Below are 142,503 nucleotides of genomic sequence, written 5' to 3' on the forward strand. Positions count from 1 at the left end.
CATAATGTAAATCTTGTTGTATATTCCACAACATACAGCATGTGTCTGTCAGACCATTGGAGTCTTTAAAAGTATTCATTTAAATCAATTCTTTGTACAGAAAGTTTGTCATTGGCCGCATTATTATAAAGTACAAGCAGGTTCAAAACTGTCGCATAATACCAGAGCTCCATCTAGAGACGTAAACTTGTACTTGCCAGTCCTTCTGTGTGCATCTATTCTGTTACTGTATACGATAAAGTTATAATATAAATTATCAAATGTTTTGTTATGCATTTATGTTTAAAAAATGTACCAGCCATTATTCTCTGCAATAATATGAAGCACTACTTGTTTGTACTGTACCTACGTATAATTTGGAGGCTCTTGTATTTGCTTTGATTATTTCAATTTGTGCTACTTTATAATTCCACTCTGCTACATTTCAGGAGGAAATATTATCCTTTTTCCTCCACTACGTGTGCTTTTGCAGAATAAACAAAACATATTGTCACCCCAATAAGACACAAAGCATTACTATAGTATGGGGTTAACTACGCAACAGTATTCAATAGTAACTCGTTAGAATGATCTCTACTTTCTAATTGCAACGGTAAAAGATAAGATAAGATATAAGATATTTATTTATTGATCCCTCAGTGGGGAAACTTTGCTGTTACAGCAGCTCAAAGGGACAGACAAAAAAAAATAAAAGCACACAGTTAAGAATTAGAAAAATTAAATAGCAGAATATAATAGAATTAGAAAAATTAAATAGCAGAATATAATATAATATATACAGTGGTAAAAACCTATGTACACAAAAAAATTTAATTACAGAGACTCCTAACTCCTAACACATCTGTGCATCAGTAAAAATAGCACAATAACACTATATATAATAGTATAACTGCTCAATAATGTGCCGCAAAGTATTTTTTCTGCTAACCCTTGTGTACTTGTTTGTAAGAATTTGAATGCAGGACGTTTACTTACCCCACCACTGATCACATAGTCATGCTAGCATCACCCTCCACAATTCATTATTGGTGGGGCTCTATGTTTTACTGCACATAATGGTGGGACATGTGAAAATGTCTGCTGTGTAAATGGCCCATGCTGGTATAACTAACTTCATTATATGTATTCAAAATTAGCGTATATTGCATAACCCCTTAGGTAGTGGTTTGGGTTGCTATCACAAGCTGTGAGGTTGCAGCGCTGTGAATATCTGACAGTGAGGTGAGAGGTTTGTAAACACGAAACATCCTGGACTGTACCAAAGCCCGAGGGCAGTGAGTTCACGGTGTCTCAACATCTCCATTTTGAAGCCGTACGAGAACAAACTGGTTTATTTTTGCTCTGGGCGAGAATTTAGCTAAACTTATTCAGGTATTGACTTTTTCCGACGACGGTTTGAAGACAAACATGTACTTCACCGTGTAAAACATCCCCGCCCCACCCCTTCTCCGTTCAGGAAGTGAGCCGTCCGTCCGCGCTCGGCTCTCTATCAGCTGAGTTTGAGGATCCCGCCCCGCTGTGACTGTCACCCCTGGTCCTCCGGGGATGTTTGGCTCATCCTCAGGACAAATAACAGGTTAGCTACGTCTTATTTGTAGCGAGAAAGATGCCTCATAGTAACCGGGCCTTTTTTGAGTCAGGCTGCTTTGAAACGAGGCTGCTCCGGCGCATCTTTGGCTTGTTTCGCAGTTGGTGAGTCATTGATGCACCTGATAGCTAGCTAATTTTGTTTACGGCGGGGCTGTTTGCTCTAACGATGTATGCTGTCTCCTTATAACCTCATGATTATTCACTTATTTATTCTGAACCATTTAAATATTAGATTAACGTTATGGTATTTTAAAGCTAGCTACAACTTCGTATTTCCCTCAGTTCAATTGTATTTATTGACGAATTGTGCACAAGCTAGCAGCACACAAACATTTTACCACTGTACAAATATCTTACTCGTTTCCTAGTGCTTGGGGCAGCGATATCATCATCCAAACTGTGGTCTGGGGTTGTATAATTACATAATACACTCAGCAGTAGGCTCTCCTGATGCCACTGCGTGCACAGGCCAAAAGCTGCAGCAGCCAGCTGTCAATTGGCACCAGTTTGTTTCTTCTCATCTGCCATCTCACAGCTTAAAAAGTCACAGTAAAGTCTGTGCTGCTGGTGGTTCTGGTGGTTCTGGTGCTGTTAGTGTGGTGCTGTGGTGGCAGTCAGGTGACACAGTCATGGTGCGTGTCCACCCTCAAACCACACACTTTACTAGCTGTAACAACAGCCTGTGGAAGTGCATGGTTTTTACCGCACTTTGCACTTTCTGATGCATACAATGGGGAATGAGGAAGTGAGAATGCACATGTGAGTCCTGCCTGGCCCATTCAATTTGATTATCGAGCTGTCACCTGTGGTCAAGCTGGGTTTTTAGGATCCTCATTTGCCTGAAGGTTGCATGCGAATAAGTGCAACCGACTCTGTGCAGAAAGAGTCATAGTCCTTCTATGGAAAAACATCTAGACAGGATCTGTGCAGAATTTCACATAATCTGCCTCTAACCACTTCTAATTTTAATATCAGAGCTTTTAATGGGTAAGAAAACATTGGAAAGTGTAATCCTCTGGGGACAGGCAGGATTTTACAAACGCTGGAGTCATGAGTCTCACATGTGGTTTTTATGGATTAGAAGTCTTGTGATCATTTGTCTGGTTTGGTTGGAGATGACCAAGCAGTTGCCCTACATTTTTTTCTATTTGATCATTTCCATACACGTGTTAAAAAAGTGACTAAAAGGCCACCTGGGTATATATATTGTGTATTATACAATCAATAACAGAACATTATAATATCCTTCATTTACCTTTACTCCTTTTAGGATTCATGTAATGTGATATATGTTGATGACAGTCTATTTTAATGATCAAAAATCTATTTAATGGTTGGCTACAGGCTCATCAAGTCCACACACTTTTTCATGCAATGTTTATAGTGGTTCAGTGTAATTGAGTTTTATAGAGCGATTTCTTTAAAATATATGTTCAAGTCTTTTTTTTCTTATCTCATCCTCATGATGTTGTTTATTAACTCATTGACACTAATTCAATTCTAGTTAATGTCAGTGTATAAATGTGTCATCAGCTGCAAAATGTCCTGTTCAGTAACAGATTAAATTTGACCAATATAAGTAATATCATTGGTCACTCAACTGTATATTTTTGATTTATCGTTATCAGAGTTATCATTAGTATTTGCATAAATACTTGGGGTTGTAGTTTGTAATTAGTTTAAATGGCTTTAAGAATCACTGAAGAATCAAGAATGCCCACCAAAAGTTAATAGAAACTAAAATGATGTCTTCATCAGTTTGCAGATTTCAGTTTTTAAAGATAATACATCAGTAAATGTTGGGTATTTTGCATTTAATAAATAGCTCAAAAGATTAATTGCTAGTCGAATTTTTGTTATTTTTCTATCAATAGGCTGATCGTTTCTCCACTAATACAGAGCCGCCCTGAGCACGTGTTGTCGGGTTTGTCCACAAAGCCCCTCTCAGCTCAGGAACAGATAGTCCAGATGTCTGTGCTGCTCTAATCCTGCCTTCCCACTCCCCCATCCATCTCTCCCTTTAGATTTATTCAAATGCACTACATGCACACGCGCACGCACACACACACACACACACACACACACACACACACACACACACACACACACACACACACAGACACCACCGCCTATGCCATGTGCTTGAAAGCTACTCTTTCTAGAGATCATAGGGTATATTTAGCCGTTGCGTACTTGGATTCTTTTTCAATTCCTCCTCGGGACCTCCTTAAAACTGCACTAATCAATATTGTCATAGACAAAAAATCAAGTTACTACATTTAATGTAAAAATGGCCACTTGGCCACAAGCCCACCGAGAATGGTCAACTATCGATTCCCCTCAGCTTTACAGAGCATCCTGCAGCCCACATGTTTTTGTTTTATAGCCTGCAACTTAACTGTTTGGCTCAGTCTCACCACTGTAATCGACCGTGTTTCTAGCCATAACAAGGACATGTTTTTCGTGAAACAAAGTGTACGTTACCTGCCCAGCACGTCACAAATCTTACTTGGCCTAAGGAGATCATTACAATCTGTTTAATGCACGACACCCACTCTCGATTCGGATTAGCAAAAAACTCTCCCCAAAACAAACATCTTAACAGGAAAAAAAATGAAGAAACCTCAGACAGACCAGCAGAATGGTAACCGGTGCAAGGCCTGAGCTAATCGAAGAAGTGAACATGGTGGCGCATTTTTAGCTGCTAAAGAGCCAGACATTTTCCTCAGGAGTTGGTGGAGACCAAATGCGGAGCTAAAAGGAAAATGAGTTTGGACTTTTAATCATCAGGACTCCAAATGAATGTTAATGTTGTTCTGTGTCTGCTGTATGTGTAAAAAAAAAAAAAAGCCAATGTTTGCTAACAAGTTCTCCATGACAACACACTAAGGTGATCATATGTCAATGTTGTCCCGGGTATGCCCCCAGGAGGCCAAGTAAACCTATTAATGCTGCTTTAAATGTCACTGTGTAGACAAGAGAGAAGTAAACTGGATCCATCTCAGTGTTTGTGCCCAATCTGTTTTTCTCTAGAAGTATATGCTGGGCCACAAACACTGAGAGACTGGGCAATCAGACACTGAGCAGTCTTGAATGAGGACATTTGTCTCCATAGCCAGGGAGCTTGTGTGTACCAGTGAGCCGAGCTAATTGGCTAATTTTATTTGCCATAAATAAGCCTAACAGAAGTCAAGCACATAGACAGATACTATCGTCTAACTTGTCTGTCTCGCCTCTTTTCCAGAAATATTGTGCTGAGCATGTTGGGATCATACTGATGTGTCATGGATCCTGAGGAGTTAGAGCTGCAGAATGACTACCGCTACCGTAGCTATGCGTCGGTCATTGAGAAGGCGCTGCGAAACTTTGAGTCTTCGAGTGAGTGGGCAGATCTCATCTCCTGCCTGGGCAAGCTCAACAAGGTACGGAATGATGCAGCATAGAGGGGCCTTGATGCTGTAGAAATACTGTAACTGTCTGTATCTTTATCTGGACATCTTAATATGTGCTGCTTGTGCTCATAGTATAAACCAAGCTTGCCAATATAATGTTGAATCAACAGCGTGGGGTCTAGTGTTTAATCCAGCCTTCTCTGTTTGGCTTTCGATATTTTGTGGGTGTCAACTTCACAGCTGCTTGATGTGTTTTACTTCTCTGTACACATGAGGAATTTCTTATTAAGACTGTCTCTCTCTCTCTCTCTCTCTCTCTCTCTCTGTCTCCCTCTCTCTCTCTCTCTTATACAACATTATTGCTCAAGTCTCCTGGCCATTTATTTTGGTCAATCAATGAGCAACTTTTCTTCTAACATCTACAGAGCAGGTGTTTACTTTGGAGTGTCTCTGTGTGCTGATTGATTCATGGTCCTTAAAGTACACAGAGACTGTGAAGAAAAGAAAACTGCAATCTGTTAAGCATGAAACTGTACTATGACAATAAGCACAAAATCATGCTCTTCCAGTGTCTCTGTCTTTGTCTTATTGGATGATTCTAATGTGATAATACTATATGTTTTAACTTTGTGGTTCAGAGCCAACTCATTTTTTCTCTCTCTTTCTTTCAGGCCCTGCAGAGTAACCTTCGCTACTCCCTCCTGCCCAAGAGGCTGATCATTGGGAAGCGTCTCGCCCAATGCCTGCACCCTGCTCTGCCGAGTGGGGTACACCTCAAGGCCCTGGAAACCTACGAGGTCATTTTCAAAATCATCGGAACAAAATGGCTAGCCAAGGATCTGTTCATTTACAGGTAAAGAAACTGGTCTAAATGTGTTCCTGCTTAAAGGAGGGAGCCAGTCTGATTATGTGCACAGGTTTTTATGATGCGTCTCACTTACTTCCAGCTCAGGATTGTTCCCGCTGTTGGGCCACGCAGCCATGGCAGTGAAGCCTGTGCTGCTGACACTGTATGAGCGATACTATCTCCCACTGCAGAGAGCTTTGTTGCCCAGTCTTCAGGCCTTCATAACAGGACTGCTGCCAGGCCTGGAGGAGGGACTGGACGTTTACGACAGGTACATAACATTCTTTTGTTTTGTCATGTTTTTAATTTTTAAAGCACGGGTCTGACAGCACTATATATTTTTCTTGTTGTCAGAAAATACCTTGAACTAAATTCTCATTATTTTTCCCTTTTACCGTCCTATGGCAGTAGAGCAAGTTTTATCTCACTTTGCATGTTCTATTTGTTTACTAAGGTATGCAAACATTTCAGTTTGAGTTGATCCATGATCTGTCAACTTTCACTGTTTGTTACACTAATTTACACAGTAGTTCATGTAGACCGGAGGCAGAGCATGTGAGCAGATTGGACCGGTGAGAACTTCTGGTCCTCGCTCAAAGAGCTGTTCGTTCCCTCTGCTCCCCCACTCAGAGTAGCCCCACTCAAATCACTCACCGCTCACTCCAAATAAAGAAAAAAGCAGCATTGTATTGTTGTTGATTTTAGCTTAAACACTAGCCTGTAGTGATATGTGCGTTAACACCTACAACCACCAGGCCTCTTATGAGAGTCAGTCTGGACCACGCAACCCACAAAAATATGTGTTTATCTACCATTCGTAGTCAATTTGCAAATATAATAATTATAGTTGCACAATTGCCAGGGCTGAGACACAAACTAAGGCCCGAAGCCCTCTCCAAGGTGTGTGTGTGTGTGTGTGCACGTGCCACAGCAGTGGAAGGTGGACTATTGCATGTAATGTTTCTGTAAGTTATTAAAAAAAACAAAAATGTTTCCCTCCATTATGAGTTCTAGCTCTATCTTGTCTTATGTGTCTCAGACTCTCCCACACAAGACGAATGAACAATAAATGAATCAATAAAAGATTACCCTACTCAGGCATAGTTCAAATTCATGGTGTGAGCTTTTCCCAGAGCAAAATTGGAGTGGGATGAAGGGGGAGATAAGGCAACGCTCCAACTTTTTTTAAAATCCGCTCTGCATTCCTTCTTAAATCCTTCCGCTCACACTGTCCGCTTGCTCACACTCCGCTCTGCTCATGTGCTCTGGCCAGAGGCCACAGCTTCATATGAAAGTGTGCATCAGGGAGTGCTAAATCAGTGGCCAAGGCATCATCCAAACTGTGTGACCACAGACTGTGTCTCTGTTACAGAACAAGCAGCTGATATACTGACCAACACTCTAGGTGCATTTTGGTGTCATTTTACCTCTTAGGATTGTATACTGCCTAAAAAGTACTTGTTTATTGAAGCAACAGATTATTTTGGTCAGAATTGATCGGTATGACATCACTAACCACAAAGCTGACCTGTCACTCAGAAATAGAGATTTATGATAGGATGTATTGTGCGATCACATGTCATTGAGTTCTCTCCATTTTCCCCCTCTCTCTGTCCAGGACTGATGCATTGTTGATGAAGTTGTCACTGCTAGTGGGTCAGCAGGTCTTCTATGGCGCCCTGTGGGGCAGTATGCTGGTTAGCCCCACGGTGCGACTGCCCGCTTCGGTCTTTATAATCGCGCACTTTGACCGCATGGCGCCCCTGTACCAGCAAGCACACATGCTAGGCTACGACCACAGACTGGTGGTGAGTGTCTGTGTTTGTCTTACTGCACACATGTGGTATGAGGCACATTTTCTAATGAAGATCTGCACTTTTAGGGATATTTCTGTTTTGTGGACATGTTTCAGTCATGTTTATTTTAGTTCTACAGTCTGCTCCACCACTAGCTTTTGTCATCTGTCTGAGATTCTGAGTATCTCGTCTCCTGTCTGTCTTCAGGTGAAGTCGGTGTGTCTTTCTTTGCAAGATTCAAATGTCCTGGTGCAGAGGAACATGCTTGAAATCCTGCTCTACTTTTTCCCCTTTGCTACATGCCAGGTACGTCACACACATAAACATACTTACTTCCTGTTTTTCAGGACAACATAACTGGTTCTACGTGAACTAAGGAAAGTGTTTCTCCATATCTACTCCTGAAATTACTTACCTATTTTTTTTAGGGAAGAAAGTCAGAATTACCTTGTAATTATGTTACTGTACGTTGCGCTCTGTGATGGCTGTTACTGCCATTTCACAGCAGATATTTTAACTTGTTAAAGCAAGAGAAGTACAGGTGAAATTAACAACATTAATGATGACTGAATGCCACATAGATGAGTCAGTTCTGGGGCTCTGGCACTGTGCATTTAGTGGGACACTTAAAGAATGGAACCATTTTTTATTCTATTATTGACACCTGTGCTTTTCCTGCTTTGACTAGTCAAAATGTCGTCTGTGAAAAGGGTCTATTGTCAACTATCCAACTTTTATTTTTATATATGCTGAGCAAACCGCTGGTGCTGCATGAAAATATTATGTCTTACTTTTTCAATTATGCTTTACACTCTTTCCAGTTGCTCTTTTGCCATCTGTTACTCTATGTGTTGTTGGCTTAGGACTCTCCAGAGGCCATTATTACTATGAGTAGAGAAGACATGATCACAGTGGTGTCTGCAGCCTCACTTACACTCCTCCGCAGAGACATGTCCCTCAACCGACGCCTCTACGCCTGGTTCCTAGGTGCTGATCATTAACATGCAGTTCGGTAATGAATTACCTGCATAGTTTCTCTGTTAACACAGTATCATTTGCCTGTATGTCTATGTGTGTTTTCAGGGACGGACATAAAAGGAGGAATGGTGACGCCACACAACGCCCTCTCCAGTATCACAGAGGAACATACATCCCTCTACTTCAACACCTACTCTAGAGATTTCCTCGTGCAGGTAACTCACTACTGTGTTAGCACACAGACACAGCAAAAGCTGAAAACGCATAAATAGATGCTTATTTCTTCTGTAACCTGATGTTGTTAACAAAAAAGTCCCATATTTTGGGAAATGCGCTTATTTGTGTTCTTGCGACTCTCATGTCGGGTAGGGTAGGGTAGGGTAATTATAAACCCTCAGCCAGCGGCAGGTTAGCTTAGCTTAGCATAAAGACTGGAAACAGAGGGAAACCGTTAGCTTGGTTCTTTTCTGGGGTAGCAAAATGCGTCCTCAATCTCTTCTAAAGCTCACAACACATTGGATCTCATTTGTTTAATCCATAAAAAAGCCAAAATGTGAAAACAACAGGTGGTGGTTGTATGGGGGGGATAAGGGCAGCACAATTTCTTGCGCAGCAGTGCGTGGTTCCAGTCAACCAGCGAAGACTTGAAGAGGTGACTGCACCCAACCAATAAAAAGTTCTGCACATAACTATTATCTAACTCTGCAAAAAAGCAAAACCAAACCAAACTAAACTGAACTAACAAAATATCTAAACTGAACTAATCGTGCAACATGTAAATAAACACATTTTCAACAGACTGCCTTTCAGCTCGCTCAGTAAATGAGACAAAACGTAATTCACACCTCTTAGTCAGGTGTGTCTGTTTGAACAGTGTATCAATGTAGGTTTGTCGTCTCTCTGACTTCAGGCTCTGATTAACATCCTCAAACAAAAGGATGTGGAAAGCGACCCGGAGAATGTGATTGGATACCTCAGGCCCTTCCGCATCATAATCAGTCTGCTGGATAAGCCGGAGATAGGTAGGCAGCACTGAGCAGTACAGTGCACAAACAAGTCAGAATGCTGAAATACTCTAAGCATGTTTTACTGTGATAACGACAATGTTTCTGCTCAGGTCCTGTGGTCTTGAGCAGTGTGTTGTTGGAGGTGGTGCGAGCCTTCTACAGCTACTGTCGAGAGATACTGGGGCAGGAAACCATCACTACCTCAGGGCTCTCTGGCAACCAGCTAGCCAGGTGAGAACGACACATGATAGGACAGGTGCAAGGAAGTTCACCGCTGAATACGTATTTACCTGGACGTCTGACAAAATTGCAGCTGACAAATGATACCCAAAAACAGATGTTGCTTTTCTTCTGTTTTCTTTACAGTAAAATAAAAGAGAATAAGAATGCATCAGAGATCATAAAGACCATGAATATTCTCGTGAGCTCCATGAACTGTGAATACCTGTGGGAGTACATGACCCGACGCTTCTGCACTTCTCTAAGGTATGGGGACGATGATGGTAAACTCTAAAAATTTAAATCTAGCATGTGGTGTCTATGCATCTTATGATGTCAACTCAGAAAGAAAAAAAAGATCAGCACGTATCACAGTACACAGTCTTACAGAATCACAAAATCCAGTAGCTGAATTATAAGTTGAGTTGTTTCTGTGCAAAATAAAAATTGCCAAACACAACTTGTGTGAAGATTTTTTCTTGTTTATCCTCAAATATCAACAGGCAAGGATCACTGTTTGTATTTCTCTGTCTTGACCTCATAGTAACAAGGATGACCCGCCAACGCCTCCTGAGCAGGACCGCAGTCACCCTGCTCCGTCTGTCACGGAGATGTCCAGTCTCATCATTTTCCTGCTTGACATTCTTCCTCTGGTAAACAACTCACACACTTGCTCACCGTTATTTCTCTCCCTTGTGAAACATGATTGATGGAATGAAACTTAACCTGGAAGAGACTTTTTTTCGATGCACACCCACAATTATTATTTCCTTTGGTGTACCTTTTTTATATCCATCTGGTACTCAGTGGCAGTTAAGTTTAAACAAATATTGACTATTATTCAGCACTAGATGACCCAAGACTGACTCATGCACACACTTTCTATGCACAAATAGTGTTTTCTACATATTTTTTTCCCACAGGAGCTTCATGCTGACATCCAGTCCCAGTTCCTTCCTGAGATGCTGGGCACCATGCTGCAGACCCTGTGCAGCCACATGGACTTTCTTAACCTGGAAGATGTCACACAGGGCCTGCGTGCCTGCTTCAAGGTCCTGAGTAAGATCCAGATGCCTGTGACTTATATGGACGTCGAGGCAGGGGCACACACAGAGGATTTAGAGTCACAATCGCGGGAAGAGGGAAGCGAAACGACTCAGGTTAGGCATTTTACCGTCCGTGCCTGTGTTGTTTCTTCTCAAGTTACATTTTTCATGTTTGACTATGCCTCATCATATCAATTAAACTCTATCTAGGATGCAGAGAACGAGAGACAGAAAGATGGTGGTGCTGGTCAGGTTAATGGTCAACATGGAGATGAAGAGCTGGACAGAAATGGAGGAGATGAAGCAGAGCCTGCAGATGGCATTCACTCAGGACTCAGGTCTGAAGACAGCGGATTGGGCATCAGTGCTTCACCATCAGAGCAGCATCTCCCACCAGGGATGGGGCAGGCGGCTGAGGAAAATGGAATATGCAAAGACAGGGAGGGGGTGTGGAGGAAGGGAGGCAGTGTAGACACCATGACCCAGTGTCTGCAGGACATCCTGGCCTTCATAACCACAAGGTAAACTACTGAGCTCAAAATTAGCCGTAACCAACATGTACATCTTTCGTTAACTGATTTCTAAATATTTTCACTCCAACCATGTTTCAGATACCTGTTGGTGCAGGTGGAAGATGTGAAGGGACTGGAGGAAGAACCCCAGCCTGACCTAACTAATGCCTCGCAGGACGCGAAGACTATGTTGGCGAACATAGGGGGACGGGAAATCAAAGACAAACTGACCGAACTGTTCACTCCAAACAAACTGAAATCTCGCCCTGCATCTGAGACGCAGCTCTCGGCAGCCCCCACGGAGAAGAAAAAGGAGCGTGGGCATTTAGGGTCTCTGGACTGGGCAGCTGGCTTCATGCCCCGGAGCAAGGCGGAGATCTCTGAGGCCTGTCGACAGGCCTTCACCGCCACCTGCCACCTGCTGCTGGAGTGCACCACCTTCCCTGTCTACCTCAGTGAAGAGGAGGCTCTGGCTCTTCACACAGACATGTTTGGTCACACAGGTCAGCACACAACTGAAATTGTAATCTTTCATCTAAGTTTATGCAAACACATTGTGACCAACTTCTCAGCTACATGGGGTACTACTGTTGATTTGGGAGGAGACTTGCAAGAACCACATAAAAAAGTACGGGAGAAGTAATATATCTTGAGTTTTAGTCAACACCTGGAAACACATAAATCTTATAAATCTCAAGTCCACTCTGAGATAATCCTGAGATAATGAATAGTACTCCTCGTGACAAGTTAACTGATATTTATGTGTCAGGATGTGTCCCTTTTAATCTGAAAATGTGTATTAAAAAATGTTTTCGTTTTCCATAGGCAGTGACAAGGACAGTCTGCCTGTGTGGCTCAGGTCCCTGATGATACTGTGCTGCATGTCCAGGGACTACAACATCCAGCACACTGCAGTGGCCTCCCTGTTAGAACTCATCAACCATTCCCAGTCCTTAGCACTGGTCATCCAGGACAAGCACAGACGCTACCAGACATCTGACTCCAACCCTCTGAGTGGACGGCTGCAGATGGTCACTGTCCCACCCATCTACCCTGCTGTGCTTCGTGTCATAGAGGGGGGAACGGATTTCTATCAGGTTAGGTTTTAAATAGAACATGTTGGTGTGACTCAAAGCTGTAGTATAAATCTGGTATTTTACGATTTCTTTTTTTTTTTTGGTGTGACTTAGAAAGTGTCCCAGGTACTATGGAGCCAGCTGGACACAGAGCGGAGGGAGCAGCACATTTCCTGTGTGGAGCTCTTCTACAGGCTTCACTGTTTGGCTCCATCAGCGTCCATCTGTGAAGACATCATCTGCCAGGCGCTGTTGCACAAAGACAAGGTGACCATACCTGCACACATTCCGAGCCACAATTTGTTCACACCTTTTGATTTTCTCCTGGCATCCTCTAGATGTGACAGTTTAACAGAGACACACAAACAGGCCTGCTAGGAAATGAGATGAGTTGAGCAAAACAGTCAAAGGTTTGCCTTGTCTTTGTGTCCTCCAGGCAGTTCGGCTGGAAGCATTACACCGTTTCACAGTTATATGGCACCTGACCCGGGAGATCCAGACCAACAGGACCATGTCTCTCAGTCGCTCCTTTGATCGGTCAGTACATCTTGTAAAAGTGGTACACAAATCAGGCAAATGGAGGGTAATGTCTTCATTGATATATGTTACTGTGTCTCAGTGTAATTCTTGATTACTGTGGCTTCTGTCTCAACACTCATATAGTTTATGTTCTCAACATATACATCAGTGGATTAACCTGCTACACGAGGAGCCATTAGTGTCTTGAGCTGCAAAAGTTGAGAACAGTCAAACTATGTCGTATGGTGTACAGAGTGAAACCTCAAGACAGAACAGCCTTTTGGTTTTTGGGTATTACAAAATGCTAAATATTGGCCTGAAAATGTGCTAAATCTTAACATGTTACCATGCAAACTGTAGAAACACAAATAGGCTAAACGATTTTTTTGCAATGTTAACGCACTAAATATCAGCATGGTTCATCATTCCTCTCAAAATGACTGTGCTGTTGAAATTCTTGGCCTGTTAACGTGGTAACTTCAACAAAATAGCATTCTCTTGATGAGCTGAGCTAGACGAGCTGATTTAGGCGTATCCTAGCATGATCACTGCACAGTAACAGTGCTGCCCTCAGGCCAAAATTGATTGTATTTCCCCACTACTGTTTAGAATTTAAAAATAGCAACTCATTAGGTCAGGGCTACAAACTCTGGGTACCCGTTACCGGTGCAGATTTTAATCCTGTTGAGCATTTTATTCTGTTTCTCTCCTACTCTGACCAACTGAGATCATTTACAGCAAGTTTTCAAAATAAAGACTAAAATACTACAATCGGCCAACTTTTGAAGTCTGACTGTGCGTCTCTCTCAGGTCACTGTGTGTTGTAGTGGACAGTCTGAGCTGTACAGATGGCTCAATAAGTGCAGCAGCTCAGTGCTGGCTGGTCCGGGCGCTCTCCCTCAATGACGTGATTCGGATCCTTGAGCCCATTCTGTTACTGCTGCTTCATCCTTCCACTCAGCGCTGCTCCATTCAGAGCGTCAAACAGAATCTCACTGCTGGTAAGTGCCTTTGTCAGTACGTGTTGCATATGTTGTGTAAGTGAATGAAGGGATCATGGATTAACCAATTTGGTTTGGCTTCGTGTGTGTTTTAAGATAACCTGAAGGTGCTAAGCAGCAGAAGTCGAAGCTCCACCAAAACTTCTGGGGCGGACGCCATGGCAACAGAGGTCACCACCTTGAATCTCATGAACATTGTGGACCGCGAATCCCTTTGGGCAGAGTTAGAGAGTGGCGCAGAGTTGGCCAAGCCACCAGACACTTTAGTGGTATCTCGGAGTGAGAGTGAAGAGACAGAAGAGGAGGAGGATAGAGAGGAGGAGGAGGAAGAGGAGCCCGAGAGTGAACACACGGAGTCAGCTGACACCAGTGGAGCACAGGTATCCACTGAGAACTCAGGCAGCTCAGGCTCCGTCCCTTACCGCAGCATTGAGGAAGGTGTGGTCAACGGCCTGCGGAGGGCAGAGTCCGAACACACACAGGCATCTGGTTCACTGTCAAGTGAGGATGAGGAGGATTTGGAGCTGGAGGCCATGGCCAGGTCTCGCCTGCTAAAACAGGAGCGTGAGAAGAGAGAGGCCATCGACTCTCTGTTCCGTCATGTGCTGCTGTATCCTGTGGCGGGCGGCTGGCGCCATCTGCTCCAAGGCTTGGCACTGCTAGACAGCCTGCTGAGGAGCAGTGCCGAATGCCATCTGGTAGACGCCCTGTCCTCCACCTCTCTGGACACAAGCTCTGCTGCACATTTAAACCTCGTCTCCAACCTCCTGCAGCGCCACCAACAGGCTCAGGATGGCGTGGGCTTCTATGGCTGCCTGCTTTCCCCTTCCTCGTCCCCCTCTGTGCCCCCATCCCTGCTAATTGAACTGTTGGTGTGCTTGTGTCTGCGGTTCCTGCGCTCTCATTACCCTACCTATCTGAGCCTCGGTCCTCTTGACCTGCAGGGCAACAGGGAGGTTCAGGTGAAGAGTGTGGAAGTGCTGACCAGGATGGTGAACCAGCTTGGCTGCATGGCACGGGACCAAGAGGGCAATGCAGCCAGTCTGGAGCCCATCCGCAGACTCCTCTCAGGATGTAAAGTGCAGCAATATGCTCTACTTACTCTCTCTGCATCCATGTATGTCAGCCAGAGGGGAGCAGACAAGGGACCACCCAGGGGTGCGGAGCTGCTGGATGAGCAGGGAGGCCTGTCAGAGGAGAGTCTGGTGAATTTTGGAACAGGAGGGGGGCAGGAGCAGTACACCTTACAAATGGAATTACTGAAACTCCTCCAGGCTCTCATAGTCCTGGAGTACCACGTGTGGCCTGGTGGTGCCGTCTCGGCAGCTGGGTCAGGTGGAGCGTCTGGCCACTCAGGGGACCCTCGTGAATCCCCAACTGCCAGCACCCCCCTTGCTCGTGAGTGGCAAACGGCAGTTCTCTTTCAGCAGTCCATCAAGGCAGCCCAGTACGTCCAAAGCCACCCCATCACAGCCCAAGGAATGTTTGTTTCTGCCGCAGCCAGGGCTCTGCAGCCACAGTACGGGTATGCCATGCACCCCCACTGGGTGTCACTGCTGTGCTCCTCTCTGCCATACTTGGGCCGCTCATTAGGCATCATCGTGGCTCCACTTATCAGTCAGATCTGCAGGAACTTGGACGAGCTGGTCAAGCTTTATGAGCACGATGGAGGAAAGACGAATCAGAGGTAGACTTAGCGCTTGCACATTTTTGTATACTGTGTGGATTTGTTGTTGTTTGTCCTCACCTGATGTGTGTTCCTGTCTTCCGATCAGCCTGGGTGGCAGGAAGGAAAACATTGCCCCTGACTACCCTCTGACTCTACTTGAAGGCCTCACCACCATTACACACTACTGTCTACTGGACAACAATAGGGTGAGGAATGAAGCAGACAGACACGCACATTCATACGCACACCACACAAAGATATGTGCCACTTATTTCTGTGAGAATGTAAATGCATGTTTTTTCCTCTCTTTCTCTCTCTCTAAGTCCTTGGTTGCCTGCGATCCTGTGGATGTCCGTAACGCACGCAATGCTGTGATTGAAGCACTGCCGCACATGCTCAGTAGTATGGCGTTGTTATGGGGGGTGGTCATGAAGGAAGAGTTTCAGAGGCGAGCCTCTGACTGTGCCCAGAGCAGCAGACACTCTTCTACTTCTGTCTACTTTAAGTGCACCAAGGTGTGTGTTACATACTACATACATGCATATTTTCCACATTTCTTTATGCCAACATAAACGATTGTAATGAAATTTTGATGATAATTTTTTACGTGATTTCAGCTGTAGTTGTATTTGTTGATCCTGTCAAACGAGTTATTTTATTTATCCTTGTGCATCTATTGTCATTGTAAATTTCAACCATTCATGGTGTGGGCATGTTTAGATCTTACGGCAGCGGATACTGGAGTTTTTGGTCCCTCTAACTGGGCCGTATGGGGTTCAGCTGATGGCTTCACTGGGAGCAGTATGGAGCAGAAGAAAGAGTAAAAGGAGAGATAAAAGCAAAGTAAGAACTGCAGTGTGTCGAGAAACAAAGAAAAGAAAAGCCATTCACCTCCACAAGAGCACTTGTTTGCTTCATTACACTCCTGTCTTCATTAGGTCTTACCTGTGGCCAGTGAGTCTCGTCTAACCATCGTGGATCTGGTGAAATCACTACACACCTTGCGCACAGACACCATCCTACAGTTGGTCAAGGATGTGGTGAAAAAACCACATCAGATCAAAGGAGAACAGGTACACAAACATGCACAAATGCTCAAAACTGTTGTTTTGGAAGTTTTCGAAGTCACAGTTGTGTAATATTTTCTGCTTTTTTTTTTCCTCCATCAGAAGTCAAGCCTGGTAGATATTCCCATGTTACAGTTCACCTACGCCTATATACAGACGTAAGTAGAAAAATACTATGTAAGTGCCCACCTCAGGTTTTGATATTCTTCTTACAAATGCTCACTGTTATAATGATCTCTGTTTCTGCATGCAGTATTTCAGCTCAGGCTCTGCAGGAAAATGTTGCTCCTCTTCTCAGTCTGCTACGGGAGTCTGTTCAGCTCAACCTGGCCCAGCCTGGGCACTTCTTACTGTTGGGGTCAGTTTTTGATATTTCATGTTATGGCACCGACCTACTTTGTTCAAATAGTTACACGTTTCCTTGTAAACATTTGTTAATTTCCTTTGGGAAAATTATTGTTTCTTGCAGAATTCTCAATGACTTCGTCAACAGGCTCCCCAACCTGGACAATAAGAAGGATACTAGAGATCTGCAGGTGTGATGCATGTTGTCTTAATATACCGTAGCTATGATTGCAATAGAGATCGAGTTCACGTGAGATGCTTTCGCGATATTGATGGTGACGTTGTTGTGCAGGAGGTGACTCAGCGGATCCTGGAGGCAGTGGGTGGGATCGCAGGGTCATCTCTGGAGCAGACCAGCTGGCTCAGCCGCAGCCTTGAGGTCAAAGTGCAACCGCAGGTGTGCCCTGAAGCAGACGAACCTGACGACGCAGACGCGGATGCGGACGGTGACCTCTATGGTAACTTTAGATGACTCTGACAAATACATGCATGCATGTATGTGTGGCCTCATTCTGCAATTCTAGGCCACTGGTTCAGAAAATTAACCCAGGGGATCAATATAGCCCTGCCTCAGATTGGACCAAGTGAGGCTTACAAATCACTTCTGTTGCCATGGAAACGCTGTCTTTTCAATAGTACTCTTAAGCTTAGTATTCCACTGATGAGCGTGACTTTTTTTATTCACTTTAGAAATGTGATTTAAGAGTAGAAACCTGCCCCCATATCCATGGAAACCCAGTGACCCAGGCACCACCTGGAAGCAGCACTGATAAGTGCTATATAAGGGGCCCGTTATGCTGTCTGGGGCATTTTCTTGCCATATTTTCGGGGTATTTGTCTCCTTAGAGGGAAGAGTAACTTAAAATGATTATTCTGCGTGATCCCTTATATTCTGTTATGAAACATTTCTATCCTAATTGTCACCTATTTGTATATGCACACGCTGCTCTCTCCCAGACTTATTACAAGCTCATAATATAAACTTGCTATTCTTTGTCTCTTCATCTCCCTGTCAGAGTCAATGACTCAAGCCAGCACCATGGTTTCCTCTTCGGCTCCCTCAGTTTACAGCGTGCAAGCTCTTGTACTCCTGGCTGAGGTACGGGTTTGGAGGTTTTTTTATGTTGTGAGAATGAATGGATGAATCCTTGTGCGTTTGTAGGCTATTGTTTAACGCATTTCTTCACTGTACAGATCCTGGCACCGCTTCTGGACATGGTATACCGCAGCGATGAGAAGGAGAGAGCTGTTCCTCTCATCTCTCGGCTCATGTACTATGTTTTCCCCTACCTGAAGAACCACAGGTGACTACTGTTGTAGGGCTATCTTAAAGCTGACAGCTTTGGTCTCTTTGGTTGAATTTAACTGTCTTTCTCTCCCATAGTGCCTACAACATGCCCAGCTTTGAAGCAAGTGCTCAGCTGCTGAGCAATCTGAGTGGGTATGCCTACACCAAAAGAGCCTGGAGGAAAGAGGTGTTCGAGCTCTTCATGGACCCCCTCTTCTTCACCATGGATGCCTCCTGTGCTCTCAGGTTAGTTTGTTGAATATTTACACACATCATTCACCAGTCTTCTACAACAAAGAATTTCAGTATTATTGAGGGATGCACATTAACAAAAGGTGTATGCAGTCCAGACCTTGGAACGCTGCATTAGCGTAATATAATTTGTAGCAGTGAGCGATGAAACGTGACATCATATGAGGCTACAACATACAGGACATGGGGACATGAGGAGAGCCTCTTTGTCACTCTGCTGCAGCAGATGGGAGGGTTCAGTGTTGAACATGATGGTTCATTTGTCGAAAATAGAAACATTTATGTTGTTCATCTTCCTCATTTCATGTCTGTAACCATATGCCTCTTGGTTTGATGCTCAATCCAGTCATAGATTTGGCCCTGAAGGAGTGGTGGTGGCACTTATTTATAAATGTGGACGTATCTGGTATTAATGACCAAAGTGATGATTTAAAGAGTAGTTTCTCCAGAAACTTTAATGTCAGATGCAACCACAATTGACATGCAGGAGATACAACAGTACACAGAATTTCACATTTATGCAAACATTACAAACAGGTTTTTTGAAGACTTCAAGCAGATGTTTATTTGGAAAACTGTTGGGTGTGTGATGAGAAAGATAGATTAGGTTTTCTCACTTAGCATTTAGAGATCGTTCTTACTAATCTTTTTATGTTTATTTTTAATGACAGTCTTCCTCATATTTTAATCGTATCTTTTTTTGCGCTCTATGAGCGGTGTGGCAAGCTCACAGCTCTGGCTGCAGGAGCAGGGAAGACTTTCTCATGACAGTCTGAAACTAAAGCTGGAGATCACATTGTCAGTATCTAATGTCACCTGTGCTCTCTATAGTTGGAAGTCCATCATTGACCACCTGCTGACCCATGAGAAGACCATGTTTAAAGACCTCATGAGTGAGTACAGCCTCTATGAAATGCTTCTGGTGCTGTAAAGATACAATAGTAATCTAAAGGCGAGAGCTAATCTGCGATACAGAAGGTTAATGTGATACTTTTAACATTGATGTCAGGGAACAAGTGCATGGTGGTGGAAAGAGCTCATGGGTAATATGTAAAAGAAGAGAGTTAAAACCTTCACAGGTATTCAAAGATGGACAGGTACAGTTCTGATTTGCTGTCACAAACCTGTATTTATTTGTGCTTCAGGCATGCAGAGTGGCTCCCTGAAACTGTTTACTAATGTCGACCAGAAACCCATGCTGCTGAAGCGCCAGGCATTTGCCATGTTCAGCGGAGAAGTCGACCAGTATCACCTGTATCTGCCCCTGATCCAAGGTATGGTGCTGCTGCTCGATATTTATGTAGATTATATGTAATTATGCTCTATTCGGTGATATAAACAGACATTTAAATTGGCTGCGCTCTCCAACGATTATAAAACTTCACTCCCCCTCCTTTCAGAGCGTCTCACCGAGGCTTTGCGTATGAACCCTAGCCCTGCAGTTACAGCTCAGATGTTCCTGATGTTTCGGGTTCTCCTGTTGCGAATTTCACCGCAGCACCTCACGTCTCTTTGGCCAATCATGGTCACCGAATTGGTAAGATCCCATCCTCTCAGCCGCAGACAGGGCCAATACTACACAAATGTCACTTTTAAGCCGTGTAATGGAAACTTTTTTTCCTACTTGTCAGATTCGCATATGTGCACGTCTTGAGAAAGCTCTGCAGGCAGATAAAGATGTCTCAAAGTGAGTTCATCCTTTTTATTCACAAATTCATATTTTGCTGCCACTCTGTGGGCACTGTCACTGAAAGAACTTTGTGTTTTTGCTTGTGTACCACCTAGACTGGCTAAAGTGGTGCGTGGGGCTCTTGACAGAAATGGACCAGTGAATATCTCCCAGGCAGACCTGGGCATGTATCTGTCAGCCTGCAAGTTTCTGGACACCTCGCTGGCTTTTCCTCCAGAGAAGTTACCACTCTTTCAGATGTAAGAGCCCAGTTCAGGACAAAAAGAAACACTACACATGTGTCTTTGCACAAGTTGTGGTGCATTAGTTATGTTGTCTGGATATCTTAACTTTTCTGTGTAACTATGTGTTCCATGCACAGGTATCGTTGGGCATTTGTCCCTGAGGTGGATGTGAGCCGCTACAGTGGGCCAGACCCTGCGCTGATAGAAGGCGAGCAGGAGTGCACACCCCATGTTGTCAAAATACTGGAAGGGATACAGCAGAGATATGGGGTAAGGTCACACGTGAGTTTAAACAGTAACAGATAGTCACACACATTTAAAAGTCCACATTCCTGAATGGTCCTTTAGCCTGTGGGGGGGCCAACAGATATGTGATATGTGGATTGATTTCTGACTGAGACAGTAGTTGGGAGAGGAAATTAAAGCTTTAACATATGTATTTAAATGATTTAAATGTATTTAAATTATGAATACAAATATTTAAATCACGATTTGACATAACATATTCCAATAAAGATCAGCCAAACAAATATACATGTTGGTTATGCCTATATTGGTAATTTTATGTAAAATAGTCCCCACAGATTGCAAGTAACCATAGCAACAGTGTAGAAAATAACCTCATTTTTTCCTTTGATAGCTAACTGGAATAAGCACAATAGTGCAATTCACATATAGAATATAAAGGACTTAAGTATATTCCAAGTAGCATGACATCCTCTTCCCTTCCCTCGTGACAATTTGTCAGCGTAGGACACAATGGACAAGTTTCTTTGATAATATTTTCTTACAATGAACATACAAAGCCCTGAAGTCATATTCATGTAAGTTTTGTCCAGTGAGATGACCTCATCTCAGTCTGATTATGATGTCCTGTTGTTGCAGACACTGAATGGGCTGAGTGAGGAGTCCTCCACCGAGCGTTTGGAGTTCCCTCTGCTCACTGAGCGCTCCCTGTCCTCCATCACCCAGCTGTCGCCTTTCCTCCGCACCCTTTGCTGCTCCTTCCAGGGCCCTCCTCCCTACAGCCATCACACGCCCCACTGCCCAGTAGCAGACTACCCAGCAGCCAATTCAGACATAGTCCTGAAGAAGCTGGAGCAAATCACTGAAGAGGAGTTCCTGGACTGCATGGAGAGTTAGACCTCAAGCATGAAGCTTTCATGAACTAAGCCTCTTTTCAAGCTTTCTGACCTGCAGCCAAATGAATGGAAAACCTAAAATAGGCATAACTGTTGATAATGTTGTACTGTGAGCTAGAAAAAAGGAAAATTGTGTTTTTATGTTTTAACTTGATCTCCACATAAATACATGTACCTCTGAGGTGCTCTCACACTGAATCTGTATTGGAAAAGCCAGGGGACTTTGTTTTAGTTATTTGTTCAGTGGACTGTGGAAAAAACATGGTAGAAGTATTGATTACAAATCCCCATGTTATATAATCTCAGTTGCAAAATATTCACACATTGGCTTTTTGTCAGAGTGTCTACTCTGTTTGCTTTATGTGGTTTTAGACTAAAAGATTTTAAAACTAAAATAGTTCTTATGTAAACCAATTTCAACTGTGATATTATTAGGCACCCACCTTATAATAGCAGTGGTCCCAGTAAACATTTTTAGTTTGACACCAAATATCAGATTTACCGTTAAGAACCTAATTAGATATTATTAATGTGTTCATTTGACTTTTTCATAACCGCTGGTTAACCAATACTCTCTAGTATGTGCATATATGTGTCTGTCTGACTGAGAATGTAAAGACTACCGTAGACACCAGTCTAGCTACTTTCTCTTTGGGTATTACTGGATACATCATTATGGGACCTCATAAGCCAACGGCGAAGATTTGTGTTAAATTTTATGAGTAAGTTGCTGAATGTGATTTGTGTGCACCGGGAAAACCCTCAGAAACATTAGTGGGTGTACCTCGCTAAAATACATGCTCGCCATTTTTGGTGTTCAAGGGAAATCAGCCTTTCTTTGTAGTTGTTCATGATTTGTGTTTACAACAGCCTGTTGTCTGTTTTTTTGCTTAAGTAATTTATTTTGGATGTTTAAAGGACCATGTCAAGTTTTGATTTAACAGAAAGACGACTCAATAAATTAAATATGAAGCATACATACTGTGTTTTCCACTTCACAGCTTTAGTTGCTTTAGATAAATGTGCTGTATAAATGTAGATCGTTAACATTTTACTGTGTACCAACAGGTAATGCACCATGTTTCATGCACATCATCCACACATTAGTCAATGTCACATCAATGGACACAGACACAGTCATCAGTTTTGGCCATGTCTCAATGAAGACCACAGGCTGAAAAATGTCTGTTCCATAATATGATACAAACGTTGCAACAACTTGATAGAAGCTGGAGAGGGTGCCCGCAGAGAAGGATATTTGGAAAACCATGTCAATCAGATGACATGGCCCAGACAGCCATGAAAGCCATGGTAACATGAACAAATACCTGTACAAATAGTGGGTATAATTTAAAAGTTTTAAAAATATGCCATGCAACTGTAACAAACACACAAAACAGACTTTAACATCCTGTTTTGTTTTGTTTTTTTAGCTGAAACTGCATTATGCAGACTTTCATCATCTTTCAGGAAGCGGCTGTCAGAAACCCCCTTTTTAACCACAGAGTATTGCCTGACTTTTTATTTAGCTATTCAGTGGTTGACTCAAACTGAAATACAAGCTACTCATATTGCAGCCATATATTCAGACAGACTATGGATGTAGTTAAACTTGTCTTCATTTCTGCACTTTACAACAAAAATGAAGGAAATGTTCACATGCCAGTACGTTTCTCTGCTGCTGAAAAACATCAAACTTGCAGCTCATTCGGGAACATCAACACTACATATAAGAGAGTACTAAATTATGAACACTGCAGCCTAGAAAATAGGAGTAGGAGTATAAATATTGCTGGCATATAAAGAAATAAGCATGTGATTGCAAATTAAGCTGTTAGTTGGTTTAAATTGAATCATACTAGTTATACTGTGCTTAATCATACTGTTTTAAACTACTACTACTTACACAGCGCAGTGAGCACAGGAACTGGAGTGAGGGAGAGACGAGAGCGAGAGAGCACTGCTACATAGTCAGAGACTGCAGGCAGGACAGGTGAGAAACATGAGCGACAGAAAATGTAGTAAAATTTGGACAAATTTTAATACAATTGATAGTTTGAGGGCAGAGTGCAGACTTTGCAAAATTAAAATTTCATATCGGGCAGACTCCACAAACAACCTGCACAGACAAGTGTGTACTGTTCACCCATCAATTCAGTTAGAGGAGGAAAGACAAGCAAGGGAACCTGCTGATAATGAAGGTGCCAGTGTGTCTACTGCTCCTACAATGTCTACAGCATCATCCAGGACAACACCACAGCCACCAAGACCTACAGCCCAGAGCTCTATGACCCCAGTAAAACTAAATAATTTAAAATTAATAAAGCAATATAAACAATAAATATTCTATATAATGTGTTTTTTACATTAGTAATTCATTTTACACATGCTTTGGTAATACATTTATTGAAGCAACGAAAAATCTGAGGAGCCACTTGGGAGCCGAAAGAGCTGGCTCTTTTTAGGGAGCTGAGACAAAAGAGCCGGCTCTCTAAAAAGAGCCGCAATTCCCATCATTATTTTGTTAACGTTTCTTATGCTTGATGTCAGATGGACCACTCTAGAGAGAAAAAAGGACTGAAATGAAAGAAAGTAAGTAGTCTGTCTCATGCCCAACTGTCCAACTGGCTATCACTATAGTTAAAGACATTCTAAATTTTAACATTTCTCATATTCTACTGTATATGGATGATTTAAAGTCATCTATGTCAGACAAGATTAATATCATCATTACTGTGAGTATACATCATATTGACTACAGCAAATGGAGAAAAGGTAAGCCCTCCTTTGCTCGGCTCATCAATGATTTTAAATTTACAGGATGGTTTTGTGATGATGTGTCGTTCGTTGTGTTTTAACTGCTGCCCTTTCTATTCTTAATGCAAATTCATTTGTGACAGATATTTTGTTGTTTATCTTTCTTAGAATCTGTTTGTTTGCAATCAGTAGAACGTCCTCAACGATCTAGTCTGTGCTCTCTGTTTGGGAGGATGTTTGACACCCTTCCCCTGCATCTATATCTCGTCTTCTCTTCCCGTACTGCGTCACTTCCTTCTTCCGTGTTTACGTAAAGATGGCGGCGCAAACACAGCGCGGCGTCCCGTTCAGTACGGTGAGTAGATTTTACCCATTTATGTTCAGAATTCTGACAGTTCTGCTCTGACGTCATCTGTTGTCAACAGTTAAATAAATCCGATTAGTGTGAACGGTCGGGATCAATGTGTTGTGCGCGTAACGTTACCTTCAGCTGTTGGTTCGTGTTTATTAAAATTTGGTCAAACAGCCCGTTCCGTCGGGAAGCTGTAGCAGTGGGAGCGTCCTATGCTGTCCTCACAGCAGACTCCAGACTCCATAGACAAACACAGTGATTTTACCTCGCATAGAATGGGAGTTGCCAGATTACCTCTGCCACGGTCAGCGAAATAACACGTTAGTTAGAAACCGACATAATAATTTAAAACACCCAAACCACACAGTAGCACAAACAAACTAGCCGATCAAGTCAGCAGTAGACTAGCATCCCCCCGTGTTCAGCGAGGTAAAATTACTGGTTTTGTCAATGAAGTTTGGCGGATTATTTGGTTGAACATTATGAATTATGAAACATTATGTCTCACGAGGGTAGGATTTATTCCAGTGACTCTTCAATAAATCCTCCTCCCTTTACGGACTTTGTCGCAGTCGGTGAGCCTGAGATAAATAGCTGGAAAAAAAAGCCGCTATCCGGCACAAAACTGGGATATTTTTAGATTAGCCATCATCCAGTGTAATGTTTTTAATTTGTGTCTACATATCACACAAAACATGAATATGCACATACAACATGCAGGTATGGTAATACTTCACATACAGTATAATACGGCATAGTAAAGCCATGTGATTGGGGTCACAGTCACACACATTGATTGATGTATGGAAATAAGGGCACTTTGGAAAAGAAATGTAACTATAATGTAATTTGTTCCACTCCAGCTTTGTCCCAAGTATCTTCATACAAATTCAACCAGCCACACCTCGCCCTTCAGCGCTATAGCAGAGCTCATAGGTGAGTCATTGTCCTAAAGTGAAATGAAAGTGAAAGTGTGGCTTTTTTGTGTTCTGCATAGAACCAGAAGTTTATGTTGTGTCTTTTCACAGCCAAAAAGATAGGAAAAGTAAATGGAAAAAAAACAAAACAAAATAAACAAGTTTCCCTTATAATAAATGCCCTTTCAATAATGTCAAGGTTGAATGTTTGTTATTATAAACAACATATTCAGTTAAACTTCCAAGGGACACACCTTTGCTTTCCTTAGGTATCGCATATCCCAGAATCTCTTTAATTAAAACATGCACATTTTTCAAAAAGGAGTATTATTTATGACATTTGTGAAAAATGTGTGCATGATGTGCCTCTCTCTTCCCTCATGTCCGCCAATTTTGAGAAATTGAGAAAGTGGCATGTTAGAGTTTTCCATCCAAGCTCCAAGTTTTCCTTAACTTTCTATTTTACCACATACCACTAGTGATGTCCCCACTTGATCTGCATGGCATGATGATGATCATATGCTTACTGTATGTACCATTATTTTATGTGAATTAATCTAAATATGTTTAGATGCATAAAAATTCAAATTATTTTTTTTTTTCACTTTTCCCAGAACAGATTTCCATCAGATTGAAATAAATAGTTAAAACATAGCCTGAGATATGAGCTTCTAAGAAATCTACGCCAATATTCCTCTCAGCAAACAACATTTGAATGTAACAATACTCTTTTGCAGATTTGATTCCTTTGAGTTTGAGGTGTGAGCAAGAGTGACAGTGCACTTTGTTATGCCTGTGCCTCCAATGTATTTAACTAAACCTCAGTTTTACAATTTAATTACAGACTCAGACTGAGAGCATCAGAACAGTCTGATTCAAATACCAATAAATAGTATATATGGATTTAGAAGATATGGTGTTGTAGCAATAAACAAGTAACCAACCTCAGAAAAATCTGGTGCAATTCTCTGAAAGGAACTTTAAACGCTGGAAGCTGAGAATTTAAGATGCCCATAGAAATTTCTTCTTTTGACAGACAATGCCTACGATCCAGATGTCAGTGCCAAACAGTTCTGGATTGATAAGACGATCATCCAAACACAAGAATGCCTCACCTTTATGGATAACGGAGAGGGGCTGGACCATGAAAAAATGCATAAGATGCTCAGGTACTGCCTCTTGGTATTTTCTTTTTTTTTTGTAAATTAAGAAATCTGTTTGATAGTTTCTGCACCATCAACATGTTTGGAATGGGAGAAATATCAGTTTGTATTTTTGGAAAACCACCATCTTTTTGATATTTGTTGTTCAAAACCTGTTGTTGAGTGCAATGGCCCAAATCCATCATAATGATCACTGCCTGAAACCTTTAAAAACAAATGTTATGCACGATGCTGCATCTAAAAAAGTCTGATTTTCATTGATGAATATGAATGAACCGTGATGTGATTCATGTATTCACTAATGAATATGTATGTGTATCCCCCCTCAAGCTTTGGGTACAGTGATAAGACTGCTGTAAATGGTCAACACCCAATAGGTATGTATGGCAACGGTTTCAAGTCTGGATCTATGCGTCTTGGCCGAGACGCCATCGTCTTTTCCAAGTCAAAGACTGTTTCGTGCATTGGGATGCTCTCTCAGACGTACCTGGAAAAGATAGAGGCTAAGCAAATAATTGTACCAATTGTCTGCTTTGAACAGGAAGAAACAAACAACTATATCCTTTATCTACTGTGTCAGGGCACATTGAAAATATGTTCTTAATTTATTGGCATCATTTCAGTATCACGTGTTGTCAGCTGAACTGGATACAGGAGCGCTCCAGTGAGGCTGGAGAGAAATTCAATTTTATTTCCAGTTGTATTTCCATTTGTCCTTAACTTTGACTTCACTCATTGTGAGAGAGGAGGACAAAGCCAGTCTGCAGGACATCCTGCACTATTCCCCATTCACAACACAGAAAGAACTGGTCGATGAAATCAATGCCATCAGTTCCCTCTTGTCCACAGGGAAAACTGGCACACGGATCATCATCTGGAATCTCCGCAGGTCTGGACTCATTTTGTGTCTCATTTTGTGTCTCTTTGGACATCATTTGCAATGATGTGGAGAGTACAATTAAGACAGGATAAATACACACAAAAAGATAATTAACCAGAAAACAAACAAACACTTAAAAACAGTTGCGTTCAACAGCAAAGTAGATTGTAGTCATGGTGTTAAACTAACCTATCGGTACACTTGTGTTAAGTTTTAATGGGTGTTGTAAAAAACAACAGTTTTCTAAAATTCAGTGATTGTATGTGTCACCTCGCCAGTGACTTGACCGAGTCATGCGGTGACTATCGGACCAATTTGATAAGGAAGTGATAGATATTGACCTATCCTATTGGACAGAATCAAATCCATCAATCTGTGTCTATTAATCTGACATGAACACAGCTACTGTCAAGATAATAAAGAGCACACAGCGACACGTTTATATCAGAAATGTAACGTCTGTTTCCAACAAACAGTAGGAAGGTTGTTAAACCTAGTTATCAATAATGAATAACAATATAATGTTGTGTGGGAGTGTCGTCTTTTATGGTCTCATCTGTGATTCTTTAATCACAGGTAAAGAATCCACGTAACAGCAGTGATTGAGATGGAGGCCCATTCACCTTCACTCTTTGTTTTGTTTTCAACAGGAGATCTGATGGAGAAACAGAGTTTGATTTTGAGAAGAACCGTTACGATATCCAAATTCCTTCGGCTGTCTACGAGGCAATGAATGACTCCTCTCAATATTCAGGGGTCACATCATGCACCCCTGAGTGTGTGTACTCACTGCGGGTAAGAGCAGTAATGACTTCAAAGAATTGTAAATTACTTTATTAAGCCCGTGGCATCATTTTTCATTTCACATTATCTGCTGAATCTGACCACACCTTAAATGCACACGTTGTTACTCCAAGTCTAGACAGTGTCTGTTATAAAAGTGACCTCAAAATAAACTTTTGCATCATCAGTAAAGCTAAACCACTTGTTTTTAGTAAAATGCGTTAACTTGTATGTAGCCTGTGTTTGCGCATGTCCAAGAGAAAAACACCATATCATTTTTTAACCTCTGACTCTAACTCTCGATATTGCTCTCCATTTGCATGAGTAAGTAAACTCATATTTGTATTTTTAATGGGTGTAGGCATATTGCAGTATCCTCTACCTGAAGCCTCGGATGCAGGTCATCATACGTGGCCACAAAGTGAAAACGCAGCTCATTGCTAAGAGTCTGGCCTACATCAGAAGGGACTACTACAAGCCCACGTTCCTGGTATCCTTTCATCGTGGGTTCTCTTGAATTGTGCCTTTTTGTTGACTTCTTGGGTTTAATTTGGGACATTTTGTATGTGAGCAGAAAGTGTTTAAAATCTCTGCTTTTGAGTTTTCCTTAAATGTCATTTTAGCTCAAACGTATTCCCATCACTTTTGGCTATAACACCAAAAGTAAAGACCAGTATGGCATCATGATGTACCACAAAAATCGTCTCATCAAAGCATACGAGCGCGTGGGCTGCCAGCTTAAGGTGAGTTTCTGATGTTCTGGTGAGCGAGTTTGGTTTTTTTGGTTTTTTTTTTTTTTTTTTTTTTTTTAACATATTTTCCAATGCTCATCTCTTATGGGTCTTTGGCGTCTACAGGCCGACAGAAGAGGTGTTGGGGTCATTGGGGTTGTAGAGTGCTTCTTTCTGGAACCTACTCACAACAAGCAGAGCTTTAATGAGACAGATAAGTACAGGTATTAACACCGATGCTGCATGCAGTTTTGATCGCATTATTCTGATTGAGGTCCAAAAGATAAAAAAAATTATCTGTATAATCTTTATCATCCTTCTGAATTATTTGTCAGCATGGGGCCAGAAATGCTGAGGTCTGAAGTTCTTAATTTCTTGGTACTGTACAGGAAAACAATGACCAATTTGGGGATCAAACTGGAGGAGTACTGGCATGAAATCCGTCACAGGAGAAATAACGAGAATCCAAACAGCATACCAGTGGAAGATACTGTGTTAGTAGTTTTCTACTCATGTATTCGTCTCAAAACGTTGACTTCCTACATACGCTGACACTTAGGTCTCTATCTGTGACCTCAGGAAGCAACCAGATCAGAACTGGGCGCAGTGCGATGACTGTCTAAAGTGGCGCAAACTCCCCGATGGGATCGACTGCAGCAAGCTGCCAGATAAATGGTACTGCCGTATGAACCCCGATCCTCAGTTCAGGTAAGCAGAGAAACAATTGCAGAAGTAATAAACTAATATAAATGGGGAAAAGATATACTCATAATCGCTAACACACCAGTGAATATACCAGTGAAAATGTTTTAATTCTTTCACATACATGTTGTGAACTTGATCTGCAGCTGTAGACTGACTCACAAATACAGACTCAGATACAAGAGTATCTGTTTAGGCTCTGAAAGAGCGTGTGCTAAAAAATATCAAAATTATGTAACTTCAATTCACAGCTATGTATTTTAGCGAAATGACGGTGATAATTTATCTCTAAGTCAGTCACACAATCAGACAATAGCCATAGAGCAGAAAAAGGTCATGACTCGCTTGCATTTCCTGGAGGAAAAGAGAAACATCGTCCGTTTGCCTATACCACTGTAAAGATCTATGTTGCCATTGCAACAACTATTATTGTTCTGTCTGAGAAAATGAGCTTGGCCATCACAGTTTTATTGCTCAAAGTGCTCTTAGCAGAAATTAAACACCAAAGTACGGTTTACATTTTTTGTAAGCTTGACATTTTCGTGATTCTGAAAAGATTCCAAACTCGTAGCTATTGTAGGACAAATGGATCAATTTATACAGTGATGGTTGGACTACTGAGCAGGCCATGGCATTCACATGAAGCTGCTTTTCAAGCCAGTTGGGTTTACTGCCAGTGTGCCGTGTATTTGTAAATGGAAGCACACATAGTCATCCTCAAAACACAATGACACCATGGTATTTAGTTAAGAAAATGAACTCCTGTTGTTTTGCTAATGTTTTCATTCTCTATTTGCTTTGCTCTCCTAGGAGCTGCCAGGTGGAGGAGGAGCCCGAGGACTCAGATGAAGATCAACCTTCATACCGCAAGACCTATAAAGAACAGTGAGTCCCATCTCAATTAAAAACGCTTCCACAGCTTTTGGCCAAAAACTTAATTGAATATTGAGGCTCAGTAAGAATGGCACATTGTTGTATCAAGCTGCCAAAATCAGACCTAACGTGTAACTGAGCCTATTAAATGAAGTGACTTCCCTTAACTTCCTTTTTTTTTTCACAGAGAAAGGGAGGAAAAAAGGAAACAAGAGAGGCAAAGAAAAAAGGTAAGGATACATGGTCTGCTGTAATTCACCTGCAATTTGCTGCTGCTTCTATTGCTGTTTCCTCTACTTACCACTGCACAATATGGAATAAATTGTTAGTATCTGTGAGGCATATCTGTTTTGTGATTCTCTAAAGGTTAACTTACAATTAATAGCACTTTTGGGATTTCTTTTTCTAGGAAGAGGAGGAACAAAGGCGTCAGAAAGCCTGCTTGGCCAATCTGAACAGGGAAAACCAGGCCCTTAAAGTGAAGCATGAAAACTTGCAACAAAAGCCGATTCAAACAGTATGTTTTTCATTTGACGCTAAGGGCAGGTTGGAAGCGTTGATTCCATTTTACCAAAGATGATAAATGTTAACGGGGGTTTGAATAAATACACTTCAGAAGATTGATATGGTTTAGATTATTAACCATTACAAATTTTAAAAATATATCTCTATGTTTTCTTTTTGTTGTTCTTGGTGACAGCCTGTCCGCTCTAGTACCCCAAACAGTAGATTTGCTCAGTCACCACAGCGGGGCGCTAAAAGGGCTATATCCTCCACCATCTCACAAGCTGGTAAGAAAACCTACTCTTTGTGTGTAAAAGTGACAACGCTTGAGACATTAAAGCACAACTTTTCTTTCTCTGTAGTTTGCAGCACACCCAGTAACAACGGCCTTCCAGTTATCTCTAGTGTACGCTCGCTGTCAGCAGGCACCCCAAGGTAATGTTTTGTGCTGTTTTTAATCTTGAATACATCTATTTACGATATATTTATGTACTGCGCTTTGTATGTACTGCAGGGGCAAAAGAGTACAGCTCCTTACCCCAGAAACAACTCCCAAAAGACAGAGAGTTAATGGCCTCGATCAGGGCACCTCAAATACATCAGTGGATGTGATCCAACTGAGTTGCAAATCAGTGTCCATGGATTATGATGTTGATACAGATGATACCGATGATACAGATGATGATATTTTCATCTTGGAGACTGCCAGTACCCCCAAGCCAGCAAAGCCAAGCTTTAATTTGAGTAAAGTGAAGACAGAAAACGAGAAAAGTGACGCTAATGTGGGCGTGCCGGTGGAGTGCAGCGATGGCGCAGCTGTGGCCTCGGCGGCAAATGTGGCAACGATGGCAGCGGTTTGTACCGCTGCATCCCCAGCATCCCCTGCAGAGGTGGTCAGCACCACCACACAGACAGAAGTACACACCGTGAAGGTGGAAAAAGAGGACCAAAGGATACCTGAAGAGGAGGAGAGGGCAAAGCAAAGCACGTCTACAAAGAGCGGCAAAGAGCAGAGTTCAAACGTGGACACTGATGTCTGCAGCAGAGTGATACATCAACCTGACAGTGAAGATGCCGGACCTTCCTGTGCAGATGTCCGTGCTAACAAATACTCTCCACTTCACCACCCCATCATGATTGAGGTACAGGAACAGCAGGACCAGCTCCTAGAGCTCATGCAGGCTACAGCTCAGGAGAGAGACTCCTTTAAAGAGCAGGTCCACAAACTTACCGGCCAACTGCAAGACATGCAGAGCAGGCTGCAGGAGCTGTCTCAGGACAGTGTAAAGAAGGAGTGTTCTTACAGCCAGTCGGAGCAAATGGGGGGGGCGAAGGACTACAAAAGTCTGTTTGAAAAGACCAAACAGAAAATCAATGAATTGGTTATGGACAAAGCAGGCTTACCGGCAGCTACTGAGACCAAGCCCAGCACTGCCCAAGGTGAAGAAAGCGACGTTGATAAAATTGCACTGCAGGTAGACCGTCTGGTCCGGGAACTGGATCAGAGGAACAAGGAGAGGGATGAACTACGGACACAGGTCAGTATTGCTGCTGTATTTTAAGCTCCAAGCACAAGACTGGCGATGCTCTGAATTTCTTATTGTCAATAAATCAAAATTTTGAATAAATAAAATTCCAACGCTAACAGTTTGACATCCCGAGGCTGTCGTTCGCTCTCAACCCCGAACAATTCTTAAAATATATACTTTCATTGTTCACATTATTTCCTAAAACAGCTGAGCACTGTCGTCAATCTTTTATTGAGGGTTTTTTTTGTTTTGGATTTTTAATAGGATTTGTAGACATTAAGAAATTTTACCACACTGCTTCATTTTGAAGATTTTAAAGGCATCACTTGGTCGTCTTCAATGAATGGAGCCAGCTCAGATAACAACACTGAAAAGCTGCACAGTGGATTTTACAAGCTCTGATTATTTTGTTACACACTTTGTGGGCAAGATATTTAAACTCTATGAATATTCTCAAACAACTACTTTAATTGTTAGCTCGTGTGGATTTTTGTTGTCTTGTCTTTTATTGATGTCGACCTGCATACTCTCCTTCCTTTATTCATTTTCTCTCCTTCTGGATTCATTGTGTGCTACACCACCAGTTGGACAGTCTGGAGGAGGAAAGGGCAAACCTGGCATCCCAGTGTGAAGAGCTCAGGCTGAGCCTGCAGCAGCAGAGAGAAAATGCACAAGAGGGAAGCACAACTCCACACAGTGTCACTGTTTCCTCTGTACAAACAGATATAGAGGAGGCAGGAGGGACGGCCGACTCTGGCACACGTTCGGATAAACACAGAAGGTTGGATTGTTGGAAAATCACTTTCCTCTCATGCTGTATAAGTTATCACTATCTGACAAAGGCATTTATGAACTCAGCAACCCAGCAGAACAATGATCTGATTCTCGCTCTGTATGTCTGTCCTCCCCTCAGTTTGATTGAGCTACGGCACAACGTCGGACGACTCCTCATCTCCTTCGTGCCCGCTCTGGACCTGGACCAAGTGAATTATGATTGTAGTGTTATTGATGAGATTCTGGAGCAGGTTCTCTCCAATGAGGAGTCCATCACACCATCATTGGGAATAAACAACTCATGAAAGCCTGGTCTTGCAGTATTTCGCCTGTAAATAATGAATACAGATCTTTGAGCGCGGGAAAGGAAGTTGTATATATGTGAAGTGTTATAAGTATTTTATATTGATATATTGTAAATATAACAATAAGGCTAAATCCGCAGTGACCCTAAACATGGAGAAAAGGCAATACAAACACCACACTGACAGGCATTTCACTTTGCTCTAATATTTCTCATAGAAGTAACACATTAATCAGACGACTGTTGGATATTTTGTTGATCAGTTCATTCTACCCTCGTTTTTGCTTTTTATGTATGTTGCCTAAGGATAATGGTACATTGGCCATTTTGAAAAGGCTCTGACTCTGCATCTGATTCTGTTTCTGTTTCATGGCCACAGCTGACCGTTTCCTCTGTCTTTTAGTGAAGAACATTTTGCAGTCAAATATATTTTTACACTTCCTGTCTTTGCTCTGTGATAAAATGCTTAGGGAATGGAATAAAAGATTTATTAAACATTATCATTGGTATCCTTGAGAACCTTGTCTGATTGGACAAACGTTATAGAAGATGGGTCTGACAGTGAGCATTACATTATTTTTCTAAGACCGAATCAAACTGAAAACTGAACTGAAAGTATCAAGTCTTTAAACATGTTGGGCTTGCTTGAGTGATATTTAATAGGCAGACTGCATCTTCGTGTTTCTACCTCCAGGCAAACTGTCAGTATCAGATTTTGACAGGCTTGTAAATCACACAGTTTGGCTTGTGATAATGATGGGACCTTTGAGATGTGCATTACTTTAAGCTTTATTTATTCAGGTGGCCCCATTAAGTTCAAGATCTGTTTTGCAAGTGAGACCTGCGAACAAATTGAGTTTGATGAAAATCACAAAAGAGCACACACACACAAAAAAATCACTGCACACAGATGCACTAATACAACTGCAAATCTTGAAAACAGCAAGTAGATGAATGAGTCATCCCAGTCTAGTAACTTGGTGTAGAGTACCAGAAACCTGTCTCCCCCAAGGATGTTGAATATCTTGGCAACTTTGGTTGCAATGCTTTATACTGTAAATGGAAACATGCATGGTAACTTAAAATGTCATTGATGACTGTTCTTTGTTTTCATGTAACTTGATGGTGAGAGTCAAAATTGTCCTGAGAACCGAATCAAATGGCTGACTGTGTTTAAGTGTCTGATAGTGGTGGCAGCAGAATGAGAATACAGGATATCTCAGTTTCCTACTGAATTAAATGAGATGGTTGTATGTTTCTTTATAATACTTGTATATAGTTCTCTCAGGTTCCTGTGGATCCTGGTCCTGGTCCTGCTGATGTGGTTCTCTGGTTCATAAGTCACTGCTGCGGATCGTCGGCCACTCGTCATGTTTTTCAATAATATCACACTGCTAATCTGTTAGTCACATTCCTATTGTTAGTGCTGTAGTCACTGCTAGTACGTTGGTTGCTGTTTGTGTTCTCTCTCTCTCTCTCTCTCAAAAGATTGTTTCTCAGGAGAGATCAAGTTTAATTTAGGTAGTTTTCTACTATGTAGCAATAAATTAACTAAAAGAGACATTTATCTGTTTTACAAGAGATAACCAGATGGTAGTGTAACGTAGTTAACTATTATTATGAACAGAAACGCATTTATATCAGAGAAAACAAAAAGTGTGATAAACATGGGTTTCAAAAACTCAGACTAAGTCCTTTTTTTATTTTCCATATTGTTTGTCACCACTGTGACGTCACGTCATCTCCTCTTCCGCCTTTTCGTCCAATCACTGCAGCCCGCTCCACCGGAAGTTTTGAACGAATCGTACGCGGGAAATTACTGCCCGCCCCAGCTGGACAGCAGAGGAGGTAAAACTAACTAACTTCAAGATAACTTCATTTCAAAGACTGGAAACATACAATTCTGTTGTATATGTTGTGAAAATGAGCCTTTGCCAACAATAACATTAACGTCCGTGCTAATTTGCGTGTCTGGTTTTCTTGTTTGTCCAGAACGTCCGTAAGTTTACTGCTAACGGTGTTAGCTAGCTGTTACTTAGCCGCCGGTTCCAGTGGCTTTGTGTTTTTAATTGATTTTCCTCTGAAATCTGTAATACGGGGTTCATATTGTCCTGCTTGTGTTGGAAAAGAATCTGTGTGAACTGCTGAGCTGATATTAGCCCATTTAAAACCGTCTGAAGTATCAAAGTCACGTTTTCTCTTCTTAGATCGGTGTTGGATATATATTTTTAAAAAATGAAGGTGGTAACGTGTGAGATTGCTTGGCACAACAAGGAGCCAGTCTACAGTCTGGACTTCCAGCACAGCTCGGATGGGCGCCTTCATCGGCTGGCCACAGCTGGAGTGGACACCACAGTCAGAGTGAGTGGGCAATGAAAACATCTGGTTAATGCAGTGAAAACTTGTCTGACCAAGAGCCATTTTGATGAGCCTGTGATGTCTGGAGAATAAACACACGAAGTAAAGCAAATGGTGCCTAATCTATGTGTATGAATTTGACTGTAAGAGCAGACTTGGTGGTTGCAGCTTGCAGGTAACTGTGCAGGTCCAAAGACGCGGGGTTCATCCGTTTTGTTGGAAAAATTACGTCATGTAACACGTATAGATAAGCATATAAATAATCCTGCATTTTCATGGTGCCATACTCATCAGGACACTGCTAGGGCCTTTCCCAGGCCCTTTAAATAGATGAATGTGTCACATACAGGATCCACCAAACAGCATTTTTTTCAGTGATCAGATTTTTTGAACTTAACCTGTTTGCTCTACACACTTTGTTCCATTTTTTTTTTTTATAAATTACAAACTTTTTGTAACTTAGGGCTGCAACTACCGCTTATTTTAGTGCCTGAGTAATTTATTGATTATTTCCGTGATTAATCGATGAGTTTATAGTCTATAAAATGTCAGAAATGTTTTGTTTTGCCCCAAACCCAAAGATATTCAGTTTACCGTCATAGTGCAGTAAAGAGACCAGAAAAATATTCACATTCAAGGTTTTTTTTTTCCTTGAAAGAAATGCATAAACCGATTTATTGATTATCAAAATAGTATGAATTTGATAGCTGAGAACTAATCAGTTGAACATTGCAGCACAATCTGAATAAATGGTAGATTTTAAGTCAGGTCATCTGCCATAATTAAGAAAAGTTTAACAATTAAAGAGCAATAACTTGCAAATCACACCTTAGAGATGTTTGCAAAATATATTGAATAAGTAAAAAATTAACTATTAACTTTCTGAACAGTCAATGTTTATTTGTGTCTGTGGTATATAAGGTTTACAGAGCGTATTTAATGACTTTTTGTCTTGATGCAGCTGTGGCGGGTGGACACGGGCCCAGATGGGAAGGCAGCGGTGGAGTTTCTGTCTAATCTGGCTCGACATACCAAGGCTGTCAATGTAGTTCGCTTCAGCCCTAATGGAGAGCTGCTTGCCTCAGGAGGCGACGGTATGTCACACATAATACACAGATGCAAGGTCAGATTTTACAGGTCGCAATTTAACAGGCACTGGTGATGTTATTCTTAGAAGGAGTATTTTAAAATCCAGTGTCCTTTCATAACGTCGTGGTTTTTGTTCGGTACAGATGCAGCGATTCTGCTGTGGAAGCTCAATGACTCTAAGGAGCCTGAGCAGGCACCCGCGTTTCAGGAGGATGAAGATGACCAGCTCAACAAGGAGAGCTGGACTGTGGTCAAGACGCTAAGGTACACGATTAAAAAGAGTTCCTTTGGTTCTAAAGACTCAAACTGTGTTCATTTGAGAGTTAATATGAAAATGGCGACCACCTACTACCTTTGTCCATTTTACAGTTTGCTGTGTGATCTAAATGTGTAACGATAGCATGGTTATACAAACAGGCCGTCTACCTTTTGGTTTGTCTTTAGGGGACACATAGAGGATGTGTATGACATCTGCTGGACACGGGACGGAAACTTCATGGTGTCTGGGTCTGTGGACAACACTGCTGTTATGTGGGACATCAACAAAGGTTTGTTTGGACTCCGATGTCTATGGTTATTCCATAAAGGTTCTGTATTTTATCAAGACAAATCCACAGAAAACTGTAAAAGAGATGAGCGCGTCTTATTTTGGCTTAACTTAACGTTGGCTTGCAACTGTTTTTGTGTACAGGACAGAAGCTGTGTATCTTGAATGATCATAAGAGCTACGTGCAGGGGGTGACCTGGGATCCTCTGGGGCAATATGTGGCCACTCTCAGCTGTGACAGGTAGGAGAACAGAGGTTCAGACGTCCTGCATCAGCCCACTCATGGCCAGTCTACGGCTCTAATCTTCATTTAATGAATGCAGTTGCCGTTGCTTAGCTTGTGGGGTTTCAGCAGCTTGATGCTTGAGAGGTTTTTGTTTTTCCTCCCCGTCAGAGTGATGCGTGTGTACAGCACTCACACCAAGAAGAAGGCCTTCTGTATCAGTAAAATGAGCTCTGGGCCACAAGCAGATGGAGAGGTCAGTAGAAATTTAGGTTTTGCAGACACATAAATTGAGTCTCTCCACCTTCTTCAACCCATGAAAACAGCTGTCCTTTTCCACTGATGCTGTTGTTTTAACCACCTGTTTATGACACTTAATATTCATCATACAAGTCCCTGTTTTTGGTCCTAAAATTTGCCAGTTGGGTAAGACATGTCGCGTACATGCTCTCAGTGCTGTATTTCTCCTCATCTTTGCAGGTGAAGCAGTACAGAATGTTCCATGATGACAGTATGAGGTCGTTTTTTCGGCGTCTTTCATTCACACCAGATGGGTCTTTCCTGCTCGCCCCTGGTACCTACACAGCATGCTCAAAATGTGGCTTTTACCTGACACTTATCTGGACAGATTTAATGTTCTAATATTCCAGTTAAAATAATTTGAATGATGAATCAAGTTCCATCTTCTGTTGTCCCCTTGTTTGACCCCAGCTGGATGTGTGGAGATTGGAGAAAACATCATAAATACCACTTACATCTTTTCCAGGAAGAGCCTTAAGAGGTAACTTTTTGTAAAATACTGTGAAATTTATAGCTATGCACAGTCTGAGTTGGTTATATTTAATGCTGGTAATTAATATATAATATCTTTGTCTGTGTGTTTTAGGCCCATCGCTCACTTGCCGTGTCCAAGTAAAGCCACACTGGCTGTGCGCTGCTGTCCCATCTACTTTGAACTGAGGACCAGGAAGGGAGAAGGCAAGAACATACGAACATTAGTTTACAGACTAGAGTGGTGATGAAGCCCTCCCTTTCTTAATGTACACACCCTTTAGGCCACTTTTTTTGCTTTACTTGTGTGTATTTTCAGTTTTTCCCTCCATTTCTCCTCTACAGACGGCTCAATTCAGGATCTTCCCAACGTATTCCAGTTACCGTACCGTATGGTGTTTGCAGTGGCATCTGAGGACTCCATCTTCTTGTACGACACACAGCAGACCGTCCCCTTCGGCCTGGTGTCCAACGTCCACTACCACACACTCAGCGATCTAACTTGGTAAACTAGGACTCTCTGCTTTCTTGCGTGGCTAAATGCCTGTCTGAATAGTCTTCATGTGCAAGAATGAATTGTGGCATGTGTCCTGGATCTCAGTGACTTTTCAAAAAGAAGAGGAGTTATAAAGTGCTTCACAGAGCAAAAATTACAGTCGGACAAGAATATGTCCTTGCAAAAAGACAATGATGTTGTTCTTAGATAAATGAAATGCAGTCATTTACAGACAAAGGGGTGTTATTTTTAATTGACACAAACATTTTTCACATTTTCTCAAATATATCTCATAGCAATGCTCACGCGGCCCCACAGGTACATGGAAAGTTTCTGGTCTCTGTTATTGTTCCTACTCTGCTTACCAACCATGAAGAAATTTCTTCCTAATGCATTTCCAGCGTAAGTGAAGGGGGGACAAAATCCACAATTCATCTGCTGTGCAAAAATAAAGCAATAATGAGGCCTCAGCAGAGGGAATTTCTTTGGAAGATACCCACTTTCTTTGAGCAATTCAGACCGCTGAGGCCTCATTAACTTTGGTTTGACATTGAACAGTGTTTTTACTGTGGAATTGGGTTTTTTTTGTCCCACATATCTTACATTTGAATCACCTTAGGAAGGGAATTATTAACCATATGGTAATGGTAAAGACATACCCATAACTGCTTCAGTGTGCATATGGGCATGCAAACGTATCCTTTACCTCAACGTTCTTTCAGATACTACAAGGATAAATTAATCTCTTTTATATCCTCTTTAGGTCTCGTGATGGTTCCTTCCTGGCTGTGTCCTCCACCGACGGCTACTGCTCCTTCCTGTCCTTCTCTCCTGGTGAGCTGGGCACGCCGCTGAAGGAGCCCCCCACCCTGGAGGTCTTTACCCCAAACAGTGGTGTTGAGAAAAAGGGCAAGAAGTCGTCAACGGCCAAGACATCATCACCTGTGACCCAGGCACCAAGCTCAGCCCCGACCCCCACGTCCCAAACCAGCCTTGGCAAAGATGCCCCCTCTGTCACCCCCCCAGAGGAGAAGAAGAGCACCCCCAGTGCCAAGTCTAAACCTCAGCCACGTAGGATCACCCTCAACACCCTGGAGGGCTGGGGGAAGCCCTCCACCCCTAAAGCCACAACTCCATCAGCACCTCAGACACCAACATCTGGAAGCACAAGCGCACCCTCTACTCCCCAACCCCGCGTCACCCCTCTCACCCCCACTAACTCCTCCACAACCCAGCTACGCATCAACCCCCTTACTCCCTCCACCCCTAAAGTTCCCAACAGTGCCAACACTGCTGGGCCCACGACTCCAAAGGGGCCCACGCCAAGGTAAATGCAAAAGGAGTTACCATGTTTGATTCTGTCCGAGTGAGAAAGAGGCAAAGCAGGTCACAATTTGCACACTGATAGCTCCTTCAAACTGCTCGAGTTGTTAAGTCTTTATTTACACCGATGTGAAATTGAGAAAAGAATATCATGCAAGGTGTAATTAATTTAATTAGTCAGTCAGATTCTATCAGTATTCATCCAAGTGATGTAGATGTTTATGTAGATGTAGGTGTTATATGTGTGATGTCATGTGACATGTTTCCTCTGTTTGGAATGTCATATTTTCATAATTAATAAGTAATAAAACTTTATTCATACTGCGAAATGAATAAGTGTTTCAATATTTGAATAAAAAGGGCAGAACTTGCAGAGGAATAAGAGCGACTCAGAGTTTCCTGATCTGAACTGCAGGGGGAATCTGTTTCATAATCTAGGGACAGGGGCAGAAAAATACTTGGTCTTTATGTGTGTATGATTTTCCTAGACTCCTTCATTCACTAAGGGTAACTGTGTAGATGCACTGTAGGCGGTGTTGATAATGCAGGTTCTGCCTCATACAAGAGTGAATATGATAATTTATGGAAATATGACCGTTCAAATGTGTTGTGACTGGAGTGAGACTGAGAAAGTAACTACACATAGCATTCTGCTTCCTCCTCCCTCCCCTCTAACGATTAAAGCAACTAAGCTGATCCTCTCTGGAGATGTAGTTTATAGAGATGGTACTGAGAGTAAGAAGTGTTCCTTAAAATGTGTAAATTGCTTTCTTTGAATATAGTTTTAAATATTCTTCTAAATATGTAAGGGGAATATAAATAGCTGTAATGGGCTTGTGGTGTTTTTGTTGGTTAACGTGTGCTCGTTACTGGCCGTGAGAACAAAGCCCTGTCTGGTATGAGGGATTCGTTGGACCCCCCACTGACTATAAAATAATAATCGCTCTGGCAGACTGCGTGTAGACAATGGTGGGTCTGCACATGCTTTTGTTTTTGTATTTTGGAACATTTGCCTTGACTAGTCTTGGCTAGGTTTACTAGTAGGCAACAATTGAATCAGAAAAACAAAAGCTGAGGAGAACTGAAGTGCACAAGAGTACAGTATATATTTTGTGCTTGTGTGTTTTTCTATTGATGCCATCCTTGAAACCTCATTACCATTTGTGCTTTTTCTGTTTGTTTACAGGAGAGTATCCTTGACTCCCGTTGGAGCCCGATCTCCAGCTGTCAGCTCGCTCTTCAGGACTCCCTCCTCCACTGAAAAGGCCAAACACGGTTGGTGTAGGACAACTAATTTGGCTGTTGTCCATCATGTTGCAAGCATGACAACAGAGGTTTTATGAATGCAAATTCAAATCGGGTATGATGCTGATGGGGCATTCCTCTGCCCTCATTGGCAGCTTTTCAATCACAGTTTGATTTCTGTTGTTAGAGATGAACCAATCCATCTTTTCACCTCCCCATGCTGAGTCTGATACCTCATCACAGAGCAGTGACTCAGTAACACAGGTTTTTCCCAAATGTATTTTTCCCTAACTCCTTTTTCACAAAAAATGAGGCCCACGGTGTTTCCTCTAGCGTCAGAAGGGCTCTTGAGGCTTAAGTACATTGATACATTTGTGCACTGTAATGAGCAGAGGAAATCTGTAGAAACTGATATAAAAACACGAAATGCATGCGTACGGGATCGACTCAAAATAAACAACAGTGCCCAGGTTCATTAGAGTGAAGGAACATGTCACTCAGAGCAACAATGGAGCTCTTTAGAGCAGAGATTGAAGATAATATTTATTTATTTAGATTTAAGATTTATCAGGCTTTAGCAATTCAGAAAATACTATAGTCTGATTAATTCATTTTTAGCTTTGGTCTTTAATGGGATTTATTGACTATGTAATAATATATGGATATCAAGGACCTCATGCATTTAAACTGACATTCAGAGATTTTCATATTCTGGTGAATATTATAAGTTCTTGAATTCTCTAAACTGTGATGTGAATTAATTGCTGAGATTTTGAACCACATCTCAGAGCAAAATTGTCACACTGAAGTCCAGCGGAGCAAGAAACACAAGCAGTGAGACGATGAGACAAGCTGTAGATAAGCCAGTTGCATAGCCTGATTGCCACACACAAACACTTTGTTTAGAGGTTAGTATAAGTCCTTCACTGCACAGGGAAATTGCGTGTGTGCACTACATGAATGAATTCAGTCAAAACAACTGCATCACACGTTGCTCAGTTCTTCACATCACAGCAGACACTCTACAAAGAGTCAGGCTATCATGTGTAACCCTTCTGTCTTTGTGCTTCTCCAGAACGGCCGTCTCCTCCCACTGATCCCGTGTGCCAACCTCCAGAGTCCAAACGGCCCAAGACCAGTGAGCCCCCAGCAAAGACCAGTGTCACGCAGGCTTAGTGTTTACTGGGAACCGTGTGGTGCTGCATCACAACAGCAGCAGCAGAGAATAACAGCAAAAGCAGCGTCAGTACAAAGCTGCAGGGGCTCCACATGGATGTGACGCCATAGTGCAATAGCATCGTCTGTACTTGATCTGACTAGATGAAGCTTTAACGTCACATAATGTACCCGGTGATAAAAAACAAACAAACTGCATTGCAGTAAGTGTCCTCTCCTCTTGTAGTGTGTGTGTGTGTATGTGTGTGTGTTGTATAATACAGTTAAAAGGTAATGCGGCATTTACTCAGTTTGATGCTTAAATGCTGTAAAAAAGGAAATTTCTGTCTGAATTCTTTTTTTTTTTTTTTAATCAAAAACGTGATTGTGAAACCGAAACTGCATTTGAAATCTTAGTAACAGAAAACAAAACAAACACTTCAAGGTTTAGTGCCTTGTGAACGCTTTAATTACACAACCCGAGTCTTAATTTGTTGAAGGCTGAGGACCAGCAGCTTGATTGAAAAGCTTGAAATAGTCGAGTATTTAAGAGTCATTTTCTCATTGTTTAATAAAGGACGTTTCATATGAAGTGCATGATGGAAGTGGATTGCAGTAAATGGCTGTGGGGTGATTCATGCTTTCTTAACAACAGGCAGCTGACAGTTATGTAAAATGTTTTTCTCCATTAGGAAAACGATCATTCATGGGCTGTAATTTTTATTAAACACATTTAAGTTTGCTGAGTGTATCCATGATGTGTATGGCTGTTTGTCTCCATGTATTCAGGACTATAGCCAGGATTTTAAAAAATCCTCAGGTTTGAAAAGATTTTTCATATTTAATAATTTGGTAACTTTTGCATTAGATTTTCTATTAAAAACATTGATTCTTAAAAAAACACGCATGCACCAGTAAATTACCCAGCATACGTAGGCTTTTCTTGTCGAAGGTAAACTACGCTGAGGTTGATAAAGCCTCTGTATCCTCAATGGCAGCACCGAGTGTATTACAGTATTGTATGGCTGGTTTGGCTCAGATTTATTGTGCAAACGTTTCATGTAAAGAGCCAAACAGATTTGTTAATCTTGATGCAGATGTTAGCTACCATTCACTAGCCACACTAAAATGAGTCCTCGAACATATTTTAAAACCTTATCTTTTAACATTTGTGTGTTTCAGGAAGTTAAACGATGGTTTGAATACACCTCACGACTAACTAACTATGGTTGAATTAACACTTGGAGGGCTGTCTCACATTTACAGGTGGAAAATTAACCAATTATGCTTGTGCCTCATCAAAAGCTTCCCGAAGTCATGAAACATACAACTATCTTTGTTTATTTTGTTTGTTTAGATGATTAAATGGATGGAGTTGAATAGGACTTTAAATAGTGCAACAGATCACATTCATATAAACTGAATTAATATTGGAAAATACAATAAAAGTAATTAAGTATTTAAATGAAGCAAATTAGTTGTGAAGTTATGTATCAATCAATGTGACTTTTGTAGTCACAACACTTTTGTTTGCTCTTGTCTTCAGATAAATGATTACCTCCATCCGTATGTAATTCCTTGTATTATGACCTTTTCTATGTGGTTTATCAAAGTTCGGTATTTTAACATTATACGTTTCATAGCTTGTCAAGCTCTAAAAACATTCCCAGAGAACACATTAGAATAAACCAGTCCATGATTCAAAAGTCAATATGTCACTGAGCTTGAATTTTATTCACTGTGATCTCAAAATGGATCATTTCTGGCATCAACTGTTCAAGAGAAACTTTAATAACAAAATCATTCATCTTTTACATGACTTTCCGATGTGAGTTGGCAAATCTTTACCAAATCTTTACACCTGACTTTATTGTTGAATGCAGACATTTTGTCTAACATTAATTGTGTACATATATTTTATTTGATCTTACTGTGTTTTATTTCGTGAATCGGTTGGTGATACCACAGTGGCAGCGCATGCAATCAAAGAACAGGGTGCCAGCATGTAAACCAGCAGACATCAGGACAAAATGGTGTTGCAGGATTTGCATAACTGCATTTACGGCTGCCATTTTGTTTGTTTGTTTTGTTCCTGCACTCCCTTAGTGCACCTTTAAAGCGCTCTAGTAGGTTGTCATGGCACAGCCCAGGCTCACTGTCAAAGACTATCAGTGTGCTGTTACCAGTGTGTATTAGGGAGACGAATGGGATGAAGTCCTCATGTGGTATTATGGACTTCATTTCTCCCTCCTTTGCACTGATCGTGGACTGTGTGTATGATTTAACCCTCCTGTTGTCCTAAGGGTCAAAAATGACCCGCCACCATGTGGCAGCAGAGAAAACCCCCTAAATGCTCTGAGATGACTTGTGTTGTGAGCAGCGCTATACAAATAAAACTGAATTGAATTGATGAATTGATGAGAAACAGGTTGTTTCATCTTGCAAACTAGATTTGGGATTTAAAATTCAATTAAGCTGCTTTATTTTAGGGGTTTAGTGAAGGGGGGTCATTTTTGACCCTTAGGGCAAGGGGAATATACAGAATGTTAAGACATCACAAGGGTTAAGTGCTTTGGATGAGCACTTCAGTTCATCTATCCTGCTTTAAGATTCCCTTGTTGATGTTCCTGTTGGCTATGCCATGGTCCTCCTCGGTTCTAACTTCGGTGGATGTTAGCGTTGCTCTCCTGCCTTGCTGACTGTTTTTGACACATTATATAACTTGCATCTGCTGCACCCAAAGTTTGTACATCAGGCTGTTACAAAATGAGATATTTCACACTCCAGTCACATGATGAAATGATGGGAAAATATCAGTATTTGTCCTAAGGAAGATGTTTTAAATGCATTAAGTGTGCTTTATCAGGATCAAATATATATTTACTTTCATATACCATTCCTCTCCATTATTGGAGGTGAAAAACTCTAACGTTGCTTGAACTTTTAACTCAGTCTGTGGGTGAAGTTATACAGTATTCTTTAACCAAATACAAGTTCACAAGCTATTTTTATGTACTTATTATCATGTAAAATTGATTAACAAAGCATGTCAAAGATGTATAACTCAATAGCGTGAGTCCTACTAGAGCAGATATGGTTGATTAAACATGAAAACATTGCACAGACATACATACAAACATACATTTATACATAAAGAAGTCATGTTAGTTTAACAGATAGTAATTAAATATACTGTATATAATAAAAGGCCTGTAAGTTGATGTGAAAAAGTCATGTATTGAACCTGAACATATAATTTTAATAAACTGATGCAGTAAAGTGCCATCCAGTCATAATTGTGTCTTGTATGAATGAAGGATTTATTATGGGGTAAAGTCAGACTCTACACCTCATCATTGTATTTTGAAAAAAAATGCAGCAGTTAATAAAATGAAAGCTTTCAGAAGTCATTGTTACTCCACATTATTTCAAACACTGAATTAAATGCGCATTTTGTATCTCATTGCATCATTTGTACGATCTTGAGGAAATTAACTCTGGTTTGTTCTGATGAAAATGAATGACTGACAGCGGATAACAACCCTTTTAATGGTTGTACATTGTTGTGCAGTTATAGGCTACTTGGTGATGATTTTATGTGACACAGATGTTTTCATTTTCTGCTCTATGTGGCTGAAATCCAGAGGGTTGCATTGTGTTTTGAAGATTGAAAAAAAATAAATAAAAATACTGCACTGCAACAATTGACACTGACACTGAGATCATAGTGACAGCTAACATTTCAAGATGTGGAGTGGTTTGACTATATTAATTTTAGCTGAATAATGTCCTTTTCAGAGGATAAAAGCTGGAGAACCTGTCTTGGTGATACCATTATCATGTAACTTGGCTGTGCAGCAAGTGAAGCAAATACTAGTGGCATCGTGTGCGAACAACCTACCTTGCTGCGACAGAGGAAGAAACCCAGCTTGAGTGACAGCTCTGTCGGCCAATCACATTCCGTCTGGCCGAGGCTCTTTAAAGCTTCTGCTAATGGCCTTTGTCTGTGGGCGGGGAGGAGTCGCTTCGGTTAGGCTGCTGATTAGCAACAAACAGAAGGTTACGAGTTTAAAAAATTGGACTATTTGACCGCCAGAGCTGCTTTGCGACGACCAGAGCGGCATGAATCACGTCGGCTGTGTAAGCGGAACTTGTTAGGCCGCTTTTTAGGGATTCCGGCGGTGATTTGTAACATTTGTGGCGGATCGCGGAGACAACCTCGCTTTTAGGTCGTTCAAGTGGCGATGCTGAGCTGATAGCTGCGTCATCATGTTGCTTCCGACTCGAGTTGGCGAAAAGAAATCTCAAGTTAACGCCAGCGGCGAGGCTGCCCGCAGCTCTCCGGCCCCGGAGGCCACTCCCGACCCCTGAGGTGGATGGAAAACGGGCTGCTGGTGAGCGGTCGGCGGTGAAGCCTGTTTCAGTGGTCGCGGTGAAACTGGTGACTTTACATCACTTGGCTCGGCGCTGTTGGCGCGATACTCTGCTGGCTGCATTTATTATCCACACTCGGATAGACAGTCCAAACATTTCTGTTGATGTAGCGCAGCTCCAAATTGGACAGAAATGTGAGCAAATGTTCCCCGAGGAGAAAGTAGAGCTGTATTGTTACTGTGGGGGATGTTAGCCACACTGTTAGGATAGTGGGAAGTGATGCCCTCAGTGACAGCCGGGGCACAAAGCAGGACCCTGCAGTGAAATGATGGAGACTTTCCTCTGAGGAAAACTAGCCTTTGTACGCCACGATGAGAGACGTTACGGTGAATTAGAGCTAAGTGGCTTTTGTAGCTGTCCTCTAGGATATGTCAGACTATTAGCAGGGTGTCTGAGTGTGTTTATTGGGACTTATTGTTGGGTCGGTGGTCTGCTGTCACCGTATCCACGTGGACTTTGTTTCAGGTCGGTGGGTAAAGTTTGGCTCGCAGCTCCCCGCTGTGATCCAGGGCGGAGGGATCACTTTAAAGAGGAAGAAGCATTGGTCCTCCTCAGCCTGGACAAAGTTAGATTTTTCATAATATAAATTAAATTTAAAAAAAAAAAAAAAAATGGCCGGCGACTGCAGCCACACCAGCGCCTGTTACACAAACGCAGAGATGGATGGAGACCCGGAGGGAGCAGCACAGATGGAGTCAGCTGGGATCTCCAAAGGGCGTGGACACCCGGCAGCCGGGTCACCCAACTTTGAGGTGATAGACGGGCTGCTGTACCGCAAGAAGCTGGAAAGAGGCTTCATCAACTACAGGGAGGTGTTGGATGAGGACAGGAGAACCGAGGCCCTCTCCACCTTTCACCGCAGGCGGAGGACTGGCCGGGGCCACCTCTCCCTGGAGGAGACCTACAAATGTGTGGCTGAAAACTACTGGTGGGAAGGTATGAACATCACTGCCTGCCTTACATCTGACTTCAGAGGACAACATGTGGTTCCTCATTACTCATTTCCTACTGTTAAAAAGTGTTGGCACATTTGAAACAGCCAAAGATCAAGAAACTTATTCAAGAATGAATTACAGCTGTGATTATAGCCCTGAACCCTTCTTATTTGTGAGACCATATATTTCAACTTCAGAGCTGTATTGGGCTCAAAAAATGAGTGTTAACCTGTTTTTTCGCCTTATAGTCTGATGCCTGTTAACTTTTTTCTTCACAGGGATGTACTTCCAAATTAGAGATTTTGTCTTGAGCTGTCCAGAGTGTCAGAGCCAGCGCACCAAGAAAACAGGGGTAAGGGCGGGCAAGAGTCACAGAGGCTGTGGTAATACTGCCCTGAAGTCATTTTCCTTCACACTCCCATCAAACTTTCAGCTCCTCTTTGTTTTTTATCACTGCCTCATTTGTCTGCATCTCATACATTTAAATTCACACTTTCTCACGCTCATTTTCACTTAATCCCGCTCTCACACTTAGATGTCTCCTACAAGGGCTTTCTCACTCATTATGTTGCTATAATGATGCCTTCCTATCTGCCTCTGTCTCGCTGTCGTTGCCTCCCAGGAGCTGGGTGGAAGAGGATGTGTCACAAAGACGATGGTGTCGCACAGCGCTGACATGCTGAGCAAGCTGAGGAGTCAGCGGGAGGCGGGGCTGTTCTGTGACATTACCCTGCGGACAAACGGGCGATCCTACTCGGCCCACAGAGCTGTCCTGGCGGCTGTCAGCGATCACTTCCAGGAAATCTTCACAGAGATGGACTCGAGCATGAAAGCAGACATAGATCTCACCGGTAAGATCAGATGACAAGAGGTCAAACTGACACTAGAGAACATCACTGCTTCAGCTTCAGTTTTAAGTTTAAGGGCTGGATCTGGATGTAACGACTTGACTGAGTCAGTCCAGCCCCTCAGACAATGAAACAATTCATTTGGGTATTAAGGTATTCGTCTTTAACTCAGTGTACATAGTTAATAAGAGGGCTGCAACTGATTAAGGTGCCTGTATACTCCAACTGCCAGATGGTTGAGCAGCCTCAGAAAACCTCTGTAAAATGTCATGAGATAAATGAAAATGCCCATTACAGTTTGACATATAACAGTTCAAGACCCTCTCATTTTCTACCTGCAAATGTTTGGCATTTTTACTTCAAAAATTATTTACACGATTATCAAAATACCTGTTAAATGGCTTTCTGTTGCCTGACTAATCAGTGAATTGACTAACCTTTTACAGCTCTACTGAATGATAAATGTAATTATGATGAAAATGTTTGTGTCCAGGCAAGAATAAACAGAGGAGCAAATGCCTGGTTTACATTACATAGCCTGTGCAGTGGCTTTCCTGTTGGTCAAGTAGTTCATGTGATACATTTATCAGTGACTGATGAATGCAGTCACGTGACAGTTTCTGCCTCGAGCAGACATGGTTCACTTCTCATTATCATTCAAACAATGGTTTGTACGAAACTGAGAGCTTCAGATGATGAACTGATCATTCAGACAATAGGCGGCTGCATTTCAAAGTTCTTCAGAGATGGTCTTATCTGTTTATGATTTATTTGGTCTACAAAACTGCAACTTGAAGACCCTGAATTGGGACACGGCCATAGTCTGCCTTCTCATTTACTTATCTCTTTGATGTGTGTCCTCAGATTGGAGCAGGAGTGGCCCTGATTAAAGCAGTTGTTATATTGTCTCCTAGTCTCCACCATCGTGTTTACACTTTGCTGCCACTCTGCCTGCTGTCTCTCTGATCCTCTGTTTACACCGAGCCACTTTCATCTCATTCATCTCACTCACTCATTGACCAGGGTTCAGCATATCTAATTAAAGGCTTGTTTATCCCTTCAGGTTTTAGTGAGGACAGTCTCCTGTCTCTGCTGGATTTCTCCTACTCCTCCACTCTGTGTGTTCGCCAGGAGGACCTGCCTGAAGTCATCGCCATGGCCCGGCACCTGGGCATGTGGCCTGCTGTGGAAGCCTGCTCCGCTCTCATGAAAGAGCAGGAGCAGCAACTCCATCCTCACGAGGGCTTTACCTCAGCCTGTGCTGGTTCATGTCATGAGCGTCACCGCCAGCAGAGGGAAAGCAAACGGAAAAGGGTTTTGGAATTAGAGAACCGTATGAACAACGGCTTCAGTCTCTCGCTGAATGCGTCAGATGAGTCTTGTGAAGGAAGTCCAAGGCGCAATTTGCGCAGGACGCCAAAACCTCAAGGCCATAATGGTCTCCCTCAGAGTCCCTCACACAGGATGAAGCTCATGGACTTCAAATCTCCCTCTTCCAAGAAAGCCACTGCATCTCGACACGCCATAGCCTCCCCACAGTCTCAGAATTATTCGCCCATATCGCCATCAAACACCCGTCTCCTCCGCTCCACTCCTGGGGCTGCCAAAGAGGTCCAGAGACTGCTACCCATGCCAGAGACCCCTCGACGAAACAGAAAACCTCACTCTGACACCCGGCTCTCTTGCCCCTCCAGATTGAGGCCCAGTGCTGTGGGCAGCCCTGTGAGGGTGAAGCAGGAAGTGGAGGAGGTTGGAGTGGATGAAGAGGATTATGCGAGAGTACAGGAGAAGTACAAGCTGATGAATGTTCTTGGGTTACAGAGGACTGCGCTCCTCCCCAGACCAGAAGATTTGATTGGCTGGAGACAAAAGAAACGACTGAGGAAGCTGAAGGCCAATAACTATTCACTGACCAAGCGACGGAAACCACGCTCCACCTCCCCGGTACTGCCATATGGGGACGTGACACTTGCACTTCCCCTCTGTAACCCAGTGAACACTCGTGTCCTCAACAAACCAGTAAAAGCCAAGCCTGTGGGTCCAGTCAGCACGGAAAGGATGGCGGTGAAAAGGCTAAAGACTGTCCCGCGATATGTCCCTCCAAGTGACAGAAGCATGCGAAGTAAAGGTGTGTTACCAGACATGTTCCCGTCTGCATCCAGGTCTTCCTTCGGGGGAAGGGAACTCAGACGTTCAGTGAGGAAAGGTGACAATGCTCACCTTTCTTCCCAGCAGCCTCCACGACGCAGCACCAACAAACCTCTAGTGAGAAACAAAGTCAGGATCAAATCAGAACCAGCTGAATACTCTATCTCAGGTTTCCCTCTTCCATCAAACGATTGCTGTGGCCACTCGCCTCACAAATCCCCATCCTCACAGAGGACCAGAAAGAAGGTCACCGTAGAGACGGTCAAAACTCTGCGTTACAACAGCGGCCGAGCAGCAACTAAGGCCAAGCTTCGGAGGGGCTCCACAAGGGAGGTGGAGAAGACAAAATGTAATCCCGGAGAGGAGGGGAGGAAGGTGGGAAGCCAAGGGCCGAGGGGTGTCATGGACACTAGACAGAGAATGAGTGTTAATGAACCCGATGGGCTCCAGTTTTCAGAGCACGCACCTCCGTCATCCATCTACAACCACCCTCTGTACAAAGTCATCAAAGAGGAGCCAGCAGACCCCGTGCCGGTTGTTGCACCCTTCTCTGATCCTCCCTCACCAGACCTGGGCAAACGTCAGAGCAAGCCCCCCATCAAATTACTGGACTCAGGCTTTCTGTTCAGCTTCTGTCGGCCGGCAGCGGGGGCGATGGCAGGGCTGAAGAAAGAGGAGGAGAGCGTCGATATCTGCTTAACGCGTTCTGTGTCACAAGTTGGGGAGAAATTTGGAGCGGAGGAGTCCCCTCATAGGGCACTGAGAGCCAGAGGGCCACCCACCCTGCCTGTGGTGAAGAGGGAGAGGGTGGAGAGGAGCGTGAGCCAAAGCAGGGTTCAGAGACCCAGGCTAAACACCCAAAACAACACTCTTCACCAGGCCAAATCTGCTGGGTCAAAGGCCACACGGACCACGCCAAAGGTAGATGAAAAGCAGGGTAGTGGTTTATGGTGATAACTGATTTCTGTAGAGAAATCACTATCTGATATTAGTATAAAATCACTAATCTAGCCTTTTACTTGTAGTCTGATAGAGAATCTGTAAAAGCATTTGGAATAATTTTAGCTTCTAATTGCTTATTTTCCTTTTAGTCATTTAATTTTTCGTGTCTATGATGCATCTTGCATCCACTAAAGTCGAGTGAACTCATCCATAATTGTCTTTCCCTGTGTATTTTTCCTGCATCTCCAGCAGCAAGGCACACCGCTCCCTCTGAGAAGCAGGAGCTGTGTCGTGATGGATTCTGTACATCGGGCGAGACTAAAGCAGCTTCGGGGACCCCGTAGTCAAGCCCCCAAAGTCCCAAAGGCGGCCCATGCCTGTCTGCAGTGCTCAGCCTCCTACAGGGACTGTGACACTCTAATCATGCATCGCCTCAGGCACATAGAGGGCAAGCACTGGCCATGTCCGGTAAGCACTGGAGTTCTCAAACTTTAACAACCTAGAGCCACACAACTCTAAGGGATAGAAAATCATGACCTAGAGCGCCAAAATTCTCAATAAACAAAATGCAATGTGAAAGTCCAATCATGTAGGGAGATGCAAGGGAGGTACACCTCTTCTGGGTGAACTGGCTGCACTGCTGGTTGGTTGGTTGGTTGTAGGGCCGTGACAGTAACAGCATTGCCATAATACCATGGTCATGTGATTGAGCTCAAACTGCAGGGATATGTTACTTTTTCACCACAGTGAGAAAAAAAATCCATACCCTCACAGCCATTATTGGTTTTAGTAAAAGTGTAGACTTCTGAAGCTGTGTAGCACCTGGTTGCCAACTCCTGCTGTAAGGTAATAAAGTACATTTAGTCAAGCAGTGTACACGAGTACAATTATGAAGTACTTGTACTTGAGCGTTTCCATTTTATGCCATGTTTTTCTTATATTCTAGTACATGTCTGATGGAAATATTGTACTTTGTACTCCCTTACATTTATAACATTACATTTATTTATAACAACTGGTTACGAGTTAATTTGAGGATTGCTTTTTAAGATTGTGAAAGATTATACATTTTGCTATAGATGAATCTACACAGTATAAAATATATGTAGTGAATTATAGTAAAGCAACATCCTTTCTGTGACAGGGGTGTTCTGCATAATGTGTACTTTTCGATTCTGACCTACACTTGGCTAGTAATACCTCTGTAATTGTTGATGTAGGCCTATCATTTTTAGTGGAAGTGAAATGCGGCATCATTACTTTTACTGAGAGGAATAGTTTGACATTTAGCAAAAAATGCTGTTTGCTTTTTGTCTAGAGATGACTGAGAAGATTTATATTGCTGTCATGTCTGTGGTAAATATGAAGCTGGAGCCAAGAGATGGTTAGATTAGCACAAAGACTGGAAACAGGAGGAAACGGCTAACTCTGGAGTCTCCACTGGTTGCCTGACAACCGCCACAGTGACGACAAAACTCCTTCAAGTTGCACTTAGTTACACTCTGTTCTTTGTCTAAATGAAGTCAAAGCAAAACTTTACAGATGCTGGTAGCAGATTTTGTTACCTTTGCAGGGTCTTCCTTGCCCAGCTAACGCTAATTTTGGCCGCCACCAACACAAACTTCAAAACAGTTGTGCCATTTAATCTGCAGCTGTTTTTGCACATGATGCGCAGCACTCGTGTGGTGGCAATGAGGGGATGACACATTCAATGAGTAGCATAGCTTCTTTGAGGAACGGGGCGTAGTGAATGTCCGTAGCGAGTGTTTGAGAGAGCGGTAGAAAATGACGGCGAATGTGACCGGCGCCGAGGAAAAGGTTCGCAGTGTCAGTCTGACACTAAATGTACAGTGTCGCTTACAGTTTGTCAGTGAATCACGCTGCAGCTTCTTAAGACCAAAGTAAAGCTCCTGTGGAGGCAGTTAGCCCCGAAGGGAGAATCGACTTTGGTCCTGGAAGGAAACAAAAGCTCTGGAAGCTGAGCGGGGATGGTTGACTTGAAGTTTTTTTGTTTTCCAGAATGATTCAGAGACTTTAACAAGGTCCCATTCCCCAATAGATTTGATCAAAGTTGTAATCAGTTATGACCAAAATGTATTCTGTTCTTGTTCTCAGTCAGCCTCAATAACACAGTTGAGATGTAGACATGATTTCTAAAAATCAGTCCAAAAGATATGTAGGCTATGTTTTAAATGTGCACAAGATTTTGAACATGAGAAATCTCACTGAAAGACATTAGCTATTAAAGTCCAGGGGTTTATGAATTAATTACAATGAATTAATTTGTCATTGACATGAATAAGTGCTGCATGCACATTTAAAGAGGTTACTTCCCCAAACGAGACTCAAAAGAGGACAGAAGAGTAGGACTGAATTATGCCTACATGTGTGTTGACTGAACAGGGACACCATTAAACTAGAAGAGTTGATCTGCAGGAGAATAAATATATGGAAGCAAAACAGAATGCCTGTCACACAATTTTCAGCTGTTTTCTTTTACATAAATAAAGACATTTCCACCATAATTTGAAGCAATAGGGGCACAAATTGGTGCATAGAAGTTCCCCAGAATGCAGGAGCTTCAGTGACACTTGAGGACCTCCATATCTCCTTGTCGGCTGTTAACCCCTTGTCTCGCCTTCTCTGCAGCTCTGCAGTAAGACGTTCTTTCGACTGAGGAATGTACGGAACCACATCCGCACCCATGACCCCAAGCTGTACAAATGTCGGAGCTGCATCATTGCCGGTTCCTGAGGCGGCTCGACGGATTCGCTCTAAAGCAGCGAAACTGAAGTGAGTGAAAGCGACACCTTCTGAGGCTGAGCTGCGCCGAACTGAGCCGTTAACACACTTAACACTTGGCTCGCACATGTGTTCTCTCTTGAGCGATGCTGTCTAAAAGTGAGGTTTTTAATTGTGGACTGCGCACAGACGAGCATGCATTCTACTGTCACTCCTCAGACTTGGTGCAGAAGGAGCTGTCGTTACACCACAGTGCATTTTAATCACAGGGGTTTAACGTCTACATAGATTTGTCTTTGGAGTACCTTGCCTGTTTCTTAACACTCCTCTTTATTTTCCAGGATGAAGGCTGTCAGCGTCTGACACCAGCAAGCAGTCTGAGGCCAGAGGCACATGATTGATCAGCAGCTTGTACATAACGCGTCTGTCACACAAGCACAACGGTCTGTGGAAAGGCATAATTACTCTGATTCTAATCATTGCCACTGTCAGTGATCGCTAAACGTTATTTAAACAACCAAACCAAGGTCGCCGGTCCTGTTTGCGATTCCGTAGCTACAGATGGTTAAACTTGAACATTACACTCAGGGGGCGGGGAATGTGATGCCACGGTATAAAGTGATTCGACATCACGGTTGTGTATAAAATGAAATGTAAAGTGATTGTTATAACTATTACTGCTACTTATTGTTATTATTTTTCTATGTATAGACGAATTTTGAGTGCACTTATATTATAGCTTATGTTGTAAACCTAAGAAGTGGTGATTGGAATTGAAGGTTTGGAGTCCGTGGTGGGAATACTTGAAGTGATGCTAGCGCTGGAGGGAATACTTGAAGTTGGAGGGGGTCTCAGGAGTGAGACCGTCCTTTGAGTGTCCCGGTGGTTCTTTGTCCTTTTGGTGTGCTGACTTTGAAATGACTTGACTAGTCTGTCGCTCCTTTGGTATTACCTGTTCGTCTTTAACAGTCCGTGAGTCGGGGGCCTTGACTCTGGGGCCGTTGCCGTGACACCACCGCATGTGTATTTGCAGGCCATTTGTAGCCAACTGTCTTTTCTAAGGCTGCCAATTTTAAAAAGGGAAACGTGTCTCGTTTTTAATGTGAATTTCTGAAATGGTAATCAACACAGCTGTGTCACTGCAGATGTTTTACTGATCTCCTCTTCCACTTTAATCCAAGACGAAACACCCGTCGTCTTGTTCCACTTCAAATTCCCTTCCTACTGAATAAATGCAATGTGTTCACATAAAGAGGTGTTTATGTTTCACAAATTGATTTTAGAAATAAATGAGCTGTCTCTCGCGTATCTGTTAAAAGACTGAATAAATTTTTGCTTTTTACATCTCGTTATTCTTGCTTTAATTACATGTACATGTGTTATGAATGTGTACTGTACACTGTAACTGAAAGTGAAAGTTGTAACGATTCAAACTACACAGAAGAAATGCTAAGTTTGTTTGCTTTTTAAATGTGGTTGCAAGAAGAGCCAACTTAAAGTTTAAGATTAATTTTGATTGTTTTGTTGCCAACGATTACCATAACCAAAGTTGTTAATATTTAGTGATTATCTAGGAAAGTGGATGTCACATTTTAAGATATCAGCTGTCATCGTCATCATTGTTTTGAGTTCATATAATTTATATACAGCAGTGGAGCTGAAAAAATTATCTGATTATTATTAATTTACTATTTTGATAATTGTTTAATCTTATTAATTTTAGTATTTGATGCTTTTCCTGTGTAATATGAAATTGAATATCTTTGGACTGTTGGCTGGACTAAAAAAAAATAAAAAGAGGGCGTCACCTTTAGGACGTTTGGATGTTTTTCACCGTTTTCTGACATTTTATAGACCAAACAATCAATTGAGAAACCCATTAGCACATTAATAGATACATGCTGTCGACTAGAAGAGAGATTGTTTATCTGAAGAGAAAATATTTCCATCTAAAATATAAACTTTGTGTCTCTCTACTACTGCATACACACTCAGTGCTTGTGATGAGATAGTGGGTTCAGCACTGCATTAATCCAGCCAGGAGGAGGATGAGGAGTTCTGTCTGCGGAGGTTGTGATCCGGGAGGAATGAGGGAGACATTTAGGCACGAATCACTTCTTTGGTTCCATCCTGACTCATCTGCACAGAAAATGGAGGTCTTTGTATTATTGTGCGCAGTGAGACGAGATGAAACGCAGACCTGAGGTCAACCATTTTAAGATGAAACCTTGATGATCCCATTCATTCATACATCCATTCATTCCATCAGTTACAGGCATTACAGCAACATGCTGGAACGGGAAATTTACAACATGGTAGGTCAGAGTAGTAGTAGTATAATACAAGGAAGAAAAAACAGCAGATAACATGAGGGCTGTCCATATTATTTTAGAGAGCGTCAAACAGTGAAATCAGACATTTAGAGGTATAGAATGAAGCAGCAAGTTGAGTGAGGTGAAAATATGGCTATGGAACAAATGAAATATGCTGGATGTCCAAAAACATGCATGAATTTGGGGAAAAGTATGAAGGTGTGCAGCATTATTCACCTAAATATTCAAACCGCAGATATAAATCACATTTACAGTACAGACAGTGACAAGCCACATTTGCATTTTGCTATTTGCATTAATATTAGCGTAGAAAAACATTGAAGGGTGGAACGACATGCAGAACAGATTGGAAAATAATTAATCTGCAAATAAACGTAGTTCAGATGAATACAAACATGAGCATTAGAAAAGTAGCCTGTGTATGTTTGGGGAGGATTTGATGTGCTGCCAATATTAAAGAGCATCTAAAGCATGGGGGGAGGGGGGGGTTGGGGGCTGGAGATTTGAGATGCTGCAAGGACCAATAACTCATTATAGTGGGTGGGAGGTGCTGTCTCAGATGGAATTCACGTTAAATCGCATTCACATTAAATCTCATCCTCCCTCAGTAACAGTCTCTGCTCCCTGCAGTCTTGACTCGTGTTTTCATCCCAGCCGCCTCTCTGTGGAGTGAAATTAGTCTCAATACTTGTGTCAGTTTTGTGATTCATGAACAAATAAATGTCAAGTATTCTACGTGTAGTATATTTCCAAAATGAAGTTCATTATAGCATTTCCTTTGAATATGCAGAAAGTCATGTCTGTACACTGCCTTTGTCCCCCATAATAATTTGTATGCAATGCTGCTGTGCAAAGCTTCCATCAATCAGATCCTCATCAGGCACGACAAGAAGATCTGATAGATTAACAAGCAGCACAGCAGCAGCGCATGAAAATTATTGTGGCAACGCTGCGAGTCCTACCAGCATTTCATACCCAAAGACAAAAGATAACGCACACTGATTCTCAGACAAAGTTGACTAATAAAGTTGTATGTGAGTCCTTAGGAGGGGTAATTACCATGTGACCCTTTAAGCCAATCACCAAACTTCTGTATGTATATGAAAACAATTTCCTTTTCCCTCCATGCTCACACTGACATTAGGCAACTTTGTCCTGAAGATCTGTGTGTGTGCTATTTTTTATCTTTGGTTATGCAGCGTAGGAACAATAGGACTTTGGTTTAGCAAACATAAAGAATTCTGGGTGGGTGCATCCTTTTAAAGATCTGCTACTAGTGTGCAAAGTCTGCTTTTCTCCTGCTTGGTCCAGCACGTGTTGAAGAGATTTTTGGATTAATGTTCTGGCAATTCAAACCACTTTTTTTCTTTTTACTTTTTGTATTTATTAAGATAACAAATGATCAAATCTGCATGCACGAGTCATATGACAGGTTACAATTGTATGGTGAGTGTTGCGTTGAACTGCTGGCGGCTCAATAAATAAATGTAACCAAAACTTGAGATGCTTTTTAGACTTTTATACGAACAGGAAGAATTTAAAAATCAAGTTCTTAGCTAAACTTACCTCAGGCTGGAAATACATAATATTGAATACTATTTCTTTGTGGCTATGAGAATGCATTCACAAATTATGTGCTCATCAAAGCAGACAGATGGAGGAAGCAAGGAAACATTGTTCACTCTGCGTTACACTCAGCATCACAATCTCTGCTCGTGTCTTTCGTGTATCACCTCCCATTTCTTCGACTATTGAGGTGTCACTGCCAGTGTGCCCAAAACCAAAGGCATATGATTGTTTTCTGGAACTTCAGGAGAATGAACATCCCTATTCTGGAAATATTGCTCGGATTTTGAACTGCTGCTTATCCATCTTAAAGTTTGCTTTGGTTGCCCTCTGATGGGGAAAAAAATGTTGCTTTAGTAAACCAACAGTACCCAAACCTGACACTAGATGACAGCCTACACCAGTGGATAACAATGGCTGCTGGGTAACAATAAGACTACAATGCAAAATGGTTCCAGCCACATCAACCCCCCCCCCCCCACCTCTGGAAACCTCCAGACACCCCCAACGTGGAGTACAAGAGAGCAAGGAAAAAAGAATAGAAAGCCATGATAAGTCAGTTTACTTATAGAACACATGATGTGCCTGAATGACTTGAGGCTGGGCATAAAAACATTAATTACCTTTATGTTCTTAATTGAATTATCCCTAAACTTAAGTTATTAATTATAAAATCCATTAAAAAGGTAAATGATTGCGGTTGAGGCACTCTTAACTCTCAAAAGGTCAATTCTGAGTGACCCTGTTTGTGAGCCGTGGCTTTGAGTAAACTGTGTTTGGTTGCAGGAGAGGTGATACGACTACTTTTGCATAATAAAGACTCTTGTTTTCCTATTAATGAATTAAAAAGGCCCAAAAAATAAAGTATGCCGATGTTAACCCTGCAATACCATTAGCCTCGGTATCTGTTGCAGCTTATTATAGAGTTTAAGTGTCGCTGCTCTCACACTGCAGCATTATTCAGGGGCCTTGGTATACTTTTTCAGACTCATAACCAACAGGGCTTACTTGGGTTACCCTTGTCCCACCAGCGGCTGCACATGTAGGCTTATGTGAGTTTAGGGAGCCATGGAGAGTACGCCCAGGAACAGCTGACAATTTATGCTAGTGGGGCCCCCACATTCTCAGAGAGAGAGAGAGAGAGAGAGAGAGAGAGAGAGAGAGAGATGGTGGGGGGGTGGGGGAGGAATGAGGGGAAAAGAGAGAGAGAGAGGACAGGAGAGAGGATGAAAAAGGAGGTTTGTTGGGATGTGTGGGGGGGCTGTGGAAAGGGTAAGGAGTGAGGACGGGTGGGAGAGGAGCAGACTTGGGTTGAAGGGGTGATAGAACGGGAGAGGAGGAGGGGAGGGGGGGTGAAAAAAGGGGGGAGAGAGGGAAAGGGAGGCTGTCTTGTTTGTAGCTTGTCAGCAATTGCTTGAGACAAGCTTCCCCTCCATGTGTGAAAGCTACTTGGCAGGAATGCTTGGGCCGTACCAAGTGCGGCCAGGCGAGAGGGGGGTTCCACAAGAGGAACAGACCCGGATTTAGGAGCCAGTGTGTGGCTGAAGTAATCCTTCGGCGGTGTCGGCTCTTTGATGTTGTATCTTTGTGGATGTGTGTGTGTGTGTGTGTGTGTGTGTGTGTGTGTGTGTGTAGAGAGGGAGGGAGGGAGCGGTGTGTGGGTGTGAATGGGGCTGGAGAGAGCGTTCTGTATGGATATGTGCTCTCTCTCTCTCCCCAGCAGCAACAAAAGAGAGGGAATGAGACACCCCCCCACCCCCACCACCGCCACCCTCCTCCCCAGCTCTCAAGAGAAAGAAAGCAAAAAAAAAAAGGAAAAAGAAGATGATGAAACCTGAAGTGGTCCTGCAGTGTGAATTGTATGTGTGTGTGAGTGTGCGTGCATACACAGATACTCATATGTGCATCTGCATATTTGTCTGTGTCTGTGTGTGTGAGTGTGTGTCTGCGTGTGTGTGTGTGTGTTTCTGCATGCATGCCAGTGTGAATAGCTTCTCCAATTTAATCTGTTTACCAACCAGTGTGTATCCTGTTTGTGCTATTTATGTGTGTGTCGAGTGTGTGTCGAGCCCAGTCTGTGGGTGGGTTTCTGAACGCGTTTATCCCTGTGTGTTTGAATGTGGTCATGTTATGTGTTTTCTCCCCAGTAGAGGCTGTTATTGTCCTAAGAATGTGTGTGTGTGTGTGTGTGTGTGTGTGTGTGTGTGTGTGTGTGTGGATGCTCGTGCACAGGGTCAATCTCCAGTAGCCTGTTGCTTTCTGCTCCTGCCTGCTCTCAGCTCTACATCAGGAGGAATGCAGACTGAGATGGATTCCTGCAGGATTCCTCTCTTCTGGCTTCATTATTCCCACTGCCGCCGCTGAGCAAACACACATAAAAACACACACATTTGCTGACATAAACAGGAATATTCTCCCAACCTGAGCCAACTGGTCTTAATGACGAACACACCATGAGCAGTCCGCTTGTTTACCCCCAAAACTTGAACGGCGTTTTACACTAAATAACTGAAGTACAACTCTCCTTCCATTTTCTTCCCTCTCACTCTCTCCCCCATCTCTCTCACTCATATTCTCACAAATGCACACTCTGCTGCTGTTGGCAGCCACAACGTTTTATTTCCACATTCATCCTTTGTGTGTGTATGTGTGTGTGTGTGTGTGGAAAAGCAGTAAAGTTTGAGATCGTCCAGTCAGCAGCAGTAGGCTACTGAGGAGCAGCAGCCTTTATATTACACAAGGAACTGAAAGCTCCTCTCATCCCCTCACCCCTGCTCATCATCTGCTTGTGGTGAAAAAAAAAAGGAGGCCAAGAAATGGGATGCAATTTTAAATGAATTAGACCGTGAAAAATTTTCAGGATGTCAAAATGTATTGGGGTGAAGGCGTTTATGTAATTGGAGCACTTGGTTCACTGGTATAAAGCTTAAGAAAGGAAATTCTTTATTAGGACTGGAACGCACACGCAACCCGTAATGAACACACACACACACACACACACACACACAAATTCGTGGATGTGCATGTTTAATATGTGCACGTATGCACCATCCTTGCGCACCTACGCTCACACCTGAGTGATGCGGTTGATGTACCCGACTGTGCTGACCTCATTTACATGTCCTCTTAAGGAGGTGCACTGTAAAGAACGGAGGGGACGAGGCAGGAGGAAGAGGAGAGAAAAAGAGAGGAGAAGAAAGGGGAGAGGAGATGAGAGGAGAGAATAAGAAAGGGAGATAGGGGGAGAGGGGAGCTAAGGGGGAAGAGGAGGAAAGGAGAGGGGAGAGAAAAGGAAAGGGAGGAAGATATGAGAGGTGAGGATATGATGGGAGAGGAGAGGGGAGGAAAGGGAAAGGAATCGAGAGAGGAGAGGACAGAAGAGGAGAGAAATGTTTGGTGAAGAGGTCACGATAAAAGAAGAAGAGTTGTGCAATGTAACGTGAAATGAAGGGGAGGAAAGGCTGAGGAGAGGAGAGGAGAGGTGAGGAGAGGTGAGGAGAGGCGAGAGGAGAAGATGAAAAGAAGAAGAGTGGTAAGATGGTAAAAACGAAGGGGAGGAAAAGCTGAAGGAAGAGGGAGGGAAGTGTGAGGAAATAAGGCAGGGCAAAGAGGAAACGAGGGAGGGCGTTTGGGGAGGAGAAAAAGATGGGGTGTAAAAGGGTACATAAAAGAGAGGGAAAGTTGAAAGGTAAAGGGGGCGGAGAAATGAATGAAGACTGTGGCGAAGGAAGGCAGGGATGGAGGGAGGGAGGGAGGGAGGCTGGCGGAGGAGGAAGGGAAGGGAGGGTGGGAGGGAGTGAAGGGAAAGGGAGGAGGGTTGATCTCTGGGGTTTGAAGCACATTAGTATTCATGGGGAAGAGGAGGCCACAGACAGCAGAGAAACAGAGGGACCAGACTCAGAGCAGCATACCACACACACAAACACACACACACACACACACACACACACACACACACACACATAAATACACTCACATCTCTCTGTCTACGTGCCCCCCCCACCCACACACACACACTCACACACAGACAGCGTATGCATTATGTGGATTTAGATGCTACGGAGGGTCTAACCACTCCTTGTGTTGAAAGCAAGAGACATTTGCACTCCATCTTGTCTAATATCTCCAGGTTGCACACATTAATGTGCGTACAGGCCCTGAAAATCCTCCCTAGAGATGGTTTAGTGGTTGAGGCCTCTCAAACCGCACGCACCCCTGCTGGCCTCGGATCGAATCCCGCTTCAGAAGCGTCTCTCCTGTGTTTTCATCGCTTCGCATCCCTTTCCTCCCTCCTGCTCTGTGAATAAAAGCGGAACATACCGGAGGGCTGTGGATGACGCCTGCCCGCTTTGTGTTTCCTTTCCAAAAAGAAGACCTTAACAGCTACTGTATACCTACAGAAGCGGAGAGGAGCGAAGGAGTGCAGGTGACTCATTTCACTGTGGGAGAGAAGGGCTGGGCTGAGCTCTGGGGAAAGGGTGGAAGACAGAACAGATTCCTATCGTGTTGGAGGCCACTTGCAAAACACCGCTAACGGTGGCTGGAGGAGAGCAGAGTGTGGGAAGAAGAGGTGGAGGGAGAAACAGCAACACTCCGGGTGTTCTATTCTTAGTCTCTTCTCCTCAGACTTTGGGTGTACGTGTGCGTGTGTGTGTGTGTGTGTGTGTGTGTGTGTGTGTGAGCATGTGTGGGCAGGCAGGTGGTGTACAGCTGACAGTTGATTTGCTGTGACACCAGACACACTGGCTGCCTTGGACTCCAATGGCCTAGATATCAGAGTCTCCTGGAAGCCCCTCACACTCTACTTCACACACACACACACACACACACACACACACACACACACACACACACACACTCATCTGTGTCACCCTCTTTCCTCTCTTTCTTTCTCTTTTTGCCCCTCTCTCTCTTAGACCTACATATCACTCTCTGATTGGCAAGCAGGTGGTCTCTACTGTATGTCCTTAAGGGTTGGGGGGGGGGGGATCCTGTAGCTTAGTAAAGATAACAGCAACAGTAAGGCAGCGGGCGAGAGGAGCCAGCGAAAGAAAAGGGAGCTTAAGACGAAGGAGAAGGGAAATTGTGACAAGACAGAGAAAAATAGAGTGAGAGCGAAATAGGGGAAAAGGGAGGGAAAGGAGACACAGTGGAGTGACAGAGTGCAGGAAGCTGAAAGAGAGAGAGAGAGAGAGAGAGAGAGTGAGAGGGAAGAAGAGAGTGAGATCCCATCATGTAAACAGTCTGAAGCACCGCATAGAGATGGAGGAGGCTGTTGCCATGGCGGCAGAGGCTGCATCCTTTTGTTAAAGATGTCACTCAGGGGGAATCAGGGCTAATGAGGAAGGACTTTGTGTGCAAGCGAGTGTTTAGTCAATGTGTGTCTGAGCTACCCGATCTGCTGGTATTCTGGCGTATTGGTGGTGTAATGGCTGTTACTTCAGGAGATACAAAAATGTAAGAAATGATAGTGGAAAACACAGTTGTACGCAAGGATGAGTGGGGAATTAAAAATAGAGGAGAGCTGAAGTCAAGCGGGGGTTACTCCGTCCATGTAGAGAAATGTCAATGTCATTGGTGAGAAGGGCGTAAGGCAGTGAACTACAGATGAATGTAACAGTGTGTGTGTGTGTGTGTGTGTGTGTATGTGTGTGTCAGCGTGCCCGAGTGAACTCTACTGAGACTTAGTGTGTGTGTCTGTGTGTGTGTGGTTTGGTGTGGCGCTGTGCTGCGTAGGTGGTTTGTTCTCTGTGCTCTTCATCTCAGTGCAAATTAGTGAAGAATCAAAGGGAAACAGGTTTCATTTAATCCTACCCTCTCTGTCTCTCTTCGTCTTTCTTTCTTTTTCTCTTTTCCCTCTCTTGTCTCTCCGTCCTCGGCAAACAGCCTTGAGCCTCCCACAGAGTGAATGCAGACATCTGCCTGCTCTCTCTCTCTCTCTCTCTCTCTTTCTGTCTTAGAACCACCACACACACACACACACACACACACACACACACACACAGACACACAGCGAATTTGTTTTGCTGTCAGCATCGTCATCAAAGACACAGAGAGAGACAGAGAGGTCTTCGCACCATTCTTCCATTCTACTCCATTTCCCTCTCCTCTCTCATTTTTCCCTTCTGTTCCCCTCCACCAGCCCTCTTTTTCCCTGATCTTCCTCTCTTTCCCTCTCTTCCTCTGCCTTTATAGACAGGGATAAATAATTTGATCTTGAGGGTTTTGAAATTCCACCACTCTGAGAGGCGTGACGTTAATCTTTTATTATCTGCTCTCTCATTCTTCCTCTCCCTTTCTCTTCCATTCCCTTTTCTCCTTATCTCTCTACCAGACCCTCCCTCCCCCCTCCTGCCGTTCCCCCAGCCCGTCCTTGCAGTATTCTAATGATTCATATTTCACATCCACTGCCTTTTCATTTAGCCTGTCTACACCGCTTCAGGGACAGCTACTCACGATCTTAATTGACTGAGGAGATAGAGGGGCTGAGTAGGTGGCAGAGGTAGAGCCACCATCCACCCTTCCACCATGCACAAACAAGGGGGGAACAGAGAAAGACGTGAGCACATATATACAGTATGTATATATGTCTGTTTGTATGTATGTGTGCTCTCTCCACCATCCCCACATCTGAACAAAAACACATCAATGCACGGGCAGGCACGCGGATTTGCACGCTGTGGTAATTAAGCTGTCGATTTTTCTTAGGGTCAAGGGAGTGACGCAGGAGAGCAGAGCAGAAATGATGATGTGAAGGAAAGGATGCTCAGATGAGGAGAAATGAGAGGACTCACTCCCTCCCTTTCTCACCTCTCTCTCCATCTCTGCCTCTCTCCTCCTCTCTCTGTCTCTGTATCAGCCACCGCCCACCCACCCACCCACCCACCCCCAGCCCATCTCTCTGTCTGTCTGTGCCTCCCTTTGATCTCAGCCTCTGTCCCACACTGCATATTAAGATGCCCGGGCCCCTGTTTGGTATTCTGAGGCGGGCACCGGGATGCCAGTCTCCATATCCTCTCCTCGCTTCTCTCTGAAAGAGAGCAAAAACCCCTCTGTCTGTCTCAAGATGCTTATCCCGCTAAATGGGTCTGAAATAGCTGGAGAACAGGGCGGGGGAGCGGTGGTGGCGGCAGGGTAGAGAAGAAGAGAGATGCACGGAGGGGGAGAGGGCGGTAAGGGGAAGTATTAGACACACCACAGACGGGTGGTGGGGGAGGAGGGGAGAGGGGAGGGGGGGGGAGTGGGAAGGGAAGGGGAAGCAGGGTAAGGGAAGAGAGGCAGAGTGATGGGGCTGATTTTAGCTGAGAGGATAATTAAACGCTATTATCACAATGGGCCAGTGATACAGCTAGCGTGTACATAGAGAAGCCAGCCCTCCCATGTTTGCCTCACTAAAAGGAGGGAGGAAGGAATGAGGGAGGTGGGAGGGAGAGGAGAGAAGAGGAGAGGAGAGGAGAGGAGAGGGAAGCACAGATTAATAGGCGGAGGAAGAGCAACAGAAACAGAGAGAGGAAGACAGAGAGGCACAGAGGGGGAGAGAAGGAGAGAGAGATGGTAAAATAGGCAAACAGAATTAGAATGGGAGAGTTTAGTGGTGGGGTGATTGCTCAGTGTTTGGGATTAGCATGACTCTCCCTCTCTCTCTCTCTCCCTCTCACCCACTCTCCCTCTCTCTCTCTCACTCTCTCCATATATCTCCCTCTTTCTTTCGCTCCCTCTCCTCCTATAAGCCCTGGGGATGGCACAGCTTTAGTTAAACTGCTCTATTAAACGGCGCCTGCTGAGAAAATCAAATTATAACTTCCTTTAATCAGCGAGTATCAGTGGCCCACACAGGAGCAGCCGGCTCTGACAGCACAGAGAGAGAGAGAGAGAGAGAGAGAGAGAAGGAGACTGTGACTGGAGACCTGAGGGAGGCCGATATGAACCTGTCTCCCGTCTGCTTTGGTTCCCATGGCAACAAGATAGAGTGAGGGGGAATATGGGTTGTGGAATGTCTGCATCTATCGTTTCCTCTCGGTAAGCATTCATACACAAAGATAGCAGAGAGGAAGAGAATACGCTCGGTGAGTCAGTGCCGTTCTCCTGTTTGGGTGGTGTTTGAAGGTGGGTGCACACACTCACAGCTATTGTCATCCATGTCCCTGTCCCCGCTCGCCACTGCAAGACCTGAGCAGCGATGGAAAGTAACAAAGTAAATTTACTCAAATACCCATTGTTTTGTACTTTACTATTTCCATGTTCTGCTACTTTATACTTAGACTCCACTTAAAACCAGAGGGAAATGTTACATATTTTACTCCAACAGCTTTAGTTACAAGTCACCTTTCAGATTAAGACACATTAAAAAAAAAACATATGATAAGATTATAAAATAAAAATGCATTTTTTCCTGAACTAGTGGATTGCTTCCATTCTGGTCCGTGACCTCTTCCAAAAACACTGTGCTCAGTTTGGGCCTCCTCACGTTTCCAAACCTTTGTCCTACAAATTAGGTTTATATATACTGAATTATTTTCCCCAATTATATTATGCTGACAAATGTCATTGCTGCTTGGGTTGTGTTCACAGCACAGGACTGTGACACCAGAGACTGTGGTTAGATTTAACCAACAAAAGCACTTTGATTAAGGGTGGGGAAAGATCATGGTTTTTGGTTTAATGCTAACAATCACGTTGTGTCTTGTGATTCCAGTCACTGTGGACCTTTTCTGTATGAAACCAGACTACAATCTTCCCCTAACATTAACAAATGCTGCCAGTGTCAACACAGAACCATAAAAAAATGTGATAATGCTGTAATCACTGGACACAGATATTGTATTGCAAGATTGTATGTTTTAATGGAAAACAAATGAACTACAATGTTCAGTATCAACATCTTAACGAATTTCCAAATAAGTTAATTAACATTTCCTCATTATGTTATTAGAAAATGTTATCCGGCCAGCAATATGTTTCCCTCAAAATGTTTCTGTTGTTATAGATTAGCTGATTATAAATGTAATTTCTAGGAGACAGTGTTGCACGTTTCAGATGTCTACAAGTTATTAGCAGCTCCACCAAAGAGACATTTCTCCCCTTCACTTCTCAAATGGTTAAATGAACATAGCTCTCGGAGGCTCAAAGAGATCTAAGTCAAACCAGAAAAGTCAAAAAAAAAAAAAATCAATGCTTTTTCATCTTTCCTGCATAATTCATTAATCATCTCATGACCCCTCAGATTTATCCGTGTCCCTGTGGAGGTGTCCGACCCCTAAGCTGGGCACCACTGGACTAAACTACCAAACCTTACATAATGTAATGATGTTTTAATAATGTTTTGATATTCTAAATATTTAACTGCAAACACTTCTGTACATTTACGTGGATAGGATTTTAATTGCAGGACTCTAACTTGTATTGGGGCACTTCTACATTGTTATATCTGTACCTTTACTTGAGTAAAGGACCTGAACACTTCCTCCATGTCTGTACGTGAGCTCAGTTCCTGTTACTGTAAATGCCTGAGCCATTTAAGCATAATAGACTTGTGCAATCATAAATCCTTCTCGTTAGGAGGCGATCTAATCGCTCTCGCCTCTGATTAGTCATTAACAGTCCAGTTAGTGAAATGGTGAGACGCAGGTGGGTGGGCAACTGCTTAGATCTCCAGGGTCTGCCTCGAGTCGTTAATGATTGGTTAATTAACATTGTTTCAGTCCTTCTGCTTGTTTACACTCACCTGCCACGGGGAAGAGTCAGAAAACACTGCTGCAGGGGACAGTAAACAAGAGGTGGAGGACAAAAGGCAGCAGGACAGACAGGAGGAAATGAGGTTAAATTATGTTGAAATTTAAAATTGAATTCAATATTTATGTGTGAAATCTAAGTTCCAATACAAGCAATACAAAGAGAGATGTGTGACTGTCTATGAACGAGCAGCACTGGTGGTGGAAGTGACGAGAATGCAATAAAATGGAATAGGCCGTGGTTGATGCATCTCAGTGCATCAACCATCATTAGGGATCTACGAGGCAGCGCTTGCCTCTGTTACTCACAGCAACACTGCATACCATGATAATAGGCTGACTGATGATTGGTCAGGCTGCCACACTCCAGTAAGTGACCTCACCGCTGTGTGAGTGAGCTCACTGTCTCAGTATTTTGATAACCCAGCCAGTCATGGCGTTCTTCGCAGCACCGCCATCAAGCCTGTTAATGAACATACCTGAATACGACCAGACTCCTGCTGCGGGCCAACACAGGAGCCCTGAAGATTCAGGACACAAACCTCCATTCACCAAACGCACCACGCATTCCCAGTCACTGCTCTGAGGCCAGCCGTGAGAATGTTTTACTGTCTTTTGTTCATATTTTACATGTTAATTTGTTACTGTCTTCGTTAAAAAAAAAAAAAAAAAGTATCACACCTCCAACCCACCACCTCCTCTCCGCGTCTACAGTGTGTCTCCCCAGCATAAGAAGAAGCTTTATCGAAGCTTTAAATAATGCAGATGGTAATGTGATAAGTGAACAGTCAATGTTGGTGTCCTGCTTAAACACACACACTCACGCACAGGAGATGCACACACACCCACGAAAGCAGGCAGACAGATGGGCAAACACACACACACACACACGCACACACAAATACACAACACTCACAGCACAATAAATATGATTCAGTTTTTCTCCAGTTGTTTTAATGTAACATTGGGCAGAATCTGGATTTCGTTTTTCCGTTTCTAAACTATTCTGGGTTCGTCATGCCAGAGAGTTGCAGTGCTGGAGAGCCAGAACATCGACCTGAAGAGCTTTGCTAGTGTGCATGTCTAATGCAACCCAGTCTGGGAATACTGCCAGTCTACTGTTACTCCACCAGTGGGGTTTATCATACACACATGCACACACCCACACACTTACACACACAGAACCAGAGAGGGAGGAAGTGCCTGTGTGTGTGTGTGAGAGAGAGAGAGAGAGAGAGAGAGAGAGGGAGAGACAAAGCTTTGTGGTGTGTCACTGATCTCCGCTAGCATGCACAAACATGTCCAACGTAGCCATGGCCTGCTTGTCAAAAGTCACAAATATGCAGCTCTCATCCCATGATTTTGTGTCCTACATACGGTGTGTCATCCCACAACGCTCATTGCCGTAAAAGGCTTCCACTTTGCTGATGCTCTACAGACATGTACGATATATGGAGAGAGACACGTGGTATGTTAACACACCTAACAAGAAAGAAAGAAAGAATGAAAGTTTCAGCCACGTCTCAAACAAATTAAAAAACTAAATAGGTTGACACAGACTTAAAGAGGTAGTTTAGGTAATAATACATGACTATTTTTAGTTTTCTTATTGCTCTATCATTGCTGGGTTTTGGACCATTTGCCTGACAAGACAACCTAGTTGAAAACATCAACTTAGGTTTTGGGAGACTGCAAATTCTATTTTATACTATTATTTGACATATTATAGACCAAACAATAAATCAAGTGAAAAAAGATGGCACGTCTAGTCAGTAAAGAAAATAGTTGTTAGTTGCAGCCATGAATAATCAATTGTTGAGCACAAATCATGCAACCAAATCAAGTTATGGTCATGCAATACATATTTTCAGTGTGTTCAGTCCCAAATCTGTTGTTTCTATGGGCTTTTTTCTGACTCCTTTGGTATTTTGAAGATTGTAAGCAAAAGGGGCCCTGCTGCTAACTTGAATTTAGTGACTCAACTCTTCAAAAACTCACAAGATACACTCATGATTCTGTCCTTGTACGTTTAAAACTGAGGCCTCACCTTAAAACAGCCTCTTGAGGAAGACTGTTCTCAGTTTGCAAAAACATCTTCACTTTCGAGAGTCTAAATCGTTTCTCAGAGAGGCACTGAAACACAGAGACATGCACGCACGCACACACACACACAATCAGGCCAGCTAATAATGTGTGCACTTAAACACCAATTCATTCAATCCCAGATGTCATGATTATACATTTGGGTTAGATTGGAAATGTCTCTTGATTAAATATTGAGAAGGACCACTCTCACATTGCATGTCCTTAATGTTTCACTCTTCCTCTGAGGCTTCTGATAGTCTAATAAGTGTGTGTGTGTGTGTGTGTGTGTGTGTGTGTGCTGTAGCAGAACATTATTCAATTTTTCAAGTGGCATTCGTCTATTTTTAATGTCATTAGCTCCTTTGTGCATCTCAAACACTAACAAAACTGAATTGCACTGCTTTAAGAGAATGAATGAAAGGTGATATTGATGATTTTGACAAATCCTGTATAATAATTTTGCAGCATTAGATTGGTATTTGGGTCATTAATATAAATTGGGGGGGGACAAAACATCAGAAACTTCCCTCATCACACTGCAATACAATTCAACAGCACAACAACTACATCCCTCTAATATTCTGTATGCATGTGAATAAAATGGATAGTGATATTTTTCTAGGTGTCTTAAAGGGGAACTTTTTTACACATACATTAAAGGTCAGTTTTGTACGAGTGCTACCAATGACAACATTCCTATAATAGCTTCTGATCCTCTGAATGGGACTTAGTCAAGTCCGAAAAAAACACTGATAATGTCATCAGGGTTATCTCAACATGATCTCAAAGACCACACATTTACAAAAGAAAAACGTGAGTCACAAACTGGAGGTGTGGGGTTTTAAAGACTCGGACATTTGCCAGGCGAGGAAGATCTGATGAAAAGAAGGTTGCATTATGGGAAATGTTGGATTCAGGATTGAAAAAACTGGATGTTGCAGCCTTTACTGCTCTGATTTTTTCCCCCTTGCCTTTCTGTTGTGAGAGGAAGTTCCATAAAGTTGTAGGACTTTATGGAAGTGCAATAATAAATAGCTGAACTCCTTTTAATACAAATGCAGATGTAGCAAAGTAAGAGCATCTTTTTTTTTAAAAAAAAGAGAAAGAAATCTGATGCTAAAGTGAAGTAAAGCTTCATAAAAGGGGGTAAAACATATGGACAAAAAAAGAACCAGCATGTTCATCTAATTATCAGCAGTGACAGTAACATCAGGCTGCAACTAATGATTATCAGATTATATATTGATATGATCAACTGATCAACAAGTCGATCTATATTATCAGAGGATACTGAAAATACTTGAAGTGACATCTTTAAACCTCCCTTTGGGTTATGAAAAATAAATGAAAACCTGAGGGTGTCCAGTTCACTATTACATAAGGGAAAAAAATGACATCATCAAGAAGCAGGAACTAAAAGTGTTTTACATTTGTTTTTGAAACTAATACTTTCAACGATTAAACTGATTATCAAGATAGCAAGAATTCAAATAAACATTTATGGTGTCTAACAAACTGATTGTTTAAGTGACAGCTTGATTGGACTGATACCCGCATCACAGGTACATTACTACTTTAAAAACATCACATGTGTGCGAAAACTTCCACAAGTCTGATGCTGAACTACTCCCACGATCTTTCATGGGAGGGAGGGTGGGAGGAGTCGGACGCCGCCACTTAAACGCGGGTACAACTCCGCAGAAACGAAATATAAACTACAACATCTGTCCCGCTGTGAACACATCTGCATGTTGCCCAGTGTTTGCCGTGCTACGTGGGGTGGACACTTTGGTGCGTCTGCGCCTCCGCTGTCCGACAGCGCCGCGCTCACTGGCACACAGACCTGACCTAGAATTGCTACTTAGAATTCGGACTGAACCATCGCGCCGGAACGGAGGGGGGGGAGGGGGGGGGGGAAAGAGACGACAGGAAATCTTGACTGGGATGTAATGGAGTAGGACCACTGGAAAGCTCGGGCGAAAGGGGGGGAGCCACATTTCTATTTTATAATGTTACCGTGATAATGTTGTGATTTGGTACGTGTACGGTGTAAATCCGTCGCTCGAGGAAAACGGGAATTAAGCAAACATCCCAGGTGAGTGCTCTCTTTTTCAAATCCAGGTGGAAAGTGACCGTAGCACGGCTCGCCTCCTGGCAACGGGCACACGCGGGTCCTCCTCCCGGGGACATCTCACTCCGGTATCCGTTCTTCTCTGCCTCTGTCCCCGAAGGCTGGCTAGCAAACCCACGTCGCGTCTGGCCCTGGCGGACAGCGAGCGCCCTTTCAGCCGTGAATGCCGATTTCTCCAGCGCACCAAAAGCGGATTATTCACGATGTTTTCGGCGTGGTGTAAAACCCGCGGAGAAATATTGGTTTTTACCCCATTATACCGGAGGACCGCCCGTGCTTCGTGAAAATGAAAAAAGGATACAATGCAGCATGCATGTTCTGCATTCTTCGGGAGAACCACGCCGCTGGTATTGTATTTGTTTTATTAAAAATGTGTGTGATATGATTTATAAACGCGTAGCGAGATTACAGGCCTCGGCTGCTGATTGTGTCGGCCAGCCCTATCATCTGCCGAGCGATTTAATTGTTACATTGTTAACGGAGCTAGCAGAACTTGAAAATGAACGTCTGCCTGAGGAGGGCCCGGATTGTTTTATTAGCGGACAAAGCCTTGAAATGAATCGCGTTTTCTACGTGTTTTTGTGAGCTTGTGGCCGACGTCGTTGTTCTCGCTGCTCAGCCGCCGTCCAGTGCCTCCCTCTTCGGGGAAGACTTTGTTTGCGCTGGCCGACGCTCCATGAATGCAAGTGCTGAAGTCCTCCCTTCCCCCCCAGTTCTCTGGCGAAACAGGAACAACTTCTTTTAGGAAAAAGAAAAAAAAAAAAGTTCCTGGAGTTTCAAGCGCCATGGAATTACTTTGTCCGCCAAGAGTTGTCCAGCGAGGCGCTGAGATTTCAGGGGGGAAGTGTAGTCTCTGTAGTTGTTGTGTGCTTTACGTTTATTTGCAGAGTTTTGGGTTTGTAGATGTCTGTGTATATTTTAGGACGACTTCCTCGAGAGGGCCCGTTTGTGAGTAACTTGTGTGGCATTGTGCTGTGTTACCTTGGCAAGACCAGAAAACTGAACATGGCAAAGAATCTGTTTTACTTTTACCAAGCTTTAACTTCACTTTGGAAAAGAAAAAATCCACAGGTCCTATAGTGTGAAATTGTAGTAAAAGTCATCTGATACCTCAGGATTTATTTTTGTTTACTCCTCTGATGAATAAAGTCTTAACTTGTTATGTTTCATGAGTTTTTTTTTCTTCTTCTTTAGTGTCCCAAAGTCATTTATTTTGCTTTATTAAACAGTTTGCAAGACTCAGTTTCCCAGTGTCATGTTGCCTCAATGCAACGCTTCTCTCTTATTGCTGCAAAGAGAAAATCTCAGCAGCTTTTTGTGCTTTGTTGCACTTTGCCTTTCTCGTCGTTTAACTGATGCTATTGTCCAGGGCGACTTCTGAGTTAGCAGGTAGGGGTTCGGTGTCTTGTTCGTGGACGGCTTTGAAACATATCTGCTGAGGTTAAACTGCAGACCTTCCTGTTCCAGGACTCTGGTCTCTACAATTGCTAGGCAACACTGCTGTCTGCCAATGGATGTATATCTGTTGCATCGTCTTGAGGCTGATTTTATAGTTGATCTTTTTTGTGGTCACCATTCCTACCTTGTTTTCTTTGCATTGTTGAGGTCTTAAAAAGTCACTTTTTCACTCCCACAGTTCATATTTGGAGGAGGGAGGAAGGCAGCTCTGATGCGAAGATGCAACGAAGGTCTTGATGGAGTATCATACGCTGTCTTGTAGTCCCTTATGTGTACATCGGTCGATAAGTGAAGTATAAATGAATGTCTGGGCTAAAAAAGGCGAGTGGACACTGTAACAGTAGCCCCTAATGACCTGTGCATTGCACTGGTTATGTGTTTGTTTCGTGTCGGTCTTGTAAACGTGCGCGACTGAGTGCTTTTCCTTGCCATTTGCTTGTTTGTGTTTCACCCGATGAGCAAAGTTCTCTCCCTCTGTTCCAGGTGTGAATGACTTGTGGCTGTAGGGTGTCGTGAGTGGGCCAGGTTCCTGCACAGCCTCTGTGGCTGACTGGGAGGAGTCGAGTGGAGAGCAGACATCAGTGCCCAGGGGACCTGAGACCTGGTTCTCCATATGAGGCCCTGCTGAAAGGGCAGGGGGGCTTCTGAGGTAACCCAGCTCAGCTCTGGCTCTCTCTCCTTTTTTTTTTTTTTTTTGATTGTGTCACACTTAATCACACAGTTTCTTTCAGTCAGACTCTTCTCAAAAACATACATCCATGACATACGCCATGAAAATACGAGTCTCTCGGCCTAATTGCTTGTTGCGCATAACTGGAGAAATGCTAATAAACAAGTACTATAAGATATGGCATGATCATAGAGCCGTGTCTGAAATAACTCCATATCTTCGCTGTCCGCCATTTTATTTTAGTGTCCGAATTCTGAGTGAGTACATTTATGCTCTCTGTAGAGCCCGCACAAATTCCAGCGACGTATGAAATAAAAGCAGTGACCAGGGCATGTACAATACTTTACGCTAACAATCCCACGGTGCATTGCGCCACATTTTCTAGACTCAAAAATCCGCAATGTTGCAAACTTGCCAGAATAAATCTCAATTTACCACCAACTTCAGAATCACCTACCAAGCTTCCTTTTAAATAGGGAGTAGTGAGTGAGAGAGCGAGGTAGTGGTTTCAGACACAGTCATGGTGTTGCTGTAAAGTGAGTATTTGTTTTCACCATATTTAGGTCCAAGAAGAGCAAAATGAAAGAGAAGGAGACATGTTTGTTTGCCAGCTTTTCCTCACTAGCATTTCACACCTTTTTCTGACAATAAGATGGGTTCAGTTTTTTATTTTTATCAACCAACGTTTGTGCCATGACTTAGTAGCTTAATACTGCTCTGATGCAACAAGCCAGGCGCACGCTCCTCCTAAATCGGTCAGTATCTCTTTAACATTTATCTATAGAGGTGCCTACATTGACACCTGCGTTCTGATGAGAGAGGCCTTGAATTGTAGATTGGCTACCCTTGTACAACCCCTTTAGATGCTCAGGGAAGCGGCTTGAGGAGAAGGACGTCAGAGCCGCTTGCGCTTTGGACTATCAGTGCGATGTTTGGCCTTATTCTCTGATGTGCACATGCTGAGGACACAACACGGTCAGGGCGCTCTTCCTGAGAATGCCGTCCACACTGTTTATTTATCCACTATCTAATCCAAAGCGTGTTAACCAAAAACCACAGTGATGTGAAGGACGCAAGGAAATGGATATTGATGTGAAGTGGCAAAGGATTTATTTTCTCCTCTGTGTATTGGCCTCTCATGTTTCTGTGCATTTGTTTGCTTCACGGGTTTTCTAATTAAAACTCACAAGGCTTGTGCTGCGTATGACATGGAGGGATATGTTGGACGGGCGGTTTGCCTCATCGCCTGTGTAGTGGGTGGTAGGGGGCTCCCCCCCTCATTTATACAGTAGCTTAGACCCAACTGTGTCTGTTTTTCTATTGGTTGAAATGTGTATTTTCACTCCGTTGCTTCATTTCGATCTCTTATACCCGTTTTCTATCAAACTAAGGAGTATTGACATTTAGCGAAAAAGGACAAGATTCCCATTTGGCTGTTCTTCTGACTAAGATGCCCATTCACGATTAATTAAGGAATTTAGTTCATTGAATGACTCCTACAATAGTCAGGCCCCCATAGTACAGTAATTATGTCGGTCCCCCAAGGAGCAGAAAATTACTATTTGTTTTTTAACCCATAACAGATCAGCAAGTTAACATGAAACTCATTTGGAAGTTTCGAGAGATCTTGAATTATTGCAGTCATGTAAAGGAAAATTGAAACGCTTCATCATTAATACTCTACATAAAAATCACCTTTTGCAATTATTTACAGTCTACTTTAGCATTCCCCACAGAACATGAAAATATATATAAGTATACGTCTAAGTATAACGCACACATTTTATTTAAGGACAGTATTTTCTCCTTTTTTTCCTAAATGTGCATTTCTTTCCCAGTTCCAAGAAACCTTTCTGGACACCATTTCATCCCTCAGTTTGCAGAGGATAGTTCAAAATTACTAGGTTTAACTTCCAATTTGAGGACATACATGAGATTTGTAGTTAATTGTTGATGAGGGTTAAAATAAACTTGGATTTCTGTGTCTTAGCGTGCAGTTGTCATGTCAGTTAAATAATGATCCAATACGATGAATTTGTATTGGCAGCCATAGAAACTTTATGAAAGAGGAAAAAGCGGAAGTGGTGTATATCTAAAAATAATAATTGTATAGCACTCGTGACCAATAATGTTTCAAATGGATCAAATGATAGACGTATCTGTTAATCAATTTATTGCCATTCATGCCACGCACTATTTTCCACAAGTACAAGAATAAGTGCATCAGTTTTCTCAAATTATAACCCTAACGTCTCTACACTGACCAATATAAAGCAGTAATCACTAAGATGCATAATAAAAACAAAGGATCACAAAGGAAATAAAGATTTTGAAAAATCTTTTGGGACTTTAAGGAACAGCTTGCTGTAACTATTAGTGTACTTAGTTTCCAAACAGTTACAGCTAAAAATATGAATATTATTTACTAATAGCTGTGTTTATCTTTTTTAGTATATGAGGTGTTGTGTGTGGTGGGATTGTCGCCCACACTGGATCCTCAGGGATGTGTCTGGCTGAGTCAGAACGCACCTATAATTCAGCCTTCATGTTTCTCTGTGGTGATTGACAGTTATTGCACATACGGGTTGCTCCTCTTGCCTGGAGGGGAGGGGTCCTCTCAAACAGAGCTGCTCTCAGGTGGAGCCCAGTGGGCCGCGATGACCTGCAGTTACCTCAGGTATCCATGCTAAAAGCTGCCAACAAGACCGAGGTCCTGTCCCGCTACCAGAGTGAATGTCGTCTTTACTTAGCCTAGTTCAATGTAGCACTGCGACACGCTGCTAACCAGCTGTGGTTTGGAGAGTAAACCGCATTTTTAAATCTGATTTTCACAGTCCACTAAATTGGACGCAAGCACTCAGAAATAATCCATATCGTCTAGTGATGACAGGCTAAAGTGTTAAAGTAGAGATGGTGGCCACGACACTTCCTGGGATTCTTTAAATTTCATCTTTAGGCTATTGTTGTCCATGTGGTTCTCCAACAAGAAGATGATGATGGTCTCCCATCTTGATGCATGTGGCACAATTTAAAGAACTTGGTTTTAAAGCGATATCGGTTTGCTTATTTTTGCCAGTGAAAAGCATCCACCAACTGTGTCAAATCCTCATTATCGAGTGTTTTTTGACTACACTGTTAGTGTAAATGAGAGGAAGCTCCTGGTATGTAAAATCCTTTGTTCTGCGGTTGAGTTCTTGATGAGATGCAGAGTAGTGTGTTGCAGACAGTCCATAGCTTTATCTTTAACATTCGTTGTGAGAAAATAACCAAAACATTACAGAGCTGAATATTGTTTGCAAGCAGTATGTTTTCTAATGTATACTCTTCTGTTTTCAACAAAAGTGCAGTTTGAATTTTGTAAAGCAAAAGTGGACACAATTTGTTCAAAACAATAAGGATGGGGCAGTTCAAGACAAGTTCAGTTTGATGCTTTGGAGGAAGATCTTCGTGCTATATCATTGAGAAACGGAAGAATGGGATGACCTCCTGTTAATCCAACCTGATCCTTTATTCCATGGTGGAATTACCCCCATTGCCGGTCTTGTTGCCACACCATTTAAATAGCCTCAATACTACTTCAGTCGTGTTATTTGAAGTCATTAGTTGACAAATGACATCGCAAGTTGTGCATTGGTTAATTGGTTGGTGGTGGATTTTATTTAATTGTAACCGCCAGCGATGGTAGTTTTGCAGCCATTTTGCCACCAGGTTGTTGACACCTCTGTAGTTCTTTTTCACTAAGAGAACTACAAAATGGTTTAAAGCTGAGATGGATGATTTTTTTTTCTCATCCAGCGGCTCTAAATTACAGGCTGATCAATAGGATGTGAACAAGGCACAAATTGAATGTAGCCGTTTATTTCATAATGTGAGTCCATCAGGGTGGCAATCGGCAGGGACCTCCAATACAATGTGATTTTGATTCCTAAGCTACTAATGCTCACATGCTGACATCTATTGTGTTCACTTGAGCGTTACAGGTTTGTAATATTGAAGTTTGATGGGAATGTTGGTGTTTTCTGGTTGCTTTTTTCATATTGTATTATGTGGAGCAGATAATTGGAGGCAGTGCGTTATTAAAGTCATCATAAGAGAACGCACCGGGATGTTCCTGTAGTCTGGCTGGCAGACACATCAACAGGTTCCCTCCTCTCTGCCTCTTCAGTGTTTTGTTCGGGGTGGTGTCGAGCTGGACGCGCCCGCATGTTGGTTCTTTTACTGCCATGGTTTATTTTGTTTGCAAACAGCTGTAGTGTTGGCACGATAAATGTCATTTTTTCGTTGCATCAAGAATAGCACCACACCTTGGATTTGAACTCAAATATCATCTTCATCCTCCATGTTTGTTTTTGCTTGCCGTCTCTAATCGGAACTATTTGCATTCAGAAGGATGTGATTGAGGTTTTTTTTTTTTTTCTTTCATCAGTTTTACCCACCTGAATGCAATCAAAACACAGTTATATGCCTCAAACATGCAGAAATGTAGTAATAATAGCAGTACAAAAATGAGGTGTGACAATATTGTAACTACACTATCATCTCATCTTTCCTGAAAAGAGAAGGCGTGAGTGCGGGAGGAAGTTCGTTGCGTCTCTACGATCGGTATTAATTGGCATCAGGATTAATTTGCACTTTATCTGGGTTACATAGACTGTATGCTGCATGCTTTCAACATATTACCATGGATGATAGCAGGGCAGACATGTCTTGTTGCAGAGCATTCGTACTTTCAGAGGAACCAAAAGGAGGCTTTGAAAGAAATGCACACAAGTATGTAAGCTCAGACTCATGGAAACAGTAGATGCCATAAGCTTGTAGCCCAGTTTTCAGCGCATCTCAGGCATTATTAGGACAGCTAAGTATTGTCGAATGTGGGTGTTTTTATGTCCAATAGTAGGAGTATGTGCATGTATATATCTCTTTGGCTGTGTATATAATTGGGCAGGTCTTAGTCAGTGTGTTTTGAAATTCCATGGGAATGACACAGGAGTTCAAACTGGGGTAATTCAGGGACACAATTGGGCTCATATTTTCTCCGGAATGCAAATTTTGTTGTATGATAGTGGAGATGGCACATGTATTGTGTAGCCTTTGTGTTTTACTTTATTATTTTTTTTATTTGTTTGTTGTCATGCCAGAGTAGAGATGCCTGAACTGTGTCACATGGTCGGATCGGTTGAGATATCACGTTGTTTTTGTTGCGTAGTGATTTGCAATGTACAAAAAGAACCTATGGAAAAATATTGTGGGCAGCACATCTTAAAATTCCTGCCCTACCTAATGTTCTTAGTGCTATAAATTGAGGAGTGTGGGTTGTATTGACTGCAGCTTCAAATGCAGTATTTGACATCTCTGTGCTGTCTGTTGTGTTGTTCAGTATCAAGGCATTAATGACTAATTAATTAAGAGCCTTTTGACCATCAAGCGAGGAACGGAAGGCTCCTTTACACTTTTCCTCAGCAGTCTGCACGGCCTCTGAAGGACCTGGCCGTTGGGATTTCCCACAATGCTTTTAGCCACAGGGAGACGTCCTCCCAGCATGAGCAAGGGAGGAATGTGGCCCGAGTGTGGGAGCGACCGTCGGGATGGAGGGAGGGAGTCACGGACCAGAGAGCATGGTCAAGAGAAGGGAGAAGGGGTCTGCACAGAGAGCGGCAGAGTTTCTCTTAAGCAAATGGAGTTTCTGTTTGGTGTCTCACTAGAGCCACAAATGAGAGAAACCTGCTGTAAAGAGAAACATGGAGTTTTTAATTTGCATATTTGCCTTGTGTGTATATATTTGCGCTAGGAGTGTGTTTCACTATATGCTGCTAATGTCACTGTAGCTACGATGGAGTTCAGTGCCCGCTAAATAACACAGCACATTGCTCCTGCCTTAATTAGCAGTTTTATTTTGCTCAGCCACAAGGATGTGCCTTCATGTGCTGAAAATTAAGATCCTGTGGAAAGCCTACCATAACCTGATGTGCATAAATTAATATATTAATATCAAAAAACGTACCCAATTTGTAAAGGATCCAAAAAGATTCAGGCCCAGTGTGAACTAGACCTGAAGATAATTAGGAGCAGATCTGAAATGCACTTGACCCCAACAGACCCAAGAACAGACCACAGACATTATGATTGGTCGTGCAATATGATGCACCACCAGTTTTCTCCTTGCTCAAAAAACATCTTGACACTAAATAATCAGTTAATCGCCCATCTGCATCTACAGATGAGGTCTCATGTTCATGGTGTCAGTCATTGCAGTAGGTACTAAATGTCTTTGCTGAGCCTGTGACCAATCCATGCTGCACAGATTTCATTTCAGCAATCAAGGCTACGACCTTGGTTTTGGAAAATAAACTCACACGGCCACTGTTCAATACTGTATTCACTCATATCAGTGACTCAAGGATGGTTAACAGTCCAGGGGATGCGCTATATTGAAAACTTTCACTGGCCACCAAATTTACACTGGCTGCCATTTTCTTACCTTCTTCAGATGTATCTCATGGAAGAGGAGACTTAAACAAAGGTTTCAGATTTGGGATTTTATTTGTTTAATTTTATACTTTTATTTCATACTTGACTAACCGTTATTATAGCCATGTAACATTGACCATGAGTTTAACACCAGATAACCACCTGTGGGTCCTGGGGACATTAAAAACCTATCAACATCACTGTGGTTCATAGATGCAAGAGCCTTCTCGGACACAGTTCAATTCACCAAAGTCCATTCTAGGGCTGCAATTTACAATTATCATCATAGTTGATAAATCAATTGATTAGTTTTTGCGATTATCAATTATTTGGTGCATAAAATGTCAGAAAATTGTAAAAAAAAAAATAAAACAATGCTTACAGATGATGTCTTTTTAGATTGATTATAACTATTGAACACCCAAACAAAATTAGAATATGTTTGAACATGAATGAACATATAAAACGGAATAGAGGAAGACGCGCTGTATTTATAATAATTTTAAGTTGATTGTCTGACAACTAACAGTCTTATATGCATGCTGTTTTTAAGTGTACAGTGTATAGAGTCCAAAAGTTGCAGTATGTGCTTTACTGTTGGGTAAATATAGTCTTTACCTTTTTACTTCTTAGAATTACATTTTCTGCCACAATAATTGCACTGAAGCATTTGATACTGGCACACCCCTAATTTGCTCCCACCCTTGTTGTGTCGGAGAAATAATGGCACATTGTTGCCAGTTACCCAGTCTCTTTGTCTTGGATTAAGTAGAGAGGTGTGTAAGCAAGACACACCCACTCAGCCAGAGATGCAGAGACGGGGCAGATCGACAAGAGATGGAAGTGCAGGGTGAAGTGTGTGAGACGGAGATCACAGCAGGCCGGAGTGCTGAGTGCTAGTCCTGCTGCTGGAGCTGGCCGCCACACATGGCAGTTTGCCCAGGCTATGCCAGCAGATGTGTCACTAGTGAGTCAGCTGTGTGTGTGTGTGTGTTTGTGTGTCTGTGTGTATTTGTCTGTCTGAGACACAGACACCCACCCGCACGCTCTGTAAAGAGAGAGCGACTTGTGTAATAACCCTCCCACCTCCTAGGGGTATATCTGTATCACACCCCTTTCCCATCCTCCTGTTTTCATTGCCACTTCCATCATTGTGATGGACACGGCGAGGCTTCTGTCACTGTGATATGATATAACAAAATGTGACATTACACACATGTCGCCTCCCTGGGGATGGAGGGGCATCGTCTGCCGACCAGAGGAAAGGATGAACCGAGGATGGGGCGTGAGATTTGCTAGAAATGCAGGACAGACAGACCAGCAGGGAGACAGCTGATACTGGGGGAGGTGGAGTGAGTGAGGGAGAAAGACGACTAGTACGACTAAAACACACCCAGGTGAGCAGAAGGATGGAGGTATGCAGCTATTGTGCTTTGGGAACAGTTAAGAGTTTGGAGAATGCGGAACAGCTTAAAAGTTCATTGTAAATATTTGTGCAGCTTGGTTTCAGTAGAAACAGGAGCTCAGTCATACTCGTCCGAGCGCTGTGCATGTGTGAGCGCCCCTGTTCCTGTCACAGTAGATGCATTATGTCAAATGTTACATCTGCAGCGTCACAGCTCTATCTTTAGTGACACTCTGCATTCCTATCATTCTGTATGTACCAAGCATGAGTCACGAGTGCTATCTGCGGTGTGTAACATGTTTGGATTGTGCTCTCAGGAAGCCACCTCAACAGGTGAGCACGCAGGTGTTTCCAGGATGCTGTGGGATGTCCAACAGACCTTAGCTCGGAGGGCAGCAGCAGTCTTATTACTTTTTGTGCCATCTTTTAGTCGAGATATCCCTGTTCTGTCTAGTTACTGCTGCACTAGCAACCAAGCTTACATGTGGGAGAACTAGTTGTTGTAAGGACATTGGCTACGTACAAGGAGCTTTTTACTTGTTTTTAAGACTGCAGAATAAATACTGGATTGATGTCATCATATTAGCTTTTCAGCCATATGTTTTTGCTAAAAATGATAAAAAACTGATTAAATTGTTACAAAAGTAAGGTTTGGGTGTTGGTTTAGGTGTTCAGTTAAAGCTAACCTCTGCAACTTTAGGAATGACAAAGTGCATTCATATGTTTCATACAATCTGTCATTGTAATTTTGTTGCAAAATATTGACCCAAGACTTCATATGTGGTAATTTGGTTTGAGTATTTGGTACATGTAAGCTGTGGCCTTGGTAGTAAAGACTTTTCTGTTTCAGAGAGGTGGCTGCTGCTTCTACACACTACACATCCATGCAGGTGGCTGCGGGTTTGTGCATATTCTTGCAGACGACTGTGAGTAGAGGTGGAAATAATGTTTCTGATATTGCCCTAAACAAATAATGGACTGAAGAAATTCTTGAGATGGAGGCCGAGCAGACGGAGAGCGGGTAGGGGAGCTAGAGAGTGAGAAAGAGTGAGCAATACTCCATTGTGACTGAACTGCAAAATGGGATTTGCATAAATAAGGCTGAAACATCAGCAGGCCCTTTTACAGCCAACAGCAGGGCTGAGATGAGGGAAGAGAGTTTGTGTGTGTGTGTGTGTGTGTTTTTGCATTTCAGTTTTTTTCCCCCCTTCTTTTTTGAAATAATGTCCTTGTGGCATTGTTGCGTTTAAAAGTGTAAGCCAGTGGACTAGGTTGGGAGCAAGGTCATGGTTCCTCACCTCATTGATCCAACACCATTAACCCCCCCCCCCAATACCAGCAGATACTCCACTGGTATAAAGCCTCCCATCTCCCCGTCAGAGGAATTTGGGTGACGTAGCAGGAAAGGGTCTACTCTCCACACTGCGCTCAGCCAGCGTACGATGACTGTTACATAAGCATGAAATGAAATGCTCCCTTTTAGTGCCACCCGCATTTGAAAACCCAAACCTAATTGAACTGAACTATTTTCTGCCCTCTTTTCATGTGGAACCTCATATTTATATCAGAGGCAAAAAGCTCATTTTTAGAGCCTCATTATACCGTTTTCCCGTTAACTTGCTTGCACTGCAGCTCATCGTGCGTGCTGTGATAGACAGTTCAGCGTCTTTACTGGAGATAGAGGATGAGAAATCTCTGTGATTATCTCTACGTTGCTTTGTTGTGCGTGCGTGCAGTTGGCTGCAGTGTGCACGCCTGACGTGTGTGTGTGTGTGTGTGTGTGTGTGTGTCAGTGTATTCCTCATGACAGTCATGTCAGCAAGCTCCCCAATTAGTGTCTCGTTAGCGTGCGATTGGAGGGAACAGGTGATTGACAGGTCCTGCTGTTTGTGTCTGTATGTGAGCACATACTCGCATTACACCCATTTGTGTATGATTGTGGTTTAGGTTTAGATAACACCTCTTGAGGGGATAGATGCTAGTTAGGCCTGAATGAAGCAGGTGGCCAGTTCTTTGATATAGTAAAATGAGATCTCCCTTAGCAAACAGAATATGTTCTCCAGTGGTCGCCATGTCTCTCCGATGCCCCTGTGGTGGCTCATCTTGGCAAATGCCCCCTCTCTAATGATTTCTGTGTCCCACTTATTCCTCACTTCTCACGTGTCTTCTGAGGAGTTAGGACTTTTGTCCACACTGTCCATTTCTGGCAAAAGTATAAAATCATGAGTTTTATTTTCAAAGTGCTAATTGACAGTGTGTTGGCTCAAAGTGGGCGTCTGACAGATCCTTTCCACTGTGACTTGCAAAAGCCAGTGCTTCTCTTTGATGAGCAGATGACAATCAGCAGCAAAATCAGACTGCCACTTTTTTGTCTCGTGCGCGTATTGTATTTCTTCCCTTAATCTAGAAACATTTATTAGTCTGAAGCAGTCACACCAGCACTGAATGTTGTCCTCTGACTGTGTGTTCCAGGCTGTGTAATTATCTAGTCACAGAATTTAAACTGAACATTTTAACTGGGTTGATAGTTTGAGCAAAAGCTCTTGTGTGAAATCTCTGGGTGCTGCACATTACTGTTGCAGAATTACTTGTGGATAATTGTGTGTTGCTGCCTTTGTTTCCCAAGTTCAGTATGAAAGCATGCTGTGTGGCAAAATAGAAACCTGCCATTTCACTGAGAACAGAGATCTTTCAGGCTGTTTCCTTGTAAATAAATATGGAGTCACATCACTTGTTTAGCAATCAATAAGCAGCCCACCACTTCTCTGAAGAGCCTCCCCTTCTGTTTCACAGTGTATTTTTATGTCTAAAGGTTACTCCAATCAGTGTAATTTGGATACACGAGGCCCCTCTGTGCCTCCCCCTCTCTATCCCTGCGGAGAGGCCAGCCTCTGTTTGTGTGCAGTAGTGAGCGGTGGCCCTGGTGATTGTAAATCACTTCTCCCGTAGACCAGTGAGAGATGAGTGTTGCTGCTGTAGCAGGAGTCGGTGTAGTTGTCTGGTTCCCAGTGACACCCCCCCACCGACCCCCCTTAATCCCCCCCGAACACTCCACCTCCTTCTCCCCAGGGGAACTCTGGAGCCAGTTACAATGTTGAGTGTTTTGGAAGAGCTCCTAAATATTTTCAGGATGACAATGTAATCTGACTGCGCTCTCAGGAACAGGATTCTCATGCAATTCTCGTACTCACTCACCAGCGCACGCAAACAGAAACACACAGTGGCTGTTTTGGACCAACACTACTCCACCATCACACTTCACTGTTAGCTACAGGTACAATGTAATGCTGGCCTTTATATAGTGAATGCAATACCCCACCCAAAATCTATATAGTATCAAAGACTAATCTGACTGATATTGGATTTTTTGTGCCAATACCAATAATGGTATTTGAGAGATAAGAAATAGGATGATATGATAACAATACCAGTCAATAGTTATCTCTTTATACGATCACATAACATAAACAAATATTTTTGACTGGGATCCCTTAAATTTCATTTTTTGAAGAAAAAGTGCCTTTTACTCTGAGCAGGACGACTGAAGTTGCAAAATAAAACGCGTCAGTGCTCTCTGTTGAACAAACCATGTAATGATACCTCTGTTTATTGTTGCATCCAAACATATCTTTACCGTTTCTCTGCTGCAATGTCTGTTGCTTGTCAGTCGACAGTAAAACTTGGTACATGGTACGTATCTGCAATAAGCTATTCGGCCAATTTATCAGTCTAGCTCCATGAAAGACTCAATGAAGAGTTGAAAGGTGGCTGCTTTAAGTGGGAAATGTGTTACGAACACACCGTTTCTGTTAACGTTAGTCATACTAAGATCATGGATGAACAGTGTAGATGGAGATCAGGAGAGATTTGAGAGGTTTCTTTGAGCATTTTGATGCTTCATGTATACCGTGAAACCTGGTCACCATAGGCTTTTTTTCCCCCAGCAGACATTTTTATGTGCCATAGCAGGAAAAGCAACGGTGTTACTAAACTATCAACAATGGCTCAGTTCTATTCAAATGTCACAGTCTTTCATTTCATTATTAATACCTGTCATTTCCCTACTGGGACATGTCAAAATGTCTGCTGTGAAAAAGACCTATTCATTCCTGCTGACGTGAATTAAAGCTGACCAAAGCCACTGTGGAAGGGAAAATGACCAACTTTTAACAACCACCTTTCGAGCTTGCACTAGTTGACTGATACTAAAAAGATTTTGGGTGGAGTGTCTCTTTAAGTTTATCCAGACTGTGGCCCTCTTTTCCAGTTTTGTTAACTGTCCTTTTCCTCTCTCTTCTCTCCCAACAGTGTGCCCAAGGGCCGTTGAAAGCCCCCTTGGGGGAGTTTCATAAATACACACCGAACAAGAAAAGACCCCTGGACTATTGTTTTTGTTTTTACACACTTTCTCTCTCACACACACACACACACACACACACACACACATACACACAAGCACGCACACACACACACCCACACAGACAAGGACATAGAGAGAATGTTGGAGGTCCAAGAGGAGAGGCCAGCGGCGGCAGGTACAGCAGCGACACATTTCAAGAAGGAGCGAGGGAAGAAAGAGCGAGAGGAGGCCAAGGACGGTCGGGGAAACCTCTCGAACATCGGGAATCCTGGTCCTGGCTCCAGGAACGTGCGCACAAAAGCGCCGCTCACACACACAGGCAGTCCTCACCAGCTCATCACTTCACCCTGTTCTGTAGTCCTGGGAACCCCATCAATGCACTCCAATAGGCTAAAAAACTCCCCGTCCACCAACACACAGAGGTGAGTGGACTCGCACACTGACAACCTGGGGGTCTGGTGCTGCGATGGTAATGATAACCAAGTACTATGTTGTGTGTGTGTGTGTGAGTGTATAAGTGGGTGAGGTCCTGATGTTTGTTTTAGCAGCCTAATAATCCAAACACTGATCTGAAGGTTGATAAAATTATGCTTTTAATCCAGACTTTCTGTGAGCAGCAACTCCAACCAGAAATAAAATTTCTACTGCTACGTTTTAAACCGATTGTGTACAAATAGTTGTCGTCAGTAAGTGACCCTAAATGAAGTTCTTATCGTAGGCATAGTACTACTGGCATCTGATGATGGAAGTACTTAGTCGTCTCTGTCTACATCAATATAAACAGGTTTTACTGGGGAAGTGCAAGCTTTTGTCCAGTCTACAAAACTGGTTTCACATCATTAAAAAGATTGTCATGCAGTAACAAAAATAAATAAGCATTAGTTGTCTGTGTTTATTGACAGTTGGGAAGGGAGAACACAGTAAAACACCCCCCGTTTGTTCAAAACAAAATGAAGAGGAAAAAACGGGTCAAACACTGAGGCTGGGGGGACAACGGTTACCGATTTAGTAAAATTTCTGATGTCTGTGACTGTGTCAAATTTAGATTATTGTTATGAACATGTTTGATTACCAGGCTTTGAAAAACTCATGGTAAACGCTATCTAGCCAAGGGCTGGGCTGCAAACTTCTATACTTTTATTGCACCGACCAAATTGTTTGGTAATAGACAGTATAAAATAATTCCTAGTCATTTGGTATCAGCCTTAGTAAACCATATCAGCGTGCAGCATGCTTGTGCCAAGATCTATTAAGAATTATGGTGGTGATTGGCTCTCTACCGTTACACATCTTGCAGACAATAACGTAGCCGCCACTCTGCACTTTGACCTGCCCTGGCTGTGTGTGCGCTGGTGAGTGGTGCCGCTCATTTGGCGGCTACTGCTGCCGGGTAATGTTGGTGCAGGATTGTGGTTCCCACCCTCCAGTTACCCCACAGGTCGCTCCGGTGAGTAAGCAGCTCAAGATTGAGTCGCTAACCCCTGTTAGCTCTGTTAGCACCGCACAGCTATGTTTTTGACAGGGCGTCGTGGCAGTAGAGTGGTCATCAAGTAATCTGAAAGTTTTCAGTCTGATTCCAGCTTTTTATACATTTTTATTTATTGATATTATGTTAAACAACTTCAAGTTGTGGTTAATAGGTTTACTTTTTATGTTGAAAAAGTCCTTTGAGCAGGAAAGTGCCAATGTGCTGAAACATAAAACTAAAGAACTCAAACAGACAATTATGTTATGAAACGGCTTTGACTGTGTGAAATTGGCATGGGGCTTAAAGATAAAACCTATTTGCACTGTAATATATAATTCAATTTTCTTATTGTGAAAATTTATTTTAAAATTTGGTATCGAAATAAGTAATGTTTGGGAGCTGGTATTGAAGTCATGGTATAGAACATTTACCCAGCCCTACTCCAGCATCAACCAAAAGTAGAAACGATCATCCAGACGCAGGCTCGAAGAAATAGCATGCAAACCAGGTTTGTTTTGCATCAATGAGAACATGGCGAAGGCAGTGGCGGCAGTCTTCAGATTCTTCAGCCTTCCAAGAGTGTGATTGTATTTTGGTTTCTAACTTGATCAAAGATGGTTACACTGTCTGCAGAACATGAACATGCAGAAAACAAGTAGCGAAAAAGGGAAACACTTCGATTCTTATGTGTCAGTTATGTGTCCACCCTATGATTCATTTATCAATTAAAATCAATGTGGTTTCCATAAGTTCCATAAATTGATTCATCAAATTATCAATTGCAGAGTGGTCAGTGCATCCCTCATCCCAGTGTTTGGTATGTTGTGAGACTCATATCTTTGCAGTTGCAACAAGGTGCATAATGTTTTGGGTTCAGGAGAAAGTTCTTAAAAAAAAGCTTCAGCCACAGCCCTTTCGCAGCATACTTTGCCGAAGGCTTTATATTACTTAACATGCATGTTTTTTTAATGTGGTGGGGAAATCAGATTACCTGGACGAAGCCCATGTAAAGGAGACCACGCAATCTCCACACAGGCTCAGACCTTCTTGTTTTAAGGTCGGTGTTAACTATCTATGGCAAGTTGTTACCAAGTGTATATACCTGGCAGATGATAAGTAGTGAAATTGAGTATTGGCAATGTAATTAAATAAACACAAACCTGAACATGTCACTTTGGCCTTAGCCGTGCTGTTTAGACAGCAAGTGTAGGCCGGGTGTAATGCAGATCTAAGATCGGCTTCCTCCCTCCAATGTTTTACCTGAAAGGTCTTGATGTGTGATCCAGAGCTGCTCCAGGGTCAGGGAGTACACTGAGCTTGGAAGTTTTCCCTGCTGACTCATGCTTCTGGAGCCTCTGGAAACGGCTGTCTGGACTGCCAAAATTCTGGCTTTGCCTTCTTTTTCTAAAAGCTGTGTGTCTGTGTGTGTGTGTGTGTGTGTCTGTGTGTGTGTGTCTGTGTGTGTGTGTGTGTGTGTGTGTGTGTGTGTGTACATAAAGTGTGCTAGGCTGCGGCTGTGTTTTTTGGACTTGTTTGCATTTGTTTCATGCTACTAGTACAAGTGTGTGTGTGTGTGTGTGTGTGTGTGTATGTATGTATATTTGAGGGAGAGAGCGAGGGAGACAGAGAAAGATTAGGGTGTGGTAAGGGAATTCTCTGCCAGTTGGATGTGTCCTGCTTGCCTGAACTGAAATGCTCTCATAGCTAGTAAGCAGCAGTCATTTGTAGATGGCCTGTGTCCCTACAGTCTGTTCTGTCAGGTTTAACTGAGCACATGGAATTCCCAAATACAGATAGCTGAACTTGTGTGTACAGACATCCATATCAGCTGCTGGATGCCATAATGACAATGGGTTTAAGAGTTGCAAAGAAAAACTGAGGGCAAAAAGAACAATCACATTTTACTTAATTCTGTCTTCTCTCTACCACTTCTCATGGGTGCTGTAGTGGGGAGCTGAGTATCCCTCCCCTTGTCTGGTTTGTGCCCAATTCCAGAGCATGATTACTGGGTAACCTAACTTCAAGCCCCGGGCTTTTTGCTTGACATGCCCCATTTCCCCTGTGTTGTGTATGTTTCATAAGTGAAAACAAGGTCACAAATACATAGCGGAAGGAAAACATAATACTTAAATACCATTATATTATCTTAATGGGGACAGTATAAATGTATTGATTATGTTTGTGATTTTTTTTTTTTCTCTTTCCTTTGTCTGTCAGCCCTAAACCTAAGACGGAGGCCATGGTACGCTCACCTCCCGTCATGTCCCCCTCCACTGCCACCCAGATGGACTCTAAAATGCCCAATCAGGGTAAACCAGGGAGCACCGGCAGCCAATCACAGCCCTCACCCTGCGACCCCAAGACCCTGGGTGCCAAAGGGGCTCCTAATGTGGCAGGGGGCATGGGACTGAAGAATGGCCAGGGCCTGACCTCTGGCACAAGCTCTAAGGTCAAAGTCAAAAGGGAGAGAAGCACCTCAGTGGAGTCGTTTGAGCAGCCAGAGAGCGGCACGCCCACCAGTGAGGAAAAAGGTAAGAACCACTGTAGCCTGCACTCATTATCATCAGACCAGTTCAGCAGGTAGCTGCATCAGAAATGATCAAATAATCCTTGTGAAGTGCTTCAGTTGTCTTGGGGTTTGTCAGTATGAATTTAAAAATCTAGACTATTAGATTGGGAACGGTGCATGAGTTTCATGATGATGTTAAGAGTAATTTGTAGCTTTGCTTTCATACTTTGTTACCAAAGTTTTATCTGTAATTAAACGCTTTGAACTGCCCAGTATAAATAGAATATCTGCAGTGCTTAAACAATGTCCGTAGTGCTTGTGTTGTGATTGTACTTATGCATCTGATAGTGCTACACATATCATTTACTCAGCACCGATCAATTGAGGCTCCCTAATTATAGGTTGGTTTGTTGTGTTCCTCTTATTCTGTATGACTGCATCACTTCATTTAGAAAAGCACACATAGTTATTTGTTTTGTCGTGGGTGTACAACACAATCTGTCCAGAAAAGGCAACAGTTGGTCATCTATAAAATTTACTTTGCAGTCCCTCATTGTCACTCACACAAACAAACCCAAGCCCACTTTTTGTGTGTGTGTGTGCGTGTGTACAGACAGCAGCAGGGTGAAGAGGATGTGTGTGGCAGAGAGGAGGCAGCCATACAGTGGAGCTGACTGGTGCTCTGGGGGAGAAAGTGACGAAGATGACAAAGGATTCTTCAGTAAGTGTGTTAACATGTGCATCCAAGCATGTGTAGCAGTCCCTTCGCTGATCAACTTGACTTGTGACAGCTCCTCAGTAGAACTACATTGTCCATAAGCTCTGCTCTGTGCTGGTCGTAAAGCCATGGTCTTCCCTGTTGTGCCCATGTAGACTGTAACTCCAGCGACGTGAAGCCCCAGGACTCAGTCACACATTCTACCTCCAATGCCGGACTCAGTCGCTCCTCCACACCCTCCCATAATACACTGGGAGGTCAGGGCTCCACAACAGAACCTGCTAGTGGCCAGAAACCAGGCTCAAAACTCGTTTATGTCTTCACCACGGAGATGGCCAACAAGTAAGTAATCAAAATTTGTATCTGTTGCGTTTAGTACCTTCCATCCTATTGTAGCTCAGAAGTTGTCCTCAGGCCATAATTTGATATCAATTTTGATTTTTCTTTTGTGCATACATTGTATATGTATGTGTAACTTTTCACTGTTGTTTAGTTATGATTAGTGATTAGTATTTACAGTTAACGTTTATCTCTACAGGTTTTAAATATTAATGTGTTTAGACAGCCTAATTAAAATCATCGCAATACTTGGACCTTTTTTTACATAAGCAAAACATACACCCACAGCGAAACCCTTTGTGGAATTGCAGTTCAAAATTAAATGGAATTACTAACAATGTCAATTGCCTGAGGTATATCTCCGTGCCCCTGTCATCAGTAGTTGTTGTCTTTGATGTTTGTTGCAGCTGTTTGTGTGTATGGCACTAAGATATTTGCTTCCCACCCCTCGTCTTCCTTCCCCCTACTTTACCAGTTATAGCCTAAATCCATTGTGTGTATCTGCACAAGCATGTGGCTTAGATTAACACTCTGTTGGGAATTGGAGATCAAAGATGTGGATTGTCAATCAAAGGTGTGTGTGTGTGTGCGTGCATGCAATAGTTTACTTACTCTGTTGACCTTGGTTTTACCTTCATGGTCCCATCTAGCACTCATTCATCCAGCTCACCGTCTCTCAGATGCACATGCGCAAGCACGCGCACACACACACACATTTATTGTGTCTGATGACTGATATCTGACTGTCTGCCTTCTTGTCCTCAGGGCAGCTGATGCAGTTCTAACTGGCCATACAGAAAACATCATTGCCTTCCACATGAAAAACATCTCCAACAGCAAGGACAAAGCTCACCTCCTGGTAAAGACACACAGCCTCTTTTTATCATGCACATATGCCTTCATACATCAAAATCTTGTATGAGAGTGTCATAACTTAATCCTATTTCTGTCTGTGTTAAAGAATAATGCAGCAAACGCCCTCCGAAATGACTCCAAGCCTCCCCAACAACCCCCGTCCCATGCCCAAGATCAGAGCCACCAGCCTGGATCCAAGCCGTCCTTACCTGGCATGGCAGAGCCAGCCCCACCCCAATCTTCAACCCAAGGGAGCCAGTCTGGTGTTCTTCCGCAGGAAGGGTCATCCTCTGCAGGCATGGAATCCAAAAATCTTCCTGGCAGTAGCCCCAGTAACACTACTGCCCCAGTTGACCAGGCACCCGTCACCCAACCCGAGGCAGGCCTCAACCCTCCAACAGCAGGTGAAGCTGGACCAGGAGGAGGCTCTGGTGGAACGGGTCTGACACCACAGCAGCAGCAACAACAGCAGCAACTGGCCCAGGAGCTGTTGAACATGGAGGCCAACACAGAGGGTCTGTCCCAAGAACAGTTGGAGCATCGCCAGCGTTCTCTGCAGACCTTGCGAGATATTCAGCGCATGCTTTTCCCTGATGACCGTGATGCTCCACAAACTGGGCCCCCACAGTCCCATGGTGGACCCCATGATGGAGGTCCTGATGGTGCACCCCGTAGGTCTGAGCAGGGCCCCCTACAGGCTATGATGGCACAGTCTCAGAGCCTTGGACCGCCAGGTGGGCCAGGAGGACCTCGTCCACAAGGTCCACCCTTTGGCCCACCCCATGGTCCCAGGGACATGCCCCCATTTCCACAAGATGAAATGAGTGCACACATGGGGGGTCCAGGGGGCTGTGGAGAAGGAGATCAGATGACCCCAGAACAGGTAGCTTGGTTAAAGCTACAGCAGGAGTTTTATGAAGAGAAGAGAAAGAAACAAGAAATGCAACACCGGCCACTTCCTCCAGACATGATGATGCACCCCCATGGTCCACGTGGCATGATACGAGGGCCCCCACCTCCCTACCAGATGGGTCCAGGAGAGATGTGGGGAGGACCAGGTGGTCCACCAGAGCACTACCAGGAGCGCATGGCCATGGGCCCTGGCCCCAGGGGTATGCCTCCACATATGCAGAGGATGCCTGCTTTCTCTGGTATGATGAATCCTGAGATGGAGGGACCTCCCAGGCCTGGAATGGGCTGGCCTGACGACATGCCTCCCCGGATGGGAGATGCACGAGGCTTTCCTGGAGGACCTGGGGGAATGTTTGCTGGTCCAGGGGGTCGTGGTGAGCGCTTCCCAAATCCCCAGTCAGTCCAAGAAGCGATGTTCCATCAAGGTATGGGTGGAGAGAAGGGCCTCCCTCCTGGGATGATGATGGACATGCAAAGGATGATGGGGCACCAAAGAGGTGGAATGGAACCTGGTAATGGCATGGGTATATTTCCCAGAATGCCCGGTGATGGTCCTATGAGTCCATCCTCTAGGCTCCAGGGAATGGGGGGCAGGGAAATGGGGCCTGAGTTTGGCATAGGGCCTGGCCCTGGGCCAGGACCTCATATGCACCCTTCCAAACTACGAGATCCCCCCATGAATATGAGTCCTGATGAGATAATGAGAATGAGAGCAGGTGGAGGACCTCCAATGGAGAACATGGGTCCTCAAGGCAGGCCAATGCAGGGTCCTCCCTTCCCTGAGCAGTCACAGCCAGGAGATTTTCCAATGGGGCCTGGACGGCCCTTCCCAGGGGGTCCTGGAGGAATGAGGGGTCCACATGCAGACCAAGCCTTTGGTCCAGAGCACAGATCTACACCAACAGGAGGTAATGGCCGAATTAACCACCTCCCCTCTGCTGGTGGCCCCTCACAAGGTCAGAGGGGTCGCAAGCCAGCAGATCTGAATGTCCAAGCAGGAGGGGGGAACTCTCCCAGTGTCAACCCTCTTAAGTCCCCTCCTCTGAGGCAAGTGCAGTCCCCTATGATGGGCTCTCCCTCTGGAAACCTTAAATCCCCTCAGACACCGTCCCAGCTGGCTGGCATGCTCACTGGTCCGACAGGCCCCAGTGCCCCCCCAGCCCCTCCAGCTTCAGCACCAATGAAGTCCCCCCACTCCATGATGGGATCAGCTGGGGCCTCGCCTGTTCATATGAGGTCTCCTTCTCTTCCTAATCCCTCTCCAGGATGGGCTTCCTCACCAAAACCACCCATGCAGAGTCCTGGTGTACCACCTCAGGGTGGCAAGCCTCCCCTCAGCATCACCTCACCAAACATGATGGGGGGCATGGAGCAAGGTAGAACAATCCCTTTCTTCCCCTTTCTGTGCTCATCAGCATCTTTGTCTCTGCTTCTTTCCATATTTATTTCCCCATGTCTTTTTAGTGCATCTTTGTTCAATTCCATTCACTCAGTATTGTTTTTTGGTGTGAATGATTTGGTGTTGAATTTTGTTTGTGATGCATTTTTGGTCAGAGGTCTCAGTGATTATCAATTATTACATGTAAGATATCTGACTCTAATTAATTTGTTTTCAATATTGATAATAGAATGGATATGGAGGCTCTCTTTCAAGTGCAACACACGTTGAAGTTAACACATCTCTGTATGAGGGGTGGGGTTGGGTGGGTTGTGGTCCAGTGGCTCCCTCTTGTGGACCTCAGATTTTGGACCTCAGTGAGCCTCGAGTACCACACACTATTGCCAATATTGTCAGAGATAAAACATCCTGTCAGAGAATGAAAAGTTGAAACAGCTAAGTTTTATCATTTTATCTAATTTCTTTCTCATCGTGTTGTCCTCTAGGTGGTAACGGCCCTCCCTCAGCCCCTCCTTCATCAGGGGCTCCATCTGGCTCTATGTCCCTCCCAGGCAACGTCCCGTCTGGCAGTCCATACACCATACCCCCTGAGCCAACTCTATCCCAGAACCCTCTCTCCATCATGATGTCACGCATGTCCAAGTTTGCAATGCCCAGCTCCACCCCTCTTTATCACGATGCCATAAAGACTGTTGCCAGCTCTGATGACGACTCGCCCCCAGCTCGCTCCCCTAACCTGCCGTCAGTAAACAATAATGGTAAGACATCTGAAATATCTTTTTGTTTGTTGTTTAACTTGGACTTTAACTTCCATTAACCTTGGGTCGTATTCATACCAATATTCCTTTGATCTGCTTCACATGAACTTGTACTGAATATATAAGCACTTCTATTATCGTCTTTTTGTCACATACAGGTATGGCAATGAATCACCAAGGCAATCCACGTATGATGGGACCTGGAAACGCCGGACCCATGTCTGCCCTCAGTCCTCTGGGTATGAATCCAATGGGATCCCAGCCCCTCTCCCATGGCATGCCTCCACAGATGCCCTCTCCCAATGCTCCTAATATGGGTCCAGGCATGATGCCTCATGGCATGATGATACCACCAAATCCCCAAGATCCTGGTATGGGAAACCCTCAAATGATGCCCCAGGGACGCATGGGTTACCCTCACCGGAGCCAGGCATACCCCCTCACCCAGTCTCCTTCCCAGCAAGGCCCTTTCTCCCCGCACAACGGTCCTGGTCCCCAAGGTTTCCCTGGCCATCCTATGGGCTTCCAGGGAGAGGGAGGGCCAATGGGAGGGCGGATGGGAAACATGCCTCACGGAGGAGGGGGTGACGGGGGTATGTGCAAGCCCAATACTCCTGGAGGGCCAGAGTTTAACAACATGCAAGGTGGATTCAGTGATGCAGACCTTCATGAGGTGATGCGGCCGGGAGCATCTGGCATTCCTGAATTTGACCTATCCAGGATAATCCCATCAGAGAAGCCCAGCCAGACTCTGTCTTACTTCCCCCGAGGTGGAGGAGACAACCCAGGGGGAAAACCGCCACACCCCTCTGGCTTCCCCATGCAGGGCATGATGGGCGACGGCCCACCGAGGATGGGCATGTCCATGCAGGGGATGGGGGGGATGCCAGGGGGGCCTGGTGGGGGAATGGGCCCCCAAGACATGCCAATGGGCAACCCTGGCCACAACTCGATGCGGCCACCAGGATTCATGGGCCAAGGCATGATGGGGCCCCAGCACCGGATGATGTCCCCTGGGGGTCCGGGAGGGATGATGCAGGGGAGACAAATGTCCCACCCAGGCCCTGGCGGCTCACCTAATATGATGATGTCACTGCAGGGCATGGGCGGCCCCCCACAGCAGACAATGATGATGGGGGGTCAGATGAGGCCACGTGACATGGACATGGGGTTCAGTCCGGGCCCTGGAATGTTCTAATCCAACAGAAACCTTGTATCTAGAATGTTCTTGGACAGTACGCAAGGATGGCGCAAAGGTCATGGCGTGTGGAGTGTTCAGAAAACTCTGATGGACTCAAAGTAAAGGAAGTATACTACAAGAGAGAGGATGTACCCAGAAATGAACAGAATGGAGCTAACCAGTCACCTAGTAATGTCCTGTGGGAACTATTCCAATGGAGACTCGGACAGGGATTGGAGTACCCTTTGCCACAAGAACATTTAATTTCGACTCATGAACTTCAGAATGTATGGGATTGTTGTGCATCAATTTCGCAAAACTGTTCTTGTGTTTTTTGATTATCTGACTATAAAGATGACTTCAACATCAAAGAGGAATCAACCTGACAAGTCAGCGTGGAGATGCTACAGTATATGTCTACTTTTTTCAAATTTAAAAAACAAATTTGTCATGAAAGTGGTATGGAACAAGAGAAAGGAATAAGAAGAATTTGTGCTTTGTGAAGACTTTAGTGGAACTCCATCTTGTCTCTTGCTCCATTGTTTTGACTGTTTCTGTACAGTATATACGTGTGAGAGTGTGTGTGCGTGCTTGACAGACTGTATGTTTGTGTGGTATGTGTGTATGTGTCTGTATGTATAGGCATTCTATCAGTGACCTCTCAACTCCTCTTACCCAACTTTCATTGGGGGAGGAATGCCCCCTAAAATACTGTACTGTTTACCATTGGTGGGCTATTCGAATTTTAGTCTATTTTAATTTCCTTTGTAACTCCAGTGTATAACAAACCAAACTATGACCTCATTAAGATAATAGTATTATTAAAAAAGCACAAACATGGACCGTCTGCAGAAAGCGTCTTCTTTCTCTATTTTTACCATTGAGAGCAACACATTAAGTGTGATGATCCTGGCAGATTTGCAGCACATTGATGATCCATCTCGAGTTGTGGATGACATTTGACTTGGTGCTCCAAAACTTTCAGGACTCAACTTTCGCCAGCGTGAATAATACTGCTAATACCCAGATGTGCTACGTGTGTTCTTCTTGTTCCTGTTGTGTTCCTGTTTTGTTTTGACTCTCTTGTTGACTCTGGGTAATAATCATTCCCACAGCAATAATCCCCCAATGGTCAGCAGAATGGGACAGGAGTGGCTCAATGCCACAACAGGTATGCCAGGTATTATAGAACTAGAGCTAGGTAGATCTGGTAAAATTTAGTAAGGCAGGTGTGGTGTCCAGAGTGAGACACACGGAAATGTAAACACGTACTGCTTACCATCCAGTTGACTTCCTCTCTTTTATCTATTGTATAAGCTTGTCATGTGTTTCTCCATTGGCTTTGGTGCAGAATAGCCTTCCAGGGCTGTGGTGATGGACTACAAATAAAAGATATTGTTTTGGTATATATATGTTGTCTACGGAGTGTGTGTGTGCGCGCGTGTGCATGTGTGTCCACATGGCTCTTGACTTGATTATCACATCTAGTCAGTTATGTGGACCAGGTGGCGTCTCTGTCATTCTACACGTCAAACCAGCTTACCAACATTGAGCTAGAACAAAGAGAGCAAGTCGTACCAAGAAGCAGCATTGGCAAGTTGACATTTTATCAGGAGGTACTTACTGAGCGCTATTTTCAGGACATCACACTTCCAAAATAGATGTAGGCATGTAAATGCATTTGAACTCTATTAATGTAGTTGTGCTGGTCTAAACTGTAATTTTACGTAGCCGGCAAGAACAGTACAGACTCCACTATATGACTTAACCCAAAAATTAGACAAAATTGATCAAAAACTTTTATTTATGCCTAATCAATCCAAACCAAACCTTTTAAGCAGCAGGTCACAGGACACTCCCGCTGATGAGAGGTACAATATTCATGCATACGTTAATACGGTGGTCTGATTGTACCAACAAATCCACACAAGAAGGCAACCTTATGTTTCACTCTTAAAACATACCATAGCAGAATTATTCTCCTGCTGCTGGTTCTATTTAGTTATAAAGACATTCACAACACACTAACGTACAGTCCACTTAGTGCACCCCTTTGTTAATAATCAGATACAGTACATGAAATGCTTAGCATTTCCCTGAGGAATGAAATGACTGAATATGAAAGATTTGATTGATAACAACCAAATTGGCAGAATAATTGCATCAGCAATCAGACACAGGCATTGATGATCCTGCATTGATCAACCTTCAAGGTGTCCATATTTAAGTTTAAGCTTAAATTGAATGGTGTGAGGAAAAGGCTGATATTACTCTTCTCAACAAACAAAAAGAGCAAAGCCATGAATGTGTCCAATCAAGTATTACCTGTGTGGGTAAAACCTGATAGTTTAATCTTGTTCCATATATATTTCTATTGTCTAAAAACATACAGAAGCCACATCATCTCACTGCCCGACATGATCCGTCGTTGCAGTGAACGCAGGAACTGCACTTAATTTAGACTCGATCACATATGCCATACACTGTCCTGATGCAGTAAATACTCACTAAAAACACCAAATTTGTAACATTGTCCCCCAAAAAAATATACAATTCACTCCTGTTTGAGTACCTTTTGCTAAAACTAGTCTCCAATCAGTATGTAAAATTAGACTTTAAAAAAAATGGAACTATTCATTTGTTACCTGTATTTTAGACGTCTGAAGGTACTGAGAAACAGGGAGACATTGTTGGCTTTAGTCTTTAGGTATCTGTTGACGGTAAGAAAAACATGGAATAATGCAAGCTTTCAATATTAAGCCAAAAATATTAACTGTTGATTGCATGATTCACGTACACCCTATAGCAAAATCGTTGAACACATACTTGTCAATATAACCATTAAATGAATTAACCTATGATGAACATTTTACTGGCATGGTTACATGGATAGGAGGAATTCTTGTCTGATGTAAACTAAAAGACCCCCAAAAGGCTGTAATCCAGGACTCTGGTGCCCAGGAAAGTTTCCCCTGGTGTAGTCTGACAGTGAGGTATAATGACTGATGCTGGCTGGATGGAGTGAAAACTGAGGACGTAAAAAAACAAAGACATGATGCGTGGTAACTGTGAGAGCGTAATGTCATGGGTAGCACTGTGTTGAGTCGTGAAGGTTTGTTGAGGCTTCAGGGTTCAGTCGAGCCCTCTGAGCTGTCACAAAGAGACTGGTAGAGTTCAGAGCTCAGTGAGTATGCAGAGAAAACCTGCTTGAACTCGTTCAGGGGGCAGTAGACTCCACTACATCCCGGTATAAGTTGGTCCTACAGAGAGACAAGAAACGTAAGAGTAAAACACAAGGGGGGAAAAAAAAGCAGCTTGTTGAGTAAACAGACATGTTCTCACCTGGCCTATGTATGACACTTTCACAAAGGCCTCGCTGGTCTCCCGGTGTTGGTGCAGCTCCAGGGTGATATCAGCAGCATATGGTGGCCATCTCATGTCGAAGATCCCCAGAGCCATCAGGCAGGGAATCAAAGTGGTGTCGTGTGCAGAGTACAAAAACAACTTCCTGTTTGAGAGAGGATATTTAACGTTGGACCACTTCAAGGGACCAAACACAATCGAGTTTGTGCAAGAAATGGGTGTGTCAATCCCAGGGCGTCTAACCTGTTTGACTCTAATGAGGTGTCCTGTAGTTTATCCTCAATGTTGGCTAACAATAAGTGCAGGAGAGGTCCAACACACAGCTGCAAGTTCACCCTGCCAAACGCAAAGCAAAAGAATTAAAGTTTGCCCGTTGAACTCAAAACAAAACGGTTAGGTAAAGACTCCTTACTGACACTGACAGAAGGTTTTTGTTAAAACTGGAACCTACTCTTTTTTTTTTACCTCTGTTGACTTTGTTTAATCTAACCTCTTGCTGGGTTCATACACATGGCAGATCATGTCCACAGCCCTCTGCTCCACTTTATTCCTCCAGGTGTCCAGCACTGGTGGGCAGGGCAGGCCGTGCGTCTGTTAATGTGCAGAGACTTGACACAGTCAGTATCAGCTATGCAGTTGAGCAACACAAACCAAAAAAAAAGGGAAACTTCAAGCATGAATGAAGCTTAAGCTCAGTGTTCCAGACATGAATTTTTTTATTATAAGATATTTGCTGTGCTTCACTGCATCAGTATTTTTCTAAAGTGGCGCCTGTTGTGGTCAACTTACAGTAAAGAAGGTGTCGATTTTAAGCGGTCAAATCAGTTGCTTTAGATTCTGTTGAAGTGGATTATAGCTGCGCTCACTCAAAAATGTCCTACTTTCATTTGTCGATTAGTTTGAATGAGATGTAACTGATAACAGGTGGAAAGACTTCAGTATTTGGCTGGTGAGGGAAAAAAAAATAAATCAGCGAATTCAGCAAAACTTAATCAAGACGCCCCTTGTGTCTTGTTTCAGATCTTGTAGTGGCCCCAGTGCGCAGATTTAAAAGACGGTTATTTCAACATCTACAAAAAAAATATCCCCCTCTGCGGTCTGATATTACTCTGCTGATTCAACTATGCAAAAAATGATTTTCAGTCTCTCGTCCAGTCATGAATTTCTTTCACTGACTGAAATTAGAAGTATCTAGATTTGCCACATATGCAATTTTGAATTCCACAGGAACTTATTTTAAAATATCTTTAATTACGGCCATGAAAAATGTTTAAACTCAAATCATGCTGAATGTGTTATTTCACAGTGTTAATTTGAAGAGACTTGATGAACTCTGTCATGGAGTTTCATCTCGCACAACTTGCGGCTTGCTGGGCTGCCGCCTCCGGCCAGGCTAGGTCTTCGTCGTAATGGTATGTATTCTGATAGCTTGTGGTGAGACCTAATAAAAGTCACATGAATCATCATGATGTGGCGGTGTCACCTCTCTGGCAACCATGTCGTCCCTAATGAGGATGAAGTCGATGTGCTGGTGAGCAGCGATGCCCAGCGCGCTCTGGATGCTCTGCAGGTCTGCTGCTATGTCTGGCAGAGTGGACGACTCTGCCCAGCGGTGGCTGCACAGAACACACACAGTGTCAGCCGCAAAACACAGACGCACCATGACAACCTGTCAGAGGCATCTCAGCTATGCTTAAAATTTTGCACAACACATTATTCAAGATTCCAGTTTTGAGTAGTGAGTGCATAGGATGTTTGAGGCTTGGTGCGACTCATTTCCTGGTATGAAAATACTCTCTACATACCTGCCAAGGACTTTGAGCAGATTGCATCCATGGTAGTTAGGATACAGGATTTCTGACTCTGCCTCCGTTGTTAGTATAGGCACAATTTCTTCAGTAGAAAAGAAAATTACACAATCGGATTAGATGAGATCCAGAATAGAATAAATAACATCATGCACATATGGATTTCTACCCTACCGTTCTGTCTTTGCTGAAAGAGCCCTGCTATCAGGCACTTGGCTGATTCAATGGTCCTCACAATGTTAGTGGAGCGCACACTAAACAGACAAAAATAGGTCATGGAAGGCGGCAAACTTGAAAATAGCAAAGCACTGAGGCTGATATCCTTTGTACTGCATTCATAAACCCAACATATTAAAACTGTAGAATACAGATAACAGGTTTGTCTGGCTACCTGTCGTGATGTGCAACACTTACTAGACCTCGGCTGGGCTAAAGGTAGAGCTGAGGAAATGACTCTCCTCAATGTAACTCCTCCTCAGCCTCTTGCCCAGCTCATACAGCTGCTGCATGCCCACTGTGGTCAGCTGACCGGGGTACGTGCCACCCTGCCAAAGTGCGACAAACAGGATCAAGTTTTACTCACAGATGTGGCCTGACGGGAGCACACCTGCAACGGCACGCGGGAATCCAGAGTGAATGTGGTACGAGGATGGCAGGAGTCCATAATGTGGGATTTAGCTTTCTAAGCTAAATCCTGTGCAGTAAACCTCTTTAGCAAAGCAGCTAGCTCAGCGCAGGAAACTATCATTTCCATGGACACCGTGGTTGGCAAACAGGACACAATATCTCAGTGGGAAGGTCTACACACAGTTCAGCAGTATTACAGAGAGGAGGTGAATGAATGCTTTACAGTCCGTTTGTATGGCTTTGTAATGAATCCTAGTGACCACTGGAGGGAGAAAGGCTAACTTAGTATGAGTGAGGTAGTTTCTGACTCCACAAGGTGCTTCACATCTATATACAGAATCCAAAATTACTTGTCACACCGTAATCATACACAATGACATATAAAACAACAGGCCTTTACCGCAGCAGATTTTAACTTAATAGAAAACGCACTGAAGTAGCTATTATTGGTGAATCTTATCCTACCAAGTGTCCAAATAAACTGCCAGATAACAAAATGTCAGTGCCCATGTGGCACAGGCACACCTGAATAGAATTACATTATCATTTTATTATCATTCTAACATTTTACTGATTAGACATGTGCTTTTCTAGCTCCTACCTTTCACACGTCTGCTGTGAAAATGTACATGTATTCAGCCATCATCCTCCCACAAAACCTCTTACCAGGAACCAACTACACAAGTCGCTGCACTTGAATTTACTCCTTAAACTCTTTTCTTGTCTTGACTGCGCTCACCACCACAAAACACACCTACTCACGGTCAGTATGTTTCTTCTGTAGCTGTCCTCTACAGGAGCCGGAGGCTTGGGGCCACCATGAAGATCTGTCACTACATAGTCGATGTGGGTGTGTGCTGGAGGCTCCAAGAGCGTTGGCACCCACTGAGCCTTTGGCAAGATAAAAGGTGCCCAGACAAAGAATTGCGTAGTTATCACATACAGATACTATGCAACACTACATCTTGACAAGACACATGAAGTAAAAAAAGGGTCTTACCTCCATCACATCAGGTATTGACTTAAGCGGCGTCCGAGCACCATGTCTGAACAGGACTTGGACCAACTTTAGTTTGTAGGGCGAACTGAGACTTGTGCCAGTAGAGGAGCTGCAAGAAGAGGGCTGGTCTGATTCAGTCTTCTTCTGCGACCACAATATTGAACCAAAAGCCATCGACGCCGAACAGAAAACACCTGCTTTGGTCCAAAGTTTCCTCATGGCTGTGCTGTGAACAAAACAGAAAAACTGTTTTAGTGAGTGTGAAATGTTATTATCATAATATCAACATATTATCATAACAGGAAAAAGGCATTAAAAAAGCCTCTCAGTCTAATGTAACACAGCATTAGCTACTGTAACAAGACAGAAGAAACAATTAGTTTCAATTCATCTCAAGGTTATTTTCTCTATTAATTAATTAATTCATTCATTCATTGTTTGGCGTACAAAATGTCTGAGTTGACACTCATACTGGTCTGACCAACACTCAAAAGTTACTCATTTTATCATCATAAAAGGCAACAAAACCAACAGCATGTTCAGTTTTCAGAGTTTAGATATTAAAGAAGGCGCCGGCTTTATATCTGTCAACTGTCTGAGCTGCAGTTACATGAATTTCACACAGCTCGTCCCCAAATGTCTTGTTTTATGCTACCAAGAGTAAAAAAAAAAACCCTAAAGAAATTCACTTTACAGTTATAAACAAGCAGCAATCCTCCTATTTGTGCAGCTGCAACCTGAGAAGTTTTAGCATTTTGATGGAAACGACAGATCAGTTATTAAATGGCTTATCAAATGTTTTGCTAAAGGAGTAATCGTCTTAGCTTCACTTTCTCTTACACAAACTATGCATCGTGTTCAGACCTGAAATTAACTGATCAAATTAAGCCCTCTGTCCTGTCCAGAGATGTCTGTGGATGAGGATGCAGCAGCAGTAAGTGGCTCTAATAGTGAGGCACAGTTAGCACCAGCAGAAGACCCAGAAGTGATCGTACTTTAAATTAGATACAAACCTTAATAAGTAATATGAAGGTTAAGTTAACAAACGAGACGTCCAGCTGCAGCGTGGAGCTCTCCAGGGGTTGTTTCCTCATTCGTGACATTTAACATATTGAGCTCATATAAAAACTCCTATTTCACACCGCCGATAACAAGAGTTAGCATGTAAACATTGCTTAATTCGTTTAAACACAGACTCGTTGCTGACTGAGTCACGTTAACCAAACACAACCTATCGCTTTCAAAACTAGTTAGCTAGTTGCAACACAACACGATAACGTCAAGTTTAAGGGTCAAACTAGCAAACTGAAACCATGACAGTGAAGCTCACTTTTATCGTAGATGTACTTACTTTCTGAAAATCAAGTTCTTCCACCTCTGGCGATAGAAAACACAGCGTTTCAGTAAATGATAAATTCACTTGTCATTCGACAACTCTTGACACCGGTTCGAGCCAGACGGCATCTTGGGAAATGTAGGCCAGCGGACGCTACTGTACAGTAAAACTCAAGGTGGTAGCTATGAAGATAAAACTACATTTCCCAACATCAGCACCAGAAGCTGAACTTTCTTCTTCTTTCTTTAAATGGGTTGCGGTGGAGGAGTTGAATCAGAGTGTGCTGCTGCTCTCTACTGGACATAAACGCATCTGCACATTACTTTGCTTAAAAGTTTGTTTAATCCCAAATAAATGAATAAAAATGTCCTGCCCTCAGCACATGCGATGGTTGTACTGATAAAGAAGACGCAATAAATCAGCTACTTAATGACTCTTCATATAAAACAGCAAGAATCAGAAAATATAAACAACTAACTGTGCATTTTCTTGGGTAAACTTGAAAGTTGAAATAATGAGAAACATGTACATATATCTATAGCTATATCTTTTGAATTTCATCCTACATTTTGTTTTTATTTATACTTAATATATTTTCTCTCCACTAGATTCCAGGGGGATGTTTAACAGCCACAGTTACCTTGCTGACTTAAATTTCCTATGATGCATTGTTCAACCACTCAGTGTATAGAACAGCAAGAAATGGCTGCTTAAATGTTAATGCATCAGGAAAGTTGGTCCAATTTAGGACTATGAATCTCTGCATAATGAGAACTTTTACTTTTGATACTTCAGTATATTTTGCTGCTTATATATCTGAGTAAAATCTGGATCCACTTTTGATGGATAGTAGTAGTAGATGCTCTGAATACTTCCTCTTCCACCACTGGATAAAACTCACCTTCCACCTTGCATGCAAATGTTTCTAACTTTGTTACTCTGTGGTATCATTTCATTGAAATAAATGTTATGTAGCGTTGTCCAAAACAAGACAGCCACTGAGACTGAAAGCTGAAATATGAGAAGCGTATTCCATCTTCATCTTCACCTCTGTAGCATTTTTAAATTGCAGACAACAACAAATCCCCCCACCAGCATATGAAAACATCACCTTCGCCTTCTCTATAGGTGATTTTATTTCTAAATCATATTTTTTTTATTGAACAGCAACATGGAGTCACACATGCCCTATATGGCATAATCTTATACAATAATGATGAAATATGAGAGTAACTTTGCAGAGGTGAATCTGATGTGCAACAAGCAAACAAAATGGCAGCATCTACTGCAGCTTCCAACCCAGTTTCAGCTTGTGATGATGGACCGAGTTGGACATTAGTGCTCAGCCTGCTGGCAGAGACGGGGAGACAGCTTTTGTTTGTAAATACTGTACATCTTCTCCAATCTGTCTCCTGCTGCTCCTTTCTGGCGAAGAAAGACTGAAAAATGCACACGGTGGTGGGATACTGACATGCTCTTCATCAGTGCACAGCTTGTAATAACATCGTCTCTTCCTTGTTTCTGCCTTTTCGTTTTCAGCATTTCTGTAATAAACACAAGATTTTGATATGGTGCAAGATGGTCTAAATGTGAATTTGAATCAGTAAAAACTGATTTTCTGAGCTCGGTGTTTGACATTTGGTGTGTGTGTGTAAATCTACATTTAACATACACACAAGATTTAATAAGCACTAGAATTAATGACACAACTTAAGGACAACAGAGCAAATAGCACGGTTGATGATTTATTGATTTTTGAGGGGTTGGTGATGACATCTATTGCATAAAGGTCTCAGTGAAATAACCAGAGACTGACAGTGAATGTACAGAAGGCTGGATGTTTGCTGTGGGAAATGTGTGGGATTAAACTTCAAACCCCTCCCCCCCATCATACACGACTTGCACAATTACGCTGCATACAGTAAGAACAGAAAATGAAATAAAATACATTCAAAGACATCAACTGAGACATCCGTTGCATAGGGACAAATTCTCTATTTACACAATGGCTCCAGAAGAGAGAAGTGCAATGATGCCACCCAGTGGCCGGATCTCTTCAGAACAGCATCCAAGCAGGACCTCTTCGTTTTCTTTTCCCTCAAATCCCTTACAAAAGAATTTTTTTTTAAAACAGGCGACATTCTCTCATCACCTCTGCACACAAAAGCTCCTGTCAAATATATAGCACAGGAAAACAGTTTTACTTGCTCTTTTTTTTTTTTTAGATTGTAAAGTGATTATTCTTGATTTACATCTTGTGTTTATTGACCTGTGGGTATAGTGCAATCAGGTTGGCTTAGTTCAGGTTTAGGCTTTCTTTACCGTGGCTCTTGGAAAAATACGTTTACAAAACATGTTACATGGAAAGAGATATATTCTCACACTTGTTAAGGCACTTTACCTGGATTCACTGAAAATAATCATCCAATTGATATACTGGCAAGCTTCACAGTTTATTGCTTAGTGAGTCCCTGTTTTCTCTTAATGCAGCACAGATTGTTTTTGCAGCGGTTGGCTGGTTGGGCTTTTTAAAGTATCTAAAGTCGATTTGCTGAGAGTGTTGAGATATTTTGCTTTATAACGAAATTATTCCCTAAGTCATCTCACACCACGCATCATGTCATTCTCACGTAAATAGTCTCTCTATCTCTCTTAGATTTTTGGCTTTAATTGTTTAACTAAAACATACAGTATGCTGTGCAATAGTCAGGCATCTCACCTGTTACCCTGTTCACAATTATTTCTCTTTTGCAGTTTGGTTGTCAGTTTTTCAAGCTCTGGACAGCTTTGGATTAGTTTATACAAATGGTATCTGTTCACGCATGTCAAGTTCACATGGTCCACTCACACATCTCAGTGTCTCTTTCTAAAGTGAAGATTGAGCCCATCCTCTAGAGTCAAGTGTCAGGCTTCAATGCCAGATGTGCATAATTAGCATGCGCACATGTTCTGACCCCTTCACTCCAAAAAAAAACTCCCCAAAAAACCTCAGACTCCTTATTGTGTCTTCCCAGACTGATCTTTCTGAAGGTCCAGCTCCTGTCTTCTCCCCTTCGTCAGCCACTCTTTCCTGTTGCGAATCTATACTGCCAGGTCGTCTTGGCGAGCCCGGCTGCTGCTCCCGCTGGTCTTGCTCAGACGCCGTTTGTCCTTCATGTAGCCGGAGTGTAGCAGAGGCGATGGGGAGCAGCTGTTGGGCAGCTCTGTGGGTGCTTGGTCGTATCTCATCCTCAGGAAGTCTTCCTCGTCCTCCAGGTTGTCGCAGCTGTGATGCCTCTCGGTGGCCAAGTTGACCGAGTTCTGCTGCAGCGCCATCCTGTTGTTGAAGGGATGAGAGGCCATAGAGGTCATGGGGTTCATGGAGCTGGGCGCCGCCAGGCACTGGCTGAAGTCAGGAGGCGGCGTGCAGGAGGCAGAGGGCCGAGGTGGGCTGTTGGGCTCCAAGGCCGCAGACACGGCCACCGTCACAGCCCGGTGGTTGCTCCTCTGTATCACTTTTTTGCGTACACACTTCCTGATGCTCTTCCAGCCAAGGTGGTAGAGCTCCAGCACAGACAGCAGCAGAGACACTCCGGCCACCACCAGCATGAAGATGATGAAGACGTTCTTCTCCGTGGGCCGGGACATGTAGCAGTTGACGGGGTTGGGGCATGGCCAGGCCTTGCACAGATACAATGCCCTGAGGAACACCCCGTAGATGAGGTACTGCACCACGATAAATGTCACCTCCATCACCGTACGGATTACAATGCTCAGCATGTAAGTTTGCAGCAACGCTCCTTTCAGGCGAACACGGCCAGTACCATCAGATGTCAGTCTTCCATGCTCCTTCTGCTGGAGGTATTCCTTCTCCCCCTCCAGGTCTCCCCCGCCTTCCCCTCTCGCCTCCCTCTCCTCCTGCTCCCTCCTCCGCTGCTTCTCCTCCCTGCGCACCGTATGCATGGCGTGGCCCATGTAGATCAGGGATGGCGTGGACACAAAAACGATCTGCAGCACCCAGTAGCGGATGTGAGCGATGGGGAAGGCGCTGTCATAACACACGTTGGTGCAACCGGGCTGCTGAGTGTCACACAGGAAATCGCTCTGCTCGTCACCCCAGGAGGACTCGGCTGCCGTGCCCAGGACCAGGATGCGAAAGATGAAGAGGACGGTGAGCCAGACCTTCCCTACCGAGGTGGAGTGTTCCTGGACCTCCTCTAGGAAATTCCCCAGGAGACTCCAGTCGCCCATTACTGCTCACCGGCCAAAGCACACACCTGAGACACAAAGGCTGGAGAGAGAGGGCTCAAAGAGGGAGCACTAGTGAAAAGTCACTGAGGTGGAGATAAAGAAGACAGACAGAGCAGAGAGGAGGGAAAAAAATGAGAAAAGAGAAATGCAGATCAGTATACAGTCAGCAGTAAGTCTTCTATATTCCTGCCAATGAAATGACCTGGGCATGTGTGTGGCATCATATGCATAAAAATAGCTTCTCTGCCTGTGAATTGCTTGAGGACTGGACACTGGAATGAGAACAACGATTTTCCCATGAGAGAAAGAGAGAGACAGAGAGAGAGAGAGAGAGAGAGAGAGAGAGAGAGAGAGAGAGAGAGAAAGGAAGTTCAGGAGTCAAGTAAAAGTAAATAATGAGGTTGTTTTAAGAAAAACAAATTCAGTATTATTGCTATGTGTGCTTACATTATCCTTCCCTAATTCCCAAACTATGTATGACACACAGAGACCACAGGCCACCGCGGGGCGAGTCAAAGCTAGAAGACTGTGTCCTTTTAATGCTGTGACCCGACCTGAGCTGCACAGTCTCCATCTCGCCTGTGGACGATGACCAGCAGACTTCACTCACAATGACAGGACAGCAGCGTTCATGTCCACCGTCCTCTCCTCAGTAATGAAAACCTCCTACAAGCTGCAATCTGGATCCATCTGACAGCGTCAGTCAGATCTCTCCATCTCTCCACCATGTGTGTATGTGTGTGTGTGTTTTCACCTCCTGGCTCCAGCATCAGTGTGAGTTTGGGTACGACCCAAACATGGCAGCGACAGGCTGGCAGGTCTCAGCCGAGAATGACCCTATAAGGCAGCTCACCAGACAGCTTTATGGGCGCAGTAAATGACCCCTGTCATTGAGGGGTTAAGAAAACCCATCAAACTCCATCGAGGGGTGACCTCTGACATCTATATGCACTATGTACGTTTGCCTACTGCCGGGCTTTTACTATGCAATTAGAGATCAAAGACAGATGAGTTATAACACGAGAAAGGAGAGCTGAAAGTAAAAGTTTTTCCAACACGTCACACATCTGAAGTTGCTTGCCCTACTTGGCGAGGTTATAGAAAATGTATACATAATTTAAAAAAAAGCTGTGTGTTAAGACTGTTATGTTAATGGTGTGCCAGGTAGGATATACAGTATAATCACTACAATCACAGAGTGAAAAAAGCCAAACAGGGAGATAATATTTTCTCTTACCACACCCCATCTCCTACCAAGTGTAATCCATGAGCAGTTTCCTCCATAATATGTTACTCCCATTGTCTAGTCCACTGTGCGGGGCTTTGAATTGCCTGGCTGACACTGCAATGTGTGAGAGAGAGATGGTCTAAATGACCATGACCATCTGTCCCTCTCTGCCTCTCCCCCTCCCTCACTGTCTCTGTCAAGTATATATATGGCAATAAGATGGAAAATCAGAGCGTTGTGCTCTTTATCTGTAAAGCAGGGAGAGGCGGGAAACAAAACACCCCCATGAGAACACGTGGGAGAGGAAATGTTCAACCTCAATCCACGCACAAGACTGATACGCCAACGCATAGCACGGACCAGTCTGTGGTCTGAAACTTGTTTTCCAGCATCCACCTAATGCTTGCTAACGTCAGACTGGTCACAACTGGAGACCAGTTGGATCATCAGCTAGCGAAGCGGGTTCTGGTCTCACTTGGGGAAATGACTCAAAGCCCTCCTTAAAAAAAAGAACTGATGATCTCTACTGGAAGTAAATTACAAACAGGCAGAAAGTCGGAGGAGGAAGGGAGTTAAAATCCAGCCAGCACAATAGCAGGAGGTGCACATTAGAACGTGTTTTTTCTTATCAGATGATACTGACAACAGACTTTCCTCACCTGTGAACACCCTGGAAACAACACATCTGTGATGGCTGATACAAATGCCATAATAATGCTCCTATTTGGTAATAGACCAAAGGATAAAAAATTACAAACATTTTGCTTAGATGACTCATCACCAAAGTTATTACAGTTCAATCTGAGGGGAACATGAATGTCTGTACCAAATGTTATGACCCATCCAGCCAATAGTTATTTATTTCAAAATTAAATGCCAACCTCAGTGGGATTTATCCTCTGGGCGCCATGAATGTCTACACAAAATCATGGCAATCCATCCAACAGCTGCTGCTATATTGTCAAATGCATTTAGTTGAGAAAAAAAGGCATATAAGGACAAAGTAATGTAAAGAATATATTCTCAAGTGAGGTACCAGTACTTCAACACTTGATTACTTTCCACTATTGGTTTAGTAATGTGGTCTGCCAGTCTGGGAACATGTGTAAAGGAATACATTATTCATTGTATAGTAGTAGCATTGATACGCAGCGGTGGGACTGGAAGTTTTCCTCTCCAGAGAAAAATGGACAAAGTGGAATTCAGACCAACTGAGGAGAGGCAGCGGTCTTAGTCTCTGTCTCCTTCCCTCGACTCCCTCTTCCTGTTCTCAGAGGAAGCAATCTCAAACAATATGATTTCCGAAGGACAAAAGGAACAAGGTATTAACAGGAGTCGGAGGCAGGGGGGGAGAGTTACAGCGGAGATATTCCTGAGGACTTCTCCTCTTTGCCATTGGTTGTCTGAAAGCTGTGCTCTCTGGAAGTCTGGCAATAACCATGGATTTACTGTGATCCAATGTGGCCTTTGCTGAGCGGTCTGGTTTGCCTGTAGACCGTCATGGCTGTCATATTTGTTTATAATCTCGGTGGCAGAGTAATGAAGAAGTAATGGACAATCTGGTTACGAGGTATTCAGAACGGTGAATTGCGCAAATGGGGTATTATGCACCTCTGAGTTATTTGTTTTTGACGTTGATCAAAGCGTCAGTGGAGATCTCTGAATCTCTCTCTGTGCTGAGTTGAAAGAGTTCCATGGGGAAAAAAAGTCTTAGATAGGTGTTGGAGAGATATTATGACTAAACTGAGAGGGAAAGTGGACTGTATGACTTGTAGCCAAGAACTGGAGTCATTTCACCACTTCAGTGTCAACTTAAACTGGACTAACAGACATTAACATTAAATTTCCAGTCAGATGTTCATGCTCTGACACTGAGTCGGTCGGGAGAGCAGCCAGGCAGCTCAGAGGAGTGAGGAGAGAAATAGCAGCTACTAAACTGCATCACTGCGAAGTGACGGCTGGTGCTGCGGTGACTCGCTGCAGAGCAACGTGAATAAAAGCGGTGTTTTCTTTACCCTGCAACACAACGATAAATCCTCAGGCGTCTTGGACCTTAGGCAGTGACTCTGGTTCAAGAATCAGTCGGGACTGTGGCGACAAAACCCCTGGATGGAAGTTTTATAGGACCATCAAGCTACTCTTTTATTGCTGCACGGTGGCACATGGAGCAATGGTTTCAGATTTATGTCTCTCACAGAATCATCGAGTCAGATTTTTAGCAGTGTCGTAAAATAAGAGTGCAGAGATTGACGCCATTTCTCTGTCGTCATCTTTAGTTTTTAACTTGAAGAACAGAGAAACTGATTTTTACAACAAATGAAAAGTGGTAATGGTTAAATTCCTTTTTTCTAGCTGAGCTGATGAGTTTAAAAACTGAACTCTGTCCCATCTCTCTGCCAATCTTTTTCCATTATCTCCCAACATTCCCATGTTCCCCTCAGACTGCAGTGCATCCACTGGCCAGGAACAACAGGGGGCAGGGTTGATTTAAACATTCTTTCAGTGATTTGCACCTTTGAACACTAAGTCCTGTTTGACAGACTCCGGATACTCATAGAGCACCAGAATACACTGCATGCTCTGCGCTATCCTCGTAAACAGACAGGCAATTAGATGGCCGGATATACATTTTCTCTGCCTGCTTCCCTTTAATGGGACATGTTTAGACTAACATCAGCGGAGGAAAAAGTATTTAGTACAGTTGAGTAAAGTCTGCGTCTGCGAGGATTTGCTGGAGATGAAGCCAATTTTTCAGCAAAGATCTCAACACACCGCCTTAAAAGCCACATTACCTGACACACTCCCTAATTGTTTTCATTACAAAGTAAAACACAGCAAGAAAACTCATTTATTTCCCGGAAAAATGCCTACAGTATTTGACATATTCTAGAGGGACAAATTTGGCCACACAGGCTCACACTGGAGGGGCCCGAAGTCGAATTCTAAAAATATTGTCGAGAGCCAAATGTGGCCGGCTGGTGTAGGTCATCTGTATAACTTCATGGCTCCACTATTTGTTCCCAAAGAGAAACATGTTATATATTTGAACTTAATGTGGCTGTGAGTGGATTACAATAACAATAATACTGTGAAGAAATTAGCCATATTTAGGTGTGTTTTTGTTCATCACTGCCAATGTTCAATCACTGCAATATGACCTCGTTTGCCAGGAGTTTGATCACTGCTGATGGTAGTTTATCATTAGTTTTTCAAAATAAAGGTTTAACGCATTAAGGCATTAAGTTTTCACTGCATCTATTGTCAGGAAGGGGCTCAGTGTTTCTTAAATGACAAAAAAGGGCAAATAATCATGTTTGGACAACTCACTGGTAACCCCAGCAAATAACTGCATATTTCTTGTATGATTCATTTGACGCACCTCATTGCTTTACACTAAAACAAAATGGCTTCAGTGAGTGGTTTCATCTCTGGAGAAACATACGTTACACTGCACATTTCACCATCATCGCTCTGTCACAAAGTTGGATGGACTTTCTTACTGATAAAAATGAAAATTTGTGCAATATATTTTGTACATTAAACTCTAGATATTCTGCATGCATGTTCTAATTTAGGAAGAAATAGTTCCAGCTATAATTAACCTCTTTAAAGGAATGAACTGCAACCGTCCCTCAACCTAGATTTGTTCTTTCCCCTTCATAGAAATGAAAGCTTTATTATCTGAAGTGTTTTATGAGTCTGTTTTAAATTCTATTTGTTGCTTGATTTTGATCATCTGACTAGTTGTTTCTTGTATGCAGGTCGTGTGGTGAATACTTTGTTTGTTCCCTGTTGAGAAACAGACTCCCTGGTTGATTTAAGTTTCTAAAGTAGATAAACTCTACATAACGGCTCATATTAAATGATCCTCTGTCGGGAGCTCCATAACCAAAATATCTTTCCTGGTTGTAGTTCACTTTGCTGTGTTGTGACAGCTCAGCAACGTTTCAATGGAACAGCCACAGTGGAGCACGAGGAAAATGTCAGACCGACCACACAACTGCTCTGCGCCAACGCATTTATACAAAAGTTTCATCAGTCTCAGTTGACATAAGACCTGCATACAGGATGCCAAACATTCCCAGGCTGCAGTTATTCAGCTCAGTCTCTCAGTGATCGGAGCTGTTTCATGAGGTAATTTGGGTGTGATAAAGGAAATAAATAAGGCTTTTATTTTATAAGAATGACTACTTGCACATATTTGTCAAAGTTCAAGCTTAATGACACGTGTTGTATATGAATCATGGCTGTTAAACTTGAATTTTAACATCTAGGGAGTCAATCCCAGTATGCATTGCAGCAGCTGTTTAGCCACAGGACTGCAGGGGTGGCGTGCATGTCTCTCCCATGAGTGCCGGGATTATGATCAAAGATGACCATGTTTAAGTTTAGCGGTATTGGCTTGGTGGAGGGGTGAGTTAGGGATAGAGTGACCTACAAAGTGGATCTGATGCGGGATGAGGGGGAGAAAACTTCCCACTCGTTTTAGTCACCTGTTGCCACCACTTACAGGCTAGCGAGGATCTAGGCCGCCATATATCAGTCACCCCAGCAGAGCAAGCGTGCCGATGTGCTGCCTGCTACCTTACATGGCTGTCTGGCTCTTCATCTGCCCACTACTGTACACAGACCCACAGCCCTGTTATGATCTATTGTTCAGCTGCATATGGCATTACACAGGGAGCCTCTGGGCAGACAGCTGCAAGGTGTTTCAGGGAGGAAAATTCTCACTAACACACTCTCGATTGAAATTCCTGGATTGCTGCTATTTCTGGAGGGGGGGTTGGCAAATGTCACCAGTTTTTATCTTATCTTTTATTCTACTGAAATATAAAGTCATTTTCATGACTGTGCTGGGAGTTGGGATTCGCACTAATGTCACAGCACTGTTTATTCTTCAGTGATGATGTGTCTTCAGTTTCAAACAGAAAAAAAACAGACACAGGCTTGGGCTGAATAATGTGATGTAACTTTTGGATGTGCGCGACAGATACGTTGTGGATATTCATTTTAGTGACGGCACTTTTTTTTTTACTTTTTAAAAAGTTTTATATAGAATCATATCCTCTGTATCTGCCCAGTCATATATCTGAAGAAGGTACATACACTCCTAAATACAGTCCTGAGGTACTTGAGTATTTTAATTTTTGCTACTTTTTATTTCTCTGCATTTCAGATGGAAATATTACACTTTTATTTGATAGCTTGTTTTTTCAGATTAATAATAGTTCAGTGGTACAATGTCAGTACAACACTGACCGAGGACACGTTATTGATATGCTATGAACTTTTATTTTTATACTTGAAGTACATATTACTTCTTCTTGTCCTTCTGTGCTTTTACTCAGGGAACATTTTTGATTGCAAAACCTTTATTTTTTTATCATTGAATTTCTTTTTTACCAAATGTTTTTTGTGTTTTTTTTTTTTTAGTAAAGAACTTCATCTACCAAAGTTGAAACACTGCTTTATAGAACTTAAAATAAAAAGATTACACCAGACTTATCAGAATGTGGCTTTCATTTGTAAATTTCCCCAAATAAAGGCCATATAAAGGAATATCTTATCTTATCATATCTCACTAGTAGTGTAGTGTCAGTCAGTGTGCCTTTTTCTTCCATTTGTTTTTTTCTGTTTCCCAGCATTTATTCACATATTGGTTAATTGATTCATACAATATTACATTTTGTCAATTCAGATTAACACGCAGCTATATATTTGTCAGGGAAAAACAAACAAACAAACAAAAAAATACATGCATCTGGTGCACCTCACCAAAACAGAGTGGAAACATCTTCAGTGTCAAATTTGCAGCACTTGTTTCTCCTGACAGGAAAGTAGCATCTGCCCTAACTTGTATATTTCTAGTAATTTCTGTGTGAAGACGAGTAAATGTGGGGGATATCTGTGGTAAAATCAGAATCAGATTAAATAAAAATGTCAACCCTTTGCCCCTCAGACACCACAGAGATAAACACGGCTCAAGGTTTGAGACACACATTTCTGCGGCTCTGTTTTTTAAGCTCTCAAGTATTAGTTTTAATACATTTGTCCCTTATGGGGGTTATGAACAGAGATGAGGGAGATAGAGAGAGAAAGACAGAGGGAGATGAAAGAACTGAGAGTGGGTAGGGTGGCAACTGTACCTGCTGGGAGGGACAGGGACTCCCACTGCACCGTCCCAGCTCTTGAAGACATGAGACTTCATAGCTAAGCTCGGGTCCACTGCTGTAGTTTTGTAGTGAAAGGATGCTCACCAAGTTTACCCGAATGTCTACATCCCTCTAGTGTTTCGCCTCTCTAAGAGTTGTAGTCTTGTGATGACTTTGTTAAAACTGATGTTCATTTTGTGGCATACCTGCTTTTTGTGCTCAAGGATCGTTGTCTGGAAGTTTCTGATCAGGTAGAGGCTCCTAATCTGCCTCCTGGCGAGACAAATCTTCCGTTAATCAACTCAGTGGACGAACGGCAGGTGATGATGCAGAGATGAGCAGATGACCACAGGCTCAGTGCGATGGCGGGACTCCCTTCTCCCTCTTGTGACCATTGACAGGAGCTGGCTGTGGAGGAGTGCGTCTGAGCTTTGCGTCGCCCTCACATCACACTGTTAGTCCACACAGGGGGCATGAGAAGAAAAGCATGGGCATCACGGGAGCGTTTGCCCCCATGGCCCTCCCTTCTGTCTCTCCTCCTCCTCCTCCTCCTCCTACTCCTCCATCCCCCCTCCTCCTTTCTTCATACATCCCTGGTGCTCTATTTTTTGCTGGGAAGCATTCTTCGGCAACGGGAGGGGAAGTGGAATTGTTTTCTGAGATCAATGGAAATTCCGCTCAGAGTCAACTTCCAGACTGCTCTTATTTACTGTGTGGTCCTTTAGCTTTACAGCTCTGTTGTCTGTGCTGTGTTCAGAGCCAGACGTGGAGAAATTCCTACAAAGCAAGAGAAAATATTCACTTGTTTTAATTATAATGAGACCCTAACAGAAGTCTTGCTTCATTTTGGAGAACCACAATTCACCAAAGTCTCCATTTCCAGAGGCTCAATGTAAACCATTAAACACAGAGAAAACAGTCACAAAGTCAGGTCTTACCTTAAAGGCTTTGGTGGAAGTACTGTTCTGACTTTGTTCGTCCGTGCGTCTCTCTGGCCTTGCTCCTCCTCTTGAAGCTCATGCTGGTGTGAAACCACTTGCTGGGGTTTGAGATGCAAACAAAGACCAAACAAAAAGCGCATCATCCTCTTTCCTTCTTTCCTCCTATTTCTCCCGTCTGCTGTATGAAGTATGAGTTTTATCTCGGGAACAATGCCTCTGCTCCGCAGTCTGTCTGCAGTCCATGTTATATTACATAATAGGAATACTTTAGATCTGATTTGTCCTTGCTGAACTGCAGATGTGCATTCAAATAACTATGTGGTGAGGGCACACAACATGCATAAGCACTCACACACAGAGACAATTGCAATGTACTTTCAATAACAGATGTGACTTTAATCCTAAATTCAAGTCTTGTATTGTGTTCCTGTTTTTATGCATTCTTTTTATTCCTCTGTAGCACTTTCTTGCAATGAAAAGTGCATTATAAATAAAATGTATCATTATTATTAAGTCATTGTACCCAGCCAATAAATAGCCCAGTATATCACTTAGTAAAAAAAAATGGTGTTTGTACACTACAGTGTTTGTACGAATTAAACAAATGAGATGTGACATGTTAATTAGTGAGCTTTAGAGGTATCGGTAGGTGGACATTCCTCTTAAGAAAAGCAAAAACATCAGTCGTTTAACACAGGAGATCTCTGTTCATTTCCTGGTTCCTTCAGACAGTCAACATTGTTTTCCTCTAACTATGACCATGATTGTTCCACAGCCGTAACCAAGTGTTTATTAGTGTGATCATGCTGACGAAGGTTCCCGAAACACAACAAAGTAGCACTTGTAACCCAAACCACAATGCTTGCACAATTTTTAACCAATTTGTTACTTGAACCCATAGCCATGTTGTTTTTGTGTCTAAAACTAACCAAATCTTCACCATAGTCATGTAACATCAGAAGATGGTTCTATTTGTGGAACAGTGATGTTGTCTTGTTGAAAACAGCCACTCTGGAGGTGTGATGTTTTTTGTTGTTTGATTAGAAGGTTTGTTGGGCTTCTGTACATTTTAGACAGGGCTAGCTGAGCTGTTTCACCCATGTTTATTTAGTGAACATCCATGAGACTCTGAGCAAGAAAAAGCAAACACGTTCATTCCCCAAAATGTCAAACTACTCCTTTCAAGTCATTTCCATTTGTCTTTTCAGTGACCAGTAACTTGTTCCTTTAGTGCAATCAAAGATGCCCTTCATCATTTTTGCTCTTGTTCATTTACTTCTCCTCTATGTCATGGCCTAATCAGTCATCATCATCTGAATGGCTGAATTCTCCTCTCCAACAACTGCACCTTTGACCATGAAGCAGAGAAAATGTTTTTGCATGTATAAATAGCAGGAGAAACCAAGTGATTAGGATCTCATGACAAACCTTGCCAGACCTCTGGCCAGAAACTGTGGCCCTGTAATGTCATCTCTGCTGTACCTCTCCATAACGATTTCCTCTGGTGATCTTCTGCACTTCCATTCTTTCTTGCTCTTATAAGAGAAAACAAAACCTTTGTCGCATGCAAAGTTTCTTTGTCAGCATTGTGTCATTGGCCTACCTCAACACTAAGACCAGAACACCTTTTTTCCGCAAGTACCTTAAAGGGTTTCCGGTCGTCAGTAAGTTTCCTTAAACAAAAGCCCATGGAGCATCTAACATCGCTCAAGGCCTCAGTCAGCGACACTGCTTAATGGAGTGTTTGAAGGGATGGAAAAGTTGTTGCTAATTCCTAATTACACAGCCTTCCTCCATTTAAAGTCAACTCTGACGTTTCCATTGTGCTGCTCATCAGGATGGATTTAGAAGTGGAACAGCATTCACACAGAATAACAGCATGAAGTGATTTGTAACAAAGAAGTGATGTTCCACGACTTCACTTAATCTCATCACTTACAGCTCCTCGGCAGTGCCAGGATGAGGTCTGAATGTGTGTGTGTGTGTGTGTGTGTGTTACAGAGAAATCAAGAGCAAAAGAAGGGAGACAACAACTGCATGTATTTATGAGTGCCCCTGTGTGTGAACATCGTGCTTGAGTGTTTGATGGAAAAAGCCCACACTGCCAGGTTGCATTAGTGTAACCCACCCCACCCGCTCACCAGCCTGACCCCAGCTGGCTATTCTGCTCGTGACACAAACCCATTTCAACCCTGCCTCATCCGTGTTCGAGGGAAGCCAGGCTTGATGGACACGTGCTCCTGAACGGCCAACACAACCTCATATACACCCTCCAACTCTGTAGTCCACTGGTGGCTGCTGGGATACGGTCAGAGAATATGATGACAAAATGTAAAATTAAACCCCAGAGTGGGAGACGTTGAGAGGGGAAACTCAAGGTTGTTTTAGTTGGGGTGAACGCACACATACACCGGCTGTAACTCTGTCATATGTCAGCACAGACTACGCCTCAGTTACTAACAGCAGTGATCCACAGCAGTGGCATGTTGTTGTGGCAGACTTCCTGTCAATCAAACACATTTACAGCACTTTACATTGACTGGTGACTTCCTGTTTTTTTCATCGTATTTTTTTCAGAGGCTTCAGGTCTGGGTTTTTTTTGTTGATGCTCACGCAGTTGAAAGAAGTGGGGGTACCACTTTGTAGTAAGGCATAGTTTATATGTCGTGTCTAATGGCTTTATGAATGCTAAATACATAATTTATTAATGCTTTGTAAATCAGTAAAAACCCTTCTATAGGGGTGATTATCCTCCTCCAGCACAAACTTGCATTGCTTTGTTGCTTATCTAGCTCTCTAAATCAATATTTTTAATTGACCATGTGTGAAGCCTCAAAAAAAAAAAGTATTGATAATCAAAACTGTGGTTCTAATAGATTATCAGAAAGACAGGGAACTAGAGAGTGGATAAACTGTCCTTTAGAGGGCTTCTTCCTTTAAAAAAACAAGGATATAGCTAGTGGTATTCTATATATTTTTCAAATTGTCCATAAATCTCACAAAAAGACCAAAAGCAATGTGTCCATATCCCAATCGATTCCAACTCCCCTTCCCTGTCTGTGGAATTGGCCCCGAATCCAATTGTTATTATTGAAAAAAAGGTTGGTCACAAACTTTAATTTTCAAGAAAGGCAAATTAGTATCCTTAAACAGTTGGGCACAGTACATTTTAGCAAAAAGCACTAAAACAGGAGCAAATAGTGTATTTGTTGGGGACTACTTTCAGCTGTGGAGTAATACATATTTTGTGAGTTAGCGAGCACTTATGGCAGCAGGATGTGTGTGTGGGATCAATGATGTGTTTTCAAAAGTTTTTGGGCAGCAATGGAGCTCTATAACACAGAGAAATAACATATCAGGCTTTGGCTACTTTAGGCTACTTTTAATTCACAGCCGCTCTTATGTATGGATTTTTTAATTCATCCATAATGCATTAATAAATTATTCATCACCAATTAATAAATCAATTTTTATAGAATTTATAGACCCTTCATGTTGTGTTAAAATAGTATTGAACTGGGAGACCTCTACTCTTATTTCATGACATGAAATGTATGAGTCTGTTTATCTCTGTTTGGTCTCGGTGTAAGATAACGAACAACACCATCAATCCTCACTCTCATCTCATCAACATCTCTGTCGGTGAAACCAGGTTATTATTAAACCAGCGCTGCTCTGTTGACAGGCCGACCCAGAGAAGAGAGTGCATGGCCACGGGCAGTAAATGATTATTCGAGCTGTTTGCTCATTATAGGGTGACAAAGCTTTGAGCCAACAGGTGAGGGATTGCGAGAAGTATTGCAGACGGTCAGTCATTCGTTGTGTATTTTAGACTGTCTCTTAAGACTGTTTCCAGCTCTGTTGGAGGCTACAGATTTAGACTGGTGCTATAACCAGCTGATCTCTGACCCTGCTGCTGACTGACATGCTATCTGGAGGCATTGATAATGAATATGGACGCATATATGGGTCACACATGCATCATTATGTGTGTCAAGGATAGCTGTCCCAATGTTCGTTCCATGTTTTTCCATCGGCCCAATGTGTGTTTGACAGCTTGAGGATATTGTGGACACAATTCCTTTCAAGCAAGTCGTGTAATGTTAAAAAGCAACCACTGAGAGGCTGGGCTGCAGATTTTCCTGAGTCAGTTGCTTAAAAAACATTATCATTATATGGCCTGACTGAGACTGAGTAGAGGGACTAGAATCAGGAAACAACAAAAAAAAAGGCTCCTGGTGAGGTCTTTATATCTTTCTTTACTTTAGTGATAAAATCATCTAAATGTTAAAAACATTTGTGACATGCTAAACCATAACGTAACAGCACAAACAGAGAAGAGATAGAAGTCAGCAAACTGAATTTGCAGCAGCAAGACTCTGTGTGATGAATTTATTGCGTGCTTAAATGCTCTTTATTGCATTATCGCTCATTAACATCAGTAATTTAAGTCGGGGAGGACAGAAAACTAAAAAACCAAAAATCCTCTATTTTACATTAAATTGAATTTACACAGTCCTGGCAATGTCAGCAAAAACTGAACATTAAAAAAACTTTATAGAAGTGGAATTTATGGCTGAACTGCATTAGATTGTACATTGTCCCAGAAAGACTTTGATCGTGATCCTGATTCACATTTGTTTTGTAGTGTTGAGCTTACTCTGCTTTTCCTTACGGCTCAGTAAAGTGGTTTGCATCTAAAATGGTGGCTGAATTCCATTTAGCTGCTTTGGTTTCTACGTCCTGGTATTGTGCATGCTGGCTCACTGTCACACTGCCATGGCTTACTAAGATACAACAGAGCCATTGTTCATGTTATTAGTACCACCTGTGCTTCTCCTACAATGACTGAATAAAATGTCGGTTGTGAAAACAGCCTGTTGGACTCAAATATTGAGCCTAAAACATTCTATCAACGTTTTTATTCCAAAAGTTTTTATAAGATTACTGTATGCGTTTTTGTGCAGAGTCAGTAATGAAATGAAAGCAAACAAATGTCATGCAGTGGACCTTGTCAGTTCCTCCTCCGCCCTACTAAGAACAAGGTTATCAAGATGTGGCAAGAGTCCGGACACGGACTCTTAATGCTATATTTTCCCCCCCATCACCACTGTGGAGTTACAGCATCCCAGTGTGCAGTCGCTGAGAAGGAGCGGCCAAACAAATACAGGAAGAGGGATATCTACAAGACCCCTCACCCAAGACAACCAACTGAGTCAGACATGAGGACAGACGGGTGCTGTGTGTGCGCGCGCATGCATGTGTGTGTGAACAGATTGACTTTGTTCAGCGTATATGTTTTATATACGTGTATGATGATTGAAGACGCACAAGGGGTGTATGTGTGTTTATGTGCCCACCATACATCCGTGAAAACAAGCAAGGAATGAAAGGGCGGTATTGTTCATCGGGTCTAGCAGCGATAGTCCAGCCTCCTCCTCCCTGCTGAACCTTTGACTGGAATTATTCTAAATCAAATAAATAAATATCAAGGTCAGTTTTAAAGCTGATTTAACAAATTGAATAAAGTCTTGAATGTATTTTTTGGGGGAGCTTACCATGTTCTCTGTCTTGTACACTTTACTACGGCAATGTTTTATGACTTCCTGTTTGTCCTGGTCATTGTTAAAGTCGCTCGGCTTCATTTGAGGCAACAACATTAGATTATAAATCATTTCTCGTACCCTCTGAATGTGTGTGAGAAACTCTTGTGGGTGTTTGCCGGTGGACGGTTGACCGTGTGTGCCGGCACTCCTATCCGTAGATAACATTGTGTTGGGCGGCTGGCTGACTGAGGGGACCTAGGGGCATGAAATCATCCTGTGTCGGGCCATGTGTTACCCTGATAGAGACAAGGAGGGTGTTACCCTCTACCTCCAGCCCTTCAGGCAGCTCTTCCTGCCCTCAGCGATATTTACGCCCAGTGTTCCCTCTTACACTGCATTTCTCAGGAACCCTAGTCACCCCTCATGCATCAGAAATCTCCAAATTCCCTTCATCCACCTTTTGTTTTGTTTCCTCAAGTTTATTATCCCATTAACAACACCTGATTCCCACGACCAGTGTATTGAGCACCAATGAGTAATAAAGTTTATTGTATTAAAGCACCTGAGAACTTGATCTCAAATTTCTCAAAGATAACATATAAAATAATGCATATTTTATTAACAATGTATCACACGGCTTCTTGAATGTGTAAAGGGTCACTCATAGTGATGAGCCCTCAGATTATTGCCTGGTTATGCAATGGAGCATTTTAACATTTTCAGCTGCAACTTTACGGTTTGATTTACTCTCACGGCTCTCATCAGTGCCATTTTAAGACATTGACACCAAAAATCCGTTGCACACTACCTGCTTACCACCAAACCCCAGCCAGACAGACAAAGCTAGCGCATAATGGAGCAAGCAGCAGCTAAAGAGCAAACAATCTCCCTCAGGAGTTGGTGGAGACCAAAACAGAGCTCCAACTGAATGCTAATGTTGCTCTGTGTCTGCTGGATGTGTAAACAAGTTCACCAAGTATACTTAAAAAGCTGAAAATATGTTAATATGTTTACAGTTTGTTTCTGTAGCATCAAGGTGGACTGGAAATCAGGTATTTAACACATGAATTCTCATTTCCAGTAAAACAACCAACAAAAAAAAGGCTCAGGCTGCTGTTGTGGAAAGCACTGTAACTGCATTTCTGGTCTGTTATTTGTTTCTGTTTGTATTGTCTTTAATTTTCTATCTCTCTTTATCGCTTATTGTGTTTGATCCTGCTCTTTTTTTTCCGTGTGTCAGACACTCGCCTCTGTGTTTTAGTACAGAAATGAAGCTGCCTTGCCTTTTATTATTGATCACATAATAGACACAGCTGACATTCTGGCACACTACACAAATCAGGGAAAATACAAGGTAAAGTGATAACATTAAAAACTGCCTTCCATTTCAATGAATTGTTCATTGGTCTGGCATGGATCACTGGGACACTTAATGTAACTGAGTCATGGTTAATGAAATTTGTTTCACCTGTGCTTTTCCTACACTGACAAGTCAAAGTGTCATTCTTAACAACCAACTGAGATGTCTGAAATGCCACATCCTACCCGTGGAGGAAGGTTTATTTTTTTATTTTTTAAAATTACTGCCATGAGTTTTGATTCTGATTTATATAATATTGAATTTTATTTGATGCATGAAAATCAATCGCATCAACTTTTTCCACTGGAGCCCCACGAAACACCAAAATAAATAGAGTAATATGTCGTGTGACATAATCAAAATTCTTCAAATTTTGGTTGGTGTCCATGTGGGAGCCCATCACTCATTATAAGAGGATAATTGAGAAATGAAGGTCTTTCACGCTGAATCTAACGCCGTTCTGAGCCCATTAAGGATGAACCAATCTTCAGATTTTAGTATCAGTTCAGCAGCGTTAATTCTCTGTCTAATTCTTTTTCACCAATCATACAGGGAGAAATCCGTCAAATTCGTCACAGAAGAGGCTGAGATGACTGTGGCATCAACTATAGCCTAAATTTAAAATGAATACAAGGAAGCCGCTACTTTTGTTGCGTCTGAAAAAACTGCATGAGCCATTAAGAGAAACATCAAGGAAATTAATAACGCAAGCTGTGGGAAAGTGGGAACAATAAACAGCACGAAGAACCATAATACAATGTACGAGTGTAAGAGACCATCATCTCGACACCTCAGTAGTCATCCAAAACTTCAGTCTCTCTCATCCAGCCTCTTATATCCAGGCAACACAGCACTTACATCCTCCCTCCATTAACGCCTCCTGTCTGCCCTCCACCCACCCCTCTTCCATTGTGTGCAAGTCGATTCTCCTTTCCCTCCCATGGTGCCCGGCGTTGCACAGAGAGGAAGCTGCCCTTCCACTTCCTTCTTCACTGGTGAGAACAATTCCTGCCTGGTCTCTCACCCCCGTCTCTCTCTCCCTCTTTGTCTCCCTCTTTCTTAAACCCAGACTACAAAAAGCTGCCAGGTTTCCTAATGCAGGGTCCTTTAAAACTGTTGAGGAATCCATTTAGGCTTCAGACTGTCTGTGACATACACATCCACTGTGACTGCAGAAGAGAGGAAATAGTTCTCAAAGTGTATGCAAATTGTCAACTATAACAGCTTTACTAGAAATAATGTTAAAAGAAAGGAGTGTCATGATCCTGCTGTCTCTCTCCCTCTTGTGTGTTTTTGTCTCTCTCCCTCTTGTGTGTTTTTGTCTCCCCCTGTCTGTTGCCGGAGCGGAGTCAGGAGGGTTACTCCCGGTCATCCACCCACACACCTGCAATAATCACACACCTGTTCCTCATCAGTAATCAGCCACCTACTCCTCCCCTGTCTTTATAAGCCTGGTTCACTCTCTCCCTCACTGCCAGATTGTCCGTTCCCGTATGGTAACTCTTGGCTCCTTTTCTCCAGTTTTCCTTGCGCTAGCTTTTGTCTTCATCCCTCGTCTCGTCTCCAGTCTGCTCCCTCCTGGTCTCCACTCCGGTCCTGCTCCTTCATCTCCAGCCTGCTCCCTCCTGGTCTCCACTCCAGCCCGGTTCCCTCTTCTCCTGCCCGCTTCCCCCCGGTCTCCACCACAGTCCAGTCCCTCACTCCACCAGCCTGCTCTTCCCTGCTACTACCACCTGCCTGGTTACAAATAAATTTACCAATCTCCTAACCAGTGTCTCTGTGTCGGTCTGCATTGTGGGTTCAGCCAGTCCCGTTCCGTATAACAGAACAATCTGGCCAGAAAGGGACCCCGCAGACCAGGACCTAGGGCCTCCGTTTGTTCAGCAGGCCATGGCACAGCAGGGTGCGCTCCTGGGCCAACACGACCACAGCATTTGGGCTTTGTTTGAATCTAACCAGGTTCTAGCCCAGCAGATGTCCACCCTCTCCTCCCAACTCTCCATCCTGCTTTCCCAACAGACTCCTGCTCCTCCTGCACCAGCTGATCCGCTGGTTCCCCCGGATGTCTCTGATCCAGAACCCTCGACTCCACAGGACGTCTGTGCCTCGCCACCCGAGCCCTTCTCTGGACAGAGTCACCTCTGCCGGGGATTCCTGTTCCAGTGCCAAATGATGTTCCGACTGAAACCGGTGTCCTTCTCCTCAGAGGCTGCCAATTTCTACCGCAGATTCATTCGCAACTACAGTCAGGTGGTGGCTCCGTTAACCTCTCTCACCTCTTCTTCCCGCCAGTTTTCCTGGACCCGTGAAGCAGACACTGCTTTCTCTAAACTGAAGTCATTATTTGTCTCAGCTCCCATCTTGACCAACCAGATCCAGCCCTGCAGTTTGTGGTGGAGGTTGATGCTTCTGATATTGGAGTAGGTGCCGTTCTCTCTCAGCGGAAAGGTTCAGAAGCACGTCTGCATCCATGTGCCTACTTCTTGCGCCGACTCTCCCCAGCAGAGCGCAACTATGATGTTGGCAACCGGGAGCTGCTAGCAGTCAAGTTGGCATTGGAGGAGTGGAGGCATTGGCTTGAGGGAGCCACACATCTGTTTGTGGTATGGACTGACCACAAGAACCTGGCCTACATCCAGAGTGCCAAGCGCCTTAACTCCCGCCAAGCCCGTTGGGCCCTGTTTTTTAGTCGCTTCGACTTTACACTTTCATACAGACCAGGTTCCAGAAACATCAAACCAGACGCTCTCTCACGCCAATTTTGCGCCGAGGAGGCCACCCCGGCTACTGAAAGCATCCTCCCACCTTCTCAGGTGATAGCTGCCCTCTCATGGGACATCGAGACTATTGTCAAGCAAGCCCAGCTCCAACAGCAAGATCCAGGTGGCGGACCCCCAGGCTGTCTATTTGTTCCGGATTCCGTTCTGCAATGGGTCCATGCTTCCAAATTTTCTTGCCACCCAGGTGTTAAGAGGACACTAACCTTAGCTAAGCAGCATTTCTGGTGGCCCACCATGGACCGAGACACCAGAGACTTTGTGCTGGCCTGCACAATCTGCGCTAGGGGGAAAAGCAATCACACTCCACCTGCTGGTCTGCCCAGGCCTCTCCCTGTCCCTGGTCAGCCTTGGTCTCAAATCACACTGGATTTCGTCACAGGTTTGCCACCTTCTTTGAACCAAACAGTTATCCTCACCATTGTTGACCGTTTTTCCAAAGCCGCCCATTTTGTAGCTCTGCCCAAGCTCCCATGTGCCAGGGAGACCGCTGACCTCCTCTCCACCCATGTCGTTCATCTGCATGGTATCCCCCTGGACATCGTCTCTGACTGTGGACCCCAATTCATCTCTCAGGTTTGGGAAGAATTTTGTAAGGGGTTGGGGGCCACTGTCAGTCTCTCCTCTGGTTTCCATCCACAGACCAATGGCCAGACGGAGAGAACCAACCAGGACCTGGAATCAGCCTTACGCTGTGTGGTGGCTGCCAACCCCAGCTCCTGGAGTACCTACCTGCCATGGATTGAGTACTCGCATAACTCTCTTGTTAGCTCTGCCACTGGCCTGTCCCCTTTTGAGGCTTCCCTGGGCTATCAGCCTCCGCTGTTCCCTGCTCAGGAGGAAGAACTGTCAGTGCCCTCCATTCAGCACCATCTTCAGCGCTGTCAGGCGGTCTAGAGGAGGACACAAGCGGCCCTGAGATCCACTGCTGAGAGGAATAAACAGATAGACACCGGTCCCCAGCTCCACAATACAGTGAAGGTCAGTCGGTCTGGTTGTCTTCTCGTACCATTCCCCTCAGGACAGAGTCCAGGAAGCTCTCCCCTGGTTTCTGGGTCCCTTCGTCATCAAGAAGATCATCAACCCCACAGCTGTCCGTCTGAAGCTTCCCCCCTCTATGCGTATCCACCCCACCTTCCACGTCTCCCAACTCAAGCCCGTTGCCACCAGCCCACTTAGCCCTCCAACCATACCCCTACACCCACCCAGATCATTGACAACCACCCTGCATACTCTGTTCGCTGTCTCCTGGACGTTCGTTGGCGAGGCAGGGGTCTCCAGTACCTGGTCGACTGGGAGGGTTATGGCCCGGAACAGCGCTCCTGGGTACCAAGGCGACTTATTCTGGACCCTAACCTGGTGAGGGCGTTTCACCGGGACCATCCAGACAAACCAGGAGGCTCCCTTTGAGGAGAGGGTACTGTCGTGATCCTGCTGTCTCTCTCCCTCTTGTGTGTTTTTGTCTCTCTCCCTCTTGTGTGTTTTTGTCTCCCCCTGTCTGTTGCCGGAGCGGAGTCAGGAGGGTTACTCCCGGTCATCCACCCACACACCTGTTCCTCATCAGTAATCAGCCACCTACTCCTCCCCTGTCTTTATAAGCCTGGTTCACTCTCTCCCTCACTGCCAGATTGTCCATTCCCGTATGGTAACTCTCGGCTCCTTTTCTCCAGTTTTCCTTGCGCTAGCTTTTGTCTTCGTCCCTTGTCTCATCTCCAGTCTGCTCCCTCCTGGTCTCCACTCCGGTCCTGCTCCCTCATCTCCAGCCTGCTCCCTCCTGGTCTCCACTCCAGCCCGGTTCCCGCTTCCCCCCCGGTCTCCACCACGGTTACAAATTTACCAATCTCCTAACCTGTGTCTCCGTCTGCATTGTGGGTTCAGCCAGTCCCGCTCCATACAACAAGGAGAGCACAGACCTTCACTGTGGCCAACAGTCCAGTCTTCTATGAAATGCAAATCTTCAAGCCCAACCACTACATATGTCTGGGTATATTTCCAAGAAATATGTCAAACATGTAAATACTTACAATATCCCGTGCAATACACACATGTATACAGTATATATTATATTTTTTTCTCATATTTTTGTATTTGTTATATCCCTTGTTTTTGCACTACTTCTGTTACAGACACTTTGTTTCTGTGCCTTTTCTGTCTCCTCTGTTGTTGAAACAGGTGAATTTCCCCGATGTGGGATAAATAAAGTCTATCTTATCTTCTTATGGGTTCTTCCATGGACCATGCTCCACCCTTACACCAAGTCAAAACTGATCAGTAGTTTTTCTGTAATGCTGCTGACAATCAGACAAATGCCACTGAAAACATAATCTCCTTGGCAGAGGTCACACCATAGTGTTATAATGTGTGAGGCTGACATGTTCGAACAGGTGTTGTTGGCCCTATTGTGTTGTGTAGCGCTGCTTTGGGTCATACACAAAGTAATAAATAAACTAATTGTTATAGTAGACTTTATCTACAAAGCACTTTTCTGAACAAAAGTTACAAAGTGAATGAAGTTGCTAACAACATAAAACTCACATCAGGCCGCACACAGATAGCAGCAATGCACAATCATTGAATTGATTAGTAAATTTCAGGAACAGGCTCAGGAAATAGGATGGAACAGAATTTTACAATGAAAGATTGAGCAAATAAACAACATACATAAAATATATATAAAAGCACCAAATCAAAGCATATGTTCACCAAATTTCCCAGAAGGAACATCAGAAGCATTTGAGATGTGAATACTAGACTCATGCACCCAAACATATGCACAAGACAATAGTGGCCAATAGTCTCCTCACAGACACAGGAGGGTGGTGTGCGCTGGTGTATACAGGACATGGAAGGGGAAACCTTAAGCACAAATGCAGGTAGTGAGTCCAAACAGTCCAGTCTTCTCACCATTTAAACACACTGCTCCCTTTTGTAATCTTACCAACAAATCTGTATTTAACTCCAACAAACTGTCATACAATAGCCGGTGAAAAATATTTACAGTGGAACAAACTTTAAAATTTGAGCAACACTTTTCTTTCGAAATGACGCATTTTAATCTCTTAGCTCTAAAATTTTTATGTATCTGAGTGTTTTTGTGTGTCGGTTCCTGCAGTAAAGTGTATATAAAAGGTCTGGTTATGCACTTCCAAACTCTAAACGACCTTGTACCATGAGACTGTCGTCTGTGTGAGCAGTTGATAGCAGGAGGGACAGTGAGCTGGTCCAAATTCAACAAATCTGACCCTCTGAACACAATGGTCAAACCCAAGTCCAGCAGGGCGAGAACTCTGCCCTCAGAAACACAATGTTATGGCCCAGGACCAGACGTGACACATGTTGTAGGGCCTGTGTGTGTGTGTCTGTGCATATAAGCATTATTTAAACTCATGACTGACTGGCATAGGTTTCTGTGTCGATTTAAGATCACAAGGTCAAGCTCCTAAACCGCAGCCTTAATCAGTCCTCTCGTCAGTTTCCGTTGACAAATACTGAAGTGAGTGGCCACAGCGTCACCATTGTTTACTCAGTGAATTTTGGATGTCTTAGTGAATGGCTTAAAACTTTCTCACCATCACAGGAAAAAAAAAAAAAGTTTGGTCTCAGAGGAAATGAGAAATAACTTGCGGAGAATGTTCACACTTTCAAAATGAGAGAGAGAAAGCTCTGTGTGAAAGTGGTTGTACAACAATGAAAGCTGCTGGTAAATTGTTGGTATCTTGACGTCTAATAGCGCCGCTCAGAACAAAAGAAGCGACCCGAAACAGATGGCTCATGAAAAAGAAAGAAAAAAACTCAGCAAGAGGAAAAATGAAGGCTTTGTCACTGACACAGCAGGTCACTAAAACACAAAGAGAAATGATGTGACTCACACATATGGGCACAAATATGTATGGACTTATGCTTGCGCGCTGAACAAACAAGTGTTTAGAAAGTGTATCTCTGTTTTCAAGCATAAGCCTTATGCCATTGAGGTCTTAGTGTTGTGCTATGTCATGGGACTCAGTGCTGCCCCCAGGTCATGTTGTATCTGTGAAGGGCATCGCTGATACCATCTCTTTAAACCTGCTGTGAATGCCTCCTTTCTGTGTATGTGACACTCAAACGACACAGATGATTCATGTTAAGTTCCTGTCATTAAAATAGTGAGTAAGAAAAAAGACACTGACACAAACATTTGGTTTTTCTCCCTGATGCTCTGTGGTCACAAACGCTATAATTAGACATCCATGACATGCTATCAAATGGTTTTATTATCATATCTTGATTTCTCAATATAATATAATATAATATAATATAATATAATATAATATAATATAATATAATATAATATAATATAATATAATATAATATAATATAATATAATATAATATAATATAATATAATATAATATAATATAAAAAGTACTGCACTACAAATAAAGGTTCAGCATTCAAAATGTTAAAGTAGAACCGCTAAAGTGCCATGTGTACATTGTTTAATGTGTACAAAAACCAAAGTGTAAACCCAAGAAGCTGCTCTTCTACACTTCTGTTTTTTGTTTCTTTATGCTAACTAACTGGACGCTTGCTGTAGCTTCATACTTAAAAAAGAGGAAATCAAAAGGACTCATTAAGCAGCAAAATGGGCCCTATCAGAATTATGTAAAATAGGATTATCATGACACAATTTTAATCTTGTATGATGTTGCTAAAAATAATTTTATTAGCTTATTTATATACTGTTGGATGGTTAAATCTATAACCACCAGAGTAAAAAGTACAAAATGAATTGTAGTGTAGCATTAAATTAAATAGAAATAGTAAAATTGAGTACCTCAAAATTGTATTTCAGTGCGGTAACTCTACCTAACCCTTTATCGGGCAAGGCACCATATTTGGTAACTTAAGTGGGAGTTCAAAATGCCGCCCCTTGCCTCACCATGAGGCAGTAGAACTACGAGATTTCTGCAAGCCAATCAGCGACAATCAGGCTACATGACAGACCGGCAAGAAACCATATATGGTAACTTCATTGACCCTGATTTTCACCAGAAAATTTAATTTTTTTTTAAAACAACTTACAAAAGTAAAAAAGTCTTGTAATGACCACCAGTAATGGTCTAGGGTTGAAATTTTGAATTTCTAAGTATTTCAATGAGCCACTTCAATGCCTTATAAAGGGTTAATGACTTTCCAACACTAATATAATAGGACAGTATCTGATGTTGTAACAAATGATTTAAATTTTTAAAATTTTTAGACATATATCCTTTATTAGTCTTAAAATAACAGAGCAAAAGAGTTAGAATGAAGACTTGGAAGAATGAACAAATAGAAAGTGATGATGATACTTGCTGTTTCACAGATATGGTAAGTTTGCGTTGCTGTGCTAGCGTTCATTGAGTGAGTGCTTTACACGCCTTCTTTGAGCTCTGCCCTCTGCTCAGAGGATCAGACTGAATACAAACTTTGATGAAAGGCGAGGAATCACTCTGACTTCAGTGATCTCGGTCTTTTCATCAGGCGGTTCCTCCAATATTAACTCTCATTTTGAGATCGCTCAGAATAATTGCTTGAACTGTCTGAACCTCCTTTGCATTAGTGGACAGGCTCACATCTGCTGGTTATAAGTCTGCTACCGAGTAAAGGATGCCCCCTATCAGCTTCAATAGATGATTCAAATCAAGTTTCAAGCGTGTAATGCATGAAGACTGCTGTATCTTACGACCTCAGCATTTCTAGCTGACAGCAAAACCTCTAGGCTCATCACAGTACAACCATAAGTCTTAGAAAAACAGGTCCCAATACATATTTTTTATTTCCCAAACAGATGGGAGCTGTTGTTTTTCCAGCAGATACGGAGCCACATTACTTATTGTTTCTATCCTGACAAATGTACGTCCAATATTCACCCCTCTTTTATCTGTATTTTGCCTTCCTCCACCTCTTGTGGGGAATATCTGGCTCTTTAACTGGTAAATGCTCAACTATATTCATCAGCTAGTCATAATAACTAGCTGTGTGGCTAGAAATAACACAAATACAGGAAGTGAGAGTGACCTGAAACAAATGAAAACAATGAGCTGAAAGAAGCTATAAGACTGAGTGAGCGATCATTTTCTGTGGGTTTGTCACTATGACGTATGGAAAGTCCTGAAATATAATATTTTTTTCATATTGTGTACACATGTCATGAATATATTAGCTGCTTGATAGCTGCCTTAGACAACATATGTATCAGGCAATATTGAGAAAATCAGTAGACTACTGCTTCAACTTTTTGATTGATTTTTTTGCTTTCTGTCCGTTTGCTTAACTGGAAACTAAAGGTGATCATGCGTTTGATGTTGTTTTTAGATGAATATGTGATCTCTTACAATAAGACTGCCCTTATAAAGGATTGATAAATGGTTTATGATTAGTCTATTAATTAGATTGTTAACACTTAGTTAGTTGTAACACTCATTATCAAACATTAGATAAAAAGGTCAACAATAACTTGTTGCTTGCCAAATAGTGAACCCACATTTATCTGTAGTGTTAAGCCTCGTATATCATTGGTTGTTACTTCGCTTACTTTGTCTTCTCCATCAGCCAGCATTTATACCTGTCAGCTTCATCAGATATCAGATATAGTTACTGGCATTTAACCATTGTCAGTGTATCAAGTTTACATTTTCGTACACTAAAACTTTGGCAATATTGTTAACTCATTTTAAATGGTAGTAAGTCACTGATAAATACTAATAGTAATAGTTTTACACTTTACAATGAGGCTCCCTTTGGTCAGTTATAATTGTTAGTAACTCATTAGTAGATTAATGAGTAGTAAACAGTAACTAGATCTTACCAAATACTGAGCCTGCATCAATGTATGAAAACTTGTTTATAATTGTTAATCAATGATTTATAAAGTTCTCACAACATAATCAATAACATATTTATAAAGAATTTATAAATGTTTATATTGGCAGTTTTATTGTAAAGTGACAATTATCTCTTTAGCAGATATGTACCTTATCTATAATGTGCTTGTTTTAATATATTGTCTCTTCTGGTTCCTGTAAAGCATGTTGTAACTTTTGTTTCAAGAGGTGCCGTATAAATAATGTCTACTTGCTTGCAGTTTGGAACGGCCAGTTCCCCCTGTGCTGCTGATAACAGCCACTGTTGTCCAGAGAGTGCAGATGGAAGGAGATAAACCAACTATGTGCTGCAACAAGGACCTGATCCCCTCCTGATGTGGCCGGGCCAGAAGCACTGCTGCAGAGAACGATCAGAAACTACCTTATAGATCAAAAGCTATGCATATAATCAGAAAAGGATTTATTAGGTGCTTGTTTGGTAACATATCAGTAAAAAGCAGAAAAACATGCTACTCCTGAAGAGTGTTTTTCCTCAGGGAGTGGTAGGAGATGTTCATTGTGTGTGAAGTAACCAGGAGGCCAAATCAAACCAACCCCCTGCCAACATGTGTCGAAATCACATAATGCATATTGTTGGATGAAATACATGCATTACGTTGCATCACGTTGATAAGGTCGTTACAAAAGTAAGATTTCAGTTACTTCCTGTCTTTCAAAGGCCCTGCGAGCAGGAAGCGCGTGGCACCATCGCGCCGTAGGCAGATCGACGTACGATATGTTTGTTAGCGTGTTAGCATTCTGATTAACGGCCAGTTGGTACCCTGCTTCGGAGGTCTAATCTGGCCTCACGCCTCACTGCACGCGCTCAATAGAGTCCGCACCCTGCATCATGACATCATGTCTTTGTGTGAAATCCCGGTGCCATTCACGGGCCCACCATAGGGCTTAGCATGCAAGCGTCCACTATACCAACACACAGCTCTTTAAAGGGAGTCCCCTGGTCCCCCAGCTCAGTGGATACACCCTGATGCCTCTACAGAGCTCTGAACATGGCTTCTATCCTCCGACACAACGGGCTGAGCCCATGTGCCATCCAGGGCCCGGAGGAGAGCGAGCATTTGGGCTTTTTCTTTGGGACGTTTTTATATGTTTCCCTGCTCCGGGATATATGGAGACTAGTTCTAGATATCCAATCAGCTAACATACACACTGATGCTCTTGGACGCCATTTCACTCAGGGAGAAACTGTAGCAAATTCATTGGGGACATTTAACAGAGCAAGATAGTGCCTCACACTGGTTTTTTGCTCTTAGATTACATCATCCATTTGTGAAAAGCTGTGGGATCAGTGAAGCTCAGTGTGGAGGCCAAATCTGCCACTAACCAACAGATCAGGGAGGAGACATCAAGAGGTGGTTCTTCTAGTTCACCAGCCCAGTGATGTCACCTAGGACAGAGAGCGCCATTGGTTGGGAGACAGTGGGGGCTGACCGTAATAAGATGGGCAGATGCATCCACAAAAGGAGTGATGACTTGTATTGAATAATTGTTGATTTTGACCTCCGATATATGTAACATGTAGCCTTCAGTATGATGTCAACTGTATTGTCCATAAATATATTAAAAAAATAAGCTCTTAAAAGATGCTTGGTTTCTTTCTTTATTCTTTATTTATAAATTGAAAATTTTTTCTATCTTCTGTAAATTAATTCTTCATTTAAAGACAGTGATTTATCACATAATTTCACAGGTTTTCCATTGAGACCAATCAAAAACTCTGAATGGAGAATAAAATTCTTAGCATTATTCTTAATTTTTAATAAAGGATTAAGCATAAATATGTAGAATAGAAGAATTATAAATGTGTTCAAAGACTTCAAAGACTTCAAAGAGAAAGGCATTGTTCATTGGGTGGTGGGAACACGGAACAATATGGAAACCTGGAAATTAGTTTGTGCAAAGGGAAACGCGTTGTGTAACTGTAAACAAACTGTCTGGTTTAGACTGCTATGTAATTGTTTTGTTCCTTCCTTTAATTTGATACATCAGTGGTTTATCGGGAGAATAAGTTCTCAACAGTTTAGATTACAGACAAACCAAAACCTTCTTCAAATAAACTTTTCCAAAGTTCAAGTGTGGTTTATAATGAAAGTACTAAATGTTGGCACTAAGAAATCCCATTGTTGATATACAGCAGCTCTAAGTTTGTCATAATGGTGAGGTTCAGCATTTCAACACAATGTGTATTCTAATGTATATAACAACACCATCCTGTTCCCCATTCGCTGATAAACTCATATGAAAACATGTGAACATAGGAAATCTTTTGTTGAGTTTCAGCAAAGCAACATTTTCCTTGTTAAAACCATCAACATTAATATTATTAACATTAAAAATGCATCTGAGCAGAAATTTGTCAGTTTAACAAACAAGCCACAACAATCAGTAACATTAAAGTAGCGCCTGTAAAGCTCAATGCGAATACTAATACTAATACTAATAATAATATAATACAATACTAACATCTGTCTGAAATACTTTCAAATATGATTAGCAATGATTTGTTGTCAATGCTGCTGATGAATTGGTGCGAACAATTGTTAGATACAAGACCACTGAGTTTTATTTTATTATATTCTATCATTATTCTGTTCTAACCAAAGGGAAATAATTTACCAGAGATATGTTTTAAATGTATAATTCCTTTAATCATTTAAATTTGTAACTTACATGTTTAGTTATTTTTCAGTCGGTTACTTTCAGAGCAATTTTTTAAAGACAGACACAAGGACAAATTAAACTTAACTAAACTAAATATAATGAACTCAAATTTGAAGAAAAAAAAAGCATCACGTCATAAGATGAAATTCTTTCATAAGTCAAGAGGTTAACATTAAACAGTATCAATCATTACTTAATACAATTTAGCCTTTTAATCTTACTAAAACACTTTATTAGAATTGTTTTTTTATCATTGTCAAAATAGATATTTTGTTTATATCAATAATTACTGTTTGATTATATTATTATATTTCTTATACTATATCACTATTATAGTATTGATTATAATTAGGCAAAGCAATTGTAATCCCCTGAAACTGACTTTGATATAAATCATTGAGGTGAACAGGGATAATATTGCTTCTGTGTTTTTATATCTTTACACACAAATTCAACTATATATTTATTTATATTTGTCAGGTCAAACATGCCAGTGTGCCCCATCATCAAGTTGTGCACTCAATCAGAGCTACACAGTCAGAATCCAAGCAGAAGTCCTGTTATGTGAATACTTCATTATTCATTTTATTCCAAATATTATCTATTGGCTTATAAAGTTATTGATTGTATTTGTGCTAAGCTAGGGGTTTATTTCATAATTAGAATTCAAGAAATTTAGACAGTGGAAACAAGCCTGTCCGGGCTCTGCGGTAGCTTTTCCTCTGTTCAAACATCTGTGGAATGATTCAGAGATCAAACATTGCTGCTGAATGTTTTTTCATCCCTGAGCCGCTAAAGTTTGACTAACCTCCCCAATAGAGACGTTTCAGTGTGTCCTTTCACTCAATGGTTCACATTCTTCACATTCCAGCTAAGTGACACAGATATGATGGTACACACACACAAGCGTACAAACAGACGTGGGCTCAGTGATCTATTTCATTAAAACTCATATTTGATAACGACAAAGATTTACTGAAAATGATGAATCAAGATGCAAAAACTGCGCTGCATAAAAGCATTGATTAACTAATTCTTCCCTCAGTGAAAGATCACAAGAAATAACTAAATGCAATAATAAGCACACAAACACAATGTGATTTTCATACAAATAAAAATCCCAGAAAACTAAATTAAAGACACATATGTATATCAAACAAATCATTGGCCCATCAGTCTCATCTTTAGTTGCACAGTTAAGAACTTGTATTCTATTGAGGTTTGCAGATTTAAAAATATTCAAAAGGAAAATACCTGAGCTGTGTGATTTGTGAGAAGTGAGTCCCACTTTTTTTGTATTGCACATACTATCTGAATATAAAATGGCTGAAATGGCTCGACAAACCCTACAATTCTCTGGTGTGAAAGATTGCCATTGTTGTTTAATTATGATGTGATACATTTGTCTAAAAAACCTGGAAAAGCAGATGAGATAGACTATTTTATTAGTGTTTACTGTGATTTCTTCAGTGTTATATAGTAAATGTTTTTGTCAGTGATTTGTGAATTTTGTTGTGGATATAAAGGTCTAAAAATCGGATTATTGCTCATGTTGCTTTTCTTTATTTTCAGATGTTTTGGTGGGTACTGTTTGAAAAAGCGTGCATGGCATTCTGGATCTGGCTTTTATGAATTTGTGGTGTTTTGTAACACCCATGCCGAATGAGTAAAGCTGTATGCATTACGCATTCAATCAGACGGTTAAAATAATTTCAAAGGCTTAACACGAGAGCATGTATTTTATTTAAACCTCTAGCCATAGTTGAAAATAACCTACTGCTGCTTGTACTGAATAGCTGTCCAAACAACCAAGACCAGTGTTCATGCATGAGGACATTAACTCTCCTTTATCCCTGCTGAACTGAGAGTTCGACACTGACCTGCCTCTCTGCCTCTCTGCTCTGGTGCTGAGCATGGGAGTAAAGCTGGAGGCACATCAGCTGCTGTTGTTGTTTCATCTACTGTATCTGTGCTTCTACATATAGTATATATGTGTGAGGAAGTTGCATGCATTGAGCTGAGCTGCTCTGCTGTGGACCCGGTGCCCTGGCCGTACAGTGTCCATGCTGGTGTGGGAGCCTGAGGCCTGCTCCCATACATCCCCGCTCTGGCTCTGTTGATCCTATTGTCTCCTGCGTCACCACACGTCGCCCGGCAAATAAAGGCCGTCTGGCTCCAAGCTTAAATATTGCAGCAAACTAAAAACCAACCATCAGAGCCGATTCATTCACATCTGCTCAGTGGGGCGACAAGGACGGGGCTTTAGGTGGGAAAGAGGGCAGAAAAAAGTTCACTTTTCCCTGCCGGGTGCCAAGAGAACGGGACAGGACTCAACTTCGCCGGAGCCGCAGCTGTGGCAAGTTGCCCATTTGATTACATTTAACCTATATCATACCTTACAGAAGAAGGGACTATTTGTTACTTATTGATCTCTCTCTATAGGTATTTATTCAGTAGTTTTTGTGTGGAATTATTTTTGAAGAGCAAGAGTTTTTGGGTTGCACCACTGTTAGTGTTCAACATAGTTACAGTGTTTACATTGAGAACTCTAAAGCAGCTCTCTAAAAGGCAAAATCAATACCTTTCTAAAAAAGTTAATATAATATTTGATTCATTATGTTTATTGATTTTTTATCTATTTGGAATAGAAATAGAATGGACTCGAACGCCACTACTTAGAAGTTTCAAATTCTTCAGGTTTTCGAATTGAATCATGTGTGGTAGTATGAGACGGAGTTTTTGACAATTTTGAGTTTTCCTCTTTTACATTTCTTACTTTTGACACCCTACTCCCCTCCCCCTGTCTGTCCTGCCTACCCCACCCTCCCTCTCTGTCTGCACCCTGTGTCCCTTCCTACCCCACCCTTCATTTTGCAGTGCTACGGACCGATCATGGGTGACTGGAGCTTTCTGGGTAATATTTTAGAGGAAGTTAACGAGCACTCTACGGTGATCGGCCGGGTGTGGCTCACGGTGCTCTTCATCTTCCGTATCCTCATCCTGGGAACAGCGGCGGAGTTTGTGTGGGGCGATGAGCAGTCTGACTATGTCTGCAACACACAGCAGCCTGGATGTGAGAATGTGTGCTACGATGAGGCCTTCCCTATCTCCCACATTCGCCTGTGGGTGCTGCAGATCATCTTTGTGTCCACTCCATCTCTGGTGTACGTGGGTCATGCCGTGCACCATGTCCACATGGAGGAGAAACGCAAGGAGCGCGAGGAGGCAGAACTTAGCCGGCAGCAGGAGCTGAGTGAGGAACGTCTCCCTATGGCACCTGACCAAGGAAGTGTCCGCACCACTAAGGAGACCAGTACAAAGGGAAGCAAGAAGTTCAGGCTGGAGGGCACCCTGCTGAGGACCTACATCTGCCACATCATCTTCAAGACTCTGTTTGAAGTGGGCTTTGTGGTGGGCCAGTACTTCCTGTATGGCTTCCGCATCCTGCCGCTGTACAAATGCAGCCGCTGGCCCTGCCCCAACACGGTGGACTGCTTTGTATCTCGCCCCACAGAGAAGACCGTCTTCATCATCTTCATGTTGGCTGTGGCCTGTGTCTCACTCTTCCTCAACTTTGTGGAGATCAGTCACCTGGGCCTGAAGAAGATTCGCTTTGTCTTTCGCAAACCAGCTCCAGCCCCAACCCAAGGCGAGGGTTCGGCCCCCCTGCCGCCACAAGGGAAGAGCCTGCCCCCCCTAGCTGTGCCCTCCTTGCAGAGAGCGAAAGGCTACAGGCTGCTGGAGGAGGAGAAAGCTCCCCCCATAACTCACCTCTACCCACTGGCTGAGGTGGGCATGGAGGCAGGTAGAGGGGCCCCACCCTTCCACGCGCTGGAGGAGAAGGTGGAGGAGGTGCTGCCCATGGAGGACATCTCTAAAGTGTATGACGAGACTCTGCCCTCCTACGCCCAGACCACTGAGACAGCGGGGGTGACATTACATGAGGAGGAGGCTGAGGAAGAGACAAAGGCAGAGGCAGAGGCAGAGGCAGAGGCAGAGGTAGAGGCAGAGGTAGAGTCAGTGTCAGTGTCAGTGCAGCCGGCAGAGGTGGAAGCAGAGAAGGTGGAGGAAGTTGTGGATGAGGATGTAGAGGTAGAGGATGCGGTGAACGGGGAGGGGGTAACTCCAGCGGAGGCAGTGATTGAGGCCACGGATACAATAGAAGACACCAGACCACTGAGCCGACTGAGCAAAGCCAGCAGCAGGGCCAGGTCAGACGATCTCACCGTATGAACCTGTGAGACAGGCACATGTACACCTGCACACACCAAATGTTCAACATAAGAGAGAGCACACACACACCTAACTCAAGACAACGCACACTCTTGAACAGGCAGGTCAAAACCAATGGATGAGCAAAATTAACAGGGATAGAGTAAAGCCTTTAAGACATGGGCCACAATTCTACAAAGCGACAAAAAATCTGCGTGTTTGTGATAAAAATGAAATATAAAAAGTAGAAGTTAAAGATGGGAGGAGTAGATTTTTTATTAAGCGTGTTCTTATATTTTAAAAAAAAATGTGGAAAGGACACATGCAGGGGGGAAATGTTTTTACTTGATGAAAATCCATGTTCAATTTTTAGAAACATCTTTTTCTATTGAAAGAGTTTTAATCATATACAATGGAGGATTAGACATTTTTACATGGGGTTTGAGTAGCTAGGGGGAAAGAGAGATAATATACTTGTGTGTCTGCAAATCAGTAATTTTGCTGTAGTTAGGCACTGACTTTCATTCCCATTCAGACAGTGACATGCTGCAAATGCGGCATGTGGCTGTACGCGGTGCGGGTGAGAGGGCTCTGGCACGCAAATCTCACGATTAAATGCCAGCACATTTACAGGTATACAGCTCTTTGAGAGGAAGAAGGAAAGTCCATTTTCAGGTTGAGAAGAGCATACCTTTTTTGCACATTCAGAGGTTTAGACTCTGTGCAAGGCCTTTAACCCTCATAACACCTCATCTATGCATCCATTTACACAGGATTCTTTCAAGTGAAGAGAGATGTGCATCAATTTCAGAGCATTTCTCTCCTTTT

General features: G+C 43.0%; 8 protein-coding genes across 16 annotated transcripts; 6 read left to right on the top strand and 2 right to left on the bottom strand.

Moving 5' to 3' along the window:
* Window positions 1-1,530: 1,530 nt before the first annotated feature.
* On the top strand, window positions 1,531-22,627 carry dop1b (DOP1 leucine zipper like protein B). Its single transcript, XM_070837638.1, has 38 exons — window positions 1,531-1,692; window positions 4,835-5,012; window positions 5,654-5,835; window positions 5,930-6,100; window positions 7,448-7,637; window positions 7,833-7,931; window positions 8,489-8,612; window positions 8,709-8,818; window positions 9,514-9,625; window positions 9,721-9,841; window positions 9,977-10,096; window positions 10,374-10,482; window positions 10,753-10,989; window positions 11,086-11,396; window positions 11,487-11,890; window positions 12,213-12,484; window positions 12,578-12,730; window positions 12,900-13,000; window positions 13,793-13,983; window positions 14,080-15,670; window positions 15,759-15,858; window positions 15,976-16,167; window positions 16,373-16,495; window positions 16,591-16,725; window positions 16,822-16,877; window positions 16,973-17,077; window positions 17,189-17,255; window positions 17,357-17,522; window positions 18,081-18,163; window positions 18,259-18,368; window positions 18,449-18,598; window positions 19,436-19,497; window positions 19,750-19,878; window positions 20,005-20,141; window positions 20,236-20,291; window positions 20,390-20,533; window positions 20,656-20,788; window positions 21,404-22,627. Exons 2-38 carry the CDS (start codon window positions 4,875-4,877, stop codon window positions 21,659-21,661), a joined length of 6,942 nt encoding a protein of 2,313 aa, XP_070693739.1. The 5' UTR covers window positions 1,531-1,692; window positions 4,835-4,874; the 3' UTR covers window positions 21,662-22,627.
* A 2,106-nt stretch (window positions 22,628-24,733) lies between these two features.
* morc3a (MORC family CW-type zinc finger 3a) lies at window positions 24,734-33,937 on the top strand. Its single transcript, XM_070837961.1, has 19 exons — window positions 24,734-24,772; window positions 25,633-25,705; window positions 26,723-26,855; window positions 27,180-27,406; window positions 27,582-27,738; window positions 28,380-28,524; window positions 28,874-29,002; window positions 29,136-29,255; window positions 29,370-29,467; window positions 29,633-29,737; window positions 29,823-29,951; window positions 30,756-30,830; window positions 31,006-31,048; window positions 31,228-31,335; window positions 31,519-31,609; window positions 31,685-31,757; window positions 31,837-32,860; window positions 33,436-33,632; window positions 33,765-33,937. The coding sequence occupies exons 1-19, from the start codon at window positions 24,734-24,736 to the stop codon at window positions 33,928-33,930; spliced, it is 3,132 nt and encodes a 1,043-aa protein (XP_070694062.1). The 3' UTR covers window positions 33,931-33,937.
* Window positions 33,938-36,164: 2,227 nt separating this feature from the next.
* chaf1b (chromatin assembly factor 1, subunit B) lies at window positions 36,165-43,875 on the top strand. The gene is made up of 13 exons (XM_070838219.1): window positions 36,165-36,290; window positions 37,249-37,381; window positions 37,520-37,640; window positions 37,821-37,924; window positions 38,068-38,164; window positions 38,318-38,402; window positions 38,627-38,720; window positions 38,858-38,927; window positions 39,033-39,124; window positions 39,263-39,422; window positions 40,177-40,740; window positions 41,923-42,011; window positions 43,057-43,875. The coding sequence occupies exons 1-13, from the start codon at window positions 36,165-36,167 to the stop codon at window positions 43,155-43,157; spliced, it is 1,836 nt and encodes a 611-aa protein (XP_070694320.1). The 3' UTR covers window positions 43,158-43,875.
* A 3,278-nt stretch (window positions 43,876-47,153) lies between these two features.
* On the top strand, window positions 47,154-56,998 carry LOC139208620 (uncharacterized). Of its 2 annotated transcripts, none has more exons than XM_070838343.1 (7): window positions 47,154-48,506; window positions 48,784-48,857; window positions 49,128-49,356; window positions 50,417-52,422; window positions 52,693-52,911; window positions 55,093-55,236; window positions 55,527-56,998. In XM_070838343.1, exons 1-6 carry the CDS (start codon window positions 48,182-48,184, stop codon window positions 55,195-55,197), a joined length of 2,958 nt encoding a protein of 985 aa, XP_070694444.1. In that variant the 5' UTR covers window positions 47,154-48,181; the 3' UTR covers window positions 55,198-55,236; window positions 55,527-56,998. The 2 variants fall into 2 exon arrangements, with proteins under 2 accessions (XP_070694444.1, XP_070694445.1); XM_070838344.1 differs by having other exon boundaries at window positions 52,696-52,911.
* A 15,873-nt stretch (window positions 56,999-72,871) lies between these two features.
* Window positions 72,872-98,370, top strand: bcl9 (BCL9 transcription coactivator). 2 transcript variants are annotated; one of them, XM_070837956.1, is made up of 10 exons: window positions 72,872-72,995; window positions 74,973-75,138; window positions 87,341-87,814; window positions 91,078-91,391; window positions 91,983-92,090; window positions 92,243-92,429; window positions 93,192-93,285; window positions 93,388-95,569; window positions 96,078-96,350; window positions 96,509-98,370. In XM_070837956.1, the coding sequence occupies exons 3-10, from the start codon at window positions 87,531-87,533 to the stop codon at window positions 97,546-97,548; spliced, it is 4,482 nt and encodes a 1,493-aa protein (XP_070694057.1). In that variant the 5' UTR covers window positions 72,872-72,995; window positions 74,973-75,138; window positions 87,341-87,530; the 3' UTR covers window positions 97,549-98,370. The 2 variants fall into 2 exon arrangements, with proteins under 2 accessions (XP_070694057.1, XP_070694058.1); XM_070837957.1 differs by lacking the exon at window positions 72,872-72,995 and adding an exon at window positions 73,133-73,378.
* Window positions 98,371-99,316: 946 nt separating this feature from the next.
* acp6 (acid phosphatase 6, lysophosphatidic) lies at window positions 99,317-105,769 on the bottom strand. The gene is made up of 11 exons (XM_070837953.1): window positions 105,680-105,769; window positions 104,329-104,554; window positions 104,091-104,219; window positions 103,116-103,246; window positions 102,876-102,955; window positions 102,699-102,786; window positions 102,377-102,509; window positions 101,384-101,484; window positions 101,137-101,229; window positions 100,873-101,038; window positions 99,317-100,790 (listed from the first exon to the last, which is right to left on the bottom strand). The coding sequence occupies exons 2-11, from the start codon at window positions 104,545-104,547 to the stop codon at window positions 100,656-100,658; spliced, it is 1,275 nt and encodes a 424-aa protein (XP_070694054.1). The 5' UTR covers window positions 104,548-104,554; window positions 105,680-105,769; the 3' UTR covers window positions 99,317-100,655.
* Window positions 105,770-107,419: 1,650 nt separating this feature from the next.
* gja5a (gap junction protein, alpha 5a) lies at window positions 107,420-117,709 on the bottom strand. 2 transcript variants are annotated; one of them, XM_070838132.1, is made up of 2 exons: window positions 117,481-117,709; window positions 107,420-109,977 (listed from the first exon to the last, which is right to left on the bottom strand). In XM_070838132.1, the coding sequence occupies exon 2, from the start codon at window positions 109,892-109,894 to the stop codon at window positions 108,746-108,748; it is 1,149 nt and encodes a 382-aa protein (XP_070694233.1). In that variant the 5' UTR covers window positions 109,895-109,977; window positions 117,481-117,709; the 3' UTR covers window positions 107,420-108,745. The 2 variants fall into 2 exon arrangements, with proteins under 2 accessions (XP_070694233.1, XP_070694234.1); XM_070838133.1 differs by lacking the exon at window positions 117,481-117,709 and adding an exon at window positions 111,132-111,199.
* A 22,646-nt stretch (window positions 117,710-140,355) lies between these two features.
* LOC139208061 (gap junction alpha-8 protein-like) lies at window positions 140,356-141,696 on the top strand. Of its 6 annotated transcripts, XM_070837614.1 has the most exons (3): window positions 140,356-141,276; window positions 141,355-141,432; window positions 141,502-141,696. In XM_070837614.1, the coding sequence occupies exons 1-3, from the start codon at window positions 140,356-140,358 to the stop codon at window positions 141,694-141,696; spliced, it is 1,194 nt and encodes a 397-aa protein (XP_070693715.1). The 6 variants fall into 6 exon arrangements, with proteins under 6 accessions (XP_070693715.1, XP_070693713.1, XP_070693712.1 ...); XM_070837612.1 differs by having other exon boundaries at window positions 140,356-141,450; window positions 141,610-141,696; XM_070837611.1 differs by having other exon boundaries at window positions 140,356-141,438.
* Window positions 141,697-142,503: the final 807 nt, after the last annotated feature.

Source organism: Pempheris klunzingeri, chromosome 10 (assembly GCF_042242105.1).
Source record: "Pempheris klunzingeri isolate RE-2024b chromosome 10, fPemKlu1.hap1, whole genome shotgun sequence".
Taxonomy (NCBI): domain Eukaryota; kingdom Metazoa; phylum Chordata; class Actinopteri; order Acropomatiformes; family Pempheridae; genus Pempheris; species Pempheris klunzingeri.

Bases quoted from the DNA above. Each gene is read 5' to 3' on its own strand.
- dop1b (XM_070837638.1), top strand. From the start codon at position 4,875: ATGGATCCTGAGGAGTTAGAGCTGCAGAATGACTACCGCTACCGTAGC. The intron at 8,613-8,708 runs GTGCTGATCATT...GTGTGTTTTCAG, and splicing joins CCTCTACGCCTGGTTCCTAG to GGACGGACATAAAAGGAGGA. The intron at 19,498-19,749 runs GTGAGTACAGCC...TTTGTGCTTCAG, and splicing joins CATGTTTAAAGACCTCATGA to GCATGCAGAGTGGCTCCCTG.
- morc3a (XM_070837961.1), top strand. From the start codon at position 24,734: ATGGCGGCGCAAACACAGCGCGGCGTCCCGTTCAGTACG. The intron at 30,831-31,005 runs GTGAGTCCCATC...TTTTTTTCACAG, and splicing joins CGCAAGACCTATAAAGAACA to AGAAAGGGAGGAAAAAAGGA. The intron at 31,336-31,518 runs GTATGTTTTTCA...TCTTGGTGACAG, and splicing joins AACAAAAGCCGATTCAAACA to CCTGTCCGCTCTAGTACCCC.
- chaf1b (XM_070838219.1), top strand. From the start codon at position 36,165: ATGAAGGTGGTAACGTGTGAGATTGCTTGGCACAACAAGGAGCCAGTC. The intron at 36,291-37,248 runs GTGAGTGGGCAA...GTCTTGATGCAG, and splicing joins GAGTGGACACCACAGTCAGA to CTGTGGCGGGTGGACACGGG. The intron at 40,741-41,922 runs GTAAATGCAAAA...GTTTGTTTACAG, and splicing joins CCAAAGGGGCCCACGCCAAG to GAGAGTATCCTTGACTCCCG.
- LOC139208620 (XM_070838343.1), top strand. From the start codon at position 48,182: ATGGCCGGCGACTGCAGCCACACCAGCGCCTGTTACACAAACGCAGAG. The intron at 48,858-49,127 runs GTAAGGGCGGGC...GTTGCCTCCCAG, and splicing joins AGCGCACCAAGAAAACAGGG to GAGCTGGGTGGAAGAGGATG. The intron at 49,357-50,416 runs GTAAGATCAGAT...TTATCCCTTCAG, and splicing joins AGCAGACATAGATCTCACCG to GTTTTAGTGAGGACAGTCTC.
- bcl9 (XM_070837956.1), top strand. From the start codon at position 87,531: ATGTTGGAGGTCCAAGAGGAGAGGCCAGCGGCGGCAGGTACAGCAGCG. The intron at 87,815-91,077 runs GTGAGTGGACTC...TTTGTCTGTCAG, and splicing joins CCGTCCACCAACACACAGAG to CCCTAAACCTAAGACGGAGG. The intron at 92,091-92,242 runs GTAAGTGTGTTA...GTGCCCATGTAG, and splicing joins AGATGACAAAGGATTCTTCA to ACTGTAACTCCAGCGACGTG.
- acp6 (XM_070837953.1), bottom strand. From the start codon at position 104,547: ATGAGGAAACTTTGGACCAAAGCAGGTGTTTTCTGTTCGGCGTCGATG. The intron at 101,230-101,383 runs GTTAGATTAAAC...TGCGTTTGGCAG, and splicing joins GTGTATGAACCCAGCAAGAG to GGTGAACTTGCAGCTGTGTG. The intron at 101,039-101,136 runs GTTAGACGCCCT...TCTCTCAAACAG, and splicing joins ACCTCATTAGAGTCAAACAG to GAAGTTGTTTTTGTACTCTG.
- gja5a (XM_070838132.1), bottom strand. From the start codon at position 109,894: ATGGGCGACTGGAGTCTCCTGGGGAATTTCCTAGAGGAGGTCCAGGAA.
- LOC139208061 (XM_070837609.1), top strand. From the start codon at position 140,356: ATGGGTGACTGGAGCTTTCTGGGTAATATTTTAGAGGAAGTTAACGAG.